This window comes from Vidua chalybeata, chromosome Z, assembly GCF_026979565.1.
Source record: "Vidua chalybeata isolate OUT-0048 chromosome Z, bVidCha1 merged haplotype, whole genome shotgun sequence".
NCBI lineage: Eukaryota > Metazoa > Chordata > Aves > Passeriformes > Viduidae > Vidua > Vidua chalybeata.
The window spans coordinates 2,720,373-2,829,240 of NC_071570.1; the positions used below are offsets into that span (position 1 = coordinate 2,720,373).

The following is a 108,868-nucleotide window of genomic DNA, read 5'->3' on the forward strand; positions in this document are numbered from 1 at the left end:
GGGTTTTTTTTTTTTTTTTTTGGGGGGGGCGTTGTTGTTGTTGTTGTTTTGTTTTGTTTTGTTTTGTTCTGTTTTTTGTTGTTTTTTGGGTTTTTTTGGTTTTTTTGGTGGTGTTTTGTGGTTTTGGGTTTTTTGGGGGTTTTTTGGTTTTTTGCGGGGGGGGGTTTGTTTGTTTTTTTTGGTTTTTTTTTTTTTTTTTGGTGTGTGCGTGGTTTTTGGGGTTTTTTTTTTTGGTTTTTTTTTTGGTTTTTTTTTTTACTCCTGATCTCAATAAAAACGTGAGCTTGGTAACCTGAATCTGTGTAACCCCTTCGCTGTGCCGCACAGCCCCAGGGCGGATGCCCGGGAAGGATCAACTTGACCCGCAGGGAGGAGAGCTGCCAGCTCTCCCTCGAGCCTTCTCCAGAGCTCCAGCCTCCACCCCAGAGGGCCCATTTTGGGCACGTCCGCACAGCTGCTGCTCCGAGCTCCGCTCAGACGGGAGCAGGACAAGTTCCAGGTGCCCGCTGCCCATCCCAGCTCGGATTCCCCCTCCTGCCTCGCCCCCTCAGTGCCCCCAGGAGGCTGCACGGGGCTCCTGGGGGGCTCTTGGCAGGGGAAGGCTGGGCTTTGTCCCCCGCTGGGCATTGCCCACCCCAGCGCTCAGCCAGCCCCGGCAGGTAGCACACGATGTCCCAGCAGCATTAATATTTCCAAGAAAAGAACAAAAATTTGCTGGGGGTTTTTTTTTGTTTGTTTGTTTTTTGTTTTTTTCCCTAGAATCCTAGAATGGTTTGGGCTTGGAAGGGACCTCAAAGCTTATCTAAACCCATGGGCAGGGACATTTTCCACTCTCCCAGGTTGCTCCAAGCCCCGTCCAACCTGGTCTTGCACACTTCCAGGAGCAGCAGCCACAGCTTCTCTGGGCACCCTGTGCCAGGGCCTGCCCACCCTCACCACCAAAAACTTCTTCCTTACATCCAATCTAATCTTAATTTTCCATGTTTGTGCCGTAACGAAACACCTCCTGAGCCCCGTTTGTGTGGCAGCGTGGAAAAACAGCCACTTCCCCGCCCGTCTCTGTCCGCAGCAAGAAGTCACCCCCATGTGCCACACGCACCCAACAAAGGGACGCTTCTTTAAGCGCTAAAAAAAACCCCGCAGGGTGCGACGCAGCCAAACCCACGCGTGAATCAGGCAAGGAGGGATGCCCACCGCGCCTCCCCTGGCCCATCCCCACCCTGACGGCTGCGGGACGGGTCCCGGCAGCTTATAAATCACGCTGGCATCCCCTCCTGTGGTCTCCTGTGACGGCTGCTGGCCCCGGGCCGGGGCTGCAGCCCTTCCAGCGGCCCCAGCTGCCTCAGGCAGCTGCTCCGGTGGCCCCCGGCCCCGCCGCAGTTGTCCCGGGCATTTCACGGGGCTCAGCCCTCGCCGCTGTCGCTTTGCCATCCGCACACACATTCCCGCCCTTCCCGGGACACCCGATCCTCCGCAGATGCCGCAGGTTGCTGTTAAAATTAGCCCCTGGCTCCCTCCTGCCCGCGGGGTGCCCGGCTGGCGAGCCCCGGGGCAGCTTTAGGGGTCCAGCATCCCCCCCCGGTTCGGGGCATCCGCCCGCCTTTGCCGCAGGCTCTCCTTGGAAAGGATCGCCGTGAAATTCCTCCTGGATGCCCTCTGGCCTCGTGGGGCGCCCGTGTGGCACGGGAGTCCCGTTTCTGGGGATGCTGCAGGCGCGTCTCACCCCTCGGTACCACGGGGAAGGATTCTCCCCTTATCCAGGAGGGTATCCAGAAATCAAGATGTGGCACAGGGCAGCTGGGGAGCCCTGGGCCGCACGTGGCACATCGGCACCGTGCTGGGGCAGGTCTGAGGGTGACCGTAATTCCCAGACCTGCAAGATCTGCCGCCCCCACCACCCTCTGCCCGCCCTAAAGCCCTCAGAAATTTCAGCCTGATATGGGATTTTTCACCACCTCTGCAAAACCAAGCCGGATGAAACCCTTTGGGGAGTCAGGATGGTCTCAACTGGCTCAAAAAACGATGAGTCAGTTTTCTTCAAATTTAGGGGATTATTTTGGCCGGCCTGAGGCAGGACAGTGGAACAGTGAAGGGCTTTATCCAGCAGTTTTGAAGCCCGTGGCTTGCTCCAGAGGGACATCTCACATGCCCCAGAGGCCTTTTTATGGAATCCCAGAACGGTTTGGGCTGGGGCTCTGGTGGTCTCTAGTCTCAGGTGGGGGAGGCACAAAGCCTGCTGGGCCTGGGGGAAGAACACTGGAGAACCTCCAGGGAAAAGTGGTGGTGAAGACACTTAGGGCAAATTGGATAGAGAAAGGGCAAAAAAGGAGGGGAGATCTCTACAGCAAATACCATTGTTCCATGCCTGGGAGCAACAGCAACCCAACATTGGAGTTGCTGTTGGGGGACTCAGAAACTGGAAGGGCTTTATCTGAGATTTTTTACACTGGCATTTTATCTCAGGTTATTTTGCTGCTTTATTTTCTGCCTCCCTGGAATTTTTTCCCTTCTGCTCCTTACCTTGTTTCTTTACTTAAAAAGAAAAAAAAAATTGAAGAAGCAATCTAGAGGAAATCATTGTGCATTTGATCAAAGTGTAATATTTCAGCATTTCAGTTTTCCAGTTTTATAAAGTAAGAGATAAAATAAGAAGATGGGTGAAAACCCCAGCTCCAAAGAGCAGCCGTTCGGGAGGAGAGAAAGGGAGAGAAAGAAAACACTTTGCAATTATTTTGCCACAGCCCATTTCAGATATGGGACCCAGGAGGTGGTTTTTTTTCCCTTTTCCCTGAAAGGAGGATTTTTGGGAGCTCTCAGCACTCGAAGGAAACCAGCAGACGCCCAGAGCCCTCCCCAGCTCATTTCATGAGGGAGCACAATTTATGGTGGCAAAGAGATGAGTGTCATGAGTCCAGGGGCAGGGAACGGAGCTGGGAAGGGGCTGGAGCCCCAGGAGAGGCTGAGGGAGCTGGGAAGGGGCTCAGCCTGGAGAAAAGGAGGCTCAGGGGGGACCTTGTGGCTCTGCACAGCTCCTGACAGGAGGGGACAGCCGGGGGGGTTGGGCTCTGCTCCCAGGGAACAGGGACAGGAGGAGAGGGAACGGCCTCAGGCTGGGCTAGGAGAGGAAAGAGTGGATATTAGGGAAAAAGATTTTGACAAGAAAGGTGGCCAAGCATCAGAACAGGCTGTCCAGAGGGCAGTGTTGGAGCCTCCATCCCTGGAGGGATTTAAAAGCCACATGGATGTGGCCCATGGGGACAGGGGTCAGTGGTGGCCTTGGCTGTGCTGGGGGAATGGTTGGACTCGATGTCCTCAGAGGGCTTTTTCCAACTAAAGCAATTCAATGAGTCCATGATGCCCCGTTTGCATCTTAAAATTTTTGCCAAAAAACATGAATTATTTTTCTTTGAGGAATCTCATTCCCCATTCGTATGGGTGCAGCAGATGACAAAACAGAGCTGGGGATTTTCTGACTCGTGGTAGTTGGGGTTGCAAAATGAGAGCTGGTGAAGAAGCACTACACGGAGTCCAAAGTGGGATACTAGGGCTGATTGAATTCTTGCTTTCAGTCAAGAGTTTTAAGCTCACAATACTCATTACTCCCTGTGTGCCTCCATAAGGTGAGGGCAGGGATGGGCTTTAGGATGTGTCACACCACCCCGTTCCAAGCAGAATGACCCCAAATTCATCAGTTCTCCTCCATCCTGCCCTTATTTTTGGGGAGCAGAGGTTTTGGTGTGCTTTGCTTGGTAGCCCCCCCGATGTTCTCCCCATCCCAGTATCCCACCAGCTCCCTGCAGCTGCTGCTTTGGGATGCAACCATGATCACTGCAGGAGCTGTGAAGAAAGGAAAGCCCTCTCCTGGAAGCATGCTTTGCTGCAAAATCCCACAAATTCTGCCACTAATCAAGGACCTTGTACTATTTTATTTATGAGATCAGGTCCTTGGTTTGCAAAAACCAAAAACAAGGCAAGGCCAGCAACCCCTGTCCATATTCTCAGACCCTGGGCTTAATATCTGGAGAAACGACTCATTAGTGGTTAACTACTTCAAAATCACAGCTGAGTAATTTGATTTCAGTATTCCATCCAGATGATTTTATTTCTTTTGCTCTTCCCGGGGCCCTTTTCCCTGCCTTGGGATGGATGCTGGCTTCATGGACAGGATCTGACCAAGGGTCCAGAAACCTGACCAGGGTTAGGAAAATAATTTTTTTTTAAATCGTTCTTTTCACATCCAGAAAATTTTTTGCCTGTTTTTGAGGGCACTTTCCCCATTCTGGGGGATGCAGCAGCCAGATCCCGTATCCTCTGGCTCTGGTGCCATCTAGTGCCTTCCCAGGGGCTGCTTCCCGCCAGGGCTTCCTGAGAGACAATATCCGTGGCCAAACTGCAGTAAAAATCATTGTTATTGCCTCCCTTGCGAAAAGGGTGCTGCCGAGAGCCCTCACCTCCACCCAGCCGCCCCTCCCCACCCTTTCTGTGGGGCTGGGAGCAGGCTGAGCCGAGCCTGGAGCTCCAGGAATTAAAGGGATTTCTCCCTGGGGCACGGGGAAGGAGAGGATGCAGATGTAAAGCTAATTTTGGAGCATTTTTGGGTAAATTTAAGGGCATTTTAGAGTTTTTCTATACCCCTGGATAAGCTGGGAATGCTGGTCCAGGGCAAGACCTTACACTGGCCATCGAAGGATGAAGGAGTGCTGCACCACTCCTCCAAAAACTTCACTGTAGTATGCAATCCTGCTGCTTAATGGGAAAATGAAGCATTAAAATAAGACTTTTTTGACTGTCAGGGAGCTCAGCCCCTCACGGAAAGCTCACTCCTTACATTGTGCCATGCCCAGGTGGGACTGCTTTAATTATTGCCCTATATTCCTTCTTTTGACAAGCAGATGGAGGAAAGAGAGATTCTCCAAGGAGTCAAGGATTCATCAGCTGCAAGTGGGATGGGTTTTTTTTTGCGGCCTGAGACTTTGTTTACACGGCATCCCAACCACAGAAAATGCCTGGGAGGTGTGCAGGTCCCCTAGGTGGGCACCAGGGGCTCATTCTCCTTTTGCTATGGGGGTGTTGAGCTAAACAGCATTTTCAACTTGCCAGGCCTTGTCTGAGATACGCTGTGAGGTCGTTCTTTAAATTATCCCCCCTTTTATTAGGATTTGCTCGCTGTGGTTTTGTATTCTGGTCTTGGTGTGTTAATCTAGAGAAGAGAAGGCTCCAGGGAGAGCTCAGAGCCCCTGCCAGGGCCTCAAGGGGCTCCAGGAGAGCTGCACAGGGACTGGGGACAAGGCATGCAGGGACAGCACACAGGCAATGCCTGTGAATGGACAGAAGGCAGGGTTGGATGGGATATTGGGGAGGAATTATTCTCTCTGAGGGTGGGCAGGCCCTGGCACAGGGTGCCCAGAGCAGCTGTGGCTGCCTCTGGATCCCTGGAAGTGTCCCAGGCCAGGCTGGATGGGGCTTGGAGCAATTTGGGACAGAAGGTGTGGCAGGGAGTTGGAATTATACGGCCTTTAAGTTCCCTTCTAACCCAAATAATTCTGTCAGTCTGGGACTGGCCTGACACTGGGGTTCACTGGCGTTCAGCAATTCCAAGTTTGAAGCAGACACACAAGGATCTGGAAGAAACAAAACGGGAAAGGTTTAGGTGTCACTGATCACAGGCCAGCCGGGGACAAAGCAAATGCACAAAGCAAATGCTCAGCTGCAGATGGCATTTCATCAGAGGCACCAGCCAGGCTCCAGGAGCTGTGTTCAACTCACAGCACCTACAGCAATGGAAAATGAATTTGACAGAGGATTCTTGTTTGTTTTCCCAGCTCTGATGTGGTTGCCCTGGATTCACCCGAAGCTGCCGATGCAGCGAGTAAGTAGAAAATTATCTGAAATTAAACTTCCAGACAGCTTTCCCCCTGCCCACTCCAGCTTTGCCCTGAGACTGTCTGAAAGATGTTTCCTTCCCAGTGGCTGGCACTCAATTCTAATTTTAAACTAAACTGCAAATCCAGATGACTAACCAGACCCATGAGAAAACTTCCAAGGGGCATTTGTCAGCAGCCGTCAGGACTCTCAGGATTGAATTTGCTTTTCAAAAACTCAAGACATAGGCTGAGGTGGGCATGAGTTGGATCCTTGTCCGCCCTTTAGCATCAGTAACAAGAGGATTTCACCTTATTTGCACCAAAGTTGTCAGTAAATGCAGGGTTTGTCCGTCCCAGGTTTGCATTTTGCAGGCATTCTGCTCCTTCCCTGTGCAGACAGAAGGGAAACTGCATCCCTGGGGTGCTCTGGAGAGAAAGCCACAGCAGCTGACATTCAGAGATGACAGCCCCAAAAAGGAGAGGCAAAACTGGTAGTATTTCAGCCAAGGGAGGCGATGCCTTCAGCAAGGAGCACCATTTACAGATTCTCTGGGGAACGGGGGAACTAATCCACTTAGCACCCTTTCAGTCCTCATTTCAAGGCAGGCAAAGCAAACTTTCAGCCACAAAATTAATCTGCATTGCAACTAATTCACTGGGAAAAACACAATACGAAATCTAACCTGGTTTTGGGTAGTTTTCATCAGTTTTTGTGTTGCCCCGGAAATAACAATTTCCACAAAGTCAAGTGGCTCCTACCTAAGGAAGTGCCAAGGGCCACAGGAGGAATTTTAAGCTTTCCATTCAATGTACCCTGAAGCCTACAGATTCTGGGTATCTCTTGGTGATAGAGAAGAAAAGATTCAGCAGATATTTGATCTTCCTTACTCTTCCCACATCTGCACCAAACTCCACGGCTCTGTTCTCCCTCAGCTGCTGATAAACACAAAATAAAATCTGAGACTGGTGCCCACCTCTCCAATGACCACCAGGCCCAGAATTTGTATTTTCAGGCTCCACAAATGCCAAGGACTCATTAAGGCTGAAAACCAACTCACTTTACCTTCATTATCCATATTGGTACTTAAAATACATGGATAAGTGGCCTTCCTGATTTCCACTGGGAGCTTTCTCATGTGATAAATACATATAAAACACAGTAGGGGTACTGAATTATAATCATTATTATTATCATTCTTATTCTTGTTTCTATTTTGCCTGTGAGGGGGGCTGGCAGGCAGCGGGACCCCACGTTCAGCACAGTGCAGTCGTACTTCACCATTCTCCTCTTTGTTTGTGGCTCCAAATTCCCCTGTACAATTCTGTGGTTCTCTGAACACAGCTCACCCTGGCACCACCCCCCTGGCCAAGAGAAGACCTGCCCTGTAGCATCAGCCTCTGAGTCAGGCAGTCTCACTGACCAGCAGAAGATGTCTGGGAGGATGGGACAGGGGAATGCAGTCAGAGAAATAATGGTGGGAAGGTTGCTCAGACACCTGAAGGACTCAGGTGTGTGGGAAGGTGGAGGCTGTGCTGAAACTGCATCCCTGGAGGGGATTCTGCAGGGCACAAGGAACCCCAAAACAGGGAGGACGTGGAGCTGCTGGAGCCAGCCCAGAGGAGGCCCCGGAGCTGCTGCCAGGGCTGGAGCCCCTCTGCTCTGGAGCCAGCCTGGCAGAGCTGGGGCTGTTCAGCTGCACAAGAGAAGGCTCCAGGGAGAGCTCAGAGCCCCTGCCAGGGCCTCAAGGGGCTCCAGGAGAGCTGCACAGGGACTGGGGACAAGGCATGCAGGGACAGCACACAGGCAATGGCTTCCCCTGCCAGAGGGCAGGCACAGGTGGGATATTGGGAACTGGGAATTGCTGGCTGGGAGGGTGGGCAGGCCCTGGCACAGGGTGCCCAGAGCAGCTGTGGCTGCCCCTGGATCCCTGGAAGTGCCCAAGGCCAGGCTGGACAGGGCTTGGAGCAACCTGGGATAGTGGGAAGTGTCCCTGCCTGTGGCAGGGGAGTGGAATGAGACGATCTTTAAGGTCCCTTCCAACCCAAACCAAACTGTCCTGGGATTCTGTGATGGGCAGCAGCCACTTGTCACTGGTACCTGGACATCCCCTGGCACCAAGGGTACGGAAGTGTTGGTCCTGCCCTGGTCTGAGATAAAAGGAAGGTTTTGCAGCCAGGAAATCACTTCAACATTCTGCATGTGCAAAATTAAATGCATTACAGCAAGAAACAGTGCTGAATTTCAGCAACTGTAATCCAGAATTTACGGATTTAATTTGTAGATGTGACAAACAGCAGCATATTTGATGGAAGTGGAAGGAAAAAAAACCCAACAAATTGATATTGTTTAAATAATACACTCTATTTTATTTCGTCTTAAAATAGTTTAACCTTTATGCTACAGACTTGTTTCAAAAAACAGAAGGTCTCATCTTGCACCAAAAATATATATATTTATATATATATATATAACACTCTGTTTTATTATTATTTCTCTCCAAAGACCATTAAATACTAGATGGAAAATGAGAACTAAATTGTGAGTGTCGAGAAGAATCAAATCTTATTTTTAACTAGAGCCGCACATTTTAAACATTTATATTCTGAGCAATGATTTGTCTTCACTACAGAAGATTCCAAGTTCACACTCCAGCAATTCAGGAAAACTGCTAAACCCTGAAGGGCTTGAGCCAATGCACACTGAGGTCAATAGGCAGCCCCAGACTGACCCCAGTGGGTTCTGGACCAGGCCCCAAGTGCACTGGTTCACAGCCATACAATGGCTAACTTTTCTCTTTCCTGCTGAGAAGAGCAAAAACCACGCAGGCACATTTTTGCTCTTTTTAAAAAACAGAAGTTTAAAAAAAATTAAAAAAAAAAAAAAAAAAAAAAAGAAAGAAACAAAACCAAACTATTTCCTACCTATATCCAGTGATTGCTTTTGTCAGATCACTAGCCTTGAAACTTGTTAAGAGAAAATACATAGTGTTTTAAATAAAAGAAAACCTGCATCGGACTACCATACATGAGCTGTTTAAACAAACACAGTGCACAATTGGAGGAAGTTTGGTTAGGAGGCAGTTGTTTTTATGTACACGTGGAAGTCACATCATATACAAACTGAAAAACAAGGAGAGATAAGTTTGCATTTTTTTCACGGAAGGACTGCAAACGGGGTCCCTGCAGCTTTCTTCACAACCAATCTTCAGGAGACTCTGTGAAACGGGAAGAAGCAGCCACAGGAGGTGGCTGTTCCAAAGTTACCTGTACAGCAGGTGTGCGAGCCCACAGCTGATGGAAACACGAGGAGAAAGGATGGGCAGAGCAGCACGGGGCCCTTCCCTGCTGCGGGGCCAACAGGATCCATCCGTGCTCCCCTCCCTCCCTCCCACAGAAAGGAATTGGTCACTAAAAACATGAGAGATATTTTTCTGGCCATGCAAGACAGTTATGTTCAATGCTCTAGAAAGCTGGAAATGGGAATATCAATCCTTACCTAGCTGCTCTGTAAAGTGCAGCATGAACTGTTCTGCTTATGGGAGAAACAGATGTTTGTTACTAACGATACCCCCCTGCTGGGCTGTTTTTCCTTTATGTGACAACACAGGCAACTCTATTTTAATTTTTTTTATTTTGCCCACAGATAAAATTAAAGGAAGCCAATTAAATTTTGAAAGCCAGCTGACATGAAAGGAAAGCAGAACTTCCCATGTCCTGACCACGCCTGTTCAGCCTTAAATAGTAAAAAATCTAATGTCAGAGCTGTACAAAATTCCCAATAGAAACATCTGGAATATGAAGGAATGTTTTAATTGCACAATAGACATTTAAAGTGAATAATATCATATTGTTAAAGTCTAATCTTTGGTTTTTGCCTTGGGAAAGGCTCAAAATGACGGACAAGGGGCAGGAATTTCCATATACACCACAGAAACTGCAGCCTGCTAAAATGAGTCGTTCCACTGATTTTGGTAAATACTCTGGTAGAAAGTGTTTCCTGAATCTTGGCATTTCCAAAACTAGCATGAGAGGCATGATTGAAAGCCAGGGAAATGGTGAAGATTACTAGTTTAACAAAAAAAAAAAAAAGTTAAAAACCACAACCTTAGTTTCTGACCCCGATCCTGCAACATCTTTCAGGACAGAGTTTTTAAGCACTTGAGTGGCCCCACAAAGGAACAGGTCCCAGCTGAACACCCCTTTGCCAGGATGGAGCTTTGGAATTTGCTTGGGATTTGTTTTTTATTTTCTGAGATGGTGAATGACACAAACAAGCAGCAGTAGAGATTGGGACTGTGATTAAAACATTTAATTCCTCTCCTTCATCTACTCCAGGTGAAACTCAGATAGAGGTAAAGAAGTTCAGCTGTAATTAAAAAGGAGAGGGATGCTGGGCCTTTTTATTACCTTTTCCTGTGCTTTTGCAATGTTCAGCTGTTCCTATGTCACTACTATTACTATTTTAGCCATTTCAAGCTGTGGGAATTGACCAGCGAAACACAGTAGCCAAGTGGACAGAAGACTCAGCACTGAAGAGTATAAACTATAAGTTACATTGAAAATAAAAATGTTTTAATTAAAGCTGTTCAGTGCATTTGTTACGGGCCATTTGCATTAAAGACAATCCCTCCTGCTGGTGGCATAACCAAATCAGCTAGGGTAAAAATACTCCTGGCCCAAACTGGAAGTGTTGAATACCCCCCCCCAGGTCCGCTGAAATTGGTGAGGACACAGCATTTCTTAAAATCACCGATGCTCACACAGCAACACACTAACTTCTACTAACAAACTCAAGATACTGATAAATTAAAAAAAGTCCTGGAGCTGGGAGGTGGGGAGGGTGGGAGGACGCAAGTTTGCACGCAGTTATTTCGTTAGATATACACGCACACGTTAGTAACTGCAGATGTGTTCTAGATTTGGTGCTGTTAATTCTGGGCAGTAATCCTCCTCGGAGAAGGCAAAGCCATTTGAAGTGATACTGAAATCAGACTACATTCCTGTGGACGTGGAGAAACGCCGCGGGTTTGGGTTTCTTGGTGCCAAGGACGGGGCCTCTGGAGGTGATGGTTTAACCACTGAACTTCTGTTGCCAGGGAGGGCAGCAGGGGAGGGGGCCAGAGCACAGTGACAGGGCCTTACAGGAGGTATTTGCGCCTGGTGTCCTCGTCCAGAGTGAGGTCCACCACTTCTGGGGGCGAGGACCAGTTCTGCTGGGGAGCCACTGCTGTCCATGGCTGCGCGGGCTGGGCGCTCCCGAACGACGAGCCGCGCTTCCAGGAGGACACGCTCTGGATCACCCCTCCCCTGGGATGCACACACCTGCAGCGAGGAGAGGGACACACACACACACACACACAGAGAACATCAGGGACACTGCTCAGCTCAGCCACGACATCCCCTCCTCCAGTGTTTTATCGTTAGCACTTCCCTCTCCAAACTGGATTCTCCACTGGTAGAGTCCGTGGCGTCTCAAACACCCTAAGCTAAATTTAAATTTGGGGATTAAATTATTCTAAAGGAATGCCAGTGATTCTCCTTAAAAAAATATGTGCATGGATCCCAATGATCTTGAGGAAGCCTGCCCCACCATGTGTAGTACCATGTACAGTTTCCTGATGGAGCTTTACCCATTGGAGTTTTTAAAAAGAGAAAAAACTGAAGTGAGGCTGCCTAAAAGAAAATGAAAAGCTATACTGCAATATTAAATCAAAGGCATATTAAAACAAGGAGGTAATGATACTTTCATTACAATAATTGCAAAAGAGATCTTGCTAATTATGTTATTACAGCCTTACCTCTGATTTTTTTTTTTTTGGTCTTTTAAACTGAAAATTACAAACACACTGGAAAATGCTCACTGACAACAGTTCAGCCCCACTTCAGCAAAACATTTAAGCTCTGAGACAGCCAATGAGACTAAAAGGTGTATTTGAAGATAAGGCTCCAGTGCCCTGCTGAAGCATTATACACAGGTACCCTTCACACAGCATTTTTACCTATTATATCCACAGTAGATACATAACAAATGAAGCACAGGTTAAGAGCAATATGAAAAAATAAATTGAAAATTAAAGGTAGAATAATTTTGTGTATGAAGAAGTGATGACAGGAATTTATTAGAGGCTTTGGGATGATCACTCCATTTCCAGGTGTAAATCCTACACAGGCACTAATAAAACTTGATACCTAGTGCTCCAAAAATTGTTTTGCTCTTGTAAGCACTGGTAGTGGCTGTGGCTCCTCCTGGCTGCATGGATAAACACGAGGTGCTCTGGCTGCTGGGGTAACCTTTTCCCATTTCTTTGTGAAGGCACATGTATTTCAGGAACTCAAATTTCCTGCACTGATCAAATATCCCTGACATTTACATTTTATTTATTCCAATTTAAGTCTGTGCTATTTATTTTCTCCAAAACTACTTAAGTTATGCTCAGCTCTCTTGGTTCTGGTTGGAGTTTCATGAAATAGAATGAAAAATCTCATTCTCTGAGCTGTAACTTCCCTGAATATAAATGTCTCATTGCCTTCTCAGATACGCTCCTTAGGCTTAGATGTGATGTTCAGAATGGCTCTTTTATTACTTCTTCTGTCATAAAAACACATACTTAAAGTATATATCTACAAAGAATTAGCAGTAAGACTCTGTAAGTCTAACAAATGTATGGGATTTTTTTTCTTTTAAAGCTTTATTTTAAGGACAAGTATTTTTAAGCTTAACTGGCAAGAAAATCTTGTAGGCAGAGCAAATTAAATATGATGTTTGGTCTCAGGGACTGTGGTGCACCATTCTGAGAACAGTTCTCCGTGTTCAGGCAAAGCTAACTTTTCTTCCTGAAGATTATGAAAACCAAGCCATAAATTATCTCACAGAAACGATATCTCTGAAAAATAAAAGTATTTATCCTCAAAACTACCGACACAAGCAGCCAACAGCAAGACATTCAGTCAAACATGAGCCCAGAACATTCTTCCAATCTACAGCTAAGGGAAGATACCAAGTAAAGGCAATAAAAAAAACCCCAAAAAACCTCCTAGGAAAAACTAGAGGAAAATTGGTTTATATGCATGCATGATTTAAAAAAAAATTCTGCTGCTGAAAAATTAAAGAAACTGTAAAATAACTTGGTGTCCTAAGTAAATGCCAAGGAATACCCCAATGATGAGAAACAGCACCAATTCACTCAGAATCTGAAGAACTGCAAACAAAGGACAAACTCCAGGGTGTCACAACTCACACCAGCCCAACGGTGACATGGAATAGGGAGCACGATAAAAACCAGGATCCAGACACCACAGCATGCAGAAAATACTGCTCAAAAACCTGACCCTTGTCCAAACAACAACCCTGCCAGAAGCCCATCAATACTTCATAACTGCAAGCCTAGACCTGCAAGAGAAATAAAACTCTAAATAGGATTCAAACAACTGAAATTTGTGAGTATTCAAGGGAGGCAGTGAACGCTGGTCTGCAGGAGACTGGTACAGGAACAAAGGAAAGCACAGAAGAGTGCTTTTAGTCTGATTTGCTGAAGTCATTTCAGTCCATATCTACGAAAACTCATTTTAAACAGCAACTCTGCATTTAGCTCACGTTTAAATTCCTATAGAGGGTGATTATTATCGAGGCAGCAGCATGGAAAGCTTTCAAAGAGGGGACAGAAGCACAAGGGTCCTGTGTGCAGTGCTGCACAGATTTACAGCAGCCAGTGCTGGAAGGTGAATCCACACCCCTCAACCATCAGCACAAAGACCCTCCGAGCCCTGGGTTCTGCTGCATGAACAACCAGGACAGTTGCTTCCTAAGGAATTGCCATCTTCCAAAAGAGTTGGCCATGCAAGGATTTTCTCACTGTTCTAAAAGATAAGATTAAATTCCCTTTCTGGACCGAAAAATTTCCTTTTTTTTCCACATCCAACAGCACTGGGCTGTGCCCACATTATTCATGAACTTTCCTGTCTGGGATATTGGGTCTTGAACACTTTATTTCTTCTTTCCTCAAGAAACATGCAGTGAAGGGACAAGGAATTCTCTTCCATCCTCCTCACACCCCTTTCTGCCTCCAAGCACCCACTAGGCAGCAGAAAGTTTTGGAAGGAGCTTGTCTATGTACTGTTTTAACTCGGTTTTATTCCACCAAATTCACACTCCACACTATTAGAAAATGTCAGTTTTGTTTAACTGCTTCATAATATTTTAAGCCAAGAAGAGACCACAGACTAAAAATGAAGAGTAACATAAAAAAATGCCTACCAAGAGCAGCTGAACAGGTTTCTGACTGAGAAAGAAACCTCTGGCATCCTTACCCTCATCTACTTTGACCCCTCTTGAATCCTGAAATAAACCCAAAATTCAAAATGATCTGATTTTTAACCTAAAGGGGATATCTTATGACATTATCCACTGAAAAAATTATAGTATTTTTACCCCTACTAACTAATAAAATAAAGTGGAAGCTGATAAAAAACCTAGTATTTTGAAAGGCAATAAGAACCCACATAAAGATTTTCACTTAGTTATTTGTATATTCACATATTCCTTCAAAATCTGAATTTCTGATGTATTTACACTTAGTATTATTGATTTTGGTACAGACATTCAGATAAAATGAAATTAATATTAGAGCAAGAAAAAAATAATTAATACCTGGCATGTTCCTGAACTCCAACAATCTCTACTTCGCTATCAGAAGAGGCAATGTTAATTTCTTCATTGGCCTGGGCATTACCACAAGAGGTTTTGTCACCTGCAAGGAAGCCTGGATCCAAACGACCTAGAGGTAGGGAAAATGGGAATACAGGCAGTGTTTAACAGCTTACACGACTCAGAAATCAGCTGGAAAAGGAGTTTCTCAACCTAACAAAAAAACCTAAACAACACTAAGATTAGAAAATCTCATTAGACCAAGTTTTTCAACTCACAATTCATTAGCTGATACAGGAAAACCACTGGATTTAGCCTGTGTCAGCAGCTCTGGTGAAGGTGCTGTCACACAAATGTGAACAAAGAACCAAAAGGAACAACCAAGAATCTGTTGCACCAAGAACAACCAAGAATTTCCAGCTGAAATGTTGTGACAGTCAGACAGACAGACTTTCATGATACGAGTCAGACTGTCCCTAAACCTCCTTGATATTAAGAAACAAAACAATCTAAGCAAACACAATGATAATATAGCAAAAAAAAAAAAAAAAAAAAAAAAGCCTATAGGCTGGACAGAAACATCCCACACATCAAGGAAAATTAATTTAATTTCTTTAAATAAAAAACTAGGGGAAACTGGTCAGTGAAAAAATACAGCAAACCCATCAGTTTCTGGCAGTGCTGCTTCACACATCTGCTATAACATTATTACAAATATTTGAAAGGAAAAAGTGTTTTTTTTAAGTCCCATATGGAGCAGGGCTGTTTTTTCATTACAGTTCCTCAATGACATCCAGTTTGTCAGTCAGTCAAACCACAAGCCCTCTATAAATACTCACAGCAAGTATGGCACATTTTTACCTTTTCTGCCAAGTGCTGCTAAGAAGGTTCTTCACCCCAATTAGTGAATGTGTTGAGTCATACAGGATAATACTTACATGAGAAACACAAAGCAGCCAAAATTATTATTTCTCCCACAGAAAATAGATTTCTTGAAATATCAGTTAATTAAAAGATATAACTTCTACTCTTTTTTCCTCCCCAGGAAAAAGAGAAAATTATTAATTCCACTGCCTCTCTTTATCATTAGCCTGAGGGATGCTGGGCAGCCTTGAAGTAGCTGATACTACCTACTTCTGAAAAACCACTTGGTCAGCTGTACTACACAGCGGAAAAGTCATTTGTTGAGCAGGAAATTTGAGAGTAGGTGAATATTTTATGTGTATCTAGTTTGAGTGGACACCTCCTCCAAGATGAGAGGAGGAGGAGAAGCAATAATGATCCACAGGATTTCAAAGGTGTGTGAACGAGCAGAACTGATTATATCCCCAGGGACATCAAAAGCAAACAGAAGAAATTAAAACTTGAAACAAGTGCCAGGGAAACTTTCTAATGACTGCTTTAAGCACTTGGGAATGATGCAAGCAAATAGAATCATAGAATGGTTTGAGCTGAAAGGGGCCTTAAAGCCCATCCAGTGCCACCCCTGCCATGGGCAGGGACACATTCCACCAGCCCAGGGTGCCCAAAGCCCTGTCCAACCTGACCTTGGACACTTCCAGGGATGCAGGGGCAGCCACAGCTGCTCTGGGCACCCTGTGCCAGGGCCTGCCCACCCTCCCAGCCAGCAATTCCCAGTTCCCAATCTCCCACCTGTCCCTGCCCTCTGGCAGTGGAAGCCATTGCCTGTGTGCTGTCCCTGCATGCCTTGTCCCCAGTCCCTGTGCTGCTCTTGTGTAGGAACAGAGACCATGCTGTATGTTCAGTTTTTGGAAAGCCAAGACCCTTGATGATTGGACCAGGGTTAGCAAGGGAAGGAAACACATGTGCTGCCAGGTACCTGAAGGAGGAATTCCCACCTCACAGGACAAAAAAATATTGGTCAGCTGAACTTAAAACAAATTAACAGCCCAGACAGTCTCTTCCTAGCATTGAAGTTGAGCTGAACTGCAATGTTGGCAAACATCACTGACTGCCAAAAAGCCCAAAAATAGGTCATGGGTATTTCTTTAAATGGCTGGGCAGAGTGTGAAACATTAAATGAAAGTGCCCAGAGGCTTTAATTCCCCTGCCAGGGGCTTCACATTGCCAGAGGGCAGGGTTGGATTGGACATAGGGGAGAAATTCCTCACCAGGAGGGTGGGCAGGCCCTGGCACCGCTTTCCCAGAGCAGCTGTGGCTGCCCCTGGATCCCTGGAATTGTCCAAGGCCAGGCTGGATGGAGCTTGGAGCAACCTGGGATATGGGAAGGTGTCCCTGCCCATGGCACGGGGTGGAATGCTATGGCCATAATATTATATAATATCATAAAATACCTATTAATATAATATCTATTGTTTTACTGCCTAACCACCCTTCATTATCTTGACAGGGTAATGTCTGGCAAAGGAGCAAAGAAGACCAGCTCCTAAATAGCCCCAAAAAGTATCCTTAGAGGTATAAACTGGAGTCCTAAAAGAGCTTCCACACATTCCACCACAGCTTTAAGTTCAGACAACAAAAAGATAATTAGCAGTGGCAAAACCATGATAAGCAGAGTAAATACTGCAAGAGTAGCTCAGTGTTAATCAGGATTATAGCAGAGACAGATTTACAGCCTCTGGCCATACAAATTTCATGCCTAATAACATGCCCACGCTGTTAATTTCTTTGCCCGAACATTAGGATGATGCCCAAAGTGATGTTTTGTTTGCCCTACACCACCAGGGCTTGCAAAAGAGCCCCAAATATTTGCCCATGCAAAAAGATGTGATAGTGTAATAAGATTTTTCACTTTGATAGAGCTGCTTATGTTGCTCTTTTCCCATGGGAACACATTCTTTTACGTCTGCTAAACAAGATGCTGGCTGGAGATTACACTTGTGAACCAGATGCAAGATTTGAAAATTCTGCTTTCCCAATGCGCAACCCCAGACCTGGTAGGAGAAGGCCAGCACTGGCAAAGGTGCAGTCAGATGTGTACTGAGGCTGCAGGGTAAGGTGTATGCATTAGCAAACAGAGATTCATCCTTTCAGCTGCTGACATGGCCATAGCACCAGGACCAAATCCATATGAACATTCCCAGGGATGAAGAAGTCTCTTGATGTTTCCAGTTTTCTTTTACCTGCAAGTCCCCTTGGATATACGTGGAGGAAGGAAAAAAAAAAATTCCTACCTGCACTGCAGCATTTTAAGTGGAAGAAAAGTGGAAGAAAGCTTGGTAAGAAACATTACTTTTTATTTCCTTACATTGTTTTGGTGTACTTATCCACTAGTGCTATGTAACACAGGTGATTTCAGGTGTTCTAATTGTTTAATAAATCCCTTAATAAAGGACTGGGATTGCTAGGGGTCAAATAGGTATCAGGCATCTGCTGTCCTGCAAAAAATACCAGTGAGCTTGGAAAACAAAGGCAAGCTTCAAAAAGGCTGGAACAACGTCCAGCCATGAATGACAGTGAAAATAATGCACAGAGATTCTCACACTCAAATCGTGGACTTGTGGACTCCATAGTAATGGAGCATCTCTTTACAAAGCACCACCTAATTGTGTTTCTTTAAGCCTAAGAGACACTGAAAAGCAGCTCAGAGCCACCACAACACTCCCCATGTGGGTGCCCTGTGGCAGGAGACCGTAGGGAAACAGCGGGAAACGCAAACCTGTCGTGCTCCACCAGGCAAGACCTTTGCAGCCTGAAATCCTAACATGGGAGTTAAGAAAAGGAGTGGAAAGGAAGTAAAACGTTGGCATAAACACATGGGATTGAGGGATGAAGCTGATAGAAAATGACCCCTGCTAGCATCCAAAACACTGTGCAATTTTCTAAGGGGTATTGGAAATGCAGATGGAATATGGGAAGAATTAATGACTGTATTTTAGAGATATAAAGAGAAAAAATAAAACAATTAAAAAACAAACAAACAAACAAACAACAACAACAACAAAAAAAAAAAACAAAAAACAAAACAAAACAAAACAAAAAAAAAAAAAACCACCCAGGACAAAAAGACATACACAGGCAATCCCAGTACTGAAAACGAGATTAGGGCCAGTTGACTAGCTGGTGGCATAGGTTGTCATAATCAATCATTCAGTAACAAGATTAGGTCACTTTCATTTAAAAAGAACCCACCACCAAAACCCCAGATCTAAGTTCCCTGTGGTAATTAGAAGGAAAAGAAGAAGAAGAAAAGTAGCTAAGAAAATTAGTGTCAAAAATATATAGCAGGAATATTTGTCAATTTTTATCACTTGTATTTTGGAGTAAATGTCAGACCTTTTTAATAAGCATCTGTCCTGTTCTATCACAAATCCACATAGGGAGCTTTTACAGCAGTACAAACTATAAAAATACTGAAAGCAAGAAAGGGAGACCCACCAACTGCGAGGCTGGCACAAATGTCAGAGAATTTAAACAAACCTGTATCAGCACTCATTTCGTTCAGCAGCCCTCTGGTTCTCCAGGCAGATCCTGAGTCTTGATTTCCTAAAGAATTATTGTGCTCTTGAACTACTGCAGCCGCCAACAAATTGTCCACATTTACCACTTCTGGGTCTGAGTTTGTGTCTGATATATCATAGTGAGCCACAACAGGGGGTCCATCTGCAGGGGAGAAAAGCAGCTTGGGTTAGAAACTGAAAGACACCTCAAGAAGTACAAATAATTTGTTTAACGATTAATGCAACATCCTACATGAAGCTCTTAAAGTTACAGAGTGGTAAATTGTATGAATTGTTAAACTTCAGTTAATGAACATAGCCTGAGATTACAGAGACATTTTGACCTTTACATACACAGAAAACACAAGTGTCAGAAACACACGTTTATCAGAGTATCAGTTATTTGTGTACTGTCTTTTACATTAACACATAAACATCTCCATATCTGACAATGTTACATATACAATCTTTAAAGGATAAAACCTCCAGTTTAAAATAAAAAAAAAAAATACAGGACATTAAATTGGGCAGACAAGATATTTATCTAGAGAATTTTACAGAAGTCAAGCAACAGCTTACATTGTTATAGGGTTGATTGAATAAAACTAACTTTTTCATAAAACTGATCCAGTGACAATGAATTTAACATTAGACAACTTTCATAACATTCACCTGTCAAGAGCAGGGGGATTTTTCAAAATTGTGATGTTTTTGGTGGTGTTTGTTGGGGCTTTTTTTAAGATCAAAAATAACAAGAAACAAAATTATATTGTGCAGTGATAAATATGCTTTTCATTCAACATGATTGTCATATGAATTTTTGGTCACCATAATGAAGGAGGAAAGAGGGAGATAAAATTGCTTACGTGATTTTGAAATCTGTCCTTGAGGAATAACAAAAAGCTATTTTTGAACTGCTTTGTTAGGACCAACTAAATTCTTTGTGATGAATGAAAATAACTTATAACTGGAAAGCATGCTAGAAACAGGAAAGGCTTAGGGAAAATACCAGGCAAATTCAAGACAAAGATTGATGTGGGAACAAAGAGAATGGATAAATAATGCACTTCTGAGAGGATGAGAGTGTTTTAGCTCAAATGCCTTGCCCCATCTGCAGCTCACTGACTCAGCATGGATGAAAGTGGTTGGAGCTCCCCCTCCCCAAATGAGAGGATCAAAACTTTCTTTGGACCAAGGCTTCACCCACACAAATGAGCATGAGACACAAACACAGGCTGGGCCAAAGCTCAGCATCTTTGCAATTCTTTAACTCCAAGGAGGTTCTTGGAGTTCTGCAGCTGAGCATCTGCAGGACCTTTTGTTATGGGTGTGATACATAGAGGGTACAACTTGTATGGGATAATATAAAATAATCATAAACTAAGAATGTGCTCAGGAAGACAGGACTTTCAGAGTTACAAAATGACTAATGAAATATTTTAAAGTGATAAAGAATAAAATGAAAAGCTTTAGGAAAAACTGTTTTCAGAGTTTTGAGTGGTTGTTGAAGGCAGAAAGAACATGATGAACTAGAAGTTTCAAATTTACTTCTCTGAAAAGCTGTTCTTCTGAGGTTTTTAGAGCGGATTTTAGGGTTTTTTTTGGAGGGGGTGTTTTTTAGTAACTTGGTGCCTGAAATAAAATTCAACTGACTATTTTCAGAAATCCCTACTTTGTGATTAGCAACACAGTTCATCAGAGAGTGACATTTTGCTTAAGTCGTACTAAAGATCAGTTTTGCAACAAGGAATGAAGAAATTCGCAAAATATTTCGGCTCAGACCTGCCTCCAAAACAACAATTCCATGAAACAATGTTACATTACAAACTTAAAACAGACCCAACAAAAATAAATGAGTAGTTAAATGCCAACGTATTAAAGACCAAACTGTTCGCAACATGAAACGCTGATGATTATGACTGGAACAGAATTCCTGATAATTAACTGGAAGGCAATCTTTGTCTTTTTAAAAGGCAATTACAAAATAATGGAATACCGAGTTCGGAATTAAGCTGGCTGGTGTTCAGTTAATTATTTGTGACAGCTGATGATTAAATTACATGCAGAAGTTAGGGCTGGACTGAATCATGGGAAGCATGTTTTCTTTCAGTCTTATCATCAGGGTTCAGCGTGAACATATATAATGTGAGCTATAAAAATAAACAGTCGAGTGCAGAAGATACGAGGGTCAAGTACAATATTGACTATTTGACCATTTTTTCAACAGGTTATCTAAGATTTCAGGAGCTTGGGACTGTTCTTTCAGGCCTTTGTTTCTCTCGCTTCTGACTCAGACCTCCAAAAGCAGAAGCAAAATTTGATTTTTAAATAGACGTGTCTACACGACAATAAAGTTGTATTTGGACAAAAGGCACCAATAGTCTCAAGTCAAAATTGTACCACTCCTACATGTATAATCATGCAAAAATGTATAATAAATGTATATACATGCAGAGTGATATTCTCATCACCTACCCATAGAAATAACTTGTGTGAAAGTCTTCATCAGTAGGAAATACAAGCATAAACTTGTTATCTGTAGCTCCACTCTTGTATCTTCCACACTTCCAAAGAGCACACCTTATAACTTAGCTTAAATTCAGTATACATCAAACAGACAAAAATATTTTCAATATAATTTACACAGTGTAATTGTATTTGTCAGGGTAATAGCCACCAATTTAACAATCTGGAAAAAAGAACCCCAAACAAGCTGCCTATTTACAAAGCAATCACAGCAGAGATCTATTTTTGCATTTCTCAGCCTTGCCTTTCAGGATCAGATCTGGAAATTTGGAAAGGCCCCCAACACCAGGTTTATCCACACCTATCACCAGTGACTGACAAAGCCAAGATAATGGCCACCAAACTGCAACAAACCCTCAGATTCCCAATATTTACAAAAAAATAAGTAAGCATAAACACTCACGTGTGTTAAAAAAAAAAAGTCAACAAAAACCACACAAAACCAAACAATGAAGAAGTTGCAGGCAACAACAACTAGATGGAAGTTGCAGTGAAGGCATATTAAAAAAATTTTATTAAAATCCTCTGTTCCCAAAAGCTGTTTCCTTTTCAGTGCTGCATGGAAGGGACAGGATTGGTTAAATTTGGAAATAAATAATACTTCCCTAGCCAAGTACATGATCATCCAGTGATGTGATGCAAAATGAATGTATGGTACCAAGAAATAAGGACAATTCGCTTCAGCTGGGAAATAAAGTGAAAAAATGCTTTCAGGTTGAAAAGGTAAAAAGGATTAACTACAACCATAGGTGTAATTCTTCATCTTTTCTTTATAATAGAGACACTACACATAATTACTGACCCTAACTGGATTTCAAAAGATTAAAAAACAGACATCAAGACAAACCATGCCAGAACCAAGACTTAATGTAGAACAGTCAGGAGATTCCCTGGTCAGTAATTTAAACTACTTTAGAAAAATTACATCTTTTGAGAACCCAAGGTAGCTGGAAGAAGTACATTTCCCTGGTGACAAGCATTAATTCATTTCTAAAGCAATAAATGCTTGAAAAAGGCAAGGCTCAAAAAGTTAATAAGTACCAGCAGCAAAATACAGCTGTTGACATTTAATGCTATAAGGGGGGAGGGAAAGCCTGCTTTCTTTTCCTCTTCCCCAAAGAATTCAGAGGCAGAGGTCATCACGGGGACAGCATTTCTAAGTGTCCAACTCTCCCTTAATTTACACAGCTCATCACAACTAATTCCACTCCGAACAACTGAATCAGAAGTCACATGCACAAAAGTCCACGTCTACACATACCAATTCTCATTTTAAACTTGCAACACAGAAAATTAAATCACTTCTCATCTGCTACCTGCTCCCTTACTTTTCTTAGAGCGGCATCTCAACACTCAGCAGTCTAACCCATGCTGTAAGATGCACACTCCTATTATCCCTTACTTCATTATAATGGCAGCACAAGCAAAAAGGGGAACTGAACCGTAAAATTTCAGCCATTCCATAAGAAGCACTGTCCCTTTGCACTGCACAGGCTGTTTATCATTGCAAAGGAAACACAAGATATTAGCTGGCAGAACCTGAGTGGGGAATTAAGTCCTTGAAGTTTGTGGAGACAGGCTGAGAGCTGTGGGTGTTTGGACTCCAGGGAGAGCTCAGAGCCCCTGCCAGGGCCTCAAGGGGCTCCAGGAGAGCTGCACAGGGACTGGGGACAAGGCATGCAGGGACAGCACACAGGCAATGGCTTCCACTGCCAGAGGGCAGGGACAGGTGGGATATTGGGAACTGGGAATTGCTGGCTGGGAGGGTGGGCAGGCCCCGGCACAGGGTGCCCAGAGCAGCTGTGGCTGCCCCTGGGTCCCTGGAAGTGTCCAAGGCCAGGTTGGATGGGGCTTGGAGCACCCTGGGCTGGTGGAAGTTGTCCCTGCCCATGGCAGGGGATGGAATGAGATGAGCCTTAAGGTCTCTTTCAACCTAAACCATTCAGAGTCATTTAAGCTCAGCCTGGAAATTGCAGCTTGGATCATCAAGAACACCATCTCCCCTCCTTCCCCAGCAAACAGAAAAAGCTTAGGCACCACCTTAGCCCAGGCACCTCACTTTTACAGCGCTCAACCTTCACAAGATGAATTCCAGCCTCAGGGATGGGATTTAAAATTTGCTACGTTTCCTCTATAAGTAGAGGAAAAAAGACTGAAATCTCCAGAGGACTATCCCGATCAAAATAAATTCAAAATTAAAAGCCTCACTTCAGTAGTCCAGAGCTGCCCTCTGGAGCCATCATTGTCTCTGCAAAGAATAGACACAGAGCCATATTTAAGTGTGAATACCACCCTGAGTTTTAAGACACACAGACCAGTACAGTAATAAAAGCAGCAATAATTACAGCACTTTGTTCCTACAAAAAGCTGCCCATTTGTGTATCCTGGAGAGCTCCGAGGTGGTTATTAACCTCCTTTGTCCACGAGGGAAACTGAGGCAGGCAGCAGCCTGCAGCTTGCTCAAGGCTAAGGAGCAGAGGAGCTCAGCCTGGCTGAAAACAACATTCCCCTCCAATTACTGGGCTATTTTTAACTGCTGAATGTTTGAGGAGTTTAGAAGCAGTGCTAAGGAATGCTTTTGGGAAAGGTGCGAGTGCTACACACAGAGCGCTGGGAGACAGCCTCTGCCAGCCTCACCTCCACCTCTGGGCTGTGAATGTGGGCACGGATGGCCTCAGCCTCACTACTCTAACTGAATTTATTTCTACAGAACAAATAAGAATACTGAGAGGTTTTAAAATAATGGAAGACTTAAGAACGCCCTCATTTACACTAGATGCTTAAATTTAAGAGATAAGTCCCATTTGCTTCCAGATTACACAAAACATAAAATGAACTTTATTACCCATATAAATTTTAAGGTCAGATGACCACAATCGAAATAATGTACTGATACACAAAACTACAGGATGAAGTGACAGCCTTTTTGTTTCAGATAAGCAATAGAAACCTGGTATTAATTAAAACATGACCCAGACCTGCCATTCCAAAAGTATGTGCAGCTCAAATGGCACAAACTACCTGAACCCTCAAACAATTCTCAAAGGGGAGTGAGGGCTGGATACTTGTGCTTTTTTGTGTTGCTTAGTAACATAAAACACCTCATTGCTATTTAGATTTATTTATTTATTCCAGGCTACAGCAGTTACATTTCAGAATTTACAGGGTTAAGCAAATAATACATTGTAAATACAATAAAAAACAATAGCAGTGTAACAACATTCTCTCTAAAATCATAAAGTGAACTTTATCAGTGAATCCACTTTCCTGACATTTTCCTTTGTTTCGCATAGTAAAGCTTTTCTGTTTGGTGTTTCTTTTAACCATAAGAATAAAATTAAATTAAAACAACATGATAAAATTATTATCTGTTCTCAGACTGGATACTTTTTAATATATCACAAGAAAAGAAATCCCAAAAATTCAAGTCTTGCTGAACAACATTCATACTTCCAGGCTTTTTGATGACTAGATGGAAAATATCTTGATTTAATTTAGCAAATTGTGAATGACGGTAACAAAGCATTTTTCATTGTGCGTTAAGCAAAGGCACATGGAATATGGCTACGGATTGAGAATGCTGGGAAGTGGAATTCACCTTGTATCTCGTTACAGGGGCTATTTTCTGTGATGCTGCCTAACAATGCAGTAATTATGGCAGCAGGTGTATCAACCAGATCTCTTCCCCAGTTTTACTCGGAGAAGTGTCTCAGGAGGGTTTTGGAAACTGTCACATCCTTACATAGACATGGTAGTTAAAAAAAGGTAAATAATTCCCTGTGTTCCACAGAACTTCCATTAGGAAAAGGCAGATAACATGCACCCCTGCAGAATGTAGCACATTTTCCCCAGCACAAGCTGTACCTTTCCATGAAGGACTGATACAGCCTCTGATGGTCCAGACTAATCCCCTGCTCCATCGCTCTGCACTTGAAATCCCTGCTATCTTAATAAGCCTATTTTTCCATGTGCCTTCATTTTGCTGACCTAACACCAAGAGACTAATGAAATTTGTGACAAATACCAACTTCTGGCTTCATTTTTTTGCAAGGTACTGTCCATCTTTATCAATCAGCCTAATTATTTTGGCTTCTACAGTACAAATCACACAGTGCATTTGTTCTAACACCTGTAACTGCAGTGGTCACAGTGCAGACCCCCATTATTTTTAAAACATTTACTCAACTGGCCTGAATTACACACCCCCATCAGGCAAAGGCTCCCCTCAAGGTCAGCTGGAGGATTCTCTGGACAAAAAAACTGCAGAGTAAGTTCAATTTTTAATGAGATTAAAGGCCAGCCCCATTAAAACCAGTAGAAAGTTTCTGCTACTATTGATGGGGCTAAAGCTTAATTTTTAATGCCCTTGAAATGTTATTTATAAATTTATCCACATACAGTATGTGGATACAGAAAGAGACAAAATACATTAAAAGAGAAAACAGTGATAATAAATATGTTCTAATTTGTAACATTACTGCCAAATATAATCCCGTTTCATTGAAGCTTAGATTGGTTTTTCAGTCTTTACCCTAGCAGCTGAGATAAACTAACCCAACAATCCTGCACAAACACTCAAAGACACTGATCTTAAAAAAATAGATGTGTATTTCTGCCTGAATTATTTTGTCCTAGTACTGTTAAAAATGACACCGAAAGTTTTACATTTTGACTATTTTTCCCTGCACTGTTATTTTTGCAATAGAAAAATCTGAAAAAAGTTTCATTGCCTTGAGTTTATGTTGTATGATATTTTTTTTTTTCCCTAAATAACACCTGACCATTCATATATTTATTCCTAAAGACCTTCTTACCAAACCCCACTGAAAGGAGATTGAATGCCTTGGGAAGAACCTGCAGGCAAGCCTGCAAAAACACTGCACACTGAAGCCCCTGGACTTCCAGGAACTCCTAAAAAGGGACTGATCCTAGAAGGAAATCTTTTTACTGCAATGTCTCTTTGACATTTAGTGAAATTTAAACTGAGCCTTTATACAAAGGCTTACTTTTGCACTTGCACAAAAAACATTAAACCAAACGACTGTGTTTCACCTGCTGCTAAATTCCAACTCCGGGGTTGTACAGCTGCTCCACTGCTCCCAGGCTGGAACAGCTGCCATATTAAAAACACATAATTCAATATTTAAAGTGATAATATAGGAGCCTGAACCAGAGCAGCTGTGGCTGCCTCATCCCTGGCAGTGTCCAAAGCCAGGTTGGGTGCGGCTTGGAGCAACCTGGGATAGTGGGAGGTGTCCCTGCCCATGGCAGGAGGGTGGGACCGGATGATCTTTAAGGTCCCTTTCAACCCAAACCATTCCATGATTCTGTGAACAGGCCAGTTAGGTTTAAACTGGCACCACCATCCCTGCAATTACAACAGTCTACACCAGCTCACCTGACTTGCTGCATCTGACCTTTTCAAACCACAAGTAAAATTCCTTAAAGGAACTAAAATGTTTCTTTACACCATTCTGAAGTATAAATCCTGGGGCAATTAGGGAAGCTTTAAATTATCTGTGGTTCTCCATGCCTGTGCAAAACTCCTAATGATTTCTCCCCTACTTATTAAATGTGGTGGTTTTGAAGTACTTTGATGAGATGTGAGCATAAATATACATTCAAAATGTAACTCAGGGTTGAAAAGTAGATGAGCTTTCTTCCAATAGTCCTAAAGTAGTCTTAGATAAGTCAGGCTGTTTCCATGAGACACAGAACTGGTAAGATAAAAATTTATGTTAAAATTTCATCTGAAGAAATTTTAACTCCCTGAGGGTTTCTAGTTGAAGCCCTTTGAAAATAAGAGCTTATAATGGAAATCATGACAAACTCAACTGCAGCCATGCCATAAAAATATAGTGAAAGTATTCCCAGGAGGCAAAAAAAATAGAATCTGAAACGATGTGCTGGCAACCCGTTTTCTCAAAGATGCCAAAGACTGTTACACACAGTTAAAACACAGACTCATCACTAATATTGGTATCTGGAGGTTGGTTCCTCCAGGGCTCTGCACCTCCCAGATTCAGACCACAGAGCAAGAAGAGAAATTCTCCTGTTTACGGGCAAATCCTTCATCAGGCAGGCTATCCTACACCTGAACAACAGAAAGGTGAGGCTCCCCTCTTGGTTTCAGGGCAAACACACTTCCCCACATGGAAAACCAGCTCACGGAGCAGTGGAAAACCAGCTAGTGGAGCAGTACCCAGCTGCGCACATCAGCGCACACTTTTCAAAGGAGAGGTTTGTGACAAAGCTGAAGATTTGGCTCTGGTTTTGACCCACGTGGAAAGAGTGAGGAAAGGAAACATTATTTGCCATTTAGAAAGCAATTTACAGCCACTGATCTTGCACAAGTGTTTTTAGCCTTCAACTAGGGAGCTTTTGCAGGGAAATTAAGTTAAAATGATATCTAATAGGAACTATTCCCTCAGTCTTCTGGAAGCCTTGAGATAATTTTATCCTAGAAAGAGTACAGCTTTAAAGTCCGTATGATCAATTTTTGTCATCCTCTGCTTGTTCTTTTATGTTCACAGCTGTTTGCATTGAAAATAACAGTTAGCAGTGATGGGAAAAATAAAATGTTTTAATTTTTGCCTTCAGTAACCAAACACAAACCTTTATCTATTCACACTCTGAATTATTTCAATATTTTTCTTTTTTTTTTTCTTTTTTAAGGACTACCTGAACAATACATTGAAAATTTGCAGAAATTTCACTGGCTACATATGTAATTAAGTTATTACCCATTTATGAGATACATATGTAAAGATGCTTCAGTCTGAGACATAAATAAGTTCAACTGAACTCCTTACACAATTTGTTCTGAAATATTAATTGTTCCATTCATACTATTTTACAAAAAAGACTATGGGCATGCTTACAGACATACACATTAAAATAAACCAGTCACTGCAAAAAGCTGCTTCTGCATGCATGGGAAGATTTATAAAGTTGTCATGCTTTAGAATATTCTGCTCTTATTATCATCATAAAGAGATTTTTATATATATATATATATATATATATATATTCATATATATATATATGAACATATATATATATATATGTTCATATATATAAAATCTATGAACACCAGAAGGATCCATTTTGGTGGGGGTTGTTTTATCAGCAAATACTCTTCCCTGAAAGATCTTTTTAAACAGATGAGGATAAGTTTTTAAATTGCAATCAAACATAGAACAACGTGTTTAACTTTTACCTGAAATGCACACAATTTCAGACAAGGGAGTTTTCTAACAAGTTCGTATCAAAATCTTTGTATCAAAATCATGCATGAAGGCGATCTGAAAAGACTATATCCCAGTACTTAAAAATTATCTCCTGCATAGTCTTTCAAAGAGCTACTCTGAAAATAACACAGGTCTCTAACCTATTTTTTTTTAGTGAAGGCATCATATACTTAAAAAAAAAGTCAAGTCTTGGACAAGAATAATGTTAAAACACAAATGCTGATATTATACTGATAACAAAAAGTATTTCTTGAGTTCCTGTTACAGGTTTGATCCAAACTGTCACATAAATTGATGGAAAAACTCCCATTGACTTCAGGGAGGGTAAAAAAAGCCTGACCTACAGAAGATACTGTGGTTACTCCCAACAGGAGGAAAAGAAAGTAAACTAACATAATTAGGGAAAAAATGACTGTGGTTGAAAAAGCAGAGTAACTGAGCTAAAGGAGACCTAAGTGTTCTCTTTACTTAAACTGCATGCTTTCATTTTCCATTGTAAAAATTTTGATTTCATTTTCATTAGAAACTTCTATCAAGTTCTACCTGCTTAAAAATATACATTTTTTTGGTAGCTACAGAGAAGTTACTTCACATTAAGGAAGGCTTTATTGGAGATGTGACCAAAAAATCCCCGTGTGTAGCAATAATAGTAAGAATTAAATATTTCTAATATATAATTTAAATTACTCCTACTTTAAACATCACAGTTTCAAGCCTGCCTATTCAGGATAACTATTAGTACAAAAAAAGAACCCACAAAACAGCAAATTCTTGCCTCACTTAAATGAACCTGATGCTGTGGCATTCCCCATCACAAGTAAAGAATTATTTCAGTTCACGCGTGGTCCGGCCTGACCCAGGCCAGCAGCTATCAGACCACCAAGGTGTTCACTTATCAAGCCTTCTTTTAAATTCCTGTGCCAAGGCTCAACCCATCCCCTGATGGCTGCTTATCTGGGGACAGACAGGATTGTTTTTATTCCAGTGTGAAGGATGTGGCTGGGCTGCATTTACAGGAGGAAGCAGCTGCTCTGTGTGCACATGTTGGGGTGACTCATCTCACCCTGAAGTTATCTCTTAGGGACCACTGATAAGCCAGGTTAGGGACAACTCATGGGAGGGAAAGACACTGCCTGGAGGCATCCTCGGTGAGGCTTATCTCTTCCCACTGAGACCCAGGGAAGAGCAGAGCAGGCACCTGGAATTGGTGGAGATGACCTGCACCCAAACTGAGCACACAGAGATGTGTGTGAGTGTGCCTGCGTGTGCACACAGGGTAAGGCAGCTGCCTCCATAAATACACCATGAGCAACACAGCAGTGACACTGATAAAAACCCTGGACAGGGAATGAACTGCTGAATGGGAGACAAAAAACGAATTAAATCTGCTGTGCACGCTTGTTATAGACAGCTACATTTTTAGGGTAAGCTTATTTATTAGTTCTGCCTAAAAATGAAGAAGCTAATGTGAGGAGGCATGGTCAAGCTGCAAAACTTGAGAGCAAACAGAGTTAAGGAAATGTCACAGGTCTGTATCTAGTCTGGATCTCTAGGGTGCGTTATCTCTTTAAATATAAAACTTATTTCCTTATATAAATGTTTTAACATGCAAAAAGGGCATCTGGATGAGTACCCTGAATTCTCCTCTTGTAGCAAACACAGCCCTACTGCTTTTGGGGTATCTAGACAAGGATTCTAAGTTATAGTTTCTCAAGTTTGGTGATGAAAGCTTAGGGTGGCTCCCCCCATAGAACTTTAAAGGTGTTGGTTTATATGTGTGTACTGGCACATGCAGGTGGGTATACTGTGATTTTTTTTTTTAACTACATATATTCACTATAAATTAATAAAACCAAAAAATATCATGGTAATAAAACCCAAAAGAGAAAACAAAACGAACACATACAAAGCGAAAAGCAAACCTCGTTTTTAGCAGAATCCAAAATAACATCAAGATTGCAAAGATCTGAATTTTTTTTTTTTTTTTTTTTTTTTAAAGTTTATGATTGATTCAAATCAGACTCTGCCATATTCCCATTCTCTGGAAAGACAGGTGGAAAATTGTTGTTAAAAGTCACTGGGAACTCTAGCGCGGCATCGGCATTTTGATAGCCCACGTACGAATTAAACGGCTGCTGAGGAAGCACTTGGCTATCAGGCATCTGCACGAAAGCCCCTGACTGTGTGGTAGGGGGGATTCTTTGGCCAACTAGTTGGATTTTAGGTTCCCTGGGCTCCAGTTGTTGCTTGCTTTCTTCGTCCGTGTCAAGATGGGTTAGCTTTTCTATCCACATGCGGAATTTCTCCTCTGTCTGCCTCTGCATCTCGGCAAAGCAGTTCATGGCCTCTTCCAGGACATTGCCTATGCAGTTCCTATCCCACACGGTGCCCCTGTCAAGCAATCCTGGAATTTCCCTGGTCGCTCCTCCAGATCCCCCAGCACGACTGAAGCCAGCTTTAAAGACATTGAGGCCATTTGATAAGACATCATTAAGTAAGAACATAATATTGTTTATTAAGGCATGTTAACTGAGGAAAACAACTTTTCTAATTCTGCCCCTTGGATACAACAACAGGAGAGGAATTAGCATATATTAACCAACAGTATTACTCTTATAATAAAATTTTACATCCACTGAGGTTATAATAGAAATTTTGGCATCAAAATTATTTTATTCTCAAAGTCTCAGACAATTCTGTCACAATGGTCTCTTTTTTTACCAAATTACTCCAGTTCCCTTGCAATTTGCTTTGAATTCAACTGAACGTGTCAAAAACAATTATACAATAACATGTTTAGTTCTCTTAAGCTGCAATCCAAAATGCTATTTTTTAACTGACAAACCTGAATAATTATGTGCATTTTGCTTACACACTTGGGCCCTTTTATAAACGGGCCGTTAAACACAGGTAGAATTGGCCCAAAGCTCTTGGCCTGATTTTGGGAAGCACAAAGAATGAGAGGACATGATACAAAACACAAAAACACAGCGGGGTTGTGTGAGTGCTATGCTGACACAGGAGGGAAGAGCATCCACAGCTCCATCACAGGGACAACCTGCATGCCACGGAGCCCTGACCAGCCTCACACCAGCCAGGATCCTGCCCTGAGACACTGTTCCTACAGCCAGTCCCAGGCAAAGCAGAAAACAGGGAATGGTTGGAAGGAAACTGTTCTGCTTCCAGCTGTCCATCAAAAGGACAGTGGAAGTGACTGGCTTTGGGTTATCAGGAAGAACTGCAGCAGCCAGAAGAGAAGGCCAGTCCTCATGGCCTTACTCTATAATCAATAACAAAAGGCAGTGGAAACTATATTTTAAAGTCTAGACTTCACTCAGGAATCATCTAGGAAGCAATAAACCCCAAAGAAAATGAGGCTCTGTACCCGTTTGAGGAACAGTAAACAGTATGTGCACGCCATCCAAACACACAAATGTCACCTAAAGTAATACCAAAACAAGACAAGCATCACATTAAACTACACAAAGGTACAGAAGATGATAGTTTAATATCTAAATGTGAAACTTGTGGCACCCTCTAGCTTAAGAACAATAGAAAACACTCTAAGAATGAGAGAAATCATTGCACAGCCAAAGTAAATATTTACTAATAAAAACCCAAGGCACTAAATCTTTATTGGGATTTCACTGAGTACACAAAATTACAGTATCATTTAAACACTACATTCTTTTTAGGAACTGTTTAAATGAGGTATACACAGATCCTTCAGGAACAGCTAAGCAAAGCCCTGGGTTATTCTCTTACTTCTGAAGAGTAGTTTTTAAGGCTTTCTTGCCCATCTGTTTACCTATCAGACATGCTGGAAATTCAGCATTCAGGTCCTCTGCTAAAAATATTTACTTTATACTAATTTACATGCCTCCAACTGCATTTTAACCAAAATGAATTAAGAAACATGGTGCCTTTTTTTCTAAAACATGGCTCCTTTTGTATATTCAATACTTTTTTCTTCCCTAAAAGAAGTATTTCTTCTGTTCATTTACTTCTAGAACTGAACATCCAATATGCTTCTGTTTATTTGTCTTTAGCCTGGATCTTACCTTAAACTCAAGGAACTAACTTAGAATCTTTTTGATTTCCACAGACATATAGATAAGTAATGTTAATTTTTAATTGCAATTTAACTATTGATGTTGATAAGTGAGACAATCTTTTCAGGTATTTGAAGTTAAGAATGAACTAGAATGTCAAAGTTGACAAAATTGTTTTGTAAACTGAATAAAGTATGTATTGAAATATATATAGCCGTGCAATACAAATTTTAAGAAGCATCATTAACAGAGTATCTCAAATTTACAGCAGCAGCAAAACAATGCTTTAAATGCTTCTGTGCAGTTACTACAACAAGGTGTATTCAATATTTTCTTTATTTTAGGGTTCAAAAAAATCCCCAAGCCTAAAAATGCATCCTTACGTATTAAAAATGCTAGCATTAATTTAATTGGTCCCTCTTTTGTCTATAACTTTAAACAATAATTTTTAAATGATGCCAAATTTAAAGGACAAGAAATTTGAGGTCATGAAGGGGTCAGAATTAAAGATTCCTCTCTCATTTTTAAGATAACACCTCCTTCAAAACAGCACCCAAGAAATGCCCCAATGCTGTCTTTTTATGGGATCTCTTAAGTATAATCTAAGTAATAACCAAATCCGAAGTAATTTAATTTAGTAAGTCTGGCAACATAACAATGTAAGATATGCTTCATCTTCATTCTAACTAGCAATGGTTGGTTCCTCTGTGTTATTCTGCTGCAGACACTGCCAAATTAGTATTTTACAGCAAATCATTCTTAACAGCCTAATACTTTTTCCTATCTATTAACTATAATTGTCATTCTGAATTCAGCCCTTGCAGATGCTTTATCCAAGATCTATGCACAGTTCTTAGGAGGAAGGAACCTGTGTCCATCTCTTTGGGTTTACGGCATATTTTAAAAGCCTTGTTATTAACAAAGTGAGATGCAGCTATTTCAACATTAACACTTAAACTTTTTGACAGGTTTTTGTGATAGCCTAAAACAAACAATCCCCATTTCAATTCAGATTTTTCTGAGTTGTAGAAACCACAATGGTGGTAAAATGCAAAATATTTTTGTATGTTATTTGAATTTGTTTAAATCCCTTGCTTTTTCCAGAAGTGTTTACATAACAATAAATATTGATTCCCAGACTTGTTCTTATGCCAATTTCATTCAGAGTTAACTTGCAGCATCACATGTGAAACTGTTTAAAGGAAAAACTTCCTACCACAGCAGGAAGCCTAGCAGAATCTATTTCAGGACTCCTATGCCATGTTTATGTGGTGCTGAAGAATGGCAAAATTTTAGATGCCAACAGAGAGGCTCAGTCATTAAAAGGTAAAAAATTGTTCCTCATCTGTAATAATCCAAAAATCACGGCATTCCCTGAAATAAAGAGCCAAAGATTATGACTGCTCGCACCAGTGAAAACGTTCTCAGGAGCCCCTGAAGTTTAGACTGAACCTGTATTTTCAGGTGTAAATTAACACCACAGGATGCATGCAGAATTCTGTAATTTACACTGTGCTGAGTTCCTGTGCAGCTCACAGTACTTGTATTGAAGTATCACCAGTAAAATCTCAACTCTTCTCAACTCTGGCACTATTTTAATCCACTATTTTAATTTAAACTTTAAGTTCAGCAGAGAGACCTGACTATTGAACAACTGCTCTGTTTGTAACTTAATGGTGTAATCATCATCACGTATTTCACTGAACATTTTCTTTACCCTACAAATTTAGCCAAACATATTTCAGAGTCAGTGATGCAGATGGTTTAAAAAAAGATTTATTTAAACTAGTGCACTATTTAAGTGGAAGAGTTTTAGTGACACAGCGTGAAAGATTACTGTATTCTGAAATGTGGCAATTTAATTTTTCAGACCACACACAAGCAAACTGCCTGCTGTAACACTACCTGTCTTGACAGCTTAAGAGTCTGTGTAATTTTTGTCATAAGGGCCAAATTACCTGTCACTAAAAGTTTTAAAGCGTCTCTGTTGGCAAAGCTGTTTTTCAGGTAACAGAAGGCTAAAAATGAAAATTATATGAAAATAAGTGATGTTGAGTAAGTAAACAAGACTGCAGGTGAATGTCCAAACACAGACTAAGGGGAGCACATGCTGCCTGTAAGTAACTCTTCATCATCAACGTGTACAGGTAATTCTTTTAAAAGTAAAGGCAAAAGTTTTTCATGCTTATGTCCTGACACTGAAGTCAAACCTTTCAGCTTTCCACTGTGTGCAGAGAACACTGGCGGACTGAAATTCCAGTAACGCTTTTTGATACCCTGTATTGTTTTCCATCTACACATTCCCTCCCTCAGTTTTGAGGCTATTCACAGTGTTTTGCTAAGTGCACTAAAATGGCTTTCTAGCCAGAAAAAGGAACTGAGTCCTTTGCCAGCTCCAGGCAGAGGGATGGCAGATGGCCTGGGAACCCACCACTGCGACGGAGCGCTGGGAGTCCGACCAGACTCGCAGCTCCACCGCAGCTCCGACAACCACAACGTCTCCTTCACCCACAAACAGCACAGGATGCGTTTTTTGGACAAACCACATCCTTATCTCTACAGAGGGTATTTTTCTCTCGCACTTGGAAGGCGTTTCCCACAAAGCAAAGCCGTTTCTATTTAAAGGAAAACTGCAATGTGGCAGGTACACATCGCACCCCATCGCACTAAGGGGGCAGCTCAAACCTTTTAATGTCTTAAACAGAACTCAGCACCGAGTAGATGACATGTGCTGTGAAATTAGAATAAATGTTAGTGTCCCTCCCTCGGGATGGTTTGTGCACTCTTGCACTGCAGGTAAAGCTGGGCCTTGGTGTAATCATCACTAATAGTCAAGCTCTTCATGTGATGGGACCCCTTCACCAAAAGCATCTCGTTCGTGGTCAGGACTGAAAGGCAAATACAGAAGAACCCAGGTACACAAACAATATCCTGGAGTGGCATCAGGTCCCCACAATGGCCCCCAGAAACTTGAAAATACCGCATGATGCCATTCTGGGTCACAAGGTACTTTTATGACTTAAAAAAAGAATGTGACCTGAGGGACTTATTCTGTGTGTTTTGGGGTTTTTTGAGAGGCGGGGAAGAACCTGTCCCAAAAATCAGTGAAATAGTCTTCTTCAACAGGCTTTAAATTAGGCTTAAATTGCCCAAAGTGTAAATATTACAAATAAAAAGGCAAAAACTCTGAAAGCTGCAAGACTAACTGCTAAATCGGTAAAAATAACTTTAGAACTCTATAAAAAGTTTACTACACAATAATTATGAGGATATTTGCCTTTTCCAGACATTCTAATAATAAACATTTATTTCCTTTGTGCAACCTGCTTCCTAGCAGGTGTGGGAAAAATGCCAGTTTTCGTGATGACAGCATCATCCACCATAATCAACTCAGTTAAATCAGTTATTTGTAAAATCTGCTGCAGTATTTTAAATAATTAATCTAGAAAGCATTAGTTCAGCAACCTAATATTGCAGTTTTCCTTTAAATGTTCTTGCCCTATGTAAGATGCTATTTTTCTCAAAAAGAAAAAACTTCTAGCACAACAGGCAAAAAGGCATGTAACCCAGTAAAAACTGGCAAGCAAAAAAAGTTTATTTTTACGTATTTTTATTTTTATGGATTTTATTTCTGATTGCCGTATGATGATGGTTCTATGGTATAATATGCTGTAAGAATAATTCACACAAAATCCTGTCCACAGCACTTGGACTAATAAAATAACAGACTCAGCAGACAAAAACCTTGAAGAATTCAACCTTCTGTTGCTAATAAAATGACACTAATAAAATGACAAGAAGGCCCCTATAATTTCCTGCCTCCCATCTTAACACAGATGTGTCAGAAAGTTCAAAGTGTAGAAATTATTGATCCTAACGACATAGGAAAATGTTAACAACTTTGTCTAAAATGTTGAAAATTTGGGTGTGAATATAACTTGGGCACCTGTGTAATCATATCTGTATCCTAAAATAGGTGACCAGCTGCAATCTGAAAGAACTTAGAATAAGGCTAAGCAGGTTTGTCATGCACTGACATGTCGAGCTGAAAGCACAGAATAAGTGCAATAATGGCCAGGGCCTTACTGTTACACAGGCAAGTGGTGTGCCGTGCCATTTCTAACACAGCCGCCAAGCTGTGGGCTTTATATATTAAAGCAAAGCTGGCCACTTATCTTAAGAATTAGATTATCACCATCTAAGGGGATTTGACAGCACTGACATGAGTTCAAATAGGCTTACAAAGATCTGAAAAATCCAGAATTCAAAGGTAGTCCTTCCTCCCATTTACCATATCTATGCTTTGTTGGTGTGTAAAAGTGCACAGGAACCTCAGAACAGATTTTTAAAATTTGCCCACGTCTTGTTATTACACTGCAGTCTTCAAATTTACTCAGAGCTGCAGTTCTCCTGGGGTTTTTCTCAAGTGTCACTCATCTAACTTAGCATGACAGCTGAGAAACGATGTCAGGCGCGCTACAGTTCAGTTTAAAAAACATCTTCTACCTGGTATCTCTGCAGTGATTGTCTTGCTGCTCCCTGAAACCTCTTCATCATCGTCTGACGAGCTCGTGCTGGAGTCACACGTCAGGTCACTGTCGCTGGTACTGCTGTCCTGCAGCAGGTTGTACTTCTTGCGAGCAGCCGCCTCCCGCTTCTGCCTCAGGAGCCGGATCCTCTCTTTGTGCTTTTGGCTCCGGTGACCTTTCACCTTGGCAACTCGGCCGTTCTGCTTATCGCTAGACTGTCGGTTTTTCTTGGCAGCCATTGTTGAAGTCTCACTTTCAGACCTGGATCTCCTGGATTTCCTCCCGACCGCAGCCCCGGACACTGCCGAAGGGTCTCCCTCCGCGGCAGCTTCAGCTTGGCAGGGCTCGTTCTCCTCTGCGGAAGACAGCGTGTCTGAGTCGGCCAAATGCCCACTGGAGGAAGGGGAAAGCATGCAGTGGTTAGAAGAGTCACTCTCATAAACTCGGCCACCTGCTGGCTTGTCGCTCTCCGTAGACGCCAGCTGAGACTCCGAGGAGTCCCGCCTCAGTTCCATCAGCAAGCAAGGCATGGAAGAGAGCACCGCAGAGTCTGCTGCAGCGGGCACGCCGTCCTTCTGAGGCTGTGTCTCGAGTTCTATAGGCCTGTCTTCATCAGGAGCAGTGTCTTGCTTTTCAGATGTCTGAGGTGGAATTTCTGAATCAACAAGTTCTTCTGCTTTTCCTGCTGCCTCCATCTTCATTGCAGAGCAAGGTCCTTCCAGTCTCAAAGCATTGAGCACGTTGTCTAGGAGGCTGGGTGAGCTAGATGTGGTCTCCAGCAATGCAGCAGCCTGCACAGGAACAGAACAGTAGGAAACAATTACACAAGTAGCTCAGCCTGCTCTTCACACTGTCACCTTAAACAACTCACTGCTTTCAGTTGCAGACAGAATGAATTTACAGAGCCCCAGAGTGGTTTGGGATGGAGGGAACCTTAAATATCACTCCATCCCACCCCCTGCCATGGGCAGGGACACTTTCTACTGTCCCAGGGTACCCAAAGCCCTGTCCAGCCTGGCCTTGGACACTTCCAGGGACAGCCACAGCTGCTCTGGGCACCCTGTGCCACGGCCTCCCAGCCAGCAATTCCCAGTTCCCAATCTCCCACCTGTCCCTGCCCTCTGGCAGTGGAAGCCATTGCCTGTGTGCTGTCCCTGCAGGCCTTGTCCCCAGTCCCTGTGCAGCTCTCCTGGAGCCCCTTGAGGCCCTGGCAGGGGCTCTGAGCTCTCCCTGGAGCCTTCTCTTGTGCAGCTGAACAGTCCCAGGACTCTCCCAGTCTGGCTTTACAGAAGAGCATCTTATTGCTCAGCATCATGTTGGTTTTCTTAATTTACCTTTTCCTAGTGAACTCATCCTGTTACACCAAATTATTCTTTCATTTACACATCCACAAAAAATGGCACTGTAATGGAGTTCCCTGTGGAAACATTCTGTATGGGAACCCTATATACCAAAGACTTATTAAATAAAGAAGTGCTACTGAATTGTCAGAGGCACAGCTACAGGCTCTGGCTCCAGAGGTGCTAGCTACATGTCACACAGATTGCTCTCACCAGAGCACCACCATGCTGGTGAGTCACACAAAGATGTTTCAGGAGTATCTAATTCACCATTCTGGAAGTCCTTGATTGTCTCCTGTGCAAGCCCTGGTTATATGAGAACCTCAAGGCTGATTTAGTTTCTCTCAAATCCGTCAGGAAAGAAACATTAAATAGTAGGGGCTGCAAGCAAAAAACATTATCTACCTACACCAGTATCCTACATTTTACTTCAAGTTATAATTTAATAAATTGCATTGCTTCAATACAAATAAGAAGACCAAGCTATTCATCTGACTGATAACTTGCACATTATCTACCCAAAACTACCTGAAGCAACTTCAAAGAAATTTTCTTGGAGAGATCAATAGTTACCATTCTGTCTTCATTATTCACACTTTGCCTTTCACCTCAATTTTCTCTTGGAATACAACACAGAATAAAGATCTTTCAATTACCACACTCACTTACAGATGAATGGCATAGAACAAATCCTTTACAGCTTCAGAAGTACAGTAAACTATAAATTTATGGCACTTCAAAAAACAAAGTGTAGGCAAGAAAATGCAGCAGTGAGATCTTATCTGAAAAACTACACTTCTGCAGAGGCGGCCACTCATCACTTGAGCACCCTGAGGAAACACGGATGGTTCAGAGAGATTTTTCTGTACCCTGAGAATCCTTCTCCGGTTTCCTGATCCATCCCAAGCTGCCTGTAAACATGTAATTTTATATATGTATGTAATACACAATATAAGGGTATTTCCCTGCTTCTGAAAGGTGCTGTGCAAAGCTCAGCATTGTCCTGTGTGCCCTAACCCACTTTGAAACTTCATTTTTAGAGAATACTAAAATAAGAGTTCATGCTTCCTTCAGGCTAATGAATGAACTACTGTATGGTGCAAGGAAATGATGAAAATACTCATGGGAGAGAAACACCAGCTAAGGAAAGAAAGGTTGGGTAATATCAGACATCACAATAAAGATGGAGATGACAAGACCAAGCCTGCTAAATATGAGGAAAAAGAAAAAAACAAAACAACAAACCACAAACTCAAAATCCCAAACAATAAACTCAGCATATCCCTTCCAAAAACCAGGAAAAAATGCATATTGTGGAATAGAGGAATGTGTATATCAGGAAAAATATTTATGCATACTTTTGCTGAGTAACCCTCTCTTAAAAGCAACTTCAAAGAAGACTTTCTGGAGAAAGTAATTTCATGTAAGCAGTAAACATCATGTAGGAACAATTTATTTCCAAGTCTACAACAGAGCACCAACAAACCCAAATGATGAATACACATGTTCAGAGACATAAAGGCATGTCAGTAAAATCAATATTTGTACGTAATTCACTCACAAATCTGTATTATCAAATAATTCTCCTATTATATGGGTAAGTACAGATTTGGTGATGGAACAAGTGGAATTTGTATTGTACTTGCTAGTGCAGCTCCCTGCTTTCCTCTGGCCATGCACTTTAAAATGAAAAATATCTTCTCTAAGAGTTTTGAAATGTACACACAGGGAAAATATTGGTTGCTCAGACACAAACCAAAAGAGTATTAGCTTGGCCAAATGAAAACATACTTAAATATTCATACTAAAAACTGCAGAACAATTTCTGCACTGTTCAACCTTTTAGCCTGGGGAGCACAAAGAACAGAGCTTGACATGAAGCTGAAGGGCAGCCAAAGTCAGCTGTAGACTTTTTTCCACAAATGTGGAAACATTTGGAAACATCATTTACCTCACAGCTCCCAAAAGGGCTGTAACAACACCTGCCCTTGCCTTTCCATCTCTCTGGTCTATCAGCCAGAAAAAAATTTGTTTCATCTGCACATTGCCACCTTGATAAGAGCTCAATTAAAATTATTTTATTGGATTTTTTAAATATTAAATGGGATCTTTAACTATGCCAACCACACTGGTTTGATCCCTCACACAGTGAATTTCAGTGAGTTGGCAGTAGAGGAGGGAATAGTAATTTAATGACACTGATGCGTTTATGTGTCTATAGAAAAAAAAAAAAAAACCACATGTTCTGGTAAGGTTTGTACTCTACAGGTCCATTGAACTGGTTCTCTAGACATCACAGATTCCTTTATTAATATATAAATATATAAACCAGAGCTTTGCCTTTCTCTCAGTGGGAAAAAAATAACCCTACCATGACTCAAACAGACTTTGCTTCAGGGAAGAATACAGTCCATTTGGCAAAAAATATCTATGCCAAGGAAAGCCTTTTCTCAAAGAAAGAAAAAAATGTCTGTATTTAGTTCCTCCTGAAAAATGTATAGAACAGCAAGAACAGACTTTACTGAAAAACTCCCACTCCATTCTTGCCACTCACCTTTCTAGTAACAGTACTAGAAGAGGAAATCTCAAGGTGGTGCAAGCAAAAAGACATTTTTCTACTGAAATGAGAACACAGCACTGAAAATAAGTTGTAATGCTTACAGACACAGATGGATACTTAATTAGACATTGATCAGAAATGGCATTCTCCTTTTACTGGTGAACAGATATTGCAATGAAATTTTTAAAAGGCAATTTTGTAAAAACTTCTGTGCTAGATTTTTCCAAAAGAAAATGTTATTTTCCAAGCCACACACAGAACACAACAGTGTGCAGAAACCATTAAATTATCCTGGGAAATATTTTCAAATCATGGACTCATTTGTAAAGGCACACAATTTGTACACTAGGGAACCTGCACTTCAGGAAAGAAATCCAGAAGGATTTTGAAGGTCATATTTGCAGAGACAGTCCAGCCTCTCTGGGTTTTGTCCCCATTCTTTTCCCACCTAACTGTGACTGCACCATCATATTCCCTCCTGTGCACAGAACTGGCTCATCCTTCTGTGCATAGATTCTTTTCAATAAGCCAGCAGATATCAAAATGAGAAAGTAACATTTTCTGCCAGAGCTCACAGGAAGGAGGGACGGGAGAGCAAGCACAAATCACCCCTGTAAAAAAAAAAAAAAAAACAAAAAAAAACAAATCTGATTAAAAGCTGCCTGCTGTTTTGTATCATCACACCTTGAACTCACATGTTCTGCCTAGACAAGAGTAGAAGGTCCTGAGCATTCCTTCTCAGCACTGTTTGCTCTGGTCTGGGAAGAGACTTTTGTAAATTAAAAAAAAAAAAAAAATATTAGGAGCAAAAAGCCTCAGAGATGATAATAGCTTCCTAAAGAACAATTTTCATGTAATATGTACTACAGCACAAAGACTTATATTAAAGATAGCAGGTTTTCCAAAGCAGAGTTTCAGGCATCAGATTATAAAAATAAATAATTTAACAGAGTGTTAGAGCAGCAGGTAAGCTGTGTGTCTCTGGAGAGGGACCCTGAACAAAGAAATCCCCAGGGAATTACAGAATTTAAGCACCTGCCCCTCACCCATCTTGCCTGCACATCTTAGTTCACTGCTGATTTTTAGGGCCTTACAGCACCTTATTGGGTCTTTCTCCATGTCCAGGCAGGCCATTCATGTGGAACTGCAGCTTCTGCCGCTGGTTGTTGCCTGCTGATCTCTGGTTTGAGCTCCTGGTGCCTCTGCTCCGTGGTAGAGCACAGGGAACTAAAAAAAGCCCTCACCTAGGTAAGCAGTCCTCAGCAGCAATTAAAATATCCATTTGTTATCAATGTCCTTCCCACAACACAGATAAAACACAGCTCTGCATCAGCTATTAGGAAGATTAAGGAAATTAATTCCGTTCCTGAAACAAACATTTCTAGCTAAGTTCACAGCTTAAGGTTGAAGAATTCATCAAATCCAGCTACTCAGGCCAAGCAACAACATACTAAATCACGTATCGTATATTAACAGCTAGAAAGTTACTCATTCTATTTACAATTTACTTCAGCTGAACAAGGAGTATCTCTCAACAGCCTGAAATACTTAATAAACCCCATGACACCCTAACCTTAATTGCACATTGTTATTTTAGGTGTTTGTGAGCTGACTAATGTTAAAGAATGCCTAGCTTGTACGAAGCAAACCAGCTCTTTTTTTTCTGAACCTATGGATGGGACAGATTCTTGTTTTGCAGGTACTAGTGTTTTCAGAGCAGCTTGCTGGAAAACTCACTTTAGCTTTTTACAGACACATTTCCTCTTAATCCAAGTCCAACAGACAACTTCTTTTCCCTGCATATAACCTTCTTATGCCAATTCAAGCAACTGTTGAAATGAAAAAAAATTATCTAGCAGAACACTGCCTTTTAATGCCCTTTCAGTTAGTGCTGAAAGAAAACAATTTGAACAACCCACCTCCTCTCACCACTTACCATTCAACTGGAAGCCATAATTTTTTTTTTTTAATGAGAAACTGTATCTATATTACTGAAGCAAATAACATTGTGTACATTCTTTAGGCTTTTGTGATTACATAAATGAAAAGTTAAACGGCAGTGCTGCATACAAGTTATTTGTTCAGAGTACAGAGTTAACTAGAGATCCTTCCATATCCTTCCAACCTCATCGTTTCAGGGCCACAGAAGTCAGTTATTTTCATCTAAATATGAATGTTTTTATATTTATAAGAACTAAATGCTATAATGGCTCATTTTTACACAAACAATTATTTCCATCTCCAGTGGATTACATTACCTCAGATTTACCCAACAGAGATTGAATAAATCAGAGGTGTGAGAGAGGTAATCACAACTGCATAAAACAGAGGCTAATAAAATTATGTAAAACAGCTGATTATTTTTAAAAATGTAAACACACAGACAAGCTCATTAAGAACTCTGACTCAAACATTTGATAGACTGTGTGCCTGAGGAGGGTGGGTTGGGAAAGGAGAGGAGCTGCAAACAGCCTGGGTACTGAAGAGTTGACTGTAATGCACAACTGCTTCATAATACAGGATAAATTGTTGGCAAAAAGCAAAGTTAAGCCCTCTTCTGACAGAAGGACCTGTAACTCTGAAGATGTGAAGTGCTAATGCACCTGTCCATTTTCAAAGCTTCACCAAAACCCTTTGCAGGTGTAACTGTGTCTCGATCACACTTTCCATAGTCTCAAATCACCTTTCTTTCTATTGAAAATGAACACAATTAATCCAGTGAACTCGCCAGTGGCATTATAGTACAAAATCCACACAGAGATATCAGAGAATCACAGTCAGGGGATATCAGAGAATCACAGTTTTGGGTTGGAAGGGACCTTAAAGATGATCCAGTTCCAATCCCCTGCCAAGGGCAAGGACACCATCCACTGGATCAGGCTGTTCCAAGCCCCATCCACCCTTCCCTTGGACACTTCCTGGGACAGAGCATCCTGTGCCAGGGCCTCACTGCCCTCACAGCCAAGAATTTCTTCCTAATACTTCATCTAAACCTCCTTGCTGTCAGTTTAAAGCCATTACCTTATGCCAGAGAGCAGAATGCTTAATTAACTAAAAATTAATGAATTCAAAAAAATCAGACATCTGTCAGGAAAGACTGACCCGCACCCAGACAAATGTAGAAATACCAACACTTTCTGGACTTCCCAGCTTGTTCACCTCCTCTCGAAGATACCACACATTCCTTTTCATTTTCTTTTAAGTCTCACACTAACCGGTGCACTTAAAACAACCGAAGTGAGACCAGCACTCAGTCAATTTAAGTCAAGACAGTTGACTCAGCTCTGTGTGGATGTGTGTGCACGATGCTCCACGGCAGATTTTTCATAACACTGAGCCGCCGCCCCCACAGGGATACTGTGTAATTTATATAGCGTTCCTTTGAAAATGCTGCCCTAAAGCTGACTCAGTGGCATGCGATTCTACCTAAGGCACATTTCTGGGAGTGGAGCTGGATCTTTATCAGATGATTCACAGGCCTGATAGCAATCCCAAAGATTAGGACCCTTTGGAACAGACAGCGGAAGAGAATTGCAGTACAAAACAAAAGAAGAAAGGATTAAACTAATTCTGTGTTTCAACTGGTTTTGCATAAATAAATGAAGGTTAAAAACAGGCTGCTCCTACTGAATGCTCAACAGGCTGCATATATAAATTTCTGAAGCCTGGATACAAATTACAAGTGTATGTGTTAATACAAAGCTTTGCAGAGCATCCTTTGCGATCTTGAAAAGCCAGATTTTCTTATCCTACATAAGTAAGACTGCACGTTTAACTAGAGGTTTTTGTATTGTAATGCTTAATGCACATATTCTGCCTCTTTCAAAGGATAGGCAAGTACCAGCTAAGGTTTATTTCACAACTCCACACACAGGCTTCCATAAACATTCACCAGCTGCACTTGGAACTCCACAATAAATAAATCACAGTCCTTGCACACAGATAAAAGCACGCAGGGTTGGCTGCACTTAGCCTTCTAAGAATCTCCTTTCTTCCTCATAATGAAACCATTTTTCTCAAGAGCACAGCAATTTAAAGTCTACAAAGCTCTCTACTCTAAAACTTAGAGGGGGCATATCTTTATTACTACCTGTTCCTACAACTTTAAATGACTCAGTTTTACATTTTTTTCTTTCAATAAAACAAGTGGCAGAAATCAACACAACAAAAGCTCCCTTTTCTCTCTGCAACACATTAGTTTGCAGGAGATCACCCTACAAAGGATCATCACAGGGATGGACCATCTTGTTCTAAGATACTGAATTTCACAGGTTTTCCCACTTCACCTATCAATTTCTGTTTCTTGAACGAAATGGGTTCTGTGCTTCCCCACTACATACAAGCAGATGTCCTAAAGAAACGTTGGTCTATTGCTCTACCATGACAAAAGTAACGCTCACAAAAAAGCCACATTTTTAATTGCTTGAGCACCACGTAACAAATTAATCCTAATTTTCAGAGCAGAAGTTAGGAACATTTACCAGAGCTATACTGAAAGTAATCAACATTGTGTCATTTGCCAACAGCTCCGACTGGTAGATCAGGACAACTGCAATGTAACTTCAAAGTAGTAAATACATCTCAGCAGTGCCATATTCACAGAATCATAAAGGTTAGAAAATACCTCTAAAATCATCAAGTGCAACCATCAACCCAGCACCACCACCATGTTCACCACTAAACCATGTCCTCAAGTGGTTCCAAGTGTTCTCAACAGCTTGAGAACAGTGGTTCTCAAGCTGTTCCACAGTGATTTTCCAGCATCTCCACATCTCTCCAAAAGCTCAAGGCACTGAACCAGACGTGCTGTGGGTTTAGGACAGCCTCTTAACAAAGACAAGTTATGAGATACTAAGTAACTGTACAGTTTGTAAATATTTTATGGTTGGGTGTTTTTACATATCTTTGCCATGGTAAACAAACAAAACTGACTCTCAGGTATTTTTAAAGTTTCAAATGCTTTAACTCAACACCAGTGAATGTTTTTGCCATAAGGTATAGGGCAGTAAGATACCCATTCTATGGTCTGACCATCAGGTGACACATCCAAATTCTACAGAAGGACTGAAAGGGAGCTGCAAACCCAACAAGCCCTGATCTCAAATAATTTTCCTATCCACATAGCTACTCATAGTGTTCACATGCTTCTTTAATTCCTGAGCTAGTAGTATCAAATCTAAATACTGCAACAGAGAGTTACAGGAGGTATACCACAGAAAAATAAATGGTATCAGTACACTAAAGTAATGTGTCATTTTCAAATGATGAAATTTAACAGCTGTTGGGATGTTCTTGACACCAAATGACCAGTACCAAGAGGTGCCAGTTGATTTCAGTATCCAACAGATTGCTGACAATCACAGTGCAGTCTCTACATGTCCAAAGTGCTCCTAAAAGAACAAAGGATTCAAATCACAGGTCTCAGTATGAAGCAAACACAGGTTGGTTCTACAAATGAACAAAAACTACTTTGGGTATTTAAAAAAGAAGAACAAACTGGGTCAAAAGCCAGTCAGGTGTGTGATAACCAAAAATGCCTCTAACATGGGCTTTACTATTTTTCTACAGTATTTACTTCCAGTTGGCAGAGGAGAAGAAACTTGAGCCCTACTTCAAGAGAACAACAGACAGACCAGAATGCAGACATTTCTTTCCCACAACACACAAAAGACTTTGCATGTATTTGACTGCAGAAATTAAATAACAGTATGTAAGAAGATATCAAGTTGCCAGCTACATAAAGAGAAAAAGAAAATTAAAAGGCAGTTTTCAGTACAACCATGCAAGCAAGTACTGACAGGAGAAAAAAAAATTTAAAAACCAAACATTTAACCCCTTCTTTCCCTCCCTCCCCAGAAAAAACACTAACCAAACAATCCTTAAAATGCATCTTTTACCCCAAAACTACTTCTTACATTATTATTCCTGTTTAGAAAAGAAGTGGCTGGCAGAACTAATGGTTAGCAACAGGAGACAAACTATATAAACAGCTTTCCCAGTAAAAGGGGACATGGAAGAACAAAAATAGAAGAGCATGGAGCCTGGATTATCAATTCAACCTCATTCCATTAATTCAACACAGCCTTATTGCTGTTGGAGCTTGGAGAGCTCCATACAGACAAAGAAAGATATCCACTACAGATGTTAAACAGTAAAAAAACCATTTTGATCTTGTAAAACAAACAATGGAAATCAGGTGTCTGTTATCAAATTCACTTTAAGCTGAGGTGAGGCTTATAAGTAATTACTGAGGGCTTATGAAGGTAACCCCGGCAAGATATTCAATAAACTTCCTTAGCTTAGTTTTATTCAACAATTCCTGGATTTTCTTTATTACAGTGAGTGGATCCAAAGTCTGTATTTTGCATTTAAGATGCTAACAACAGTAAGTGGAACCATGAAAAACAGAACTTCACCTTGATGGCTTTTAAAACACAATACTCAAAAAATACATGTTTTTTTGTAACTCCTCACAGATTCTGCACAGTGCTACCAAAAGGTGTTATCTCTTTTGGACAAACCTTAGTTACTGGCAACAGAAATTGCACTTATGGGCTGACGGGCACCACTACCCAAAAGACCACTTTCCTACAAGGGCAACTTCATTTCCAAGAAACTTCTCACCAAACACGATGAGGACCCCACAAGCATTTCACCCAACTTCCTTCATTAGGAGACAGCCTTTAAATAATTGCATTTCCACCCACAAGCACAAAGAATTAGTAGACAACATTGCTGATCTATTCCTTACCAAGATTTTTTCCCGAAATTGCCAGATTAATTAGAAATGTCTTCCTGGCAAGATCTGGCATTCCAAGAGAGTATGAACCAGGAGAGTGAGCTGAGGAGCCAGGAGGATTACCAGCTGATGAGAAAGCCAAAGTACAAGAGAACAACACTGTTTCATCCCCACCTTGTTATCAGGATAACCTGATATTTTTTCTTCTTCAAGTGTTTGAGCATCAGTTTCACACTGGAACCACTGAAATGCAAGAGTCCCGGTGGAAAACAAATTACTGAAATGGTAATTGTTTCATCATGCAGACAACTGATATTATAAAGTCTGGCTCTTAGTTATTCCCAGCTCTGTTACTGTGAGTCACTTGGCCTCTACCCATGTTGGATGAATGGAACTGAAATCTGCCTTCTCTAAAATAAGTTGTGAAATGCTAACCATCAAGCATCATGAAACAAGACACTAGAGCAAAGAGGTAGCAAGAGGAACAATCAAGGTCTGGGTTTTCCTGCTCATTTTCAGGAAATTTTGAAGCATCACACAGAAGAGCATCTTGCAGGACACTGCAGAATCCTCACTATAATGTCAAATCCATGATCCACACACACTGAAATAAGAATGATAGCTTGAAGGAGTCCTCAAATACTTGCATTTATTTAAAAAGTGACCACCTGTTCCACTTATGAATCAAAAGTTGTCAGACTGAGTATTAACAGCTTCTAAGCTGTTTTCTTGGAGATCAAATATCACAAGGCACGGTAAGGCTGAAGCCTGTACACTATTCTGCTACTTAGATCATTTATGAGCATTGGAGAGACAGACTATGTGGTCAAATTGATACAAAACCCCTGAACACCTTCTTAAATAATACGGGGTATAAGGTGAGTCATTCTGATCATAAAGCTGACACACCTCATGACCACGGGCAAGTTACTTGACCTCCTGGAGCAGGCAGCAATGCATCTGACACAGTGTCACTGCAACACCTGCGCTGCTGAGCTGCATCTCATTTCCAGCCCTGCGTGAGTAACCCGCGTGTGCCCCAGCTGCAGGGAGCCAGTCACGTCCACGGAGGAACTCCTACAAGCTCCATTCAAGATGATCAGACACGGGGAGAGGCAACACTAACGAGTGGGAATGGGCAAACACAGATTTAAATGTGAGTCCTTAAACAGTAACACCAAGTAAGTGATGAGGTATCAGTCACTCAGCTTAGCTCAGAGTCAGACTATGTCCATCAGAAAAGGCAACAGCACAGGCTAATGTTTACACCATATGCACATTTTGATTTACAGTCCCTTTCATCCAGTTCTCTTTTTGCTCAAAACTGCACATTTGTGGACGTTGTGTTCTAAACCTCAAGTCACAGATTCAGAACTGCGTTATGCATTAAAAACCTGGAACAAAGATGTGACAGAAACTACTGCTTCTGTGGTGATTTGTGTTGTCCAACTTCCCTGCAATTAACATCTGCTGCCACAGATTCCAGTATCTTAAGTTTGGCTGCTCCTGAGTTAAGAGTGATGAAGGCTGAACTCCCATTCATGTACTGAACATTTATTTTGGTTCTGGAAAACCGAAAGTTGTTTCCTTTCCACATAAGGTCATCTCAGAGCATCGACACACACTGTACCACACTTTATCTCAGAGCTCTTTCCCAGCACTATGCCTGTCCCCCTCTCCCAGTGCGCTCCATTTTCAGCTCCCATCACCACCAATAATGCTCAAGCCAGCAAAAATATTCAAGTTTTAGCAATTCTTTTCCAGAGTACAAGTTACACACTGGCAATTATGGTATTTAAATCTTTTACTGTGATCTAGTAAATATGTTATTAAATCTGCTGTTCAGTTTCTGTCAATGGTTGCAGTTTTCTAAGCCATTCTGTCAACTGCAGACAAAAACTCAGAAGCTGAGATTGACCACAGACCCAATTCTGTCAAAAAGTACCACGAACACAACAAGTATGAAATGTTATAGACAAGTATGTGTATGTTGTGGCAAGCACATTTCTCTCTCTCTCAGGATTTTTTATTGAGGTGCACAGAGAGAAATGAAAGAGAAAACAATTTCTATTTCTGCTCCATGTTTTTCTCTTGTGGAATGTGTTTGGAGAATTGTTTACCTGGAGTGAGCTCTTGGTTGGATCATAGTGGATTGTTTGGGCCTGAGAGCCAATCGGATCCACCTGTGTCTGGGCTCTGGAGAACAGGGTCACGAGTTGTGAGTTAGTTAGATATGATAGTTAGAGAAAGTAGCATGTAGTATTTAGTATCCTCTTTTATATAGCATGTTAATGTATTATAACATAATTATAATAAAGCAATCATTCAGCCTTCTGAAATGGAGTTAGACATCATCATTCTTCCCATTGGGTTCGCCGACATCTACAACAGTATGTTGCTTGAACCTATTTACTCATTGAAAAACTTTACAAAGCTTTCATATCACTAGATAATTTGTGGTATTTTGGTCAGAGGGCAACCAGAGAGTTGGATCACTCAGCGTGCAGCCCCTTCCCCGTGTGGTACATAGAGATCCCCCCTACCTCATTAACAGATGTTTCAGTGAGATGTTGATGTACAGGCAGGTCAAAGATGGCACATACATCCTTGGTGGTGCAGGGAGTTCACGTGATAACATACAAGGGAAAGGGAAGAAAGTGAACAGGATCCAGGCAAAGAATCCTGCATTTTAAAGGTAAATATACAGCAAGGAGAAGGAGGTCAGGACAGCCAAGGCAATTATTTCTTGTTGCTCTGATTGAGTTACACCAACTTATCTCCCTAATGTTTGATGTTCAAAGCCCTTCATGATAATCCATATTTACTCTTTGCTCACTCAACCTTAACTTACCCCATTAATCCCACCCCCTCCACAGGGCCCATTTGTCAAAGGCACCCAAACATCCTTCCTACCTCCTCTTTATCAGCTAGAGCAGGGCAACATTTTTCTGTGCGCTGTGACTGTTCTCGACTGCCTCGTGGGTGGCTTCAGGTTCCTTCCCGTTTCCCCTCCCTCCACAGCACCCAGCTTAAGGCACCCACTCCTGGTTTGTGCTCTGTGATTCCCTCCAAGCAGGCAGAGATGGCCAGGCTGCGCTGCCACACGCCTCACACGTCTGGACGTGTAAGGCCACCACAGTCCTCCCTCCTCCCCGACTTCCCGCTGCACCTCTTCACCACGCCAAACAGCAACTGGGCTGGAGAGCAAACAGAAATAGCTGACACGCTGTAATTAAAAAATTCGAGCGTTTCAAAATGAGTCAGAACTGTTACCCTCATGTACTGGAGCAGAAATACCAGCTGCCCAGACTCACACACGGCCTTCCATCACTTGCTGCGTCCCTGCCCTTGATTCCCCAGACACAGCACCAGTCCCTGGTAAGCCAGAACCACAGAAAACTGCTTTTATTGGCTTTCACTAGCCACATAACCACCCCCTTTGGAGCTTGCCTGGACAGCTCCAGCCTCCTCTAGATCACTGGAGGAGAAAAACACTCAGAAAATTACTCTTAAGAACAACTGCTGCTGGACAGATGAGCTCCCCACACTTCCTCTGCTTTCCTACTATATATCTATATATATGTGTATATATATATGGGGGGATGTCAGGGCTTAGCAAACACATGACAAGCATGTCACTGCTCCCCTGAGACTTTGCTACAGACCTGTTTCCTCCACAGAGGCCACGATTCCCTCCTCCAGGGCAGCAGGGAAAGCTGTGCTGCCCTGACTGCCTGGCTCCCAGCACTTGTACCACAGGAGCAGCAATTACAGCTGGTAGCTGGGGCAGGAGAACCACACGGTGGGGAGCTCAAAAGAGCACCACACTCAGTTTCCACCTCAAGGTCATACACTGTGTTTTTAATAGACTTAAGCAACTTAGCATGCTTTACGAGAAACATTTTAAATGTAGAGTTTGCTTCCTGTTCCAAGGAACATTACTGTTTGTACTTAAATTTTTTAGCTTGGAGAGTGGAAATAGTGCAGCCCTTGCCTGTAAGTGAAACTATTATTTGGTCTGATGCTTGACAAGTACCAGGGAAGATCTAAAACCTAGTAAAAATCTCTGGGAGGGGGAATGAAAATAAATATTACATTTTTAAAGGGATGCTCAAGGGTTCAAAGATTTACTTACACATTCACTTTTAAAAGCTAGAATTACTTGTCAGGGAAACAAAAAGTCAAACAGGACTGACTTCTGCCACCTTGACACACAAGTTTTTTTTCAGCTTTTGAAGTGTTGTTGGGTACTTTGTGCTGGTTTAAAGTGCACAACTAGTTACAACCACGACCGTGCTTAACTAAGTTCAGTTATAGTTTCACCAAGGTACTGACAAACTTTAAGGCAAGTTGCCTTGTTAGACAGTTAACAAACTAAGACATAAATACACTTTGGTGCTACTTAACAAAGGTGGAAGCAACGTAACCCTAAAAATAAATTTTAAAATTAAAAAACAGACAAAGAAAACAAAACAACAAGTCTTTCAGAAAGTGGCCCTTGTTGTCCAATAACCTCCAGGCAAAGGAAGTTACAGTAGTGGAACTGGGGAAATAGTTAAAATATTACGAGTCTGCTCAGCCCACCTCTTTTTTCACTTTTAAAAAGGAACCAGTAGCACAGTTAAGTTTTATATTCCCCTCGGATGGCTGCGTGGCTCGGAGCCACATCTGCAACCCATTAGATGTCAGGAGCACAAGGGGAACCCGGGCTAGATACGCAACGAGCAGCTTGAGCGTCCTTCCCATACAAAACACATCTTCCCACCAGAGGAACACACCATCCAAGGTAAACAAAGACGCAAAGAAACCCCCGGAGAAACGCACAACTGGAGCCCTTGCACCCCTTGTTTTTTTTTTCCAAAGGGTACCCTCCAACAGCTCACACGAATTCAAAAGCCGCTGCAGGAAGAGAAGAAGAAAAAAAAAAAAAAAAAGAAGAAAAAAAAAGAAAAAAAAGAAAAAGAAAAAAAAAGGGAAAAAAAAAAAAAAAAAAAAAAAAAAAAAGAAAAAAGGTACGTTACAAAAGTGCCGCGAAAGACAAAGCGGCCCCCGAGTTGCCCCAAGGATCTGTGGGGAGTTTCGCCCTCCCGGGGTCAGGGCAAAGGAGGGCGGAGGGGCTGGGACAGCAGCAGCAGCGGCGGCGGCGGCGGCAGCAGCAGCAGGACCACCCCTGAGGGGCGCAGCCCCCGCCCGCGCCCCGGGGCGGCCAGGCCGGTACCGCCCCTCCCCGCGGCGCCGGGCCGCCCCCCGCCCGCACGGCACCGCGCTCACCTGTGCGAGGCTGGGCCCCTCGCGGCCTCCCCGGCGGGAGCAGCGGCCGGGGCATGGGCGGCCGGAGGAGCCGGAGCCGCGGGAGCAGCCGGAGCGGCCGGGAAGAGCCGGGAATGTCACCGGGGCCGCCGCGCCGTCACTTCCGCCCGCCGCGCCGCGAGCGCCCGCGCCGGCCGCCCGCGCCCCACAGCGACCCCGCGCGGCCGCAGCGGGAACGGCGGGAGCGCCGCCAGCCCGCGGGGCTGCGGGACGGGCCTGGCGCGGTCCCGTGAGCCTGTGACCCTGCGGGCCTGTGACCCTGCGGGCCTGTGACCCTGCGGGCCTGTGACACTGCGGGCCTGTGACACTGTGGGCCTGTGGGCCTGTGACACTGTGTGCCTGTGACACTGTGACCCTGCGGGCCTGTGACCCTGCGGGCCTGTGACACTGTGACCCTGTGGGCCTGTGAGCCTGTCTGCCTGTGTGTCTGTGACCCTGTGTGCCTGTGACACTGTGTGCCTGTGAGCCTCTGGGCCTGTGACCCTGTGGGCCTGTGACACTGTGACCCTGTGGGCCTGTGACATTGTGACTCTGTGGGCCTATGACACTGTGTGCCTGTGGCCCTGTGTGCCTGTGACACTGTGACCCTGTGGGGTCTGTGACCCTGTGTGCCTGTGACACTGTGACCCTGTGTGCCTGTGACCCTGTGGGCCTGTGACACTGTGTGCCTGTGACAATGTGACTCTGTGGGCCTGTGACACTGTGTGCCTGTGACCCTGTGTGCCTGTGACACTGTGACCCTGTGGGGTCTGTGACCCTGTGTGCCTGTGACAATGTGACCCTGTGGGCCTGTGACACTGTGACCCTGTGGGCCTGTGACATTGTGACTCTGTGGGCCTATGACACTGTGTGCCTGTGACACTGTGACCCTGTGGGGTCTGTGACACTGTGTGCCTGTGACACTGTGACCCTGTGTGCCTGTGACCCTGTGGGCCTGTGACACTGTGTGCCTGTGACACTGTGACCCTGTGGGCCTGTGACACTGTGTGCCTGTGGGCCTATGACACTGTGGGCCTGTGACCCTGTGTGCCTGTGACCCTGTGGGCCTGTGACACTGTGTGCCTGTGACCCTGTGACACTGTGTGCCTGTGACCCTGTGACACTGTGTGCCTGTGACACCGTGACCCTGTGTGCCTGTGACCCTGTGTGCCTGTGACCCTGTGTGCCTGTGACACTGTGACCCTGTGTGCCTGTGACCCTGTGTGCCTGTGACACTGTGACCCTGTGTGCCTGTGACCCTGTGTGCCTGTGACACTGTGACCCTGTGTGCCTGTGACCCTGTGGGCTTGTGACACTGTGTGCCTGTGACACTGACACTGTGACTTTGTGACCCTGTGTCCCTGTGACTCTGTGTCCCTGTGTCCCTGACCCCGTGTCCCCGAGTCCCTGTCCTCGTGTGCTTGTGTCTCTATGTCTCTGTATCTCTGTCCCCATGTCCCTCTGTCCCTGTGTCCCTGTCCCCTTGTCCCTGTCCCTGTGTCCCTGTATCCCTATGTTCCTGTATCCCCACGTCCCCGTTTCCCTTTGTCCCCGTGCCCCTGCCCCCATGGCTCTGTCCCTGTCCCTCTGTCCCTGTGTCCCTGTCCCCGTCTGCCTGCATCCCTGTGTCTCTATGTCCCTGTGTCCCTGGGTCCCTGTCTCCGTGTGCCTGTGTCCCTGTGTCTCTATGTCCCTGTGTCCCTGGGTCCCCGTCCCTGTGTGCCTGTATCTCTGCATCCCTGTGTCTCTATGTCCCTGTGTCCCTGGGTCCCTGTCTCCGTGTGCCTGTGTCCCTGTGTCCCTGTGTCTCTATGTCCCTGTGTCCCTGGGTCCCCGTCCCTGTGTGCCTGTATCTCTGCATCCCTGTGTCTCTATGTCCCTGTGTCCCTGGGTCCCTGTCTCCGTGTGCCTGTGTCCCTGTGTCCCTGTGTCTCTATGTCCCTGTGTTGCTGGGTCCCCGTCCCTGTGTGCCTGTATCTCTGTGTCCCTGTGTCTCTATGTCCCTGTGTCCCTGGGTGCCTGTGTCCCCGTGTCCCTGTGTCTCTATGTCCCTGTGTCCCAGTCCTTGTGTGCCTGTGTCCCTGTGTCTCTATGTCCCTGCAGCTCCATGTCCCTGCGTCTCCTGTGGCTCCCTGTGTCCCTATGTCATGCCCCGTTGTCCCCATATCCCTGTTTGTTTATGTGCCTGTGTCCCTAGGTCTCTATGTCCCTGTGTCCCCGTGTCCCTGTGTGCCCATGTCCCCGTGTGCCCGTATCCCCTTGCTACAGTGTCCCTATGTCCCTGTCTCTGTATCTGTGTCCCTATGTGCCTGTGTCCCTGTGTCACTGGGCTACTGTCACCATCCCTGTGTCACTGGGTCACTGTCACTGTGTGCCTGTGTCCCTCCCTGCCCCTGTGTCAGTGTCACGCTGTCCCTGCCCACCTGTGTCCGAGTCCCTAGTCACTGTCCCTGTGTCACTGTCAGTGTCCCTGTCCCTATCACTGTCCCTTGTCACTGACTCTGTCCCTCTCAGACACATCCCTCACACACTCCGAGCACGTTCTCCCTTCGACACCGATCCTGGCGATCCTGCGCTCCCTGAGACCACAGAATCCCGGGATCTTTGGATTTAGAAGGCACCTCTGGAGAGCCCGAGCCCCGGGGGCTGCGTGGGGGGAAGCGTGCGGTGCAATCAGAGCGACATTGTAATGCCCTCTTTAATCATTGTAATGCCCTCGTTAAACACCGTCCCGGTGTTTCTGCATCCCGGGGGTCGTCCCTGAGACTCGGAAACGTGGCAGGAAATCACTTCAGCAAGGTCCATAAGTCCTGATCAGGGCTGGGAGCACCTGGGAAATTGAGGAGTTAAGCATTCAATGTACAGCTGCTCGTGGCACAGACTCAGTCCCAGGGCTGGTAGCAAGGAAATGTGTGGGGATTCTACCTGCACCACCACCCAAATCGTGAGCATGGACTCGGGAAAAACAGACATCATGCCACCTCAGAAGCATTTATCATATTAGGAGAGATGAAGAGATTCAGCTAGAAGCAGAACCACGCATTCGGGGATCCACAATTATTTTTTAAACCGGTACTTTGCGAGGCACTTCTCACCAAATATCTAAAAAAATTTTCACCTTTCAAGGAAGGTGAACACATTATTTGTGGTGTCAGCATGAAGGAAAGCACTAACAAAACCTGTACTTGAGCAAAGGCAAAACCTTCCCTGTGCTGGGCTGCGGGCAGAATCCAAAGCCCACTCCGATTTCCTATGCGGCTTGAACCATCAGCCTTCACCACCCAGCTGGCTGCTTCTGGAGGGGAAAAACATCTAGAACTTGTATTTCCAGGGACGGGGGGAAACATCTAGAACTTGTATTTCCAGGGACGGGGGAAACATCCAGAACTTGTATTTCCAGGGACGGGGGAAACATCCAGAACTTGTATTTCCAGGGACGGGGGAAACATCCAGAACTTGTATTTCCAGGGATGGGGGGAAACATCCACAACTTGTATTTCCAGGGACGGGGGGGAAACATCCACAACTTGTATTTCTGGGGAATAATGTGCTTTGGTGGCACGGCTCCTGAAGGACATCCAGAGGACACCACGCAGCTCTCAGGCGTTGGGACACAGCAGCTGGGAACAGGCAGAGCAGTTTTGGACGGAGTACAGGAAAGCAGAAGGAGGCAGGCGAGGGCGGTGAGCATCTGCCTTGGATTTGCAGGAAGAGTGGTACATGGGAAGGAGCTCCGAGACTCCACGGCTGAAGGAATTGGCAGGCTGGAGGCTTTACAAAAGAGAGGAAAAGGAATGCTGGCTGTCCTAAGTACCGTGGAATCAGTAAACTGAGCAGGGAGACACCAGTCGTCTGTAAATGTCTGGATGAAGCAAGTGGCATCAAAGGAGAAGGCTGGGGATACATTAATTATTTTAATGGGGTAAAATTACAGAAGGGCATGTCTAAGCTGAGAATCCATGTGGAAAGCCTTTGAATGGAGAACCACAAGCTGGAAAAATCGTCTCCCTAAGGGAAGTGATGAAAGCTTTATTGCCTGAGATTTTAAATGACAGATTAGGGGAAATACCAAGGGACTCATTCTGAAACATCAGGGAGATTGCACTGAAAGATTAGGAAGGGAAGAGGAAAGGCTGGAGGTAGTGCTGGCTCCAGGAATTTTGGGAGTACAGCCCAGCACATCTTCTAGGCTCCTCTGGCTCCATGTTATCATTCTCTGACTGTGTCTGCCAAGAGTGCAATGATTTCAGCATTAGTTACCCCACAAGGACGTGATAAGAACTCCTCCGCCAGGAAGAAACGTGGTTGAGAAAAGGGAATCTCAGCACTTCCCCAAGGACAATGGGAGGAAATCAACTCAGTCCTGGAGCACAACCTTGAGCCACATTCTCTTATCAAAGGAAGAGCTGGTTGTGAGAGCATTTTGGTTAATAAGGGCTTCCAGGCTGGCTTCTCTCAGCCAGCTCCTGGCAGGGGGACACTCCTCTGTCCCTTCTCCCTTCTCTTTCCCAGCCCCAGGCCAAAAGTTTCCCTCCACCTCCAGACTGAAGAATGACTTTTCAGGAGCTCATCTCAGAGGCATCCATAGGCACATTACTAAGCATCCTCTGCAAAGGAAGCTTCACCTTCCAAGCAACTTTTAAACAACACCCATTTTCCAAGTCTCTGAAATCACAAATGTGGTGCTGAGAGCCAGCCAAGCCATTCCCCTGCTGCTCTTGAGGTCACTCAGGCTCCCCTGCACAGCACAGCAGTGGCCAAACAGAAACCATGGAAAAGGTGTCCAGAACACCATGGTGTTCATCCACCCCTGAGGAACAGCCAGAGTCTCCTTGGGAAGGAAAAGAAATAAAACATTTCCTAGGTTTTATCAGCCAAAATAATCTAATTAACCAGCACAGCTGTTTCATTAGCATTAGAGGCACATTTATCAAGGGGCTAGAGGAAGCATTTATAAGATTAGTTTGTAATTTTGGAGTTGCTGGATGTTTTTTTACTAGAGTTTACGCAGTTCAGGACGGTGCAGTGCTGAAGGACTTCAAGGCAGGGAGAGGCAGCTCTGTGTCCTTCCATGTAGGTGGTACCTGGCAAAGATAGAAGGAATCACAAGTCTTGCTTTAAACACACGCTCATTGGTAAAAGCCTCTGCTTACTCACATGTGGTGTTTTTTTGTAGGAGAAATATTTGTGAATTGGAGAAGCAGAAACACAGCCCAGTGCTGAAATTCTTTAGGGAAGTGAGCATTTAACAAAATAAGAAATGTTTCTAAAGTTGCTTGAAGCTACTCACAGCGACTGCCTGATTGCAGCCAAAGTGAAGGATTTCCTGCAAGGTTGCAGAGACCAGGATCACTATTGTTTCACTGCTGGCCCTGTACTTTAAAAATTCAAAGAATAGCTTAGAAATACAAAACATTTCCCAGACCTCTATGACCTATTAATTGCTAAATTTGAAACATCTTTTACCATTTTTTACCATTTTACACTTACCATTTGACACATAAAATTTTGCTTGTAAGTACCCAAAATAGCATTGAGTATCAAGATACTTGGAGTGTTTTACTGGAGGTGGTACCAAATGCAACCAACTTACTTTTAAAATAAATCTTGAAACTTTTAATATTTTTAGTTATTTTTAATTAAAGACCAAAAGATTTATATGAATTAAAGGAGATTTTTAAATATTTTTAGTCAAAGGAAGACTGGAAAGGAACAACAGCAGTCAAAGGAAGACTGGAAAGGAACCACAATGAAATGTTTGCAACAGATGGAGTATTTCTATAGTACTAGCCAAAAGATGCAGCCAGAAGAGATTCCAGCCCCACCTTTTGAGTCAATGCATTTTAAGTAAAAAGATACATATGTCAGCTTAGAGGCCTTAAATTTGCCTGATGGATTCTGCATTTCTCTACCATTTTATTTTAATTATTCTGGGTTTAGTATATGAATGTTTTCTTTTAAATAGATTCACAATACTATGCTAGTCTGCAGATGATTTTTTTTTTCCCTAGAGGAGTTATTATTTTGCATATTGGCCTGATAAGAACAGTATGTCAATTTGTGGTAAAATGTGTATGAATTTTCATTTGAAGCTGATCCCCATTTTTCACATCTAGTTCATAATTTTAATGACTCTTTTTTTTTGTGTGTGTTTTTGGTGGATTTTTGTTGTTGTTGTTGTTGTTGTTGTTGCTGTTTTTTTTCCTGGCGGAATTCCTCATGTTTTCCAGGAAGAGGAATTGAGCACACAGCAATAAAACTCAAACACCTCTTGCACATTGTTGGGAAAATGGAACGTCTGCAGCTCAGCCTGGCCCTGCATCTGCTCTCATCTTGCAGGTGTTAACACAGGTGTCTCCAAAACTCAGTCTGGGAGCTCAGAGTGGAGCAGCTGATGTGCCCTGCAGGGACAGTGAAGCAGTGGAGGCCTCCCCAGCCTCATGTCCCTCTCAGTTGGGTGATTATTCCATATTATCCAACAGCCGAGGGTCCAGCTGGCAGCCACCCGCTGTGACTCTGTTGAAAACACTCAGCAGCTGCCAGGGCAGAGGGGGAAGCCCAGAATCAGAGGTTTTCTCAGCCAGCCTGGTGTGCTCCTGTCTCAGCAGGACTTCAGCAAGCTGTTCCTCCTCCACCATCCCATCCCCACGTGGGAAAAGCTGGTCTGTCCCAAAACACGAGAAGGAAAGGGCTCCCTCAAGGCACTCTGCCCATGCGAAACCAAAGAGCTGAGAAACCTTCCCAAAGGGCTCTACAAATCTCGTTTATTTGACTTTTCCCGATTTCCAACCAGGAGCTGAGCAGTCAGACCTGACAGCTGTCCGCTGATTTACGCTGCGTATGCTGGGGACGGCTCAGCTGTGACACATGGCTCGGATGCAGCTGCTGGGGATTTTTTTTTTTTTTTTTCCTCCTCCTTGAGTTTCCAGTGCTAGGAAGCAACACGTGGCTGTGTTTGGGCAGCTCTCCAGGCAGTCTGGCCCTGCTGCTCTCTAGATTCAGGCTCTTCACGTGCTGTGAAATAGCAGCAGCCGGGGAGCGGTGCAGCTGCTCCGTGGGCGTGGGGAGGGGAGAACAGCCCCAGGCTGCACAACTGATGCACCACTTCATGATGAGGTGGAGCTATGGAAGTGCCAGAGTCCCCAGGAAATCCTCCCAAGCCTGGAGTCATGGTTACACGTGTGAGATAAAAAGTTTTCTCCTAATCTTAGCCGAGTAAGTCTTGAGGCTCTCATTAAAAAGCAGGGCTGGTAGCACCCTCAAGCCCTCATACTTCACATCTTTGTATCCCAAAGAGTGATCAACACTCCCTCACATTTTAAACACTCGAGCAAATCACTTCTAATTTGCTTTTAAGAGCTTTCAGTGATTAAGATTCCTTAATTGCTAGGCTATGACCTCCAGTGCCTTACACAGGCTTTCTTCGTAGACAATTCTTTTATATCTACTCAGCCATGTTCTGATGTCTTCCAAGACAACAACTTCTTCCCCTTACCACAACAGGAAAATCAGATTATATTCTTATTCTTTCCAGTTTCAAACACCATTCCCATGGCTTTTGTGTTGGTTTTATTAGTAAGCTGCAGCTGTACCTGTAATCATCCCTGCACTATGCTGCCTGTTCCAAATTTCACATCATTTACCCCTGAGGTAATTTCTGTTGAGCCAGTTTAGCCCATGAATTTTCCACTTGCTCTTGCCCTCATTTCCTATCCCAGAAGAAATGAAGATAAATAGCCCCAAAACTAAGGCAAATCACCCTTTCCTCACAGCCACACCTGGAACTAAACAGCAACTCCTTAAGCTGTATGAGGCTGGAGATTCCTGTGGGCAGTGACTCTCTGGGCATCTCTCCATTCTTCCCGGAAGAAAAAAGGAGAGGACAGAGGTCACACTTGTGGTGTTGTATTGGAAACAGAGTAATTTTGAATCTCTCTTCCTGCAGATCAGTGAAAAATCATCTTTTGCAGTGAAGCAGCAGCTGTCATGGCCATAATCTCTTGCAACTCCAATTGCAAACAGATTGTCACTGAGCACCACTCTTTGCCTGGATGCTTCCCAGAACAAACAGGCCCATGCTCAATGTCCTCAGGTGCTGCCACTCTTTCTAGATTTTGCTTTTTCCCTATCCTATACAGGAGATTTTTCCCTCCTATACAGGAAATTTTCTAATTTTTGGCTGTGGTATCCAATGGCTTCTAAAAGCTGGAGTGTGCAAACCACTTCTCAAAGTGTGGAAGGCTGGTGTGGTCATGGCATGGAAATAAGAGGCCTAAGGAAACCCTCCTGGAAGATGACATTTGAGGTAGGATTGTTAAGGGCAATCTGACTTCAAAATCATCACGTCCCACAGAGGTTCTGCAAAAATACTGTTTTCAGATCTAGAAAGGTCTTACTGTGTGGTTTTTTTTTGTTTTGTTTTGTTTGAAAACTATGCCTGCACTATCCACAGAGCTGCTTTACAGGTGTGTATCACAGAGTGTCCTGGTTTAGGACAAATTAGGGGAAAACACCTCCAAAGGAGCCCCTTATAGGAAACCAAAACCCTCCGCAACCTCCCCCCCACCACCGGGTTCGGGAGGAATTCCTTCAGAGGGGAAGTGGAAAAAACTTGTTCATTGAGGCACAACAAAAAAACACTCCCCAGCACAAGAGAAATAGCCCAAGATGACCACAGATGTTTTCACCAGTCCAAGGGGGTTGAGCTGTATCTCTCTTCGCCGCAGAGGGTACGAAACTTCTTTCGCAGACCCCGGGGGAGCTCCTGCCCGGAGTAGGTCCGATGTCTTGGGGGGGGGGGGGGGGGGAACAACGGAAACTGGGAAAAAGGAAAAAAAAATGGCAAAAAAGCAAGCCAGCGAAAAGCAGAGAAAAAAGAGAGGAAAGCAGAGCCAGCAAAGCACGCAGCCAGCAGCAAGCAAAAGCAGCAAGCAAGCTAAGCGGCAAGCCAGCAGCCAGCCGGGGGGGGGGGAAGGAAGACAAAACAAACTGAGGACAGGGAACAGAAACCACGATTGGGATAATGAGCATGAAAATGTCCTGTCCCCACGACACAGAGGGAAAAATAACTCATAAAGTCAAGAGCAAGTTTGGAGGCTATTTAATGAAAAATAGGTGAAGTTTACAAACACAAGGCCAACAGAGAGAAGAACACAGCAGGAAGCTGCCACGGTACAAGTAAGAATTCTGAAGTGCATTGCTTGTGCAAGTAAGTAGGCAACAGAAGGAAAATCGTGTTCCACATAGGCCACTTCAGGTGAGCTGGGGTTTGCTGGGCTATGTCAGCTCGAAAGGCACAGCCTCGATCTTCCTTGTGAGCTCTTCATCCAAGGCTTCCTATCGGGAGACAAAACCAAGAGGAATCAGGGACCACGAGACAGCTTCCACACGCACACACTGCTGGTAAACAAACCCTGGGAGGTTGTCAGCAGTGAGGGATAAACCCCAGTGTTGAGCTAGATGGACTCGTCACTGCAAAGGGCAGACAGCCACAGGGAAATCTCCAAACAAAATGGGGCTGGACAAGCTCAGCTGCCTTTACTCTGTGCCCCGATGCGATTTTGGACACGTCCCAGCTCACAGGTCCTCCCCAGAGGTGAGCATTCTGACCTCAGAACAGCCTCAGGCTGGTAAGGGGAGCCTGTACTCCTGAATCACAAACAAGTGGTGTACCAACCCTGGCAGTCTCACCTGAAAATGTGCAAAATGCTCTTACCTAGATGTGATTTTTGATCACACGTTTAAGGCTTACCACTCCTGCTTTACGAGCAAGCAGGCAGTAGCCCAAAGGAACAAAAACATATTTTATGGGGCTCAAACATGGGCCAGATCACTCAGGAAAGCTACCTATGAACTTCCCAAACAGCTTTATGGTGTTTGGCTCAACAGCCACACCTGCAGATTGCACAAGCATGGAGGAAATGGGCACTATGTTTTACAAGGGAACGTCCCCATTGCAGTCTACAAGGCAGATGTTGACTAAAATAAGCCTGGAGCCCTCTGAGAGTTCAGGAGGAGCAAGGAAGCTTCTGAGACTGACAGTAAGTGAATAAACGTTCCAATAGGCAAAATTCACGGGGATATAGCTACCTAATCTGCACTGATATCACTGTGCCCAACTGCCTTTGCAGCTCAGACATCACCAGTTCCCCTGATTAGTATCTACAAGTTCTGCCTCACTAAATTTCCCCATGAGAACATTAAGACTACAGTCTAAGGTGGGAAAATCTGTAATCAATTAATATACGTAGCTCCTGGAAAGATAAAAAAACTCTTACAAGTGTTTTTCTCGCTTCTTCCACCTTCACTTTTGCCAAGGAAATGCTCTAATGAGAGAAAATGGCATAAGAATCAGCATTTCATCAAGAAACAAGAGCCCCTGCACCTATACAAGAATCTAATGATGAGCCTCGGGTGAATTAATGGACAATTAATGCAATTTTGTGTACGCACTTCACATGCAGAAGGTATTGCCATTAAAAGGCTAGTGTTGGTTTGGTTTGGGCAATCATGTATTTTTCAAAAGTCTGGTATGGCCTAAAGTCTAAAAAAACCCTTTCATCTTAAGCAATTTTCCAAACCTACCAATCAAGGGACTTGATTTCAAGCATATTTGTGCAAGAATTTTCCAAAGCACAGTAAGTCTGCAAGGATAAACCTCCCTCCCCTCCTCCTGCCTGCACTAGGGGCTCTCCCTGTCTCCACTGACAGCAAGGCTGGAGGAGGGAACTGGAGAACATAATCCCATTTGAATGTTGTGTTCCACTTGAAGGAAGGAGGAAGCTGCCTCTTGGAGGAAGATGGATTAAACAGAGCAACAGTTCCAACCACAGCTTTTTGTTTGTTTGTTTTTGTGGGTTTTTTTTGGGGGGGGGGGGGTTGGGGTTTTTTTTTTGTTTGTTTGTTTGTTTGTTTGTGGGGTGTTTGTTTTTTGGGTTTTGGGGGTTTTTTTTGTGGGTTTTTTTGGGGTTTTTTGGGGGGTTTTTTTGTTTTTTTTTCCTAGGAGCAAGACATCAGTGTTTGTATGAGGGAGACGAGAAACTTGCACTTTCATAGAGTACCCAGCACCTTCAAGAGAAATCAAAGAAAATTATGGAGCAGCCAGTTTAGGGGACAAAACCTACATTTGGCTATTTCTTCAGGATCCTCAAAATCCTGTTCAGAGCACCAAACTCTGCACCACGTGCTGTGTCCACCATATTGACAGCCTGATGACAGTTACAGCTAAAGTACTGGTAAATCTTAAAAAGTTGGTTATACTAGGGGATTCCTGTTATTCCATATTACTCTGTCCAATTTCTAGCTGAAATTCTGTATTAAGAAATTTGTCCAATTTCTAGCTGAAATTAGCAATTCAGGGGAATTACCCAGCAAATCTGTCTACTTTGTTAGAACGAAGTTTGCCTGACAAGGAAACTTAATTTCTTGGCTTTGATTAATAAATAGAGATCAAGTCTTTGGTTTGCATCATTAACAGACCTGTAGGACATCTACCAATCCACCAAAGGGATCACAATGATAGCCCTTACGTTCTGAAGTCCACTAAAGTTAACCTGATGGCAAATACAATATAACAGTGGAATAAATAGTTACAGGAGGTAAATCATTATAGGACTTCAGTTCCATCTTCAATGGCTCAATTTTTTCACGCAGTGCAGCCAGTTCCTGCAGAAGGAGAAAGGCAGGTCATATTCTAGGGAATTATTTGTACAATTGGCAGAAATGATTAAGACAGATCCAGAGTTACCTACAACATTTCAGAATTTAAGAGCTTTCATCTTCTATAAAACACATGGAAAACCAAAGTTTTGCAGACCCAGCAGCAAAAAGACTCTCCCTTGTGCTTATCAAGTGGAAACAATTTCTTTTTGGGGCTGCAGACTGAGTACCTTCCATAGTGCTGAATTGTAATAATTAAATAATAATTAAATAATTATTATTTAAATAATTAAAGTTAATAGTTAAATTAATTAAATAATTAAAGCTAAATCAAATAATTAAAGTTAAATGAAAACCAAACTCCTTTGTGCTGCCCATTTCACTCATGCCTTGGCAAATCTGTTCTATAAATGTCAAGGAGTCAAACCGTACCTTATGCTTGGGCTCTAGAAGATGACAAGCCTAGAGAATTTGCCTGTGGCTTTCTGGATGCAAAATTCCAACAAAAATTAGGTCTGGTCAGTACCCTCGCGCAACACTGGGCAATGTGAGCACTGCCACCCAGTGCTGGTTGGTGAGAAGCACAACAGAGAAACCAGGAAATCTATTTTCACTGCTCCACTCAAAAACATAAAGGAAAAGATAGCAAAAGTAATGAGGAGAAAGACTGAGTTCCCGCTACAATAATAGCAAAAAATATCAAGATGTGTTGAGTTCACAGCACAAAGCTGTAAAATCTGTAGTTAATAACTCAAGAAATGTGCTTTTTCTTTAACATATGTTCCACTAGGCTTACAATAAAACTGATTAATGTTATATTTAAAGACACAACAACAACAAAAAAATAGCACACAGTGATTCTGAATTTGGGTTTCATTTAACCTTATCCCCTTGTTTTGAAGTGTTTGGAAGAGATTTATTTCACACACAGTCGAAAGAATCACATGGGTCATTCTATCAAGAAGCTGCAATACACAGGTAGCCAAAGGGATATAGTCCAAAGAAAATCCACTCTGTTTTTAACATGGATCAGAAATAAAGGAGGCAGATCTGTTTTCAGTGGCAGGGAATATATTCAGTGGAAATTTTGCAGTAGATGCCTCTAGGAGAGACAAACCCACTCAAAAGAGCCCAGTTCATGGGAATCCACCTACAACATTTTTATTTGTGCTTCCTTTGGCTATTAAGATTTGTTCAGGCAACCAAACAGCAAACTACAATTCCTGAAAGCACCCAACAAGCAAGCCTGGCCTCCCACTGTAGCAACATCCCTCTTGTATCCAAAAACCTACCTCAGACGATTTCATGAGTGCCTCGTGTGTCAAGGATTGGTCCAACCCCCTACCAACAAGCTCATCCTGCAAACAGGAGAGGGCACAAAATGCAGCAAGAAGGATAAAGATTTCACCATTTCCTTCTGTTTATATCTAAACAGGCAGGGAAGAACGCATCTTGTCCACAGCAGAAACGTGTGCTATTGGAGCCACAGCTACAGCTGGTGTACAAAATGAGGTGCTGCTAAAATTTGTATTAAGATTTGTCGCTGTTGAGCAGGACAGGAACAAAATTACTCTAAGTTAGAAGGCAAAGAGAATGAACTCTGATTTATTTTAAATGCCCTGCTCTATATATAGAGAACATCGTGCAGACTAATTTTATTGGTTTTAGAGTAAAAACATCTCACACCATTGGTGTGCAGTGAATGCTGCACGGTGGCAGAACATATCTATAAGCAATGTGAACAATAAGATAGATTAGAGAATTATTTACATTCTTTCCTAACTGTTTCCCAGGCTCTCACCTGGTTAGAAAACCTTTCTCTTTCTCTCTGCCTGAACTGAGAATATCCACAAAGAATAACAAGTCTTTCCAGAAAAGCAGTGGGAGAAGGGGCAAACAACAAGGCTGAAGAAAGGATTCTCAGGAAAATGTCAATTGTAATACAACACTTTCCATCTTGTGTTTGTTCAAGGTGTCAGGTATGGCTTTATTTTAGCCATAAAGTAACTTGCTGGAGTTTCTCAGGGAATGAGGAGAGAGCACTGTACTGATTACTGGATGCACTGAGGAGAGATCAGCGGGGACAACTGAACTAAATTCACATGTTGTCCTGTTAGCTCAGGAGTCCCCAGTAATGGAGTTTAGGAAGCTTATGGAATGTCTCTGTAACTACAAATTTGGGCTCAACCAATCACATCATCCCATCACAGTGTCATGTAAGAAAATTCCTTACACCTACCTCAGCATTCCTGATCCTTATTTTCAGATCCTTAGACTTAACTTTCAGGAAATTCACGGTACTGGATTGTGTCTCAGCTTTGGCCTTTTCTGCGCTCTGAAATTTCTCCAGTTTTTCAACATCCCTTAAAAAATAATACAAAAAGAAAAAAACTGTTACATTCAAAGATGTATCAGTATACAAATACTGTTACTTATCTATGCTCAAACCCTGCAATAAAACCAAGACAAGAAGGAAAAAAAAATGAGAAAACCCCGCATTTCCCTGTGATATTTTCCAATGGAAACGTATACAGCTGTTACCTCCAGATCCCCACAGACCAGGAAAAGCAGTGGCAAAGAGGAAAGCTATATGCCTAAAAGCAAAGGATAATAAATAGTCTTGTGCATAATTCCCTAACTCATTTAGAGACCTGTTACACAAGCTAAACCTCAGATCAAGAGGAGGCAAACCTGCACAAAGCACATGGGAATATCTTCTACAAGGCAAATTAACATTTTAAAAGACAAAAAAAAAAAAAAAATACCACCACTCTGCAAATAATTAGACTGGAAGGGAGCTGTGGAGAGCATCTGAGCCAGCCCCCACTCAAGGCTGGGGCTGATCGTGCTGTGCTTGGCAAAGCACTTCAGACTAGATCCTCCAGGGAATGGACTTGACACTGATTTTTTTTTTTAGTTATTACTATTATTACGTCTTCTACATACTGGTTAAGGGACCTTCTTACCTGAGAATGGTTTTTGTTTTGCCTCCCTCAGTCTGACTACAGAGGCCATGCTAAATGTGCTAAGAAAATCAGATTTATCTTCAGCCTCAGACAAAAGCAACTGCTAGAAGATGGAAACTTATATCTGAAAACAGCTTGTAGAACACTTTTGCTTTAAAATAATGGGTTTGATGCTTTCCCAGATCTCTTTTGACTACTGAAAGTATCCATAACAGATGGGTTTTCATAGATACTTCCAAACACTTAGAATTGGAGATGTGTCAAACCCATAAACAGTTATCCTTGTTAGTTACCACAACCTATGTTGCCCAAGGCAGAGATCACCAGTATTACTTTAATCTTTCCCTCTTCCTCATCCATTACTCACTCCTCTATCTGTTTTTGCATCATCAGTGCTGAAGTTAGTTTTTTCGAGAGAGTCTTATATTTCAGTTCCATTTCTTCATTTCTTGATTTTGTTTCATACAGTTCCGAGGTCATGTCATTGATGGCACAGTAGAAGCTGGTGAAGAAAGAATCAGTGGGAATGCTTAGGAGTCAGCTCTTCTGAAAGTCAGAGTTATTGTTATTCTTTTCTCCACACTTTAAATGAATGACTTACTTTCCTCTTCATGTTATAGCAGGAGTGAATTTAAATAAGACGCTAAGGGAATTTGCTTTCCATAACTAGCACAGATTTCCACGTGGAAGGGAAAACAGCCCAGCAACCTGATTAAGGGTAAGTGAACAACAACTGGCACTCTGGTGAATAAAACCACCACATGCTCCACTCCTGGCTTGCCTCACTGCCTTTGAGTGAAAAATTCAGTCCGTGAAAATGCACAGTCACAAGATGTGCCCAGCAGCATCTGAGTACCTTCCTCTTCCCAAGTGGCCCAAAGCTCCTCCCCCTCCAGCTCAGGAAGAGAGATGTAAGAGCCAAGATCCTAAATATCACAAAAAAAAATTGATTCCAAGGCAGATTTTGCCCCTTCTTTGCTGCAAGTGCTGCAGTGCCATGGGTCAAAGCCATGCTAGGGAGAGTGGCCCAAGGAGACCAGACCAACAGATGCCATTTCTCCATGGCAGAGGGAATCTCCTCGCATGAACTGAGGCCAGATGAGACAGACAAGGATGAGGAGCTGAGGCTGGAAGACCAGTCACAGTTCCCCAGTCTTTGCCTAAGCAGTATGAACACTGCTGTAGCCTGGGATACCTGGCACAACAGTCCAACTGGCAGCAGCCTGCAGCCCCCAACCACAAAAGCATGAGGAAAAGGATGGATTTAACTCCATCCCAGGCCCTTCTCGGGGTTCAGAGCCTTCCTGTGCTGGGATAACCTAGAGCTAGCACTTTGTGCTCAGTTCCCATCCGCTCCAAAGCTGCCCAAGGGGTGAAAAACAAGCCTGACAAGTAAGATTCCTAGTGCCAAGTTTGAAGCTGCTGACGCGAAACAACAGAGGAAAACAGCACAGACCCTCACCACGAATGCAGAGCGTAAAGAATTACCTGGTAAGAGACGTGTCCTCCACTTTGAGTTCCAATGCACTTGCTGCCAGGTCCATGAGGTCTTCGGTGGCCTCTTTGGACAGATTGCCCTCAGAAAAACCCAGGCTTTCTTGAAGAATATCCTGCCAGTACTCAGCTGGAAAATATACACAACCCAAAGTAGTGATTTTTTTTAATATTACTGTTCTTTTATGGAACTCTTCAAAGCCAGAACCCAATCCCACACTGGGAATTTGGCTACCTGCCTGTTGTTGGGGGGAAAAAAAAGACACTTTTAAAAAAAGGCTTAAACATGCCAAACTGCCGCCACATCTCCATTTGTCAAACAAATTCAGTGTATAAAGGGAGAAAGCACTGCTCCACTCCCTCCCTCACCAGTCTGTCTGACATCAGACAAACAAGAACTCACCCTCGTGCTGCAGCAATGAGCACCTGCAGGTCACCTCCCCAAAAAAGCTCAGCCTGAGCCTTGCTCATGGCAGACCCAGGAAGTCTGCCTCCATCATTTTTTGTTTGGCGGCAAGGCACTTGAAGGAAGAAAAACCAAACACGTTTTCTTGCAAAAACATCTTCATGTGTACTATGCCAGCCTTTGCACAAAAAAATAAAATTCCTTCCTGAGAAAAGCCTGTGAAGCGACAGTCCTTTATTGTGTGTGTTAAAAACATACTATGGTCCCCTGAACCACTCACTTGCTCAAAAAAAACCCCAAACAAATTAAAAAATAGTCACTCTAGGCAGCTTCAGCACAACTTAATCATCTCAATGTTGTTTCAGGCTTCTCCAGGGCTTTCCTTAACAGTGGCTTAGCACCAGCTCAGACTCGTGAATGAGCTGCAGGGACACTTCCCTCTCTATCCAGGCAATATTTCCATGCTGTGCTATCCAGCCCAGCAGACTAGGAGGTTTTAGCAATTAACCTGCTTGCCCACATTTATGGCCCACTAAAGATGGCTTAAAAAATTGTCCTTGACCAATCTTATGTCACTGGAAATTGCAGTAAAAATCGCATTAAAAAAAAAAAAAAAGCTGAGTCTGTTTCAATTACATATATTTATATATATTCCTAAGTTTTTAACAAATAGAATCTTCAGGATCACTCAGAACAGCCTGACTTAGGTGGAACTGAGAAATGGAGCTTCAAACTCACTTTCTGCTTCATACTTAGATGTCTGCTCCTTCATGTCTTCTATCAGCAACATAACATCCCTGTCTCTCTCTTCATTGCACTCCATAACTTCATGCAAAATATCCACTGTCCTTTCATTCACCTCATACTCTGGAATGGGCACACCGTCATATAATTTCTTTAGCCAAAAAGTAACCTGCCAGAGAAGGGAGACAAAAGAGCAAGTAATCATGTGAAATGACTGAAAATAGCGGATAGGCGTGAAAAATGTAAACCACTGCAAACTCTGCATTCCTGAAGAGTAACTCCTACATCAGTCCAGGAGGCATGGGTGGGAAAAGGGGAGAAAAATTATTTTCCCTCTTCTTTAAACATCCTTTGTGGTTGAGAAGACTATATTATATCCTTTCTAATCTCACTCATTTCTTTGGACACCTGCTTATCTCCATGTGACAAAATTTTACCTTTTTATTCAGGTGACCTGTTGGCTACAGACACAGTAACAACCCAAGAGATGTTAAATGAGTGTTTGGAAAAATGGTGAACACTGTGTTAAAAGTGCCCGAGTCATCACTGGGAACAGTCTGCAGGAGAGCAGGAGAGAGTCACCACAACATGCAGCCACAAGCCCTGCAAAGCAGCTGTACCACCGAAAACAAGGTCAGAAACAAGAGATCAACACGGTGCTCTCAGGAAGGGTTGTGACTGTGGAATCACAGAATTGTTTGGGTTGGAAAAGCCCTCCAGGATCATTGAGTCCAAGCATTCCCACAGCACTGACCCCAGCCCACCACTGACCCATGTTCCCAGCTGCCACATCCATATGGCCTGTAAATCCATCCAGGGATGGGGACTCCACCACTGCCCTGGGCAGCTGTGCCAGGCCTGGACAACCCTTTGAGTGAAGAAATTTTCCCTAATATCCAACCTAATTAGGTTAGAAAGGTTAGATTACGACCAGTAATAACTGAAGAACACAGAAGTTCTGTTGTGGACAGGCTTAGAAAGAAAACTTTAAAATAACAAAAAGGAGGCAGGTTGAATAAAAAAAAAAAAAAAAAAAAAAAAAAAAGGTAAGCCTGTTTATTACAGAACAAACAACTGCAAGCAAAGCCTTCGGCTAGTCCGGAGGCTGTTTCAACAACTTAGTAACTAAAAAATTGTAACCTAGGGGTGTTTCCAGGGAAACCGGCTCCGAGGAAAGACCCGGGTATCAGACACCCAGGCCTTTCAAAGTCTCTCTTTAATCAGAGGATTGCAGCGCCCAGGATCCATGCTGTGACAGATCCATTTTCTAGTCTCTTGGCTTGTAACTTGGGTCATGCCGGACCAATCATTCTGCCATTCTTGTTGTTCACTGGCTGGCCTCTCCTCCACTCCTGGCTCGAGTTGTGGCCGTGCCTCATGATGTAATGTATTCTGGAACTTTCTTTGTTTTTATCAGATTACCACCCCATCTCCTCCCTGGTCCCACCCGCCTTTGCACTTGTACAACCACCCTTGGCTGTTAATGCAGCTATTCCCACATTTGTTGCATTCAATCCTAATCGCAACTTGTTACTTGTACATACTACATCCAACCTTAATTACCACTTTGTCACTTGTATTAACAGCGCTCAACGTTAATCAGAGTTTGTTACTTGCATTAACATTTTACCTTGCATACATTGTTAACTACATCCCCCAAAATTTAAATTTTATTTTTGTTCACAACAGTTCTACACCACGTAAGGAACATAAACTCTGGCATAAGCCTGCCTAATAAACCTGGCGGAGAATGGACGCAGCCGTTTATACTATAAATTTAAGTGTATTTTTGCTCCTAGCACCTCCTCCCTCATCCTGCTGCCGTACCCGCAACCTCAGCGACCTACACAAGCAGCAATGGAGAAAACCGGCGCGCCGCGAGGCGCAAACAGGACGAACGGGGTTCGTGTGCGTGCGGAAAACCGTGATGAAAAGAGAAAGCGAGCCCCACCGGTCCCCGTTACCCGTATGAGCTTCTCCTGGAAGGCATCGCCGCCCGGTGTTCCCGCCGCCGCCGCCATCCCGCCCGGAGCCTGACGGGAGTGGGCGGCTGACGGGCGGCGCCGCGGGGGCCGGCCCAGGGACCCGGGGTTACACCGGACGTGGGGGGGGGGGGGGGAAATAACGATGAAAAAACGTGTATAACAGCGAATCGGAGTGTTAAACGGCTCTGAGTCGAGCTGTCTCTCAGTTAAGGGAAGATGTTAAAAAACGCCAAGCGAACCCCGGCCACAGAAAAAAGAAACAGAAGAGATGCAAGAGGAAGACATCAATAAGTACAGAGAAAATTGCCTGCGGGTGCTGGTGCCAGCGGCTGGGCATGAGCCCAGGGTGCCCAGGTGGGCAAGAGGCCAGTGGCCCCTGGGCTGTCCCAGCCAGGCTGTGACACAGCCCCAGTCCCTGTGCTGGCACTGCTGAGGCGCCTCCAGTGCTGGGGACAGCTCTGGGCCCTCAGGACAAGAGAGACACTGAGGGGCTGGAGCATGGCCAGGGCAGGGAACGGAGCTGGGAAGGGGCTGGAGCCCCAGGAGAGGCTGAGGGAGCTGGGAAGGGGCTCAGCCGGGAGAAAAGGAGGCTCAGGGGGGACCTTGTGGCTCTGCACAGCTCCTGACAGGAGGGGACAGCCGGGGGGGGTCGGGCTCTGCTCCAGGGAACAGGGACAGGAGGAGAGGGAACGGCCTCAGGCTGGGCCAGGGGAGGTTTAGATTGGAAATTCAGAAAATTGTCTTCGCAAAAAGGGGTGTGAAGCCCTGGTCCGGGAGAGTGGTGGTATTAGCTCTTAACAGCCATGTGGTTTTGTTTTTGTTTTTTGTGGTTTTGTTTTTTTTTTGTTTGTTTGTTTTTGGTTTGGTTCTTTTTGTTTTGTATTATTTTGCTTTGTTTTGTTTCTTCCTAGCACTTTTACAGAGATTTAAGTGATTTCTGAAACAATCAGCATGGAAAGGATTGGTGAAGAATCATGTTTGGCACAACACATGTCAAAGTAGTTGAGAATTTTTCACTTAACCTTTTCAATTCCCAGAAGGGGAACCCACTGGAATCTGTGGCTTTACCAAGCTCTCTGGATTACCAGAGGGATCAATCACACTGTGCTTGAGTTTCAGCACTTTCTCACTGGCAGACCGAATCCTGTCTCACATATGAGACATAAAATCATCCCCAGCTGGAGACTGAGGGACCGGGGGGGGGAGAGGGGGGGATTCTGCCCCTGTGCTCAGGTGAAACCCCACCTGCAGAGCTGCCTCCAGCCATCACAACAACAGCACATCAACAGCACAAGGACGTGGAGCTGCTGGAGCCAGCCCAGAGGAGGCCCCGGAGCTGCTGCCAGGGCTGGAGCCCCTCTGCTCTGGAGCCAGCCTGGCAGAGCTGGGGCTGTTCAGCTGCACAAGAGAAGGCTCCAGGGAGAGCTCAGAGCCCCTGCCAGGGCCTCAAGGGGCTCCAGGAGAGCTGCACAGGGACTGGGGACAAGGCATGCAGGGACAGCACACAGGCAATGGCTTCCACTGCCAGAGGGCAGGCACAGGTGGGATATTGGGAACTGGGAATTGCTGGCTGGGAGGGTGGGCAGGCCACGGCACAGGGTGCCCAGAGCAGCTGTGGATGCCCCAACCTTGGAACTGTTCTGGCCCAGGTTGGACAGGGCTTGGTGTGGTGTCCAACCCTTTAGGAGAAAGGAGCATCCAAGGTGGTCGTGGTCAAAAGGAATGTCAAAATTCAGAGTGTTCACAAAAGTTTTCCAAGTTAAATTACACACTTGGCATGGAAATTAATGTTAGTCTCTGACATCCTCATATAACGCCAGGGCAGTGGGTTCTGGATAAAGGGGTAGGGTGAAAGGGAAGAAAGCAGGATTAAAGAGGGGGAGAGAGGAAGAAGGAGATCACCAGGCTTGGGTCCAGTGTTTATCCGGCTGGTGGAGTGTCTAGGGTCCTGGACATAAGGTCTTTGTGGGGGCACCTTTTATAGATGAGTTTCCCTGCCCTGGAGGTTACTTTCTCACTTTCTATGCAAATTTATCATCTGCAATTCCTTCTTCTAGACCTTTCTGGAAATGAGTTGGAGGACTTCAAGGGTTTCTGGTGATCTTGATTCCCTGATCTTGGCTTCATTGCTGTGCTGTGTTTGTCTCCAGGAACTAGAACAAGGATATTTGTCCCAGAAAAATGCTGCCCTATCTCTGAATGGCACCTTCTCCTGTTCTTCCTCACAGCTGTGTTTTTACCAACAAACCTTGATTCTTGTTACCAACAATCCTTGGTTGGCTCCACAGTTATCCAGCTATTGGTGTTTGAGGCATGCAACCTCTTATCTTCTGGGCTTCTGTACTTGGGGCAACCAGATTTAATCCATGAAACAGATAGCAGCTAACAAGCAAGCTCTGAGTAATGTCCATGTGTTAAGAGAAAACAAATTATTTGTTGGTGGAATTGCCTTGTCAAGCTTGATATGCTTCAATGATCTCAGATGTAGGGGGAGGTTAACAAAGCTTGGGAAGAAAGGATATACGACTGATAGTGGGCACAGAGAATGCAGAGTTTACAGGCCACAAGAACATGTGCTTGAACTTCCAAGACGGGGAAGAAACTAATAAAGTGAACCCCGCATCTGTGCTGAAATCAGTTCTGACTGGGAAAACAGTAATTCTGGCAGGGGGAATCTGTGACAACTGACCCAAGAAACCCACCAACCCAAGAGAAGAGAAAGACTGGGCATGAGAAACAATAGAATCATTAACCAAAAGAATACTAATTAATAAGAGAACTATGTAGCACGTAACCAGTGAATGCTAGTTCCTTTGTATGCTAAAATGTATACATTGTGAAGCTTTCTTATTGTTCTGGAATACCACTGAACACCCAGTCTTGCACAATACTGCAATAAATAATCAATGCCTCTATGGTGTGTTTGTTTATTGGCTTATTGCACAACAGGAAAGGAACCAAATTTTTGCAGACAGCATTGTCATTGCCCTATCCCTTTTCCTACCCCTGATACTGAGCCCCACCAGATTTGCACCCCTCAAGATTTAATCAGTCGCTGCAGCAGGACAGCTATGATTAAGCAGCTGCATATTGTGAGCATTGTGCTTGGCTAACTTTTTTAAGGAAATCAAGATGATTCCAAGAGGAATCGCTTTTTGGATGAGAGCCACAAGGACTGAAGTCAGCAGGACTGAGGAGTCAGTACCTGGGAGAAGAGTAATTCTGGCAGTGGGAGATTGTGGCGAGCATTTCATTGTCCAACAAGTCAAAACAGACTAAAATGAAAAGCGAGAGATCTAACTAGCAAAGAAGTGTCTGAGTGGTAATTCACTGAAGTGGTAGCTCACAGAATGGTACTAACAGAGAAGTTATGTCACTTGAAAGCAATGAATGCTGACGCCTGTTTGTTGCAATGTGTACACAGAGTAACGTTTTGATGATGGATATCCTAGACACCCAACCACCTGCTTTGTGCTAACTCGAAAAAGAGAAAAAAATACCTTGCCTCGGTGTGTGAAATGGTGCTGCATAACGGGGAACGAGCCCGCGGGGTAACACTTCTGTCCCCAGTTCTGTCCCTGCCCCTGTCCTTATCCCCGTTCTCTTCCGTGCCCCTGTCCCTACTCTTGCCCCTGTTCCTTTCCGTGCTCCTGCCCTTGTCACTACCCATGTCCCCGGCCCTCGTCCCTGTCCCTCCCTCAGTTCCCGTCCTTATTCCTTCCCGTGTCCCTGCCCTTGTCCCTATTCCTTCCCGTTTCCCACCTCCGGTCATCCCTCACTCCCCGCCCCTTCCGCCCGCTCAGGGCCATTTCAAGGACACCTCCTGACGCGGGCTTTTTTTTATAAAAGCCTCATTTAGTGCTTTTTTTTTTTTTTTAATTATTTGTATTATTCTTATTGCATTTTCTACATATTCGCGTGCAGACACACACACACACACAGCCCCACACCCAAATCAGGGGCACGGGAAGCAGTTCCGTCGCCCGACCCGCCCCCTGGGCGCGGCCTCGGCGCCAAAAGGGGCGTGAGGCGCCGCCGCCATTTTGTGTGCAGAGCGCGCGGCCGGCTGTCCTCAGCGTCCCCCCGCCTCAGCCTCCCCCGGGACCCGCCGCCGCCGCGATGCTCTCCGCCCGCGTGGCCGCCGCCCTCGCCCGCTCCCTGCCGCGGCAGGCCGGCCTGGTGAGCGCCATGCCCGCCCCGGTGTCGGCGGGGCCGGGGGGACGCGGCGCCGCCGCCATCTTGGGGGCCGCGGTGACATTGAGGGTGTGAGGGGGTGACATCGGAGTGTGGGGAGGGAAGCGCGGGGTGTGCTGTCAGCGCTGTGGGACAGACCCCGCTGAGGAACGGGGTGTCCTTGCCCGGGCTCAGGGTAGTGGTTTAAAACTGCCAGGGCAAGGTCAGGGTTGTGGGTGTGAGGGGGATGAGGGGTTTATCCCGTGTTTGTGGGGAAATTAAAGGTGGGAAGAGCCGTGAGGAACCACTCCTGCCAGTGTTTCCAATGAATATGAACGGGGGAGAGGCCTGCTCGAGCTGCAGGATATTAAGTGGCATCATCATTGCTGCATGGTGCTGCGCTGGGAGCCTTGCTTGAAGTGCAAAAGCATGACCTTACAATGCGTTCATTATCGCAGATTTTTTTCTTCTTTATTGTTCAAAGTTGGCCATGAGAAGTGTTTCTTCGCAGGAAGGGTGATTAGACATTGCAAGGGGCTGCCCAGGGGGGTGGAGGAGTTATCAGACTCAGAGGTGTTTAAGGGTATAATGCACTTAGTGCCATGTTCTAGTTGGCAAGGTGGTGTTTGGTCACAGGTTTGATTGAGTGACCTCAGAGCTCTTTTCCAAAGTAATTGTCATTCTGAGGTATTTTTGTTACAGTGCTTTGTGGTTTTTTTTCGGTATGTGTTTTAACAATACCAAAATCACTGCAGTTAGATTTGCGTTAGAAGACACAGCCTTCTCTCTGTGCAGAGCCCTGAGTGGTGCAGTGATTTCTTTATGCCCCCAGGTTCTCATGTTCAGCACAGAAATGACAAATGTGAGGAGGTTTCTCTTTGGGTGCTGCTGCAGCGGTTGATGGTGACATCAGAGCACTGCAGAAAAATGCAGCGAGGCATTTGGAGCAATCTCCTTCATTATGTCCTTTCTTAGTGGTGCTGGACTTGGTTCCAGAGCTGTGAATGGGGTGTGGTGGAGCTTAGCTCAAAGCTGAGATGCACATAAGCAGCTCAAGGTCAAAGATGTGTTAATCTTTCAGCATGGCGTTTGTTGTTTTCTTTTGTTTTGTTTTGGTGGGGTTTTTTTGGTTTTTTTTTTTTTTTCTGGTTGGTTTGTTTGGGTTTTTTTTGTGTTTTCTTTTTGCGTGATTAAAGAAATCTTACTGTTACTAAAACAATTACTTATTTTAGGTTTCCAGAAACACCCTCGCTGCAGCATTTGTTGCTACAAGAAACCTCCATGCCTCCAAACCATGCTTTCAGAAAACTGGTGAGTCTGAGAAAGGCCTTGAGTGTGGTTTAAGAATTTGGTCTGTCAGACAAAAAGGAATTTGATTATGGTGAGTGTTAATTCATAGCACTTCAGGACACTTATGTTCTGAGCATATTTAGGTGAACTGTTACCCGGTCAAGTCCAGCAAACTGCACTTTAATACCTTGACAATGCCCCCAGAGCAGGGAGTAGCTGTGTGTCAGCTGGCTTATACAGAGTACCCGCGTCATGAGCATTCCAGTCACCTGCAGCATTATTTGAAAATTACTTGGAAAAAAAAAAAAAAGCCCACAGCCCCAGATTGGAGTTGCCTGTAACAGAATGAAGGACTGGATGACTTCTCCAGGCCTGCCTGGGTTTGACCTTGTGTCCTTGAGCACAACTTTATTTTGCTGCCAGCACTCTGGTGTTTAGAGAAGACAGCTGCACTGTGTAGCAGTGTGTTTGGCAGTGCTTCATGCAAATTTTTTGAAGTGGTTTAAGGTGATTAAGGGCAGTACTAGGAAACAAGTTTTACAGTGTTATTAACTGTTTCTTAGCTGAGGAGGTAACAAGCTGTTGGAAGTCAAATTGAAGTATGGGGAATATATTTTTATAGCTTATATCAAAAAACTTGCTCCTGAAACATAATGAAATTCACTTACATATGTGTGGATCTTGGATCACAAATCATTTGGCATGGTGCTTTGATGTATCCAAGGCTAAGTAACTGCTCTGCAAGCAGGCCTGTTCTGCCTGGGCTAGGGCTGATTAATTAATCTAATTGCTTTCTAGGGAGAGAGAGCGTAGGACATAATCAGGAAAGTGGATAACTACACAGCTGGGCCTGCTTTGGTTGTAGCTGGCTGGTGATGATGAGTTGAAGCTGCTTTTAGTAGCTGGGAATACAGAGGCTGGTATTTATCTTACCCTAAGTAGAGGTGTTGCTAGCTAGACTTTGGAGCACAGCTGAGAAAGAGCACCTTGTGAATTCGAGGCCAACTTACTGAGTGCTTATTGTAGGTTAGCGTGCTGATCTGATTGCAAACGTCTCTCTCCAGGTACCGCCGAGGTGTCCTCTATTCTGGAGGAGCGCATCCTGGGAGCCGACACCTCGGCTGAGCTGGAGGAGACGGGCCGCGTGCTCTCCATCGGTGATGGTATTGCCCGCGTGTACGGCCTGAGAAATGTCCAGGCAGAAGAGATGGTTGAGTTCTCTTCTGGGCTGAAGGTAAGCTGTCACTGAAGGAGTTCCTTTAGCACAGAGATATTAAAAAGACAGTTTTTTAAGCAGACCTGAGACTTATGCCTGGAGGTACCACTATGAACATTGCATTAGCTTCTTTGCAACTTTAATATGTAGTAACTGGTGATTTTTTTTTTTTTAATTTGTAACACTGCTTTCAATATCAGCATCCGATTCTCAGCCAGCATTTGAACATTTGACCTGTCTTTGTCTTAATTTAGAAAGTAAAAGGACTAACCTGGCACTGGGTTTTTTCTTGGGTTTCAGGGTGTCTTTTCTGTTAGCTGTTTAATAATGACCTCTCTGCTTCAATACATTGTGCAGCTTGCTGGCTTCTTTTAGTTCTATCAATGGGTTAAGGTTAAAACCTGTTTCAGGAGTACTGAAACAGCTCTTTGAGCATTTTTAATGACCCATTTCACCTTGGGCAGAGAAGAAGCCAGTCCTTATCTCTTGTCCAGCTTCTAGGCAAGGGAGTAATGTTGTACTTGAATCTTGCTTACCCCTTCTTTCTAGAGAAACAACTGACTTGTGTCCTAGGCTGCTGGGGTATAACTGCCTGGTAGAGTTGAAAACTTAGGCAGGTTGTCTAGCCAATGTGGAAGGAAATAGACACTTTAACCTTGACTGTTGTCACAAGGTTGAGGTAGATCATGTAGGATTTTATACACACTGAAATAATCATGTCAATATGAAAAGTTCTATGCATGTCAGTATGGATTTTCTCAGGGTCATGTGATCTCTGTTCCAGGGTATGTCCTTGAATTTGGAGCCTGACAACGTTGGTGTTGTCGTGTTTGGTAATGACAGACTGATCAAAGAGGGGGATGTTGTGAAGCGGACTGGTGCCATTGTGGATGTTCCAGTGGGGGAGGAGCTGCTGGGCCGTGTTGTGGATGCCCTGGGCAATCCGATTGATGGGAAGGTAAGTGTAGCTGGGTGCTAAGCACCTCTGGTTGTATCTGTGTGATACAGACCTCAGCAGTCTTTTCTCTCTTTTAGGGTTCTATTGCATCTAAGACACGTAGGAGAGTTGGCTTGAAGGCCCCTGGGATCATTCCCAGGATCTCTGTGCGTGAGCCCATGCAGACTGGGATTAAGGCTGTGGACAGCTTGGTGCCCATCGGTCGTGGCCAGCGTGAGCTGATCATTGGTGACAGGCAGACCGGGTAAGTTAAATACTCAAGCCTAAAGTGTTCTTTAAACAGAGACTCAGGTACAGCAGAACTGGACACAGGGTTGGGTAAGGACTGGGAGAACCTTGGGCAACTTAACTTTCTGTTAACTTTCAGCCTCTCTGTTCCACAGGAAAACTTCAATTGCAATTGACACCATAATCAACCAGAAACGATTCAACGATGGCACAGATGAGAAGAAGAAGCTGTACTGTATCTATGTTGCAATTGGCCAGAAGAGATCCACTGTTGCTCAGCTGGTAAAGAGGCTCACTGATGCAGGTATGGATTTTGGGAGATGGTTGAGCCTGGCACCTAATGACATCCTGTTCTCATTGTAGTGCTGTGACCTCTCCTGGCTGCAGGTGTAGATAGAATTTCTATTACATGAGTGAATGACTTAATTTTGTGAACAAGAAATCTCTATACCTGTCTGGGGGGAAAAAAACTCGTTTTTGCTGTATCACAATTAGGAAGACTGTTTTGAGGCCCCAAACTGCTGAACTGCTTCTGGAAAAGTCACCCTGTGGTTTTAGGTTTTTTTCAGCAGAGTTGAAAGCTTCATCTTGGCAGGCAGGCCTGGTGACAAGCTGTGGCCTTCAAGTTGTCATTGACTTGGCATTTGTCCCATGTGTTTCATGTGCCAGTCAGTGTGAATGGCAGCTGGAAATGCAGTGAAGAGCTTTCACTGCCCAAACACAAGGCATTAAATGATAGCATCTTGTCAGAGTCCGTGATTTCTGTGACCAAGGCTCTACATTTGAAAGAGTTTGCAGAAGATCAGGCACTTTGACCTCATGCCTGGTGGTCCTGGCAGCTGTTAGAGAAAAACCCATATTTTAGGCACAGTGATTTGTTTGAGACTGTCACAGAGGGTTGTACTGTCTTACAGCAGCCAGGAAACCATGGGCTTTCAGTGTGACTTTTCTTAGAAGAAAAACTTGTCTTAGTTTTCAGTTTTGTTTTAAAGGGAAAGAAGTTACTGAGCGTTAGATGTTAGCGCTGCAGAGTTGCCCTTGAGACTTGCTGAGTCAGTTTTGCTAGCAGATGTGTTCAGCTGGTGTGCTGGGCTTTCCTGTAGCAGCATAGTGACACTGCCTGGGCTTGCTTCAGCACTGGTCCTTCACATGCTTGTTGTGTTTGCTGATTTTGGGCTTGATGACTTAATGCACTCAGAGGTGTCTCCAATCCTTTCCAGATGCCATGAAGTACACTATTGTGGTGTCTGCCACAGCATCCGATGCAGCACCCCTGCAGTATCTGGCTCCCTATTCAGGCTGCTCCATGGGGGAGTACTTCAGAGACAACGGGAAGCACGCACTAATCATCTATGATGACTTGTCCAAACAGGTCAGGAAACTTTGGTTTTAGGCCTTGTGGTGAGGCATTGGTGTTTGTAGCTGTAAGAACACCTCATGTGTAGAGATCTAAAAATGTTCAGTGGGGCGCAGAGCTCTGAAGGCTGTCCTTGCTCCACACAGGCCGTTGCCTACCGTCAGATGTCTCTGCTGCTGCGCCGCCCCCCTGGCCGTGAGGCCTACCCGGGTGATGTGTTCTACCTGCACTCCCGGCTGCTGGAGAGAGCAGCCAAAATGAACGACTCTTTTGGGGGCGGCTCTCTGACCGCCTTGCCCGTCATCGAGACTCAGGCTGGGGACGTGTCTGCTTACATTCCAACCAATGTCATCTCCATCACCGATGGACAGGTAGGGCTTCCTCGTGGCCCAGCATCTCCGTGGAACTTAGTGGCTGGTCTCTGAGGAGGCCTCCAGGCTTCTGAACAAGACAATGATACAATTCTGTCCTGCAGATTTTCTTGGAAACTGAGTTGTTCTACAAAGGTATCCGTCCAGCCATCAATGTTGGTCTGTCTGTGTCCCGTGTGGGTTCTGCTGCTCAGACCAGGGCTATGAAGCAGGTAACTGAGAAATTGCTATTCCTCGTGCTGGAGATGAGTGGTGTGTAGGTGTGAACAGAGAGGGAATAAAGCTTTGGATCTCTTAGTGTTATGAAATCATAAAAGAACAAACTTTAGAGATCTCTTTAATGCTTCCATTGCCTGCTGAGAAAGGCATGGGAGAAAGGGAAGTAGTGTCTGCATAAAGATGTAGGATTAAGTTTTGATGTATTGAACTGGGTACTCATCACTTACAAATAGAGAGTGCTCTCTTAACCACAGGCTTTTAGTCCAGACTAAATTTATCTAGAATATTACTAAATCTAGAATTAGAGAGATTTAATATCAACAGTTGCTGTTTTAGGGGAGAAATATGGTAAAGTGTGGGATTTTTGTAATGTCTATAATCATCTGTCAGTTTTTAGATTGACTTGTATGGAGTGCAAGGCAGAGCTGACTTGTAACACCTGTCAGCTGCCAGATGACCTTCAAACTCCTTACACACTTAGAGGTGATGTCAGTGGCTGTGACTGTACCCTGCAGGTGGCCGGTACCATGAAGCTGGAGCTGGCTCAGTACCGGGAGGTCGCTGCCTTCGCCCAGTTCGGCTCTGACCTGGACGCTGCCACGCAGCAGCTGCTGAACCGCGGTGTGCGCCTGACAGAGCTGCTCAAGCAGGGCCAGTACGGTGAGTGCCCTGGGCTTGGCAGGTCTGGGTGCCATTAGTGCCTTGTGCTAACGAGGCTGGGCTTGGTTAGCATTTGTGTCTGTTCTGTGCGCATGGTAAATGCAGATTTGCTTGAACTGAGCTGTCCATGAGTGCTTGGTCGTCCAAGGACTCTGTAGTCTGTTGTGTCCTGATGGAAGAGTTCCAGTGGTGTGAGTGCTGTCTTTTCCTGCAGTTCCCATGGCTATTGAGGAGCAGGTGGCAGTCATCTATGCTGGTGTAAGAGGTCACTTGGACAAGCTGGAGCCCAGCAAGATCACAAAATTTGAGAGTGCTTTCCTAGCTCATGTACTGAGCCAGCACCAGGACCTCCTCTCCACAATCAGGTATGGTGGTTTACCTTGCTTTATCCCAAGGGTATTGATGTCTGGAGTGCAGATAACAGTCACTGAACTGTTAGTTTAGTGTATTCTAGAACATCAGGCGTTCAGCTAGCTGTATCAAAACGGGGTTAAATCAGCCTTCCTGCCATCTGCCATCCTCAGCTTCAGCTCTTAGGAAAAGCAGCTGATGCTTGAAGTGAACCTTCTTGCAGTGTGTCTCATCTAACCTGTTCCTGAAATCACTTGATTGATTCAGTTCCCATATTGTGGACAGCTTTGAGCTGTTGGAGTGCTGTGGGTTAAGTGCTGCTGAGTGAACTGTTGGGGATTGAGTGTTTCCATAGTCCTGTCCTGGAAACTGGTCTTGGCTTTTTTTGTCATGAAGAAAATCATGTGCCTTCTGTCTCTGGGGACCAGCTCTGTAGGTTGGGCCTTGTTGGAATACATATGTTTGTTCTGAAAGAATTTGTGAACAAACACCAGTTCTTAAACATGACTGTCTCCTTTAGGAGAGGGGATATTCTGTCAGTGGGATGGCTTCATGCATCATGTGTTCATTTATCTACTGAATTTGTTAGAAATGGGGAGGTTTGTTGTAAAACTTCTGTGTTTGTCTCGGGGTTGACCCTGTTTTGATTGCTGTGTCAGAATTTAACTGAACTCTTCCCACAGGACCGAAGGGAAGATCTCTGACCAGACAGAAGCAAAGTTGAAGGAAATAGTCACAAAATTCCTGTCTACTTTTGAGGCATAAACTCTTAAAACTGTTCTAACAGACCAGGCTGTTGTGATCCAGTGTTCCAGCTCCGTCAGAGACGAAAGCATGCGTGACTTGAATGTACAGATCTCGGTGAGAATAAAGGTTCCCATGTAAAAAGGTTCTGTTCTGAATGTAAAAATACTGTGTTTGGAGTGATTGCTTTTTGTCTGTACTTCTGGCTTGCTCTTGCGCCTGTAGAACCACAGATCTGAACTTCCCTGGACACAGCCCTGCTAGAGGAACTCTGGAAATCAGGGGAATCCTTAATGGTTGAGTGGGCAAACTCCCCTTACACAAACCAGGAGAGTGACAGAGCTGAGGGATTTTCTCAGTGTCCATAGTTTGTGCCAGGCAGCTTATCCTGCAGCAGGGCAGTGAAGCTGGGGGTGACAGGGATAACCCACTGGACTTGACAGGAATCCCTTAAGTGCCTGACTCTGACAGCATTTCGTGGGATTGCTGTCTCTGTCTGACCCATCCTGGTGCCCGGCTTTGGAATACTGGTCTTCGTGTCTCAGGACAACTGCAGGTGCAGCTGTCACAGCAGTAATAGCTAGAGATTTAAATCTGAGAATCTCAGAATGGTTTTGGGGAAGACTTTGAAGATTGTCTCGCTCCACCCTCCTGTCATGGTCAGAGACACCTTCCACTATCCCAGGTCACTCCAAGCCCTGTCCAGCCTGGCTGTGAACACTTCAGGGATGGGGCAACCACAGCTGATCTGAGCAACCTTTGCCAGGGCCTCACCAGCCTCACAGCCAAGAATTTCTTTCCAATATCCAATCTAACCTTGGCCTCTGTCACTATTAACCCATTGCTCCTTGTCACTCCAGGCCCATGTAAATAATCTCTCTCCATTTTTCTTGTCAACTCCCTTCAGGTACTGGAAGGCTGCAATTAGGTCCTCCCAAAGCTGCCTCTTCTGTGGGCTGAACAGTCCCAATTCTCTCAGCAGAGCTGCTCATCCCTCTGATCACCTTGGTGCCTCCTCTGGGCTGGCTCCAGCAGCTCCACGTCCTTGTGCTGTTGGAGCCAGGGCTGGGGCAGCTCTGCAGGTGGGCTCTCAGCTGAGCACAGGGGCAGAATCCCCCCTGCCCTGCTGCCCACGCTGGGGGCTCAGCCCTGGGCAGGGGGGTTCAGGCTGGGGCAGGACTGCTCTTGATGTGTGCACTGTCCCCAGTTAACTTCCTGTACAGCAGTGTCCTGCCTCCCAGTCCAGCTGTGGAGTTACAGGCAGCTGGAAACAATTCTCATGCAGTTCAGGCTAACAAGCTTCTCCTGTTAATGGCCTAAGTACTTTGAGAGAGTGGGCTCTGAATTACTGGGCAAAAATAAACACACACTTGAAATCCAGAGATGGCAGATTTTTGGGAACAGTTAGTGCTGTGCTCCAGGAGGTTGATCCTGTGCAGATCTTTGGTCTTTCACCATCTTGTTTCTTTTACCCCTCAGCCCCAGAAGAGGTGGCTGGAGGGCCTTACAGATGTGAGGGAATACTGCTGTGGAACATTTCCGCTCTGGTCTGCCCAACATCGTGTTCCTTCCAGGACAGCTTTTACGGCTTGTGACTCTGTTTCTGCCCAGTGACTAAACCCTGGTTACTACTTGATGTTCCTGTGCCATGTTTCACTTAATGTGCTGCTGTAGTTGGAAAGTCCTGAGCTCAAAAGTATCTTAGTCCAAAACAGAGATGTATTTTTTTCTAGTAACATAAGATAAATGTTCCTGAGTGGTGCTGTGGGCTGCCCAGGCTGGGAAGCCGGGAAATGGCGAGTGGATCCCAGAATCACAGTGGTTTGGTTTGAAAGGGACTGTAAAGATCATCTGTGTGCACCTGCTGCTGTGGGCAGGGCACCTGGTCCCAGGCTGCTCCAAGCCCCGTCCAGCCTGGCCTTGGACACTGCCAGGGGTGGGGAGCCACAGCTGCTCTGAGAAACCTGTGCCTTGGCCTCACCATCCTCTCTGGGAAGAGTCTCTTCCCAATACCCCATCTATCCCTGCCCTTTCTCAGTGGGAAGACAATTCTCCCTTGCTCTGTTACTCTGTGCCCATATCCAAAGTCCCTATCCAGCTCTTTAGGTGCTGGATGGTGTGGCTTCATGGTGATGGTCTGTGATCTCTTGTGTTGGGACGCTGCACACAGGGTTAGTCTGCCTAAATCAGCCTCAGGTTACAATTGAGCAGACTTATTTCAGTAAGTTGAAAATGCCTTTTTTTACACTACTGGAGTGTTTTTTACACTACTGGAGTGTTTTAGTGTGTTCAAGCAGAGGCAGCAATTGAGTGTGGTGGGTGTGATTGGGGCATTTCAGTACATAGTGTCCGATCTTTGCTTTCATATTTTCCGAGCGTTGCTCAGAGGTCCCTCCTGGAGTGCCTTGTGTCAGGCAATGGCCCCTAATAAACTGTGACACGGGATGTGTGTGTTCAGGAGCGGCTGGGAAAGGGGCTGGAGAAATGGAGGCTCAGGGGGGACCACCTTGTGGCTCTGCACAACTCCTGACAGGAGAGGACAGCCTGCGGGAGAGTCGGGCTCTGCTCCCAGGGAACAGGGACAGGACAGGCAGCAGCCTGCAGCTGTGCCAGGGTGGGTTTAGATTGAGTATTATGAAAGTTTCTTGACCTGGAGAGTTTTCTTGCCCTACCACAGGCTTCCCAGGGCAGTGGTGAAGTCCTCATCCTTGGATTAAAAAGTCCTGTGGATGTGGATGTGGGTGGGCTTGGTGGTGCTGGGCAAAGGGATCTTGGAGGGCTCGATGATCTTGGAGGGCTTTTGCAACCTAAGCAATTCTATGATTCCATGAAACCTTCCCAAAGTGTTCCTGAAGCTCCGAACCGGGCGGGCAGGGTGGCGTGGGCACGGCTGTGCAGCCGCGGGCCGAGCTGCTCCCGCTGCGCTCCGTCTTTTCCTTGGGGAAGCGGCGCGGCTCAGCGGGATCGGCCGTCACGGATGGGCTTGTCCCACGGCGCGCTGGGGCCGAGCCTCCCTTCCCCGCCGGTCCCACCCGCCTGCCACAGCACGTCCCGCTCCTCGACCCGCGGGCATCCCGGGGCGGGAGCACCCGTGCGTGGGAGGAGACTCCGCGGGGCGGGCCGGGCCGGGCCGGGCCGGGCAGGGAGCGGCGGAGCGCGGCGGCGGCGGCAGCAGGATGCGGGAGGCGCGGTTCAGGGACAACTTCTGGGTGAGTGGGAGCACGGCGGGACCGGGACAGCGGGGGCAGAGGCAGCCGGAGCCGGGGGGTGCACAGCTGGAGGTGGAGGGATCACTGCTGTCTGCTTAGAGTTGGCTCCAAAGCCAACGGTGGTGGTCGTGGGGTGACTTTGCTGAATGCTCTGGGTCGATAGAAAACTGCCACAGGTTGCCCAGAGCAGCTGTGGCTGCTCCATCTCTGGAAGTGTCTAAGGCCAGGTTGGACAGGGCTTGGAGGAACCTGGGATAGCGGAAGGTGTTCCTGCCCGTGGCTGGAGATGGAATGAAATGTGCTTTAAGGTCCCTTACAACCCAAGCAATTCTGGGATTCTGTGATCTCCAGCAGGCACTGCCCACCATGAATGTCTTGAGAGTTGTGGCTTTACAGCCTGCTCCACACAGCCAAAATAATCCCAGCAAGTGACCGCTGCATTGCTGGATGAAGTCAGTGCCAGGCTGAAGGGTTTGATATCATTAATTTGCCATCGGTGAACTACTTGAAGACACCTTGGCGAAAAATGTTGAGCTAATCCTGGACTAGGAGCAAGTCACTCGGTGTGCTGCTGCCAGCTGTTGAGCCATGGAGGAAAACCCACAGTTTGGGGAAAACCACAATTTATTCTTTCCAGTCTGAATTATGCTTTTATAAAAGGAGAAGTGCAGGAAACCCACATATCTGCTGCAAAGCTTAAGCTCTGTGGCTACTCAGTTCCTCTTGTGGTGGACCTTCATTCTAGGTATTGGCAACCAGGAAGTAAATTACTGCATTTGGTCCTTTGGGGCTGAAAATCTTCATCTGTAAATGGTGCTTGGGGTTTCCCAGGTGTTGCCTGGAAGCAGCTCCCATCATGTAGGATGTGGGAGAGAAGCACAGAGCTGGCACCAGGTTTGGGGCTCCTGAGTGTTGAGGAGTAAGCGCAGAGCCTCACCCAGCATCATTAACGAGTTAACTGGCATAGCGTTGTCAAATACATAAATCCCACTCAGGTGTCAAACCTGCTGTGGAGAATAAAGCCAACTTTGCATCTGGCAGCTGCTTCCCAGCTGTTTGTTACACCGAAGTTTTCCACAGTGCTCCCTTTGCTTTGCAGACGTGCAGAGGGGAGGTTTTGAGGGGGGTGGCAGCACTCCCTGGGCTGGAGGAACAAGTGTCATGCCAGAAGGGCTGAGTGGGCAGGGTTTGTTGTGCCTCAGTGGCACATTGGATTGGAGAAGAGCTTCTCAAGGGCTGACTTTGGCTGACTTGGGCTGTTTCTGCCCGGTTTGTTCCTCTCCAGCAGTGGTGTGGTGCTTTTTGAAGGAGGATTCTGGAGGAGGGGGCTCAGTGGGAGAGAGAACCAGGACAGGAGCAGCCTCCAGCTCCCAAGACAAGGAGGATCTGGGGTGTTGCATGGGGCACTCCTCCCTGCTTGACCACTTCTACTGCGAACATGGCTATTTTCTGAATAATCCCTGGTTCTTGTGAGCTCCAAACCACTGGTGCTGCCATGGATTTTTCCTGGGCTTTGTCCTTTCTGGAACCTGTGTGCTCCAAGGCCCCTCACCAAGGAAATGTGCCTGAGGCAGGCAGCTGGGGTGGAGGTTGGGTGGGAACGTGATGGATGTGACTCAGTGGAGAGACTGAGGCCCTTCTGCGGTCATTGGGCCCATGGAAAAGGCAGGTACCACCCCAAGCAGCTGCCACACCACGTACTGGTGACTGTGCATCAGCTGTGAGGGCTGAGGAGGAGGGGTGAATGAGGATAGGAAGGAAAAAAGCCAAATCAAGATGAAGTGTGGAGGGCTGCACATCCAGCTTCCACCTGCTGCTGAGTGCTGTGAGTGGGCAAGCACTTCCTCCTGCAATTTTCCTCTTAGATTGCTTTGCGTAAGGCAAAAATAGAAGGAGAAGTCTTTGCTGAAGCAAGTGATTTCTTAGAGTCATAGAAGAAGCATTGAGCAGTTTGGGTTAGGAAAGACCTTACAAACCATCTAGTCCACCACCCTCCTATGGTCAGGGACACCTTCCACGAGACCAGGTTGCTCTATGCTCTGTCCAACCTGGCTTGGAATACTTCCAGGGATGATGCAGCCACAGCTTGTGTGGGTAACCTGTGCTGGTGTTTTAATACCCTCAGTCATAAACAATCCAAACAATTACTTCCCTGTATTTAATATGAATCTCTCGTCTTTTTGTTTAAAACCATCATTTCTTGTCCTACCACTACAAAGAGTTTGGCAAGACACAACTTTTGTCTTCTGAAGGTTCTTCACCTGTCAGACAAGGTGAGACCAAGAGGGCCATTGTGGCATGATGCTGGGCAGGTAGCAGATGCTGCCACACGTTGTTCTTTAGTGGTGATGCTAGCTCAGCTTCAGATCTGCTGGTCCAACAAAATGTCCACATCTTCCCCCCCCAAGTTAACTCATCATTCCATCCTACCTGCAGAATCCCTAAATACTGGAGAAAATGTATGTTACTCTGGTGGGAGCAAGTTTCTCAGTGGTTAGGACAGCCTGATGAGAAGGAGGATTCTTTGGGAGTGCTCCAGGGGAAGTATGCTCCAACTGATGGGACAAAGTTTTAAAAAATGTGCAAACACTTAAAACCTAGGCCAGTTTTGGTATTGGATCTTCCAGCTTTGAACTGTGACTGGTTGTGAGTGATGACCTCCAAATTTCTTTGTGGGGATACAATAGTAAGGGTGAGGATGGTGAGGCCCTGGCACAGGGTGCCCACAGCAGCTGTGGCTGCCCTTGGATTCCTGGAAGTATCCCAGGCCAGGTTGGACAGGGCTTGGAGCAACAGGGACAGTGGAAAGTGTCCCTGCCCCTGGCAGGGTGTGGAATGGGATGAGGTTTAAGGTCTCTTCCAACCCAAACTATTCTTGGATTCTGTGATTGTAGGCTAAGGTGCAGCCCAGCCTTTGCTCTGTTGGGATAGCAGGACTGTGCTTCCAGCCTCACCTGGGGACTGATTTAGTTTTAAACCCCAGCAGTTCTGGTTCCTTCGGTGGGTGCTGTGTCTGCTTCTGCACTGGCTCCTGTTCCCTGCTGGAGCTGATGGTGTGATATTCCTGATGTGCCCTGTCGGGAAAACACAGGCCCACTCTGCACTGAAGTTTGCTTATGCTGTCAGGTCTTAAGACAAGATGATGAATTTTCTTGAATAAAGATGTTTGCTCCCTGGCACCCCACTGCAGCTCCTGCTTGCTCAGGGACTGAAGTCCAGACATGCCTGAAGCAGAACAATTTTTGCCCTGAGTGTTCTGACTCCCATGTCACTACCACAGGCCTGTGAGGGAGCTGTGCAAAAACAAAAATACCCCAAAGCTTGTGTTTGTTCGCCCTTGCCCTGCCTGTAGTGATTGCCAAGAGTTGGGCAAGCCTGACAGTTTGTTTTCATTTGTTTTTGCAATCTGCTCTTCTTCTTTCACTATGTGAGGTCTTTTCTTTCACTTTTTTTTTTTTTCACTTTCTTAGTACATGCCTTGTTTTCCACAAGCTTGTTCTCGCACATATTTCAGGTAACCCAACAGCCTTGGGTCTTACCAGTGCACTTTGGTGTTGTAAAACCATATGGTAAAAATAGAAATGACAGTAATGTTAAGAACCACTGTAATTCTGATCTGTGAGCTAAACAGAGTGAAATTTTGGTCATTTTGCCTTCAATGAGGCAGTGCTCTGCTCCCTGCAGTGGTTTTATAGCGGTGCTGCTGAAACAACCTGTGGCTGGGGGGATGCAGCCCTGGGTTCCTGGGTTTATTCCCTGGCTGCTGACTGATAGTGGCTGTTTCACTTCCCCTTCCCCCTGCTTGTCCTTCTCTAAATGGGCACTGGCTTGGTGGAACTCAGCAGTGGCATTGTGAAATCCCCAGGTCCTTGTCTCAAAGGAACAAGGTGGGATTTGTAGGAAGAAGTTGCATGAAGGCGGAACAGCCCGTTGCTTTTGGTGCCTGTGGAACGAGCAGGGAAGGTGCTGGCATAGGGGAAGGGAGCTTCAAATGGAAAATTACTAATCAAAAAAGCTGCTTTTTGCAGGACGCTGGTCCCAGGTGGGTGGATTTGCAGCGAGGCCTTTTCCTCCCTGCAATGAGTTGTGTCTGTCCTGTTGTACCCTCCTGGTTGTGGGGTGGGGAAGAGCTGCAGCCTTGTGCTTCTCTTGTATCAGTAACTTCTGCGGACCCTGAGCGATTTTGAGGCTGCACTGACTGTCAGCAAGGACAGCACGGCCAGCTACAGTGTTTCCAGCTACTAAAATAGCCACCAGCCTCTGGTGTGTTCCTTTAAGCAGGCTGAGGAAACACACTGAGAGTTGGAATAAATACAGATCTTTCTAGAGGTGGTCCGTGAACATGCGCAGTGCCCCAAACCTTTTGGTTTGGGAAGGTTGGGACAGACAGGTGGAGGGCAGGAAGGCTCTGCAGAGGGGTCTGGACAGGCTGGATCCATGGGGTGAGGTCAGTGGTGTGAGGGGCAGCAAGTGCCAGATCTTGTGCTTGTGTCACCCAACCCCTGCAGCTCCAGGCTGGGACAGAGGGGCTGGAAAGGAAAAGGGCCCTTTGGGAAAGGCCCTGCGGGTGCTGGTGCCAGCGGCTGGGCATGAGCCCAGGGTGCCCAGGTGGGCAAGAGGCCAGTGGCCCCTGGGCTGTCCCAGCCAGGCTGTGACACAGCCCCAGTCCCTGTGCTGGCACTGCTGAGGCATCTCCAGTGCTGGGGACAGCTCTGGGCCCTCAGGACAAGAGAGACACTGAGGGGCTGGAGCGTGTCCAGGGCAGGGAATGGAGCTGGGAATGGGCTGGAGCCCCAGGAGAGGCTGAGGGAGCTGGGAAGGGGCTCAGCCTGGAGAAAAGGAGGCTCAGGGGGGACCTTGTGGCTCTGCACAGCTCCTGACAGGAGGGGACAGCCGGGGGGGGTCGGGCTCTGCCCCAGGGAACAGGGACAGGAGGAGGGGAAATGGCCTCAACTTGCACCAGGAGAAGTTTAGATTGAGTATTAGGGAAAAACTCTTCATGGCAAGCGTTATTAATCCTAGAAACAGGCTGCCCAGGGCAGTGGTGTAGTCTCCATCCCCAGAGGGATTTAAAAACCATGTGAATGTGGCACTTGGAGATATGGGTTAGTGGTGGGGTGGGCAATGCTGGGGCGTGCTTGGATTTAATGGTCTTAGAGGACTTTTCTAATTGAAACATTTCTCCACTGTCATTTTCTTCACAGGGTGTGTGTCTGCAGGGGTTTTCCGTGTAAATTGGGGTAGGAGATGGAAGCGTCAAGCTCAGCAGCTTGCTGTGACTCAGACGGGATCATGACGTGCTTTCCTGTCCCCAGCTGAGCCTTTTAGCTCCACTTTTGGCTGAAAGTGTAACCAAACCCCAAAACATCACAAGCAGCGCACAAATTCCTTCTCGTTATTGAGTCCATTGGGTGCAAATCCAGGCAGCAGATGAAAGGGTGGGGGGGGGGGGGGGGGGAGTTGCATGTCCTGTGAGCTTGGGAAACATCAGGTGCTGCTTTGTCACCTTGAAATCATCTGTGTGCAGTTTCCATGGGCTGTCCTCTAAATAGCACGTGGGCTCAGAGCTGTGCCCAGCAGGGAGGACCAGGACAGATGTGTGCTACAGAGTGGCAGGAGAGATCCTCACACTCTGTTTGGGCCGGGTTTGGTGCAGCCCCCCATCCTTCATACTTGCCTTTGGGTTAGTTTATTACTGTTTTAAATCATCTTCCCTGTGCCCATGGCTCTGTGCTTGCTGTGCTGCACTTCTTTTTCCATTGCTGTTGCCAGCCCTACCTTTGCAGTCACATAATCCCAGAATGGTTTGGGTTGAAAGAGATCTTCAAGACCATCCAATTCCAGCCCCTGCCATGGGCAAGGACACTTTCCACTAGCCCAGGTTGCTCCAAGCCCCATCCAGCCTGGCCTGGGACACTCCCAGGGATCCAGAGGCAGCCACAGCTGCTCTGGGCACCCTGTGCCAGGGCCTGCCCACCCTCACAGGGAACAATTCCTTCCCAGTATCCCATCTGTGCCTGACCTCTGACAGTGGAAGCCATTCCCTGTGTCCTGTCCCCCCATCTCTTGTCCCCAGTCCCTGTGCAGCTCTCCTGGAGCCCCTTGAGGCCCTGGCAGGGGCTCTGAGCTCTCCCTGGAGCCTTCTCCAGGCTGAGCACCCCCAGTCATGCTGGTCCTTTTGACTCTTTCTGTGCCAAACCTGCCCAGAAGGTTTCTGCAAAGGCTGATTTGACACCATACAACCCTGCCCATCTCCATCTGGGCCGGGAGTTCCCCCCATGGAAAACTCACATGGAAGAATTTAAAACCCATATAAATGTGGCACTCAGGGATGTGGGTAGGTGAATGGTTTGGCAGTGCTGGGGAACATTTAGACTCGATGAGCTCAGAGGGTTTTTCCAACTTAAAACAACTGTGTGATTCTGTGTTTCATGTAACACCTTGCACCCTGAGGTCTCCCTTGGGTGCTTAGGAAACACACATGTGCTGGAATTAAATCCTTCTACTGTGGGAGGAAGAGTGATAAAGCAAGGAGCTTAGTGCACACTATTGATGGGTACTCCCAGTTTTCCCCTTGACCCTTCTGCCTGGCACAGAGACCCCCGAAGTGCCAGGCAGCAGAGCAGGATGCAGGAGCCTCCGGGTGCCCCTGGACGTGCAGTGATGGGGCTCTGACCCTCCCTCCTGCCTGGGCTTGCAATGGCCAGCAGTTGTGCTTTGCATCCATTTTGTTTCCTTTGAAAGTGGGGATAACCTCATTTTGGAGGGACATTTGTACTTTGTAAAGGAAGTTTGGTTTCTGCTTGGTTTCCTGTCTTCCCATGCAAAGCTGACCTGGGGTACCTGTGGATTTTCTGCCAGTCCCACTCCACCACATCTCCCCTTCACTTCTTGCTTTCTGGTCACTGACAGTCAAGTACTTGAATAGGGAATTCCACTTAATTAAACGGTTCCTTTATCACAAATACCATCCCTGTTCCTTCTTTATTGCACCAGGAATAAATTCTTGAGACATTCCCTCTTCTGCTGCCCACACTGTTATGCCAGATCTCTGCATACTCTTGTCCTGGCTTTGAACCATTTCCTGAATCTCTCCATCCTGCCACTATCCTCTTCAGATTTCTTGATAACCTTTTGTGACTTTTGTTTCCTGTTGCTGAGTTTCATACCTGCTCCTACTATTGCTCCCTTTTCTGCAGCCTTGCATAGGAATGGGGAAAGAATGGGGTAGAGTAAGTCAGCCTACATCATTGCTGCATCTTCTTTTTTCTTTTTCTTTTTCTTTTTCTTTTTCTTTTTCTTTTTCTTTTTCTTTTTCTTTTTCTTTTTCTTTTTCTTTTTCTTTTTCCTTTTCCTTTTCCTTTTCCTTTTCCTTTTCCTTTTCCTTTTCCTTTCCTTTTTCTTTTTCTTTTTCTTTTTCTTTTTCTTTTTCTTTTTCTTTTTCTTTTTCTTTTTCTTTTTCTTTTTCTTTTTCTTTTTCTTTTTCTTTTTCTTTTTCTTTTCTCTTCCTTTTTCTTTCCTTTTTCTTTTTTTGTACAAGCATCTGTGCAATATATGTTTTTAAGGAACAATTTGGAAGACAATGACCCTTCAGAAGTCTATGGCAAGTGTGAGTGGCATAGATGCACCTTGTCTCAAATTGCCACCATTGTTCTCATTCTGGAGTGTCTCCCACCCCTAAAATAAAAGATTTTATTTCATAAAGAGGCACTTGCACGCTTGCTCCCACTGAGCCATGGCCTGTGCAAACGCCTCAGGAGGGGGTAGTGGCCATGGATTGCACTGACAAGGACATGACTCCTGTTCCTCTGTTTTCAGAGCACGGATCTGACCAGCACAGTTGGCTACGACAGCATCATTCAGCATCTGAATGATGGCAGGAAGAACTGCAAAGAGTTTGAAGACTTTCTGAAGGAAAGGTAGGGAGCTGCCTCTGACAACAGATTGGGTTGAGCCAGGTCCTTCTCCTGGTATTCCCAGTTTGATTTCTGCCATGTTTAACTGATGTTAAAATGCTGGCCCATGAAGTTCACCTTGCTGTTTGACTTGCAGAAGGTCAGGTTAGAAGGTCTTGGCCTAGGAGAGCCATGGCTTTGCCCTGTTTTTGTCTCTGTATATTATGAACACCCCACAGATTCAGTGTTAAGAAGTGGTGGGGTTAGGTACTGCCATTATTAATCAGAGGAGATGACATAAGTAGAGATTCTGTGGCTGCAAAAACAGCTGTGATGATCTGGCCATGTATTTTACCTTTATGGTTTACCTGGTTAGCAGTGGCTAAATATGAAGAGCATTGTAGAACACTGTACATTGAATTAATGTCATTTTGGTAATGACATTACCAAATGTCTGACTCTAACTGCACGACTTGGTACAGAGCATCCTGGAACAAACAAAATGGGGATGAACAGGAGGAGAACTGCACCTAAAAGTGTCTAATGCACCTACCTCTGTTAAGGCTGTAATCCCATATTCCAGGAAAATTTGGACCTTCCACATGAGGAAGTGGACCCAGAGAACCAAGTTTCACTCATCCATGACAATGCAGAGTGCCAAAAACCTCTTCTACACCCTGTGCCCTCTTTAGTCTTGAAGGAGGTGTAGGTTGCCACTGAAGTGTCTGGCCAGGAGGAGATCAGAGGGGCTGGGCCTGGATTTGCTGCTCTCTGGACTTGGCCCAGTTGTCTAGCACTGCTGTTACACAGTTCCAGCTATGGAGAATGTGCCTGCTGGATGTTTTGTCTCAAAGAAAGTTCCATGGGAATGTTGTTCGGTATTAAAAAAAAAAACAAAACACATCTATAATACATTTTTTTTTCAATTTCTCTATTAGCTTCTGGAGTTTTTAGAGTTAAGGTAGGTGAATTTCATTGCCAGACTTCAGAAATCAACCACACAGGGGTGTCCATCTGTGTCAGTAGTTAAGGCATTTTAGAAAGTTATTTGTTTTATCCAGTAGATGTTCTAATGGCAGCCTCTAGCAGTACTTGTTCCTTTCTGCTGTCCACATGGAGAGAACTACATTTGACCAAGCAATTCCATCCCTGGTTGTCTGTAGTGATTTCAAAGCAGCTGCAAAGAACTGGTTATTCTTATACTGCAACACAGGAGCTCTCTTTTCCTCCTTCCTTTCTTCCAAGAGGGGGAGATAATGTGCTCTCTCAAAGATGTTATTTATGTCACCTCATGAGATCTGGTCTCTTTTTCAGATGCTCTCCCTAAGGATTAGTGCCAAGTACAGAGAGTACTTACTGCCAGACATTGACAGAGGGCAGGGCTAGATGGGATATTGGGAAGGAATTCTTGGCTGTGAGGGTGGTGGGACCCTCTCTGGCACAGGTTTTCCAGAGCAGCTGTGGCTGCCCCATCCTGGAAGTGCCCAAGGCCAGGTTGGACAGGGCTTGGAGCAACCTGGGGTAGTGGAAGGTGTCCCTGCCCATGGCAGAGGGTAGAACTGGATAAGCTTTTCAGGTCCCTTCCAACCCAAACCAATCAATGATTTCTCTCTTTGATGTCTCTCTTTCCTCAACAGAGCAATTATAGAAGAAAAATATGGCAAGGAGCTCATTAACTTGTCGAAGAAGAAGCCCTGTGGGCAGACAGAGCTGAAGTAAGTTCACAGTTGCTTTTATGGCTGTCCCTGAAGCAGTGAAGGAGGAAGGGAAGGAAGGAAGCTGTGAGACAAACCAGAATTGAAACGTGACAGAGACATTCAGAAGATGAGCTGAAATCATTCTCATGAATGAGCAGTGCCCAGGTTCTGATTGGCTTTGAGTTGGAGCCCACCAAATTCCCCTTAGCCACAGATTGACCAAAGCACTGTAGATGCTCGGGGGGGTGAGGGCTGGTGGGTCAGCAGAAAGCTGGGGATCATGAGACCTCGGGGATGAACAAAACCCGGACAGGTTTTGTAGCCAGAGGGAAGTATAGGTACTTCCTTGACTCAAACCATGCACATCTTTAGAGCCCAGCATGCTGTGGCCAACACGGCTTGCTCCATTTCCTAAGTGACCCTCAGTGCCTTCTGCTTCCTCCTTTATTTCTGTACTTTATACATGCCCTGGTCATTTACTTACTTTACTTGCATATTGAGGTGTCACTTAAAATGTTTCTGCCATCTTTACTGTGCAATATTAATAGGGAGAAAAGCTGCCTATTTTTCCAACCACTGGCAAATGCACCGTGTTGAACTTGTTCCAAATGATGGTTTTAGGAGGTTGCCGGAAATATTTGTCGGGAAACTTTGAATCTTTAATAGCATCCAGTGCTCAGAAAGATGTAAAGTAGGTGTCAAACCAGGTGAACTGTGTTGTACCTGCTGAGAGGGGGAAAAGCTGGAGGTACTAAGAGTGTGAATAAATGTGCTTTGAGGTACTTTGGCCATTGTTGAGTGAGTTCTGTTTTGGAAGAGGTGCTCTGCTGATGCCTGTGCCTGACTGTGCTTCTCCACCCTTTGTAATGCCCTGCCTGTGTTTTTCAGCACGCTGAAGAGATCCCTCGACGTTTTCAAGCAACGTAAGTAATTCTTCGTGTTTGCCAGGACACTTGGCAGTGCTAAAGCCTGAAGGCAACTGCTTGGGAAGAAAATAGCAGAGAAATCTCTAAAGCTGTGCAGTGCTGAGGCCAGGCAAAGGCTGTACTGCTGCTGGCCTGGTACATCCCAGTGTGTGGGTTTTGGGACAGAGTGATCCAGGACATGTGTGGGACAGGAGACCCACAGGGCATCATTTTGGGATCTCTTGGGCTTTGGGGTCTGGCTGCAGCTCAGAGGTCATATTTATATTGTGCATAGGAAGCTGTGCAGGGGAAGCTTATCTGGAGTTTGTTGGACAGGCTTCTCCTCTTCACAGAGACACTGTAACTCATACCTTGAACCTGGGACAGCTCTGGGCCCTCAGGACAAGAGAGACACTGAGGGGCCGGAGCGTGTCCAGGGCAGGGAATGGAGCTGGGAAGGGGCTGGAGCCCCAGGAGAGGCTGAGGGAGCTGGGAAGGGGCTCAGCCTGGAGAAAAGGAGGCTCAGGGGGGACCTTGTGGCTCTGCACAGCTCCTGACAGGAGGGGACAGCCGGGGGGGTCGGGCTCTGCTCCAGGGAACAGGGACAGGAGGAGAGGGAACGGCCTCAGGCTGGGCCAGAACAGGTTTAGATTGGATATTAGGGAAATTTTGTCATGGAAAAAGTTGTCCAGCCCTGGCACAGCTGCCCAGGGCAGTGGGGGAGTCCCCATCCCCAGAGCGATTAAAAAACCATATGGATGTGGCACCTGGGGACATGGGTTATTGGTGGCCTTGGCAGTGCTAGGAGAATGGTTGAACTTGAGGATCTTAGGAGGTCTTTTCCAGCCTAAATCATTATGTGATTCTAACTGGAGCATCTCAAAGACGGTGCTTTGGCCACCGTACATTGTCATGTGTCACATCCTGCCATGGCACCATCAGATGGCACCCGGAGGGTGAGCACTCTGCTGTCCTGTGCCCAGTCCATCCCTTGCCCGATCCAGGTTTCTTTGTTGCCCCTGTGGACCTCCCTAACACGGCTCTGCCCTCACCACTGCTGACAATTCACAGCTGTGGGTTTGGAGCAGCTTTGGGGGTTGAGTCAGGAGCTGCCATTTGGCTCCGCTCCCTTGGTGGATCCTGGGGTGGTGTTTCACAGTGTGGCTGCTCGCCTGCAGCCAGAGGAGCCTGAGGTTGTTTTTTGTCATTTTTTGTGTTGCCTGCTGGCCTGGGGCAATGCAGTGTGTTGAAACATGCCTAGATTTACCTGCGTGAGGGGGAGAGTTTTCTCAAACTGGGGAGCAGGTCCCAGCAGGACTGATCCTTACCCTGGTGAGCACTGCTTGGAGGCTGCTTCAAACAAGCCAGAGCCTTCTCACATTTCTGAAGGGGGACATGTGGTGTGCTCTAAGTTGACTTGAGATACAGTCTCTTCAGGAATATATATAGATATAAAAATACTGAATTTGTTTTCTCTTTGTAGAAATAGACAACGTGGGACAAGGTCACATCCAGCTGGCGCAAACCCTTCGGGAGGAAGCAAAGAAGATGGAGGATTTCAGGGAAAAGCAAAAGCTGCATCGGAAAAAGGTCAGGCACCGCGGGGGGATGTGCCTTCCTGCAGGGTGTTGATCCTGCCCCAGCAAGGGGCTGATCCCGGTGCTGTTTCATGCCATGTCCCAGCCCCTGCCATGCCTCCACTGCCTGTGCTGCTGGGAAGTACTGAGCTCCTTCCTATGTGTTGTAACTGTGTTGAACTGTGTAGTAACCTCCAGCTTCCTTCTTCTCACTTCCACATCTTCTTTGTGTGTGTTTTGGGGCCAGCCACAGCACTGGAATGTTTTTAAAGCATTTGTTTATAGTGCTCTATGATCTCCATAGGGGCTGCTAAAATGGCCAAGCCTTTTAACTTCTTCTGGTTTGAGATTCCTTTGTCTGGAAAACCAGGGAAAACTGCTAGAACCAGGGATTGGTTTGGACCTAGCAGAGGGGAGTGGGCTTTCCAGTTTTGCCAGAGTCTGAGGAGGTGATACTGTACTATATATTGCTAGGATTTAGTTTGTAGAGCACCTTTGCCTACACAAAGGCTACAACTACCAACAATTCAAGGCTTGGAAAGAAGCACAAAACAATGAGTTTTGTGAAGATGATTTGGGTAGATGAAGGTCTTTAAACACATCTCAGTGTGGTCTGTGGCTCTTCCTCTTCTGAGACACAGTGTGTCCTGGAGCTTTGGTGGTCAGTGATGTGCTGACCCCAGGTCTGTTGCCTTCACAGATAGAGCTGATAATGGAGGCGATTCACAAAAACAGGAATCTTCAGTACAAGAAGACCATGGAGGTAAAGCAAATGTGCTTCTGTTTCTTGCCATGTGGGTTTGATGCTGCTCACACACACCCACACAGAGCATTAGGACAGGCTTAAATGAGAGGGGTTTCCACCTCTGCTGTGACTCTTGACCCTGTGTCTGTGTGAGTGGTGTGCAGGGTGTGCTCAGAAGCAGAGGAGAGCACGCCGAAGACATGGCCAGTGGTAGCCTTGCAGGGTTGGATACAAATGGTTTAGAATCAGAGAATTATTCAGGTTGGAAAAGCCTCTAAGATGCTTGAGTCCAACCATTTGCCCAGCACTGCCAAGCCTACCACTACCCCTTCTCCCCAAGTGCCACATCCACATCTTTTCTGAGCACTTCTGTGGATGGTGACTGCACCACTGCCCAGGGCATGAAAACCCTTTCTGTGAAGAAGTTTCTCTGAATATCTACTCTAAACCTCCTCTGATGCAACTTGAGGCCACTTCCTCTCCTCTTGTCCCTTGTTCCCTGGGAGCAGAGCCCGACGCCCCCTCCTGTCAGAGAGCTGTGCAGAGCCACAAGGTCCCCCCTGAACCTCCTTTTCTCCAGGCTGAGCCCCTTTCCCAGCTCCCTCAGCTGCTTCTCATCAAACTTGTGCTCCTGCCTGTTCCCCAGCCCATCTCTGGACATGGCCTCCATTGCCAGAAGCTTTTCACCCCAATCCAAGAGCAGCCTGCCTTGCAAGGCTTTCCCCAAGCTGCAGGGCGCCTTCTGTGCGGCTCCCTGCTCTGCAGGCAGCCTGCTCCCTCGCAGGCTGAGCTTTTCCCCGAGGCGTGGCTGCACCTGGCTGTTTGGTGTCTGTGCTAGGCCAAGCGTCTGTACGAGCAGCGCTGCCGGGACAAGGACGAGGCGGAGCAGGCTGTGCACCGCAACGCCAACCTGGTCACGCAGAAGCAGCAGGAGAAGGTATGGGAGGGGAAAGGGATGTCTTTTCCTTGCAGCCCTCGTGCCCCACGGCTCTTGTCCCGGCTCTGGGTTTTGGGGTGAGGTGGGGAGGCTGGTGGTGCTCCCCAGTGGGGCTGCAGGGCCATTGGTGATGCACCCAGCCTCTTCTCCACCTTCCTTGTCTCTCCTGTTTTTGGCAGCTGTTCCTGAAGTTGGCTCAGACAAAATCAGCACTGGAGGATACTGGTGAGTGTGGAAAGGTCGTGTTGGGAGGGCGAGGGGAGTGTTTCTAGGGGCAGGGGGTTGAGAAGCCCTGGTGTGGTTCGTGGGTGAGCTCCAGGTCTTAGGTTAGGCATGACTCCTTGGAAACACACGCCCAAGATAGCAGCAGTGAGCAATGTCCCTGCAGAAGCCTGCATGAGCCCGCCAAAGCTATATCCTTCTGCTTTATCCCTGATCTCCCACCCTTTCCAGCCTTTTCCCCAGCCCTAGAATTACCTCCTAGTGAAGGGATTTTTTAAATGAATGTTAATCATGGAATCACAGAATCATAAAGTGATTTAGGTTGGAAGGGACCTTAAAGGTCATCTCATTCCAACCCCTCTGCCATGGTCAGAGACACCTTCAGCCAAAATGTGATTTGTCTCTCAGACAGGAGTTACCAGCAGAGTGTGACCACAATGGAGAAGATCCGGGACGAGTGGCAGAACGAGCACATCAAAGCTTGCGAGGTAAATGCCCCTAAACACCTGCACATGGCAGCCTGGTCCTCTGGGTTTGCAATCCTGCCTGCAGGGCTCAGGGGCAGTGCAGATTTGCTGTTTTTGTATTCCCCTGGCAGTGAAGCAGCAGGATGTATTGCAGCTAACCCTGTGTGTGTGTGTCTCAAGCATGGCTTCTGGATTCAAGGCCCCACTGCTTCAAGGCTTCTGCTCTTATTTTATTATTTTTATTTTTCCACCACCTTCTAAAATTGACAAAGTCGAGGTAGTGACATTTTTTGCCCACTACCTGCTTGCAAGTGTGGCATGGCTGTCATCTTGAACAGCCGTGGTCACCTCTGTATGCTCAGTAACTCCAGGCCAGTATGTCCTGGGGCCTCAACAACACTTTTGTTGCTCAGAAGGCTGTCTGAAACTCTGGAAGACTTTTCAGCAGAGGCTGGTGGTGGCTGGGGATGCAGGTGAAGCCATCTCCACATGCATACTGTGCCAAGAGCCCTTCGCCTTGTGTCTCACAGACCATGCAGTAGCGTGGGAACCCTTCTGAGTGGGTATATCAGCCTGAAGCAGACTGCCTCAGAGGGAAGCGGTCCAGCAGGGATTTCCAGCACACACTGGGGAATTCCAGACTGGTAGCAAGAGGGCTGAGCAGTAGCTCTGCTGCTGGCCTGTGATCTGTGACCGAGGAATGGACAGAGACTGCAAAGACAGATTTTATCCCAGATCTGCTTCAGGCTTGCAGCCAGCTTTCCCATTCCCAGCTGTGCTGATCCCTTCCAAGTTACCTCTCTTCAGGCTGCTATTCTAATTTTCCATTTGAACTGAATTTTCTGTCTGTTTTGTGTGGTGTGCGTGGGTGTCTCTGTGCTGGTGTGCTTTTGGTGCCTTCTCTGGAAGCCTCTAAGATGGGGACTCCGTTTAGTGGTGGCTTGGCAGTGCTGGGTTAGTGGTTGGACTCTGAGACAGCTTTTCCAACCCTAATGATTCTGTGCTGGGGAGTGGAAAGCAGCAGTTTCACTTTTGCAGATGGATGATGTGGAAGTTTTCCTCTCCGTGTGTTGCAAAGGTCATAAGTGGTAACAAGTGTGGATGTTCATGGAAATGTGTAAAAGCATGTGAAATTGAGGTGTACCAGACAGCAGATTTCAAAAGGGTTTAAACTTGCTTGGAAAAGGGCTAGGCAGGAAAGAAACAGAAACGCCTCTGTTTTCATACATCCCCAGTGGCTTTTTTTTATTGCTCTGCATCTGGAACATGGAAATGTTAAAAAAAACATCTGCGTGTGGCACCTGGGGGAATGTGTTAGTGGTGGCCTTGGCAGTGCAGCAGTAATTGTGGGATCTGATGATCTCAGAGGGCTTTTCCAATCTACGTGATTCTGTGTTTTAAGGGTACCTGCTTAAGGGAAGTGGGCTGGGACCACAGGAACACAGGGTACCTTGGGAACCTGTACTGCCTTTAGGAAGCTGGCTTGGTCTCCCCAGGGGCAGAAATGTGCTGGGCGATCCCCTCCACTTTTGTCTTGCAGATTTTCCAAGCTTAGCACTTACCTTTGAATTACCTGGTTGCATAGAGGGGTTATTTCTCCTCTGGACAAGCCGGAGGACTCATGGCTTCCTTACTTTCCTGCAGAAGACCAACACCAACTGCTCCTGGCAGTTAGCTTTGCTGTGGCACATGGGGGTGAGAAGCAATCAGGACAAAAGAGATTTGCCCTCGTTTTGAAGATGTTATGGGCAGTTTTGTCTGTGTTGTTTCAGTTCTTTGAGACTCAGGAGTGCGAGCGGATCAACTATTTCCGTAATGCCCTCTGGCTCCACGTCAACCAGCTCTCCCTGGGCTGTGTCCAGAATGATGAGGTACCTCAACTGAAAACCTTTTCCTGTGTAGGAAGCAAAGCCCAATTTGTTTTCCTGGGCACTAAGCTGTGTTACATCTGGGTTGGGCTGAGGCCCAGGATTAACCACAGACACCAGCATGAGTGGGCAAGCAGAAGGATTGGCCAAAACTCTTGCAAATGGGGTTTCCTCTGGGATTTCCACATTTTTTGAGGGTGGTGAGGCCCTGGCACAGGGTGCCCAGAGAAGATGTGGTTGTCCCATCCCTGGAAATGTCCAAGGCTAGGTTGGACGGGGCTTGGAGCAATCTGATCTAGTGGAAGGTGTCCCTGCCCATGGCAAGGGATGGAATGGGATGGGCTTTAAAGTTCCTTTCCAATCCAAACTACTCTGGGAATCTGTGATTCCCCTGACACTGAAGCCTGTGTGAGTACTGGGCTTTCACCCTATGTGTGGCAAGCAATTGGAAAAAAGCGTTGGTTTTTTACCTGATGTATACAAAAGCACTTTATTTCCCTTTTGCAGAAATATGAGGAAATCCGCAAGAGTTTAGAAATGTGCAGCATTGAGAAGGATGTTGACTTTTTCGTAAATTTACGCAAAACTGGAAGTTTGGCTCCAGGTAAGAGCTTAGTAGAATCTCAGAAAGTAGTGCTGACTGCTCTGTACTCCTCATGGAGCTGGCTGCTCTGGTCAGCATCATTTTGTGGGCAGAAAACACTCATTTTGCATTTCATTCACTGCCTTGCAACACTAGTCTCTGCCACTTTTGACAGCCCCTGGAGATCGTATTCTCAATTTTTTTTTAGCTTCCTGTCAGGCATTTTCTCAGAGAGGGGAAAGACTTAGCAGCTGAATGCTGGTATAGCAAGTATTTTATGTCTGTAAGAGGCTTGTACATCTCTACTGTCAACTTCTCCTAGCTCCTGTTGTTTATGAAAACTACTATAATGCCCAGAGAAATGTGACTCCTGCGAGAAGTCCAGCTCCTGTGCCTATATCAAGGTAAGGTGTGTAACATGTACAACTGCAATTTTTATTGCAGATGATGCTCGCTCCCCCCAGACAGGCATATTTTGTTCCTTTCAGTCTATTGGAAGCTTGACTTAAGGGTATTAGAGGAAAATATTTGCTTGCATGGCTCTTGGTGTGACCTGTCACCAAGACAGGTGAGAGGAGGAGATCTGAGGAGAGTTAAAAGCATTTGTGGGTGGAGCGAGGAAGAGCAGAGCTGGATTCACTCTTGCGGGACAGAAGCTGGGCAGGGAGGACACAGGGAAGGGTTTTTCTGTCGGGGGCAAGATGTTGACTGGGGCCAAGACTCATGCTAAGGATGAATTGCCACTTTGGCTGCCACACTGGGAGAGGAGTCATGTCCAATTACGGCTTCCTGATGCCTCACTCTGGGCAAAGGCATGTGTAAAGACATGGCTCACTTGGAATTTTTCCCTGAGTCAGTGCTCTCTGGCTATTTTTTCCTCTTCTCCACTGTGTCAGGTTCAATTCCTGTGTTTGCCAAGTGGGCTGTGGGTGGTGAGCCCACCGAGACTTGCCTTGTCAGGTCTCCATAAAGCCCAGGCTGGCCAGACCTCCTTCTCTCCCGCCAGCTCCGGGCGGGGGCAGCTGGGGGGTGCAGAGCCAGGGCAAAGGGAGTCCCTTAGCCTCGCAGATCCTCAGCTCTGTGTTTCCTTCTGTGCAGGAGGGGACCCCTGCCCACCCCGACCAGTGCACCAGGTGAGTTACTGCTTCATGGGCTTTCTGGCCATGGGAGCTGTCACTTCAGCCCTTGCCCAAAGTCCCTTTCCAGCTCCCTTGGACCCCCTTTAGGCACTGGAAGGAACTCTAAGGTCTCCTTGGAGCCTTCTCTTCTCCAAGTGAACACCCCCAGCTCTCCCAGCCTGGCTTGAGCCTCATTCACTCTGGCATCCCATCCCTTTAACATGGATGGCCAGTGTGTGGTGCTTCTGCTCTGTGTAAAGCCACATAATGAGCACTTCTCATGGGAAACCTGAGGGGATTTTTTGTGGTCTGTGTTTCAGGGGAGCCTGATTATGCCACAGTTGATGGCTACAGCTTGGTACATTTCTAACAGTCACAGTAAGTACCCACTTTTGATGAAATGAGGCTTAAAAGAAAGAGAGTGAGGAATTTTTTTACCTGGGCAGATAGTAATATGACAAGGGGGAAAGGTTTATACTAAAAGAGGGTAGATTTAGATCAGCTAGAAAGGAGAAATTCTTCCCTGTGAGGGTGGTGAGGCCCTGGCTCAGGCTGCCCAGACAAGCTGCAACTGCCCCATCCCTGGAAGTGTTCCAGGCCAGGTTGGATGGGGCTTGGAGCAATCTGGGATAGTGGAAGGTGGTTGGAATTAGATGGTACTGATAGTCCATTCCAGCCTAAACCATTCTGGGATTCTGTAAGAAAGGATTAATATCAGATGAATCTACACAGAGGAGGGACAGTGGAGAAAGATAGGCCATTGGTTAAGGAATGACATTTTGAGGTGACTGATTGGAAGTGATGCACCTGTCAGCCCTCCCATCGCTTGTCTGAGCTCTAGCTGTGGTTTAGACACTGTTGTTCCTGTTCTCTAGGTTTTCCAGAAGGCAGAAGACACTTGTTGGTCTGACCAGCGTGGCAGAGATGGTGTTTTCATTTATTCCCAGACACACAGAGCTGAAGTGCTTCTGCTTTTCAAGAGAATATTTGAGGACTCCAATAATTATTTGTACATTCAGAAAGCGCTTACTAAAAATCTATGCCTTTGATCAGCAAACTCCTTGGATGGATCTTCACACTCCCAGGAAGAAAAAGACCAGACACAGGCATGATCTGTGTCAGAAGGTGGTTTTGATTTGCAGTTCTTCTAAAGTGTGGCCATCTAGAAAATCTGGGGCCTCCCAGTCTCTATATAACTAAGAAGTTGTATGTGCTGAGAGGAGTGCTGCATGATGCTTTGGGCTCGCTGGCTTGTCTTCAGGGTATGTGCATGCCTCTCGGGTCTCAGGTTTTGCCTGTTCCTAAAGGCTCTTGCCTGTACCTAAAGTCTTTCATTAGTGGGGATTAAACTTGTCATTTAGGTCAAATTTTACTCATATCTCTCAGAAATCTTACTTAGAGGGCACCAGCAGTTGCACTGCATATCTGGCTTAGGTGTAGCTGTGCTTCATGCTTAACTGCTGACACTGGAAGCTGATCTGCATCCCCCCAGGGAGGGACTGTGTCACATCCAACCTGCTGGGAGGTCCCAGGAAGGAGCTGAAGGAATTTATTCAACTCTGCCAACCACCTCTCTGATGAGGGTCTTGTGGGCTTTTAGGTTTTAGGTTTATCTAGTTGCCCCTGGTAAGGTCTAGAGACCAGGCTGGATGGAGCCTGGAGCAACCTGGTGTAGTGGAAGGTGTCTCTGCCTATAGCAGGGAGTTGGAACTGATGCCTTTTTGGGACTACTTAAAAACAGAGGCCAGACAAAATTAAGGGAATAAAAAGCAGTTATATTTATTGAAGGGCCTTCAGGTACTTTTTGGGCAGACAAAGCCCCCCCCCCCCAGGGGCTACACCCAAAAAAAATGGGCAGTGGGTCACAGATTTTCATATTTTTCTAAGTTTGGTCTGTTTGTATATTGGGGGTTAATCTTCCAGTTACAGCTTCAGGTAATAAAGTTATTTACCCCAAGTTTGCTGCCCCTCAATTCACTTTTGTTTACATTTCTCGGGGCCTGAGACAGTGAGGTGTACTTGATTCCAAGGCCTAGAGAGGAATTGTTTAGACTGACCAAAATGGGAAAGCAGTAGCTAACACTTCGTGTGGAGTTTAGAGTTACACCCTAAAGAATTGCAGGATTACAAATATATGAAAAATACAAAAGCTAACATCTTAAGGCATCAAGAACTAGGTGGTCCTTAAGGTCCCTCCCAACCCAAACCATCCCGGGGATTCTCTGATTCTGTGATTTAATTAACCTCTGTGATTCTCTAAACTTTGGACTTCTTCTGACTATGCACCACTGGAAAGAAACCTATCTACTACTGGAGCCATGAAACTTGTTTTTCTGACCACATCTCCTGAAAGCTCCTGCCCTTGTTGTTACCACATATATAGATATGATAATGGCTTTGATTCAGAAGCTTACGTGCCTGGGGGCTGCTGGTCTCTCTGATGTCCCTGTGTGCAGTGCTGCTTCACTGCTCCTCGCTGCCTTATTTCACTGGATACAGGGACACAGGACATGGGGATAAACACAGTTTACCTGTCTAAACCTGGTGCCAGGTCACTAACCTGGAGCAACAGGATTTGTTGTTTTTATGATGTTTTTCAAGTTGAATCTGCATGGCTTCAGCAAGTGCCTCAGCCCAGCAGTCCTTGGGGTTTTTACTGGATTTATTTGTGTGGGGAAGATGACATTGAGCTCTGACATCTGCCCTGCTGCCTGACAGTGAGCTGTGCAGAGTGCACATGGCAAAGAATCAGCTATCCTATTTATTTCTGAAAGACCAAGGACACAACTACTCTTCTGAAGGAGCCTGCTGTAGTCTTAGTTCTATAAATATATATTTAAAAAAATAAGTTCTGAGTCTTGTGTTCTGGATATACATCCTTTTTTAAAGTTGTCGTGTTCACTTTCTGTTGGGGATGGGTTTGGGATCCATGCAAAGTATCCTAGTCTCTCCTGGATGGAAACCTACAAGATCACATCCTTGCTCAGCCTTTATTTCAGTCCTTGCTCAATACCAACACAGTAGTGGGAGAAAACACCCCAAAAGAGAATTGCATGAGAAGTGCTTATGATTAGCCGTGAGCTGCAGACCAGGCAGGGCTGTTTGCCCTGGAAGAGTGTCTGCTCTGCAGAAGCTTGCATGGTTTATTTTCTGGGATTTTTCCACTGACTGAGCACAATAGATGCTGTTTGGCTTTTCTGGATGTAGAGGTGCCCAGTGAGGCTAAAACTTCGCTTGCACATTTACTAAAAGCACAGGAGTAATCCCAAAATCAGGATGCTGGGGAAGGTTTCCCCTTACACCCATGTACGGTTTACCTTTCCCATAGGTACTACAAATTCCGGGTTACACTAGTAACGTAAAGACTTCTCAAGCCCGAGGTACAAGGTCCCAGGGAGAGAACAGTGCCTGTTCAAGGCCTTTAACGGGACTGTGATGTGTTCTGCAAAGTGCCGCGGGGGGGGGCTCATCCTCCTGGGCATTGGGAAAAGTCACTCCTGCTCATCGTGGGGCTTGGGCCCTGCTCCAGCTGCTCCGGGTGCCAGGGCAGGGCTCTGAGGGACAGCAGTTCCTTGTCGGGGGCTGAGCCAGCATTCCTGCTGTGCTGGAGG

The 108,868-nt window shown here is 45.3% G+C and overlaps 4 protein-coding genes and 1 long non-coding RNA gene across 9 annotated transcripts; 3 read left to right on the plus strand and 2 right to left on the minus strand.

Annotated features, from left to right (window-relative positions):
- Positions 1 to 8,205: 8,205 nt before the first annotated feature.
- ARK2N (arkadia (RNF111) N-terminal like PKA signaling regulator 2N) lies at positions 8,206 to 53,314 on the minus strand. Of its 5 annotated transcripts, none has more exons than XM_053931407.1 (6): positions 53,197 to 53,279; positions 52,704 to 52,824; positions 37,264 to 38,077; positions 18,910 to 19,092; positions 14,512 to 14,638; positions 8,206 to 11,186 (listed from the first exon to the last, which is right to left on the minus strand). In XM_053931407.1, the coding sequence occupies exons 2-6, from the start codon at positions 52,704 to 52,706 to the stop codon at positions 11,003 to 11,005; spliced, it is 1,311 nt and encodes a 436-aa protein (XP_053787382.1). In that variant the 5' UTR covers positions 52,707 to 52,824; positions 53,197 to 53,279; the 3' UTR covers positions 8,206 to 11,002. The 5 variants fall into 5 exon arrangements, with proteins under 5 accessions (XP_053787382.1, XP_053787384.1, XP_053787386.1 ...); XM_053931408.1 differs by lacking the exon at positions 8,206 to 11,186 and adding an exon at positions 12,103 to 12,748; XM_053931409.1 differs by lacking the exon at positions 52,704 to 52,824 and having other exon boundaries at positions 53,197 to 53,314.
- Positions 53,315 to 62,298: 8,984 nt separating this feature from the next.
- On the minus strand, positions 62,299 to 72,582 carry HAUS1 (HAUS augmin like complex subunit 1). The gene is made up of 9 exons (XM_053931640.1): positions 72,447 to 72,582; positions 70,477 to 70,651; positions 69,327 to 69,462; positions 68,206 to 68,340; positions 67,112 to 67,235; positions 66,165 to 66,230; positions 64,807 to 64,878; positions 63,492 to 63,539; positions 62,299 to 62,550 (listed from the first exon to the last, which is right to left on the minus strand). The coding sequence occupies exons 1-9, from the start codon at positions 72,501 to 72,503 to the stop codon at positions 62,491 to 62,493; spliced, it is 873 nt and encodes a 290-aa protein (XP_053787615.1). The 5' UTR covers positions 72,504 to 72,582; the 3' UTR covers positions 62,299 to 62,490.
- Positions 72,578 to 75,380, plus strand: LOC128781755 (uncharacterized). The gene is made up of 2 exons (XR_008428485.1): positions 72,578 to 72,821; positions 74,525 to 75,380. It is a non-coding gene; the product is annotated as an uncharacterized LOC128781755 (long non-coding RNA).
- Positions 75,381 to 76,488: 1,108 nt separating this feature from the next.
- On the plus strand, positions 76,489 to 84,181 carry ATP5F1A (ATP synthase F1 subunit alpha). The gene is made up of 12 exons (XM_053931639.1): positions 76,489 to 76,646; positions 77,873 to 77,951; positions 78,995 to 79,164; positions 79,931 to 80,104; positions 80,182 to 80,348; positions 80,488 to 80,636; positions 81,553 to 81,704; positions 81,836 to 82,060; positions 82,165 to 82,272; positions 82,795 to 82,939; positions 83,154 to 83,304; positions 83,974 to 84,181. Exons 1-12 carry the CDS (start codon positions 76,587 to 76,589, stop codon positions 84,053 to 84,055), a joined length of 1,662 nt encoding a protein of 553 aa, XP_053787614.1. The 5' UTR covers positions 76,489 to 76,586; the 3' UTR covers positions 84,056 to 84,181.
- A 3,015-nt stretch (positions 84,182 to 87,196) lies between these two features.
- Positions 87,197 to 108,105, plus strand: PSTPIP2 (proline-serine-threonine phosphatase interacting protein 2). Its single transcript, XM_053932712.1, has 15 exons — positions 87,197 to 87,243; positions 95,062 to 95,162; positions 96,776 to 96,853; positions 97,724 to 97,758; positions 99,224 to 99,330; positions 100,018 to 100,080; positions 100,901 to 100,999; positions 101,179 to 101,224; positions 101,630 to 101,709; positions 103,461 to 103,559; positions 104,064 to 104,160; positions 104,462 to 104,543; positions 105,238 to 105,272; positions 105,578 to 105,635; positions 106,133 to 108,105. The coding sequence occupies exons 1-14, from the start codon at positions 87,211 to 87,213 to the stop codon at positions 105,625 to 105,627; spliced, it is 1,005 nt and encodes a 334-aa protein (XP_053788687.1). The 5' UTR covers positions 87,197 to 87,210; the 3' UTR covers positions 105,628 to 105,635; positions 106,133 to 108,105.
- The last annotated feature ends 763 nt before the right edge of the window (positions 108,106 to 108,868 follow it).

Excerpts from the sequence above, each read along its gene's own strand:
- PSTPIP2 (XM_053932712.1), top strand. The coding sequence starts at position 87,211 with ATGCGGGAGGCGCGGTTCAGGGACAACTTCTGG. Across the intron at positions 95,163-96,775 it reads GAAGACTTTCTGAAGGAAAG|AGCAATTATAGAAGAAAAAT; the intron begins GTAGGGAGCTGC and ends TTTCCTCAACAG. Across the intron at positions 104,544-105,237 it reads GCTCCTGTGCCTATATCAAG|GAGGGGACCCCTGCCCACCC; the intron begins GTAAGGTGTGTA and ends CCTTCTGTGCAG.
- ATP5F1A (XM_053931639.1), top strand. The coding sequence starts at position 76,587 with ATGCTCTCCGCCCGCGTGGCCGCCGCCCTCGCCCGCTCCCTGCCGCGG. Across the intron at positions 79,165-79,930 it reads AGTTCTCTTCTGGGCTGAAG|GGTATGTCCTTGAATTTGGA; the intron begins GTAAGCTGTCAC and ends TCTCTGTTCCAG. Across the intron at positions 80,637-81,552 it reads AAAGAGGCTCACTGATGCAG|ATGCCATGAAGTACACTATT; the intron begins GTATGGATTTTG and ends AATCCTTTCCAG.
- ARK2N (XM_053931407.1), bottom strand. Across the intron at positions 19,093-37,263 it reads AATCACTGCAGAGATACCAG|ATGGACCCCCTGTTGTGGCT; the intron begins GTAGAAGATGTT and ends TCTCCCCTGCAG. Across the intron at positions 14,639-18,909 it reads CGAAATGAGTGCTGATACAG|GTCGTTTGGATCCAGGCTTC; the intron begins GTTTGTTTAAAT and ends CCCTACCTCTAG.
- HAUS1 (XM_053931640.1), bottom strand. The coding sequence starts at position 72,503 with ATGGCGGCGGCGGCGGGAACACCGGGCGGCGATGCCTTCCAGGAGAAG. Across the intron at positions 70,652-72,446 it reads TCCAGGAGAAGCTCATACGG|GTTACTTTTTGGCTAAAGAA; the intron begins GTAACGGGGACC and ends CTTCTCTGGCAG. Across the intron at positions 68,341-69,326 it reads GAGGACACGTCTCTTACCAG|CTTCTACTGTGCCATCAATG; the intron begins GTAATTCTTTAC and ends TTTCTTCACCAG.